We start from the raw sequence: 111204 nt of genomic DNA, 5'->3' as shown, positions 1-111204 counted from the left end.
ATACTCCAGGTGGGGTCTCACCAGGGCCCTGTACAGCTGCAGAAGGACCTCTTTACTCCTATACTCAATTCGTCTTGTTATAAAGGCCAGCATGCCATTAGCTTTCTTCACTGCCTGCTGTACCTGCATGCTTGCTTTCATTGACTGATGTACAAGAACACCTAGATCTTGTTGTACTTCCCCTTTTCCTAACTTGACTCCATTTAGATAGTAATCTGCCTTCCTGTTCTTGCCACCAAAGTGGATAACCTCACATTTATCCACATTAAACTGCATCTGCCATACATTTGCCCGTTCACCCCACCTGTCCAAGTCACCCTGCATTCTCATAACATCCTCCTGACATTTCACACTGCCACCCAGCTTTGTGTCATCAGCAAATTTGCTAATGTTACTTTTAATCCCTTCATCTAAATCATTAATGTATATCGTAAACAGCTGCGGTCCCAACACCGAACCTTGCGGTACCCCTCTGGTCACAGCCTGCCATTCCGAAAGGGACCCGTTAATCGCTGCGATTAACTATTGCTGCGACACCACTCAATTAGCTGGTATATCTTGCCCGCTCATCACCATTTGAGATTCTGCCAGCAAAAGATTGTATCATCAGCAAATTTATAGATGGCATTTGAACAATAGCTAGCCACAAAGTCATGGGTATAATCTATCACAGAAAACTGTGCAGGCTAATTCTCTATCACAAACAGCTATGGAGACTAAGTCATTAAATATATTTAAGAAACAGATTTCTAGACACAAAAGACATAAACGTTTTGGGACAGAGCAGAAATATGGCATAAAGATAGATCAGCAATGATGTAGACTGGCAGAGCAGATTTTATGTGGCCCACCAAAGTGGTTTACTCTTGCTTCTAATTTTCAAAGTTTCTATCAATAATATTGTGGGATGACTATCACCAATATGACTGCGACAATTAAAAATGATTTACCAACAGCACCTTAAGGGCAACTGGACATGCATAATAAGTGCTGATCTTTTAATTGCACCCACAAATGAAAAAAGAAACAAACCAAGATGGCACCCCCATGTCCCTCCTCCTTCCCTTTCTTCTATGGCCCACTCTCCTCTCCATCAGATTCCTTCTTCTCCAGCCTTTTACCTTCCAGCCATCCTCCCTCCCCTTCCCCACCTTTTTACTCTGGCGTCTCCTCCCTTCCTTTCTAGTCCTGAAGAAAGATCTCAGCCTGAAATGTCGACTAGTTTATTCATTTCCATTGATGCTGCCTGACACGAGTTCCTCCAGTTTTTTGTGTGTGTTGCTTTGAAAATGCAATTTTAAAAGAAGATACAAGAGCTAACATCCTCCATTTCTCTGCAAAAGTACGTTGGGATGTCTTCCAAAATTAAAACACGACAGATGTTGGTAAAAAAAAACACTGAAAAGTCTCGGTTTGTCAAAGAACTTTGTGTTTGAAAGCGACTATTCAAAAAGGTCACAAGAGATTCTGCAGATGCTTCAAGAAAGCGAGAGCCACACAGAGAACGCTGGGGAAATCAGTCGTTCAGGCAACTTCGACGGAGAGAACAGTTGACGTTTTGGGCCAAAAGCCTTCATCAGAACATGGTGTGTGTCTGTTTGCTTTCGACAAATTAAATAGAATTAACGTTGTCTGAACAAAGATTTTGTTGGGGGAAAAAACGCTTTGAAGCATTACGAAATGTTCCAAAACGTTATAAACGGCAACATTTCTTGAAGTTTTGACCACCAGAGAGCATAACCACGTGGCCATTCATCAAACACTAATGTAATCATTAAAAAGCTTTAACGATTCCAGTATTTGCTTGGGGGGGGGAGGTGTTAAAAACAGGTCATGCCACAACTATTGTTGTACTCTTGCATTTGTTAGTTGTAGGCCTTTGGGGAAAAAGAACATGCTGTAAGCATACACAGCGAAATTTCAAATTTGTATACAGTACTTATTTCCTTGCGGCAATTGATTGCACATCTATTCCATCTCACAAATTGAGGCAGTTAACTTATCCATATTAGAAACTCGTGCATTCGCACACAAATACAAACTCTCCAAATTCCCAGTTTACGGTCATACAGACCGTGGCTTAAACAGACGTTTCAGAACCACACGGGCAGGCGGGCCTTCTGTTCTGTCACACCCATCGCAGACCCTATTGGTCCATCGCATTCCAACGGCGCGTGTTCATTGGCTGCACTGTACTGTCTGTCTATCATAACGCGGTAGTGTGCGCCGGAGGTTTCTCACTCAAAGTGAAAGTCGCAGAGGCTGCGGGATGGGGATTTTACTCGTCAACGAAAACATCAATTCCACCGCCTCAGGTAAACGCTGCATCTCCATTTGTTGTTGGGGTGGGAGTCCGCAATGTTATCAGCCCGCCTTGTCGGCTTTCGCCTGCTTGCATGTGAAAGTTTATCTTTTCGCCACTGTGTTTTAAACCCGTTTCTCGGTGCCTTCACCACCCCTCCAGTAACAACTGCAGGCTTCTTAACCGTGAAGATTGTGAGCATCCGGTCTGCTGCCTGGAAGTTTACCTTCTCCTGGCCAAAACAAATTCTAGCTGCAAACTGACCTCGCTTCCCTTCAGAGCAACACAAGGTGCTGGAGGAACTCAAATTGATTCTGGTGGTTCCTCCAGCTTTTTGTGTGCGTTGCTTCAGATTTCTAGCATCTGCAGTCTCATGTCTTGTGTTTCTCCCCGCTCTGAACTCCTGCTACATTCCCACCAAGCGGCTGTCTTATTTGCTGATAATTTACTACTTGATTGTTTAGATGCTGTCCTTCCCTTCCCACCTACTATTGACAAATTTGTACCCATTTCGTAGATCTCTTTGTGGGATCCTTCCAGTCACGTCTCGCTCTGGTATAGTATCGAATCAGTTCTGGACAGAATTATGTTACCTCCCCCTTTTGTGACTGTGACAAAACCGCTCATCCCCAGAGTCAGGCTTAACATCACAGACACCGACAGAATCAACAAACCATTCGTAAGGCCAGTGATGTTGTAGGGGTGGAACTGGACTCTCTGACGGTGGTGTCTGAAAAGAGGATGCTGTCCAAGTTGCATGCCATCTTGGACAATGTCTCCCATCCACTCCATAATGTACTGGTTAGGCACAGGAGTACATTCAGCCAGAGACTCATTCCACCGAGATGTAACACTGAGCGTCATAGGAAGTTATTCCTACCTGTGGCCATCAAACTTTACAACTCCTCCCTTGGAGTGTCAGATACCCTGGGACAGTAGGCTGGTCCTAGACTAATTTCCACTTGGCATTATTTACGTATTATTATTTAATTATTTATGGTTTTATATTGCTATATTTCTTCACTATTCTTGGTTGGTGCAACTGTAACGAAACCCAATTTCCCTCGGGATCAATAAAGTATGTCTGTCTGTCATATGTTGTGATATTTGTTGTTTTGTGGAAGCAATATGGTGCAATACATAAAATACTATAAATTACAATAATATATGTAATTAAATAGTGCAAAAGAGAGCAATATATTGAGGCAGTGTCCATAGAGAAATCTGATAGCGGGGAAGGGGTGGGGGGGGAAGAAGCTGTTCCTAAAACATTGAGTGTGTGTCTTCAGGCTCCTATACGTCCTTCCTGTCTCATGGTAGTGATAAAAACACAGCATGTCCTGGGTGATGGGGTCTGTAATAATGAATACCATAATTTTGAGGCGTCTTCTTTTGAAGCTGTCCTCGATGTTGGGGAGGTTAGTGCCCATCTATACCGTTACCTTTGGGCCCACCTGAAGCAGTATCCCTGATCACTCCCTGGTTTGCAGAGGAAAGTAGTCCCTCAGCAGCAACATTGGAAAAGTGGGCTCTAGTTTCCACACACCATTATAAAACCTCAGTGGAGTGAGATTTTGACCATCTGTTTTGAAGTGGTTACATGTGACAAAGCCTCTGTGAAGTCATTTCAGTCTTGTGATATTTGTTGTTTTGCGGAAGCAATATGGTGCAATACATAAAATACTATAAATTACAATAATATATGTAATTAAATAGTGCAAAAGAGAACAATATATTGAGGCAGTGTCCATAGAGAAATCTGATAGCGGGGACGGGGTGGGGTGGGGAGAGGGGGGAAGAAGCTGTTCCTAAAACATAAATGCAAGGTCTTGGTGTCCAGAATTCTGTAGCCAAAGCACCCAGGGCAATTGCTTCATCTTTTGCTGGTTTTGTATTTTATGTATTTATTGCAGTACAACATGGAGAGGCCCTTTGAACCACACCACCCTGCAATTCCCCAATTTCATCTAAGCTAAATTACGGGACAGTTTACGATGACCAATTAACCTACCAACCAGTACGTCTTTGGAGGAAACCAGAGCATCTGGAGGAAACCTATGTGGGAACAGCGGGAACTGATCCTGGGTTGCTTGTACAGTAAAGCGTTGTGCTAACCACTACATTACCATATCATGTAAAACGATGTGCTAACCAGTACACTACCAAGCCACCCCATGCTATATTCTGTACTATATTTTAGTATACATTTGCTTGTGTTTACTTCCTGGACATGCACGATATCGAGCAATCAGATCCTCTGAGGACACACACTTGCCATCTTTATTCTTGTTTAGGTGGCATATGTTCAATTTTTGTCCCGGTCACATTCCAGGGAGGTGGTTTTCAAATAATAAATCCACCTTGAAGAATTTTTTAAAAAGGAGTGACAAATTCTATGAATCTAAAATTTAGAAAATGGAGATTGTTAGAAGGAACATAACACAATCGATCTGACAAAATCAGTAAAACAAAAGGCAAGTTTATAATCCTCTTTCTGTACAGGTTCTAATGAAAAATATTATTTATCCTCGGATGCTGGCAGACCTGTTGTGAACATGTATTTTGTTTTCATTTATATCATTACTTTTCATTATTATTTACAAATATGATTGTATGGTACTATAAGGACTATAACTTTGTGGTTTGAATCTCAAATGCAAGCACAGACAGAAATCAACACTCAGACAGACAAGTATGGGCCACAACTTGCTGGGGAGAACTATCAGCATTTCTCTACATATGTGTACCAAGTTTAAGGATTCCAAAGATTGCTGGCTTTTGCTCAGTCATTTTTTTTCCCCTTGTCTCCCTACTCAACCTCTGTTAACTTAATCCCGCAGGAGGAACAATGAGTCTATTGATTTGAAAAGGAAGGCAATGAATGTGCACTGGCTCTTTTTGTTTGTGGGGCTTCCTGATCTCTTTAATTCTTTCAAGTGTTTTCAGTATAATAATTATTTCTAATTTTTTTAAAATTTTGAGATTTTTAATTGCTGACATGTGCTTTGACAGCGCCTTTACCAGGGAGTTGTCTTAGCCAGTGCTTTCTTTACAGTGCTCAGGTCACCCGATATAATGACACTTATCAAATTATACCCTTCCCAAGGCAATGATAAAAAGTGTTGATACCCAGCGATAGTTGACAGTGTACGTGTGCGCACACACACACACACCCACCCACCCCTGGAGGAACTCAACAGGCTAGTCAGCATCTATGGAAAAGAGTAGACAGTCAACATTTACCTGGCCATCTGAGTTCCTCCAGCATTTTGTTGCTCGGATTTCAGGCATCTGCAGACTTTTGTTTGTAATAGTTGGCAGTAGATCTTCAAAAGGGAAATGTGCATTTACAAGTCAGTGAGATGATTCATTCAGCACAGAAGCTGAGCTTCAGGCAGAACTTGCCTGTGCTGACCAAACTGAACCATTCCCATTTGTCTATATTTGGCCTGTATCCCACTAAATCTTTCTGAACCATGTAATTGTCCAAGTGCCTTTTCGATGTCTGATTGCTCTTCTGCTGGCACCATACTTACCAGAGTTCCTTGAGGATATAATGAGTGCAGTGGATACAGGGGAACAGATGGACATTATTTACTTGAATTTCCAGAAGACATTCGATGAGGTGCTGCATAAAAGGCTTATTCATAAGATAAAGATGCATAGAGTTGGGGGTAATGTATTAGCTTGAATAGAGGATTGGTTAACTAACAGAAAGCAGAGAGTTGGGATACATGGGTCTTACTCTGGTTGGCAATCAGTAGTGAGTTGTGTGCTGCAGGGGTTGGTGCTGGGCCTGCAGCTATTCACGATATGCTTTAATGATCTGGAAAAGGGGACTGAGTGTAGTGTATCTAAGTTTGCTGATGATACTAAATTGAGTGGAAAAGCAAATTGTGCAGAAGTACAGAGAGTCTGCAGAGAGATATAGATAGGTTAAGTGAGTGGGCAAGGCTCTGGCAGATGGAGTACAATGTTGGTAAATGCAAGGTCATCCACATTGGAAGGGAAGATCGAAGATCAGATTATTTAAATGGTAAAAAAAATTGCAGCATGCTGCTATGCAGAGGGATTTGGGAGTGCTTGTGCATGAATCACAAAAGGTTGGTTTGCTGGTGCAGCAGGCTATCAAGAAGCCAAATGGGATGTGGCCTTCATTGCTAGAAGGATTCAATTTAAGAGCAGGAAGATTATGCTGCAACTGTACTGGTGAGGCTGCGTTTGGAGTACTGCATGCAGTTTTCGTCTCCTTACTTGAGGAAGGATATACTGGACGTGGAGGTGGTGCAGAGGAGGTTCACCAGGTTGATTCCAGAGATGAGGGGGTTTGACTATGAGGAGAGATCAAGTCTCTGGGACTGTACTCACTGGAATTCAGAAGAATGAAAGGAGATCTTATAGAAGCACATAACATGAATGGTATAGATAAGATAGAGGCAGGAAAGTTGTTTACACTGATAGGTGAGAAAAGAACTAGGGGACATGGCCTCAAGATTCGGGGGAGTAGATTTAGGACAGAGATGAGGAAGAACTGCTTTTTCCAGAGAGAGATAAATCTGTGGAATTCTTTGCCCAATGAAGCTGTGGAGATTACCTCAGTAAATATATTTAAGACATGGTCGGATAGATTTTTGCATAGTAGGGGAATTAAGGGTTGGGGGGAAAAGGCAGGTAGGTGGCGAAGAGTCCATGGCCAGATCAGCTGTGATCTTATTGAATGGCAGAACAGGCTTGATAGCCAGATGGCCGACTCCTGCTCCTGTTTCTTATGTATATATGCACTAGTATTGTTTGATTAAGCATTTATTGTTTAGAGAATTCATTATGGGTTCTATGTAAAAGTATGAATGGCATACATCATTAAGCCACCACATCATTAGTGTGTGCCTCACTAAAGTAAAAATGAAATTAGGGTGCACATGTTATTCCTGGCTCCGTGTTTTTCTTTTGATTCAATTTTGGAATTACAAAAATATAAAGTTATAAATGAACTGATATATAAACTTATAAAGTTGCCTGAAATAGCCTAAGCATGGGCAGTATTTCAAAGTGAAATGAGGTTTGGGGGGGATAAAAAAGAAAGTAAATGTGAATGAAACACAGTCGTTCGTAAAGGCTTCTGAAGGTATGCGAAAAGGAAGCAACTAGTGAGGCAAATGTGCTGGAGTCAGAGGCTCCTACCTGCTTCAAAAGGGCAGTAATCTTACTGATGCCCAAGAGGAGCAGGGGGAATGGTCTCAACGACTATCACCCAGTTGCACTCACTTCTACTGTGATGAAATGCTTTGAGTGGTTGATTGTGGCTATAATTAATTCCTGCCTGAGCAAGGACCTGGACCTACCACCACAACAGGTCTACAGCAGATATAACTTCACTGCTTGTCCGCTAAGTTCAAAGCACCGAGAGCTGGATGACCTTTGGAGTGAGGAGATAAGTGATCACTTACAGGGAAGTAGTCACCCCTAGGTCGCAGGAAGAGGATGGCTGTCAGGAGGAGGAATGGGACAGTGAATAGGCAGTTAGTGCAGAGCACCCCTGTGGCCATTGTCCCTAATAATAACTATACTGTGGTGGGGGTGACCTCCCAGGGGAATGCCACAGAGACCCAATTACTGGCACTGAGCATGTGTCTGTGCTGTAAAAGGGAAAGAGGGAGAAGAGGGGAGCAGTAGTAATAGGGGACTCGGTAGTAAGGGGAAGAGACAGGGGATCCTGTGGATGTGAATGGGACACCCGGATGGTATGTTGCCTGCCAGGTGCCAGGGTCAGGGACACCTTGGGTCACATCGACAGCATTTTTTGGGGGGGGAGAGTAGCCAGATGTCTTGGTACATATTAAGTGTGAATGACATAGGAAGCAAAGAGGTCATGAAGAGAGAATTTAGAGAACTAGGCAGAAAGCTGAGAAGCAGGACCTCCAGGGTGGTAATTTCTGGATTGCTACCTGTACCACGCACCAGTGAGGGTAGAAACAGGATGAATTGGCAGACAAATGCGTTGCTGAGAAGCTGGTGCGGGGAACAGGACTTCAGGTTCTTTGATCATTGGGATCTCTTCTGGGGGAGATGTGACCTGTACAAATCGGAGATGATTAGGAAACTTAAGGTGAAGGAACCCTTGGGAGACAGTGATCACAACATGACTGAGTTCAACTTGAAATTTGATAAGGGGAAAGTGGAGTAAAGGAAATTACAATGGTATGAGGGAGGAGTTGGCCAAAGGAAATTGGTAGGAGATGCTGGCAAGGATGACAGCAGAGCAGCAAAAGCGTGAGTTTATTGGAAAAATGAGGAAGATGTACGATAGATGTATTCCAAAAACAAAGGAATACTCAAATGGCAAAATACAACAACTGTGGCTGACGAGGGAAGCAAGGCTAATGTAAAAGCAAAAGAGAGGACAAAGCAAAAACTAGTGGGAAGACAGAGAATTGGGAAGCTTTTAAAAACCTGCAGAAAGCAACTAAAAGAATCATTAGGATGGAAAAGATGAAATATAAGAAGCTAGCAAACAATATCAAGGAGGATAGAAAAAGCATTTTCAAATATGTAAACAATAAAAGAGAGATGAGAGTGGATATAGGACTGCTAGAAAATGAGGCTGGAGAGCAAGTTGGTCAGTGAAGTTAACAGAGAACTCCAAATGAGGGAATTAATGGGTCTTTAACAATGATGCTTGTTCTATCATCCTCTCTGGAGGAAAATACTTTCGACTTGCACACAAATACTTGCCTGACAGAGCAGTGTGGTGCCATTATTACCTCGCAGCCACCAGACTCTCGAACCAGTGGGGATAACTTCACTTTCCCCAAGACTGAGCTCTTCCCACAACCTATGAACTCACTTTTATGGACTCCTCATCTCATGTCCTCTATATTTATTGTTTGTTTACTTTTTCTATTTCCACAGTTTGTTGTCTTTTGCGTATCGATTGTCTTGTGTGTGGTTTTTCATTATTTCTTTTAAAAAAAAATTTTTAAATTAGTTTTTCTATACATTTTACAAATTAAAAACCCCAAATCCCAATGAGGAACATTAATACAGTGCAAAATTAAGCATACAATGACAATATGCTACAAAGGAAGAGAATTTGACAAAAAAGCACCTAAATTGAAGACAAGTAAACTTAGTATCCTCCCCAAGCCCCACAACACAAAAAAAAACAACACTCCAGACCAACCACAACACAATATAGAGAGTATAAATCAGGACAATCAAACTCCCAGACTGTGAATACACTTAGTAACAGAGGATAATAATGCCTACTACCAGAAAAAAAAGGGAGCTGAAAGCAAGAGACCGAAAAGAAAAAAAAACCCTAGTCAAGAGGAAGGTTATGAAAGTACTCGATAAAAGGTCCCCAGACCTTATGGAACTTTAGATCCGAATTAAGAACTGAATAATGAATTTTTTCGAGGTCCAAGCAGGCCATAATGTCGTTAAGCCATTGAGCATGAGTGGGCGGGGCAACATCTCTCCATCTAAGGAGGATCAAGCGTCTAGTCAGGAGAGAGGCAAAGGATAATATTCGGCATTTGGTCGGACTCAGACGTAAATCTGTCTTGCCCCAGAAACCGAACAAAGCAATTAAGGGGTTTGGTTCTAGGTGCTGATTCAGAATACACGATAACGTAGTGAAGACATCTTTCCAAAATTTCTCCAAGCTAGGACAGAACCAGTACATATGGATGAGAGAGGCCACACCCCTCTTGCATTTATCACAGAGCGGACTAATGTTAGGGTAGAATCGAGATAGTTTAGATTTAGACATATGGGCTCTATGAACAATCTTAAACTGTAAAAGGCAATGGCGAGCACAAAGAGAGGTTGAGTTAACCGATTTGAGAATCGAGTCCCAGCTCTCATCGGATAAGGAGGTATTTAAATCCTGCTCCCAGGCCATTTTAATTTTATCCACAGGGGCCCGTCGTAAGGCTGCTAATTTATCTCGAATAATTGATATTAAACCTTTACCTAGTGGATTAATGGAAAGAAATAAGTCCATAGCATTTTTTGCAGGCATTTCAGGAAAGTTAGGAATTAAAGGAGCAATAATGTGTCTAATTTGGAGATATCTAAAAAAATGAGCATTGGGCAGATTGAACTTAACAGAGAGCTGCTGAAAAGAAGCGAAACGATTATCAATGAAAAGATCTTCAAAATGTCTAATGCCCTTCCTATGCCAAACATGGAATGCTGAATCGTACGTAGTAGGTAAAAAAAGGTGATTATGTGCGACAGGGCTGGAAACGGAAAAACCATGGAAACCATAGCATTTCCTAAACTGAGCCCATATACGCAAAGTGTGTCTAACAAGAGGATTAGCTATTAATCTGGACAGACTACTAGGGAGTGCAGAGCCAAGAAGTGCAGAGATAGATAATTCTTTAGTGGAGCTCAACTCCATTGCCACCCAATTAGGGCACTCGGGTTGGCCGTGGAATTTTCATTATTTCTGTTGTCGTTCTTTGTATTTACTATGAATGCCCACAAGCAAATGAATCTCAGCGTTGTATATATGTACTTTGATAATCAAATCAGTTTGAACCAGTGATGCTGCACTGTGGCAGTTCAGTATTGCTGCAAATATAACTTTCAGATCAGGTACTCAAGTGAGACACTCGTCTCTCTTCCCAAGGAATTTTTCAAACTGGTGAAGAAATGTTGATTACGACATGGTTCAGAAATAAACATTCTCTAAACATTAAAAAAAAATCATCTGTTATTTTATAACATTTGTGCAAATTAACTGCTTGGTTTTCTGCAAATTATTAGCTGAGCTCAAAGTAATTCATTAACTGTAAAGGCCCAAGAGGCATGCTGATGTGTGAGAAGTATCACTGAAAGGAGATCGATTTTGCTCTTGCCTACAAATAGTGTTGTTTTAACTTTGGAGTTGCCTGCGGTAGTAAATGCACCCAGTAGAAACAGGCAGCGGCAAGTTTAATAAACTTAATCTGCATCATAATATGATGTAACTTGGATTTCAAAGGAATTCTATTTAGTGATGCACTTGTTGTTTAAAAATGTTTTGTTACAGATTTCCATTTCCAATAACAATCAATTTGTTCAAGAAATACTGTTATATTTTGGCCATTTGCACTCACATTAATCAATTTATATGAGCATCCCAGTAGAATTTTATCTTGCTGTTTTTCTCCCCCACAGCATTAATGGTGACTAATTTCCATTCCAGTTCTGAGAAGTGGAAAAGCCACTCCTCAGAATTGGAATGGAATGAGTCATCCTTAAATCCAAGGGAGAGAGAAGAAAGGAGCCGGGAAAAAAAAACTAATTCTCAGCAGGCTAGGCGGGATTATTCGTTTTAACTATAGTAAAGTCTTTATGTTGCAAATGTAAACTACTGATCAAGAATGGAGAAATATGCTAATACAGTTAATTGGGTCATCAGTAGTTGGAGCACTTGCTTGTTTGGGACCAAATCTCAAAGAACAAATACTAATCAGGGTGGGGGGGGGGGGGGTGGGAAATGGGTGGGATTCCTATTGTTTATTTGGGACACTATGCCTCTTAACTGAGCCAGGAGACTTGTCGAAGTTTCTAGCGAAGAGTTTTTACATAGTGTCAGTTGTGTGTGTTTGAGTTCAAAAGCAGTGATTTTAATCACTGATAGTTGGTGAGAAATTAGCAGTAAAACAATTCTGAACTGTTTTGTTCAATGTGGTTTCAAGCATTCAGGCTTGGAGATGCCAGGAGTGAAAATAAAACAATTTCACTACTTCAGCAAGTTAGCAGCTACAAAGATTTTGAAGATATCAACAATCATTTTGAATGTTGCAATGAAAATGAAGATTTGGAGGATGCAATTATTGAATGCATTGTATGAAGGCAGTCCATTATCTCAAGTCAAGTCACTTTTATTGTCATTTCGACCATAACTGCTGGTACAGTACATAGTAAAAATGAGACATTTTTCAGGACCATGGTGTTACATGACAGTACAAAAACTAGACTGAACTACGCAAAAAAAACAACAGAGAAAGCTACACTAGACTACAGACCTACACAGGACTGCGTAAAGTGCACAAAAACAGTGCAGGCATTACAATAAATAATAAACAGGACAATAGGGTAGTAAGGTGTCAGACCAGGCTCTGGGTATTGAGGAGTCTGATAGCTTGGGGGAAGAAACTGTTACATAGTCTGGTTATGAGAGCCCGAATGCTTCAGAGCCTTTTCCCAGACGACAGGAGGGAGAAGAGATTGTATGAGGGGTGCATGGGGTCCTTCCTAATGCTGTTTCCTTTGCGGATGCAGTGTGTAGTGTAAATGTCCGTGATGGCGGGAAGAGAGACCCCGATGATCTTTTCAGCTGATCTCACTATCTGCTGCAAGGTCTTGCGATCCGAGATGGTGCAATTTCCGAACCAGGTAGTGATGCAGCTGCTCAGGATGCTCTCAATACAACCCCTGTAGAATGTGATGAGGATGGGGGGGGCGGTGGGAGATAGACTTTCCTCAACCTTCGCAGAAAGTAGAGACGCTGCTGGGCTTTCTTTGCTATGGAGCTGGTGTTGAGGGGCCAGGTGAGATTCTCCATCAGGTGAACACCAAGAAATTTGGTGCTCTTTACAATCTCTACTGAGGAGCTGTCGATGTTCAGCAGGGAGTGGTCGCTCCGTGCCCTCCTGAAGTCAACAACCATCTCTTTTGTTTGTTCACATTAAGAGACAGGTTGTTGGCTCTGCACCAGTACGTTAGCTGCTGCACCTCCTCTCTGTAAGCTGACTCATTGTTTTTGCTGATGAGACCCACCACGGTCGTGTCATCAGCGAAATTGATGATATGGTTCGAGATGTGTGTTGCAGTACAGTCGTGGGTCAGCAGAGTGAACAACAGTGGATTGAGCACACAGCCCTGGGGGGCACTAGGTGTCTGCGCTGATATGTTCATAGTCGATCAAAAGAACACAGCGTACACAGTGGATGAATTCCACTGTCGATAACTATTAGGAAAAAATACAGTTTTATAGTGCTGTAGTGGTATTGTTAGTGTTCTAATTTGTTCTGTATTTCATTTAAGTACATAGTTTGTCACTCTGCTAAATGGTAGTTAGTCATACTTTTTTGTTATTTCCTTGAAACTTTAGCTAATTGTGGCAGCAGCTTAATTGGCCGAAAAGTTACTGGTCCCAATGTATCCCAATGAATCCCAATGAACTGGAATCTACTATATTTAGTATATTATCCCAATCTGGATTTAGTGGTGATTTTGAACTAAAACCTGTCCTTAGACAGATTGGAAAAAGATTGTCAAATTGGCCACCACAAGGGTCAGCTACTATATGTTTCTCTCTGACTGCCTTTGAATGGTGTCTATATGATGTCACGTGCTTGTGATACTGCTGCAAGTAAGTTTTTCGGTGCACCTGTGCACATGTATGCTTGTGCATATGACTAGTGTTACGTACCCCGTAACTGGGTCACTTACCAGCAAAGATAGAGAGGTCCGTTGAAGTCTGATGGTACTATTTTTAACAGTATTTATTGATAGAAATACACAAAAATAATATCAATGCAAACACACAGATAATATACGTCGTCAATACTAAATCTAAAAGCGCGGGTATAATAATAATCAATAAGAAATAAGCTGTATCGTTGTCTAGGGGATAATGAATTGTCTGATGGAAATATATAGTTCGTTCAGTTCATACAGGCTGCAGCCGTTGGGGACCCTGTGTGGCAATTGTTGGAGAGAGAGAGAGATGGGTTAAAACTTGCCCATTCTGTTTATGATGTCAATCCTTTGAGAGTTGAGTTCCCCGTTGTTAGCTAAAAACCGTTTTTCCGTGGCAAAGGTGACCAATTCCGGGCAAATGGAAGCGGACGCACATGGCCTTCCACCGGCTTTCGCTATTACGGGATCGCTAGCGTTTCTTCTGGTGCGTCTGAGGGGCTGTTCCCACAGACCCTTTTTTTATCCTGACTCACAGGGTCTCAGGTGTCAATCAGGTTGGGGGATGATGCAATCCCTCCACCAACCTCCTCCTTGGTTCATTGCCTGGGGCTTTGATTGCATTGTACAGGATGCAATACACAAGTCCGTCTCCAAGAGACAATAGCCGGTATCAATGGGTCCGTCTTTCGGAGGCCAGGACACATTCTAACCCTTTTGTGGATTCTGCATGTCTTTCTCTCATTTCCTGTGTCCCCTGAACTGACTTAATAGTGATCTTGCGATTCTCACAAAGGAGGGGGCTACCCCCGCACCCTTCGGCCCCTCAGAGCTGTGGTACATTCATAACATTGATAGGTTTTATGTAAATCAATATGGGGAAAAAGAAGACCTATAGATCTTGAGAGAGATGCCTAAATTACAATTTAAATTTGGGATTGTAAACGGGACCTTTCAGACTGGTTATTTAAAAAAAATGTTTAAGGTTGTGTACTGTGTCTTCGATATGTTGCTCTCTGTGAGACTGAAGGAGGGAGATGAATGAATGGGGGGGGTATTGCTGGGATGGGGATTGTAACGGGTGTTGGTGTCAAGATTAAGTATGATGATGTGAATGATAAGTGATACTGACTGAGTAGAATTCATTCATTGTGGACCAAGACATAACTCTTAATAAATGACTGAGTAGAATTCACTCATTGTGGACCAAGACATAACTCTTAATAAATGACTGAGTAGAATTCACTCATTGTGGACCAAGACATAACTCTTAATAAAAGTCCAAACAACAGTTAGTGTACTTACATATCAATCATACATTAAAAAAATTGATGCAGTGGCCTTTTCCACTCCTGAGAATTGGGATGGAAATTAGTCATCCTTAACCCCGAGCAGGAGTAAAGGAGGAACACAAAAAAGAGAATCTAATGGGATTGCTTAAACAAATTGATTAATGTGACGGGAAATGGGAAGTAAAGGGTCTGTTGCATCATTGGGGATCTGTGGAGTATTACAGTTATTTGGGGATCACCTGAATTTGCATTACTGAGCTTGAAGTTGCACTCTTTTTGACTTCACTCCTCCCACAGGAGGGGAATATCAAAAAGCTACGATCAGGTTTAAGGGAGAAATCAGGAGGGCAAAAAAGGGGTATCATATGAATTTGGAAGGCAGGGTTTAAGAGGTTCTTCAGTATATTAACAGTAAAAGAGGACTAGGGAGAGCCTGTGCCTTAAAGACTATCAGGGCTGCCTATGTGTGGAGTTGCAGGAGGTGGCTGAGATTTTAAATGTCCATTTCTCCTCAGTATTTACTAAAGGGAATATCGTGGATGCCAAAGAATTGGGGGTAATAAGTTGTGAGGTCTTAGAACATCTGCATATTATGAGGGGGAGGTAATTGCAGCTTAAGGGGAATTAAGATGGGCAGATCCTCTGGACCTGATCAAGTGTACTCCTGGACTTTGTTGGAGGCCAGAGAACAAATTGTGGAGGCCCTTGCAGAGATGTACAGTATGCTTTCTTTTGTTAGGCACCGATTAACTTCCAGGAGACTGGAGGTTGGGTAATGTTCTATTGTTCAAGAAAGGACAACAAGGGAGCTACTAGCCAGTGAACCTGACTTTAGTTACTGGAGGAAACTCCAAAGGCCAAGAATTACTATCACTTAGCTAATCAAGGGCTGATCAGCAATAGTCAGCTGGGTTTTGTGTGTGTGAAATCATATCTAATGAATCCTTTGGAGTTTTTTCTGAAGAGATAACTAAGGTTGGGTAAAGGTAGGACAGTGCATATTGTCTATATGGATTGTCAAAAGGCCTTTGACAAGGTCCTGCATGACATGCTGATCTAGATTAGGCCTCATGGGATTCAGTGGGAACTAATGAGGTGGATTCAGAATTGGCTCAATAGGAAGCAGAGGGTGATGATTGAAGGTTGACTCTCTGGAGGTCTGTAACCAATGGAGTGCCCCAGCAGTCATTGTTAGGATCTCTGTTATTCATTATTTTTGTAAATAATGTGGAGCATTTAGCGTGTTTGCTGATGACACTAAATTCAAAGGTCTTGTTGATAGTGAAGCAGGTTACAATGAATTACAGAGAGATCTTGATCAGTTAGGGAGATGGGCTGAGGAATGGCAGGACACTGATAAGTTGTAGATTATAAGGACCTGGGCATCCAAGTACACTGTTTGTTGAATGTGGCCACACAAGCGAAGAAGACATTTTTCTTGTTGGTGTTCATCAGTCAAGGCACTGAATTTAGGATTAGGGGCATCATTTTGCAGTTACACAAGTTGGTGAAATGGTACTCTGAATATTGGTCACCTGTTATAGGAAAGATATTGTCAAGCTGGAAAGCGTACTGAGGAGATTTGCAAGGATGCTGACAGAACCAGAGGGTCTGAGTTATAGGGAGAGGTTGGCCATGTTGGATATTTATTCCTTGGCGTGCAGGAGTATGAGAGCCGCCGACGTCATAGAAACTTATAAAGTCATGAAGGGGTATGGATACAGTGGATGATCATAGTCTTTTCCCCAGGGTTATGGAGTCTAAAGCTAGAGGGCACAGATACGAGATAAGAGGGGAGAGATGTACAAAAGACTTCATACACAGAGGGTATTTTTGCATTTCCCCCCTCCCCCCACTACTTTCAAATCTCTTACTATCTTTCCTTTCAGTTAGTCCTGGCGAGGAGTCTCGGCCCGCCTGCCCTGTTGAGTTCCACCAGCATTTTGTGTGTGTTGTTTGAATTTCCAGCATCTGCAGATTTCCTCATGTTTGCTCTTTAAATACACAGAGGGTAGCAGGCACTGGAGTAAGTGGGAGAGGTGGGTACAACTGCAACTTCTAAGAGCCATTTGAATAGGTACAAGGTGGGGAGGGATTAGGAGGGTTATGGGCTGAATGCAGACAACTGGGACAAGCGGAGTGATGCTGTGGTCGGCATGGACAAATAGGACTGAAGGGCCTGTTTCTGTGCTGTGTGACTCCCATGCCTTTGCTCGCTCAGATCAAGCATACAATGCCTCATGGTCATTTTTGTTCTGTTGTTGATTGATTGCAGTGTGAACAAATTTCAGTTCCCAGCTCTTAATCCATAACCTCACAACCCAGCTACTTTTAAAAAGCCACACTGGCTTCTGCTGTACAATCTTCCTGTTCAGCTGATTAAATCTACCTTCTGCATTTTTGTACAGTACTAAATTTCAGTCATCCATCTTCCTTCTTACAATTAGATTTCTCCCACCCTGACTTCACCCTGACAACGGCAGCCCCTCTCATGCATTCACATTCTACTAATGTTCTTCTTTCAGGATTCTACACTGTATTCTAGCTGCAGGCTAACTTGTATTTCATAAAGCTTTAGTGTTAATATAAAGCCTACTTTTGCATATTTTTGCATTGATCAATGATGTTTCCTGCATTCTTCTTTCTCTGCATTCAGAGATTTGAGACATTCCTTCATAATGCTTTGTTACTTTATGCTCAGTCGATTGCCATTTCTCATGCATTTCTTACCATGCTTGCCTACCCCATCTGTATCAGTTTACATTGCTCAGGATGAGTTCCACTTTCCACTTCTCTAAACATTTGATCAGTCCATTGATACCTTCCTGTTCACAGCAACTGAAAACTCCCATCTGGAACTGTGTTTCCTTAAACTTGGTTTGGTTTAGATCCAACTTCCTGCTTTTTGTTTGATTTCACCAAGGGCAGAGGAGCTGGTGGAATCGAATACAATCATTGACTGTAAGGGACATTCAAACAGGCAAAGTATCGAAGGATCTGAACCTTGAGCAGGCAAATTGGATTAGAATAGATGGGGTGGGGAGAAACCCAAAGGTTCATGCAGCTTTGGTGGGAGGAAAGAAATTGTTGGTGTTTTTGACCGAAACCCTGCGTGAGGGCTGAGAGTTGAGGGCGAGATGGCCAGCATCAAGAGGAGAATAGAGATAGAGTTAGCAGCATGGGGATTTTGGCAGGCTGCAATCAATGCAAGAGTTCGTTTGTTGGCGAGGCAGCGCGAGGTATAAAAAGAGCTCGGGGCCCTTCGAGACTTTTTGGTGGGCTGCAATCATAACGATTGACTAGGCTCTTAGCAGGGGCCAGTTAAAAGAAGTGCGGTGTAGGTGGAGCGACCACTGTGTGGAGTGTACAGTGTTAAGGTGGTCAGGCTTTGCCTCAACAGGCTTGGGCAAGCGCAGGCATAAGTCTAAATAAATTTCTAGTACGTTTTTTCCCCCTGTTAGTACATAGCTAGTGCAACGAAAATGGGTCCAGAGATAGTGGCATGTTCCTTGTGTGGGATGTAGGAACTTTGGGAGACCTCCAGTCTCTCTGATAACTACATGTGCATGAAGTGCACTGTGCTGCAGCTTCAACTTGATGACCTTCAGCTCATATGGGAAAATGAAGTGATGGATAGGAGCTAGAGTGAAGTAGTCACTCCCAAGTTGCAGGAGGCAGGTACCTGGGTGACTGTCAAGAGAGGGAAAGAGAATAGGCAGTCAGGACAGGGTACCCCTGTAACCACTCCCCCGACCTACTGGGAAAGCCACTGTGACCTCGTCTCTGTCCATATCTCTGTGGCTCAGAAGGGATAAGAGCAGTGAAGTAGTGAGAGGAGTAGACAGCAGATTCTGTGGATGTGAAAGAGACACCCGGATGGTATGATGCTTCCCAGGTACTAGGGTCAGGGATGTCTGCCACATTGAAGACTGATGCAAAATTATTTTTTATTTAGTCTGCCATTTCTCTGTTCCCCATTACTGCGAGAGTGTCAGGGGACAGAAGTGTTGTTCCTATTACTAAGGAAAAGGTGCTTGGGACGCTGAAGGGTGTGAAGGTAGACAAGTTACCTGGATGAGATAAACTTCACCCCAGGGTTCTGAAAGAGAGGGCTGAAGAAACTGTGGAGGCAGGAGTAATGATCTTTCAAACATCACCAGATTCTGAAATGGTTCTGGAAGCCTGAAAAATTGCAAACATCACTCCATTGTTTAAGAAGGGAGGGTGGCAGAAGAAAGGAAATGATAGGCCAGTTAGCCTGACTACAGCAGTGGAAAAATGGCAGAGTCTAATATTAAGGCTGAGGTTTTGGGGTTCTTGGAGGCAGATGACAAAATAAGCCAAAGTGAGCATGGTTTCCTGAAGGGGAAATCTTGCCTGATAAATCTTTTGGAATTCTTTGGGGAAATAACAAGCAGGACAGACAAAGGAGAGTTGGTGGATGTTGTGTAGATGAATTTTAAGGCCTTTAACAAGGTGCCACACATGAGGCTGTTTAACATGATAAGAGCCCATGGTATTACAGGAAAGGTACTAACATGGATGAAAGATTGGCTGACAGGCAGGATGCAAAGGGTGAGAATAAAGGGGGTCTTTTCTGGCTGGTTGATGGTGACCCATGGTGTGCCACAGGCGTCGGTGTTGGGATCACTTCTTTTCACATTGTATATCAGTGATTTGTAGGACGGTATTAGACTTTGTTGCCAAATTTGTAGATGGTACGAAGATGGGTGGAGAGGTGGGTGGTGTTGAATAAGCAGGGTGTCTACAGAAGCACTTAGACCGATTGGGACAACGGTCAAACAAGTAGGGTCATGCACTTCAGTGGAAAGAATAAAGGTGAGGACTATTTTCTAAACAGGTAGAAAATTCAAAAATGAAAGTTGCAAAGGGACTTGGGAGTGCTCATGCAGGATTCCCTCAAGGTTGACTTGTAAGTTGAGTCAGTGGTAAGGAAGGCAAATGCAATGTTTGCATTCATTTTGAGAGGACTAGAATACAAAAGCAAGGATGTCGTGCTGGGGCTTTATAAGGCATTAGTCAGACTGCACATGGAGTATTGTGAACAGTTTTGGGCCCTTATCTAAGAAAAGATGTGTTGGCATTGGAGAGGGTCCAGAGGAGGCTCACAAGAATGATTCCAGGAACGAAAAGGTTAACATATGCGGAGCATCTGATGAATCTGGGCCTGCCCTCACTGAGGCTTGGAAGAATGAGAGAGGATTTCACTGAAACCTATTGAATATTGAAAGGCCTAGATAGAGTGGATATGGAGAAGATGTTTCCTATAGTGGGGGAGTCCAGAATCAGAAAACACAGCCTCACAATAGAAGAACATCCATCTAGAACAGAGATGAGGAAACATTTCTTTAACTAGAGGGTGGTAAATCTGTGGAATTCATTGCCATAGACGGCTGTGCAGGCCAAGTCATTGGGTATATTTGGAGGTTGATAGGTTGTTGATTAATCAGGGTGTCCAAGGTTAAGGGTGGAAGGCAGGAGAATGGGGTTAACTTCATGCATGTATCAGCTTTTAAAATTACACAGGTCTCAACTTTACTGCTGTAGTTGAATTTCTTAATTATCCCATCCAGAATTGAATATGAAGTTCAAAGTTGTTGACTTTAAACCTGAACAGCACACCAACGAGCATGAGTTATGTTGTTACTAGAATGGATTTATTAAGTGTTGCTGATCTTGATTTCTGGAAACAGGAAATTAACACTTTCTGTCGAAATACACAACTGAGTTGGATATCAGTGGTAATAACAAAAAATACTCAAAATATTAAGCAAGTCGTTTCAGGAGAAACAGAATTAATAGATGGGATATTGTGGAATAGGAGCATCATATATCACTCAAATATGAGATAGCCAATTGCCCACCCTTTACTTGGTTCAGGTCCATAAAGTTGCATTTTCTGGCTGTGGTGTTCAACCCAACCAGCAAGACCATGTGTAAAGCCAGGGCCATCTTGTAACATGAGTTGGCCAGTACAAGTCTTTTTTAATGAAAATATTGTGAACCTCTTTGAAGGACCCAACACCAGCTTTACCAGCTGTCAAAGTACTCAAAGTTTCAGTATTTCTCAGTATATTTGATATTCAGAAGGATTTAAAAACTATTAAAATTGTTAAGACTTTATAAATCAACTTGAAAACATCTTAAACCACTTAAGGATTTTTAATGGCAAAAATACCATTAAAATATGTTTCTTTCCTGCAGCAGTAAGAGTTTGATGCACTTGAATGGACCTGTGCCTGGCTTAATGTGTTGCAGGTTATATGAGCAAATTCCCCAGCTGAAATGTAATTGAAGGCCAATCTGCCAATGCAGCCAATTTGTATCAGCACGTTCATGTGTTATGATAAACACACTAAATACCGCAAATCTGTAGCTTTCAGGGTAAATTTCAGCATCTCCTGGCATGAATTAGCACAATGGTTCATGTTACTTTATTTTAAAATTTCATTCAGTTAATTTTTTTTTAGATTTTATTTTATTCCCAAAATGAAAGGTATACTTGCCAATCGTAACATCAGAGCAGCGAGTTGTTGGTCTCTGCTCTCGTTGCTGCAGGAACAACCTCTCTTTCCCTCTCCGAAGAAAGAGTCTGAGATACCGAAGTGCTGGGTTGTAGACGGACTCGGGATCCATGACTCTTTGGGGCTTCTGCTGCTGCTTGCATGATAGGAGAGTTGGGGATGGGGTCAGTGCTTCTGCTAGCGTGGGGGGGGGGGGGGAGCGATGCTTTTTGCTGTTGCTTGTGCGGAAGGAGAGGATAGTTGGACTTTTGCGTTTCTATGTTCTATGGGGTTTCTTTGTTTTGTGGGTGTCTGTGAAGAGGACAAATTTCATTCTGTGTACTGGATCAATGGCAGAGACCAGATCAAATTTGTGCTTTTGCAGGGTGACCCTCAGTCTATTTTCATCCAAACAGACACACAATCATAAAAAATGCTACTCCCACTTTATTATTCCATTTGAAAGATGTCTCATTTCTTCCAAAAATGCGTTTGCAACATACTTACAGATATGCACCTAATGACAATGTGCTGATATAATCCCGTTCATTATTCTGAAAGCTTTTTTAGTTTTCTTTTGCAAACTGCATAAGGAAGAGGCCTCTTCTTCTCATTTTGTGCAGCTGGTCTACATTTGTGTTTCATAGTTAAAATCAAAAAGGCAGTGAGCTATCTCAGTGCAAAGGTGTTTACTTAAGAATTTTAATCTTGGGAACTGAGAAGTATCTTCTAACTGACTCTTCAAAGTACTTAAACAGAGAACTGAAACTGAGTTTTAATAGAATCTGTAGAGTGGTTCCTTTTAAACTGTTCTGATTAACAAGACTACTGAGAAGGGAAGTAAATACTGTAAATCTTCATTTAAAGAGGAGCATAGAAAATTCTTAAAATGTGAAATAAATTCTACCTTAAATGATTGAGAATGCTTCTCTAAATGAGATTTAAACAAATGATTATACAATTTTCACCATCGTGGCAATAAGGTCACACAGTATTTAAGGAAAAGATTGAGAACTTCCATTGTGTACTTCCCTGTGTAAGTATTACACCCACATAAATAAATCTCACTTCTGCTGGCTTAGTATGCCTGTTATATGGAAGTTATTTTACGAGAAGGACTGTAACATTTCAAGATTATGGCTTGCCATCACTTTGTTGAGTAGATTTAAGTGTCTGTAATAAATATCGGCCTTTCTAGTAACACTAGTATTATACAGAATGTATAGAAAACGTATATAAGTTGCTTTAATAAGCAAGCCACTATAGGTATTGCTAGCTGAGATTAATCTTCAGCTAAGGTGCTAGGCTGTTAATCAAAGCTTTGGATTCCATCAGTCAGGGTCAGGTTTAATATCGCTAGCATATGTTGTGAAATTTGTTGTCTTTGTAGCAGCAAAGAGTCTCTTAAAAGACCCTATTGTATCCACCACCACCACCTTTGCTGGCAGTGCATTCCACACACCCACCACTGTCTGTGTGAAAAACTTATCCCTGACACCCCCTTGTACCTACTTCCAAGCACCTTAAAACTATGACCCCTCGTGTTAGCCATTTCAACCCTGGGAAAAAGCTTCTGGTTATCAACATGATCAATGCCTCTCATCATCTGATACCCTCAATCAGGTTACCTCACATCCTCCATTAATCCAAGGAGAAAAGGCCAAGTTCACTCAGCTTATTCTCATAAGGCATGCTCTCCAATCCAGGCAACATCCTTGTAAATCTCCTCTGCATTCTCTTTGTAGTATCCACAACCTTCTTGTAGTGAGGTGACCAGAACTGAACACAGTACTCTTAAGTGGGGTCTGACCAAGGTTTTGTACAATTGTAACATTATTCATGGCTCTAATTTGGAGAGCAATTCAAAGCTACATAAATAAAAAGCAATATGAAAATGATTGTTCACTATGAAGCCATAAATGTTGACTTTTTGAGCAATTACATTTTCTCTAAACTTGAAGCTTTTGTACTTTTGCTGTTTTTAACTAAAACACTCCTCAAATTGGTGATCTTGATTTCCCCAATAGAGGCAAAGGTATACTCATTAAGTCGTGCATTCTCCTGGATTGTCGGGTGGACCTGGAAAAAACTGCCAAATCCGTTCATTGTTGGAATAGCAGCGATTTTGTTAAGTTCGTTGTTTGTCAGAACCCCTTACAACTGGGTAGGATATCTCCTAAAATGGTAAGTTTTACTGATTTTTAAATGATGTCACATCATGTATCATGCTGTTGATCCGGGTAGATCTTTCCATGTTCTTTTTTGTAATCTGCATTCCTTTTTTTTTCTCTCTTCCTTCATTCCATGTTAGGTTAGCAAGTTGTTATCTCAGTACCCCACTTTTCAACTATATCCTCCTCCTGCCATCTCCCGAAAGCCATTAATATGAAGCTCTGAATATACCTGTTCTCAAAATGAATTCTGCCTAAATTCATGTTGATCCATAGCTATAATTCCAGGCAGTATCAATAAGAAAGAAAGCGGAGTAATTTTTAAAAAAATACCAGCAGATGCTTGCAGGAGTTTGTCCTGCTAAACTTCACCCTTGAGAATAATGCTTTGTGATATTGAACAGCAGCACCCATAAGTATACGATATGTATAAAAGTTAAAGAACATACTGGGGCATGAGTTGGCTGTGGTAGGCACCTAACTCCTAGATCTCCAAACTCCTAACCCTGGGACTCAATATCTCCCTTTGCAGCTGGATCATGACTTCTGGACAGATGAGCAGCACTCAGTAAGGATAGGCAGCAACACTACCAGTACGATTATTCTCCACACTGGAGCCCCTCGAAGCTGCATCCTCGGCTTCCTTTTCCACTGCCTATACCCCCACGGCTGCGTGGCCAGATTCTGCTCTAACTCCATCTGCAAGTTTGCAAATACAGTAGTAGTCCATATCTCAAATATTGATCAAGTTCAATTTCATTGTCATCTGACTGTACATGTATATACAACCAAATTGAACGATGTTCCTCCGGATCACAGTGCACTCACACAACACAATCACACACAGCTCATAAACCAAAGCATTATACTGTAAATATGTGATTAAAATATACCTCTAATTCAAAATGCATGCAGCACAGTTAAGCAGTTAACAGTAGAGTCGCTGTCCTGGTGATGAGACCTGAGACCTTATTGGTATCAGAGTACAATGATATGGTGTCATCACAACATCCTTTCCCTCAGCGTTAGTAAGACAAACGAGCAAGCCATTGACCTGAGGAGGGAGCAGTGCACACACTCATGTTTTCATCAATGTTACCGCTGTTGAGAGTTTCAAGTTCCTAGGAGTGGACGTTACCAATGCTCTCTCCTGATCCAACTCACCAGCACCTTTATATCTTCAGGAGGCTAAAGAAACTTTAGCCCCTTTGACACTTATTAGTTTTTGTCAAAGCACCATATAAACCATCCAATCCTATGCGTCACAGCTTGGAGTAGCCCATGACTTCAAGCAACTGTGAGTTGTGGACACACCTCAGCACATCACAGGAACTTGCCTCTCCTCCATGGACTCTGTCTGCACTTCTCGCTACCTCAATAAAGCAGCCAGTGTAATGAAAGTTTCCGCTGACCCTGGACATTTTCTCTTCTCCCGTCTCCCATCAGGATGAGTGCATACCACCAGGCTCAAGGACAGCTTCTAACCCACTCTTATAGAACCATTGAATGGTTCCCTAGTATAAGATGGACTCTTAATAACATAATCTACCTTATTGTGGCCTTGTGTCGTACTGTCTACCTGCACTGCACCTCTCTGCACTGTAATCACTCTAGTCCACGTTTTATTATTGTTTTACCTTGTACTACCTGAATATATTGTTGTAATGTATTGAATTTGTATGGACAGTGTGCAAGATAAGTTTTTCACTGTACCTCGGTACATGTGACAATAATAAACAAATTTACCTATTTAATTTTACAGGGAAATTGTAGTAACAGGTATAACAAGGTTAAATTTGTTTTGAAGAATTTATACAGTTCACAGTAACATTCACCTTCTTTAAGGACCAAAAAGCCATGGCTAATAAAGCCATTTAAAATATAGTATTAGCTCAAAGGAAAAGTGAGAAGAAAAGTATCAACTAATGTGGGTCCCTTACAAACTGAAATAGTGGAAATATTTAATGAAAACCTTCTTGAAATTGTGGATAAAACAAGAGGTTGAATGGTAGCATTATGTTTTGGTAAAAAAGGACTAGGAAAATAAATGGGGCTGAAAGTCTATTAATACCAGATTTTGACAACCTGTATTTTAAGATTTTGATGGATGGAGATATCAATGCCCTGGGTGTTGTCTTCCAAAATCCCACAGATAGATTCCAGAATCCAGGATTAAATGAGTGGTAATAGAGCACTTTATACTTAACAATTGGATTGGATGGAGTCAATTTGATTTTTGAAAGGGACAAAGTTATTTTGAAGGTGTGGCTAGCAGAATAAAGAAACTGTTAGCCTGTGGGTGTGGTGTATATTCATAGAAGGCCTGCAATTAGAGGCTAGTGAACAACATCTCTACGCAGAGAGGTTAGAGAGACTGGGCTTCTACATGCTGGAATTAAGGAGCTCGAGAGGGGATCTGATTGCAACATATAAGATTATTAAGGGATTGGACAAGATAGAGGCAGGAAATATGTTCCAGATGCTGGGGGAGTCCAGTACCAGAGGGCATGGTTTGAGAATAAGGGGTAGGTCATTTAGGACAGAGTTAAGGAAAAACTTCTCCCAGAGAGTTGTGGGGGTCTGGAATGCACTGTCTTGGAAGGCAGTGGAGGCCAATTCTCTGGATACTTTCAAGAAGGAGCTAGATAGGTATCTTATGGATAGGGGAATCAAGGGATATGGGGACAAGGCAGGAACCGGGTATTGATAGTAGATGATCAGCCATGATCTCAAAATGGCGGTGGAGGCTCGAAGGGCCGAATGGTCTACTTCTGCACCTGTTGTCTATTGTCTAACATCTCTATATTAAGGGTAATATATTGGCAAGGATTGAGCTTCGGTTAATGATTGGAAAAAAAACAGTGGGGGCAAATAGTTAATATTGGATTTGAAAGTTCTGACCTGTGAGATTGATGCTGAGGCCTCAGTACTTCAGCAGTGGTCCAGATGCAGCTCTGAGCCCCACATCCCAGGCTGCCCCACCAGTCCCAGTCCGTTCAACAGTAATCTGCACAAGCAGCCACTTAGTGCTAAAGTCGAGGCTGGGGCAGTGCCAATAATGGCAAGCAGCACACAGAATGATTGGATGTCTTTTTTGATTTTCAAGAAGTTGCGTACCTATGAGTGCTCAGATTGAAGCAGCAAGAGCTCTTTAACAAGTCAGTACTCGAGGTAGTATTAAGTGGGTCACCATTATACCTTTGTTTTTGAAAAGTATTCAGTTGCCTAAAATATTTTGAGAAGAAAATGGCATCAAAATGCTGCTACTATGTCAGTATCTTATTGACTGGCATTACATCATGCCTCAAAAATTCTTTTGTAGGGTATAAAGGTGTACAAAATTGAATTACATAGAAAATTCAATTTAAAAACAACTATTCTAGCAGTCACACTGATTGCTAAGTCAACTGTCACCAGTCCCAGTCCATTCAACAATAGCCCTCATAAGCAACCATTTTGCTCTAAAGTCATGAGGCAATTGATTGCTGGGGTAGTACCCACAGGAAAATGATTCTCAAGGTTCTATATGGTGACATATATGCACTTTGATAATAAAATTTACTTTTGACTTTGTTATTTTTCTGCAGAATTATATGCCTTTGCTGTTGCATTTAAAGAGGTGTAATGGGTACTCTGATTCCCAGTCCATGATTTTCATTTGTAATGTTATATGTCTTATCAGTGCCTTTTTATTAAAAAAAATCAACTTTTTTGAATTTAATATTTCTTTCTCCCATTTTACTATTACAGGCCGTTAAGGATAAGAAACAGAAGTAAGAGATAATTTATTCTTAAATGTTCACTTCAATATTTTCTTGTGATTTCACTCCAAAGATTAAATAGTGGATTAATTTCTTTTGCCCCTTGTTTTGACTCAGAAAACAGTTCTGTTGGTCCATCAACAGATCTCTTAGAATATGCAAGCATCGAATGGAAAGGAGGTACCAAGCAAGCTGAGAAGATGAAAAAGGTAACAATGGTACATTTAACTCCACTGAGACATCCAATCCAAAAGCACTGTCTTTTGAAAAACAATGGGCTGAATTATGTGGGGTAACGTGTTGGTGCTTCTCGGTTCAGATTCAGACTCGTGCTTGTGGAAATCTAGAGCTTGCCTGTAGTTCACCAATGATTTCTCAGCTGTGCTCTGATAGAGGAGTTTAGGACTGTGAGGCTACATCAATTCCCAGCACTTGTACTTGGTAACACAAACAGACAGGGTGATAAAGAAAGCATATGGCATTTTTTGCCTTTATTGGTCGAGAATTGGGAATAAGACCATAAGACGTAGGAGCAGAATTGGACCATTTGGCCCATCAAGTCTGCTCCGCCATTCAATCATGGCTGATCCTTTTTTTTTTCTCCTCAACTCCATTTTCCGGCTTTCTCCCTGTGACCTTTGATGCCATGTCCAATCAAGAACCTATGAATCTCTGCCTTAAATACACCCAAATACCTGGCTTCCACAGCTGCATGTAGCAACAAATTCCACAAATTCATTACCCCCTGGCTAAAGAAATTTCTCCATGTCTCTGTTTTGAAAGGGCGCCCCTCTATCCTGAGGCTGTGCCCTCTTGTTCTAGCCTCTCCCACCATGGGAAGCATCCTTTCCACATCTACTCTGACTAGGCCTTCCAACATTGAAGATATTTCAATGAGATCCCTCCTCATCCTTCTAAATTCCAGAGAGTATAGACCCAGAACCATCAAACACTCCTTGTATGATAACCCTTTCATTTCTGGAATCATCCTTGTGAGCCGCCTCTGGACCCTCTCCAATGCCAGCACATCTCTTCTACGATGAGGAGCCCAAAACTGTTCACAGTACTCAAGGTGAGGCCTCATCAGTGCCTTATAAAGCCTCAGCATCACAACCCTGCTCTTGTTTTCTAGACCTCTTGAAATGAATGCTAACATTGCATTTGCCTTTTGCACCACTGACTCTACCTGGAAGTTAACCTTTAGGGTGTTCTGCACAAGGACTGCCAAGGCCCTCTGCATCACAGATTTTTGGTTATTCTCCCCATCTTAGAAAATAGTCTGCACATTTGTTTCTACAACCAAAGTGCATGACCTGGAATTTTCCAAATTGTATTTAATTTGCCGCTTTCTTGCCCATTCTCCTAATCTGTCCAAGTCCTTCTGCATCCTACCTGTTTCCTCAACACTACCTGCCCCTCCACCAATCTTTGTGTCATCTGCAAACTTGGCAACGAAGCCATCTATTTCATCATCTGTATCATTTATATACAGCATAAAAAGAAGTGGTCCCAACACCGACCCTTGCGGAACACCAGTAGTCACTGGCAGTCAACCAGAAAAGGATACTCACTGTTTTCTTCCAATCAGCCAATGCTCTAACCATTTTAGTAACTTTTCTGTAATACCACGGGCTCTTAACTAGGTAAGCAGCCTCATGTGTTACGTTATCAAAGGCCTTCTGAAAGTCCAAATATGCAAAATCCACTGCATCCCCTTTATCTATCTTACTTGTAATCTCCTCAAAGAATTCCGGCAGTTTTGTCAGGCAGGATTTTCCCTTAAGGAACCATGCTGACTTTGTCCTATCTTGTGTCACCAAGTAGTCCATCACCTCTTTCTTAACAATTGACTCTAACATCTTCCCAACCACTGAGTTCAGGCTAACTAGTCTATAATTTTCGTTCTGCTGCCTTCCTCCTTTCTTAAAGAGCGAAGTGACATTTGCAATTTTCCAGTCCTCTGGCACCATGCCAGAGTCCAATGATTTTTGAAAGATCATTTCTAATGCCACCATAATCTCTAACGCTACCTCTTTTGGAACCCTAGGGTGCAATTCATCTGGTCCGGGTGACTTATGTACCTTTAGGTCTTTCAGCTTTTTGAGCACCTTCTCCCTTGTAATAGTAACTGCACTCACTTATCTTCCTTTACACACTACAACATCTGGCACACTTCTAGTGCCTTCCACAGTGACGACTGATGCAAACTACTCATTTAGTTCATCTGCCTTCTTGTCCCCCGTTTTTATTTCTCCTGCCTCATTTTCTAGCGGTCCTATATCCACTCTCATTTCTCTTTTATTATTTACATACTTGAGAAAGCTTTTACTATCCAGTTTGATATTATTTGCCAGCTTGCTTTCATATTTAATCTTTTCCCTTCTAATGATTCTTTCAGTTGCTCTCTAGGTTTTTAAAAACTTTCCAATTCTCTGTCTTCCCACTAATCTTTGCTTTGTCGTATGCCCTTTCTTTTGCTTTTGCAATAGCTTTGACCTACCTTGTCAGCCACGGTTGTACTATTTTTCCATTTGAGTATTTCTTCATTTTTGGAATACGCATGTCCTGTACCTTCCTCATTTTTCCCAGAAACGCACATCATTGCTGCTCTGCTGACATCCCTGCCAGCAGCTCCTTCCAATTTACTTTGGCCAACTGCTCTCTCACACCACTGTAATTTCCCTTACTCCACTGAAATACTGCTACATCAGACTTTACTTTCTCCTTATCAAATTTCAAGTTGAACTCAATCATGTTGTGATCACTGGTTCCTAAGGGTTATTTTACCTTAAGCTCCCTAATCGCCTCCGGATCATTATGTAACACCCAATCCAGTACAGCTGATCCCCTAGTAGCCTCAATGACAAACTGCTCTAAAAAGCCATCTCTTAGACATTCAACAAACTCGCTCTCTTGAGATCCATTACCAACCTGATTTTCCCAATCGACCTGCCTGTTAAAATCTCTCTTGATTATCATACTATTGCCCTTTTGACACATCTTTTCTTTTGCCTGGTGTAATCAGTGGTCCACATCCCAGCTGCTATTGGGAGGCCTGTGTTTAATTGCCATCAGTGTCCTTTAATTTATCTCAATCCACAAGGATTCAACATCTTCCGACACTATGTCACATCTTTCTACTGATTTCATACCATTCTTTACCGGTAGAGCCACGCCTCCCCCTCTGCCTACCTTCCTATCATGTTGGTGAGGCTGTATCTGGAGTACTGTGTGCAGTTCTTGCCACCCCAGTACAGATTGTGGGACCTCTAGAGAGGTTCAACAGGATGCTGTCTGGATTAGAGTGCACTCGCTATCAGGAGAGATCGGACAAACATGGATTGTTCTTGCTGCAATTTTATAAAATTATGAGAAACGCAGATAGTTGGAGTCCTTTTCTGAGTTTAGAATGGTCAATTTCTCGAGGACGTAGCTTTTAAGGTGAGGGTGGGTGAATATTTAAGGAGATGTGCAGGGGATTTTTTTTCTCAGATTAGTAGGTGGCTGGAATGCTCTGCTGAGAGTGATGGTGGAAGCAATCAAGGTAGCACCGTTTAAAAGGATCTAGTGCTTTTCTGGCGTTTATGACAAATAACCTCTTCCCGGGCTTCCAGCTGGGTTCAAGTATGGATTATAACTGACATTTCGATGATCAGCTCTGCCACATTCATCAGGGATGATGCCTGATTTCTGATGAAGATGGCAGAGTTGGTCATCAAAACATTGGTTATAATCAATACTTGTAGCCGGCTAGAAACCGGAGAACAGTTTATTCATTTAACAGGCATGTTAACATACAGGGACTGGAGTTAAATACACTTGTTACATGTACCAAAGGGCAGGGAAGTGGAAAATCTTAGTTTTGTATGCCAAAAAGGTAATTTTTTTTTTACTGTATAACAGTGATTGAGGTAGTACAATGGAAAATAGTAACAGAATAGTATACAGTTACAGATTAAAGTGTTACAGAGAACGTGCCGTGCAAGGCCAGAAAGAGGTAGATTATGTGGTCAAGAGTCCATTTTATTACACTAGGGGCGTTGTACAATAGCTTTAGAACAGAGGGGTGTAAAATGTCCTTGAACATGCTGGTAAACGCTTTCAGGCTTTTGTATCTCCCCCCCACCCCCCCACCCCCCAATAGGAGGGAGTATAAGAAAGACTGTCCGAAGTGGGTTAGGGTCTTTGATTTAGTTAGCTGCTTTAATGAGGCATAAAGAAATGGTGTACAATACATTACATGAGGAAGGAGAATTGGGGATATTGATCATGTGCATGCAGAAGGGGTGAGTTTAATTTGGCATCATGTACAGCACAGAAATTGCTGTCCAAAAGGCTTATTTCTCTGTTGTGTGATTCTATATTGTGACTTAATATTTGATCTGTTGCATTGAGCTCTCCTCCATTAATTTCACTGGAGGGGAATAACTGCTAGGATTTAAGGTTAGTATTGGTATTATTCAGATTGTTTTTAGTTATTCCAGTTGAATTTAAGTGTTTTTAGTTTTTCATTTACATTTTCATTAGTTGAAAGTGAATAATAATTTCTTAAATGATTTTGGAATAACTTTTGAATGTTTTGATAAGCCACAAGTATTTAGGGATTTTAATGTCCTTCTACAATGGTGATTGTAGCTTTCAAAGCCTTTTTTCACCACTTCTGTGGGTGGGGCTTGTTCTGCCCCATTTGCCCCCCAAGTCCACAATCTCAACCCTAATAACAGAAGGCCTAGAATTTGCCACTATGTCAGGAGTTAGTACTTTTGTTAATCTACTGAAACTTGCAACAGGTAGTTCGATATTTATTTTTGCTGCCGACTGTAAATTCTGAGTCAATTGGTGTGTAACCCTTTCCCAATGAATTTGTGAGAATGTGGTCACCTACAATGACAAGAATAGCAATTTTTAGTTTTAAAGTTCTGCTTTGTTAATTTTGTTCATTCAGAATCCACTTAGTTTACCTGGAATTGGACAATCAACTTGCTGAGGGACTACTGCACTTCACGTTATTCTGTATGTAGTACTCATACAATAAATTTATTTTGCTTTCCTGGTTGGCTAAACCTTCAGTCAATCGGGGAAAACTTAAACACAAGAAATTTTGCAGATGCTGAAAATCCAAAGCAACACCCATAAAGTCCTGGAGGAACTCAGCAGGGGAGGCAGCATCAATGGAAATGAATAAACAATTGACATTTCAGACCAAGAGACCCTTCTTCAGAACTGGAAAGGAAGGGGGAAGATGCTTGAATAAAAAAGGTAGGAGGAAGGGGAAGGAGGATAGCTAGAAGGTGATAGGTGAAGCCAGATGGGTAGGAAAGGTAAAGGGCTGGAGAGGAAGGAATCTAATAGGAGGGGAGAAAGGGAACGAGGAGGGAACCTGGGGGGAGGTGATAGGCAGGTGAGAGATGTAAGAGGCCAGATTGGGGAATAGAAGAAAAGGGGAGGGGGAGGGTAATTTTTTTAACGTAAGGAGAAATCGATATTCACGCCATCAAGTTGTAAGCTACCCAGACAGAATATCAAGTGTTACTCCTCTGCCCTGAGGGTGGCCTACTGGCACAAGAGGAGGCCATGGTCTGCAATGTTGGAATGGGAATTGGAATTGAAATATTTGGCCACCGGGAAGTTGTACTTTTGACAGATGAAGTAGAGCTGCTCAATGAAGTGGTCCCCCAATTTATGACCTTTATGTCTCACCATGCCACATCAGGAGTACCGGACACTTAAAAACAACCCCAGCAGATTCACAGGTGAAGTATTGCCTCTCCTGGAAGGATTGTTTGGGGCCCTGTGTGGAGCTGAGGGAGGAAGTGAATGGGCAGGTGTAGCACTTGGGCCGTTTGCAAGGATAAGTGTTGGGAGGGATGAATGGACAAGGGAACCACAGAGAGAGTTATCCCTGTGGAAAGTAGGTGGGGGTTGCCTGGGGTGAGGTAAAGGTATGTTTGGTGGTAGGATCCCTTACTCTCCCACATCTATAACTTGATGAGAAAATATTGAGGAATTAATTATTTTTCCCTGAAGATAAGATACTCCAAATGGTGTTCAGTTGAGATGTGAAATGTTATTACAGTCAAAGCTCCAATGACTGTTGAATAAAGCTGTTTATTTTCCCTGAAAGTGAGACATTTTGTTTTGTATCTATCAGGTACATGGAAATCATTAGCAAGTTTCTGGAAAGTATTTTTAAAACAATTTTAATTTAAAATTGTGCAGGAGATATATTCCTAGATCTCTTATAATAATATTTTCTCTCTATTTCATAGCAATGCTGATGATTAAGTCGCTACTTGTTAAATCTTAAAGACCACAAACAAGCAAAGTTTGATATTGTATTTAGCTACTGAATTTACCTGCGTTTTCAAAATTTGTCAATCTTTTGAGATCAGAATTGCAATCTAATTTTAAGACATCAGGAAGTATGGTGGGAATGGAATTACTGTAATTTTTTTTTGTAAGTTGTGATTTAGTGTTGAGTCTTGGGAGTTGAAAATTGTATGGTACATTTTCCAATATCTTCTTTTAACAAGTTTCTATTGTGAATCAGAATCAGGTTTAATATCACCGGTATATGTCGTGAAATTTGTTGTCTGTGGCAACAGTACATTGCAATGCATAATAATAGAGAAAAAAACTGAATTACAGTAAGTACATATAGATATATTAAATAGTTAAGTTAAATTTGAATTAAATTTATTTGTTACATCCTTCACATACACGAGGAGTAAAAATCTTTACGTTATGTCTCCGTCTAAATGTGCAACGTGCAATTTATAGTAATTTGTACATAGAAATACAATTTTATCAGTGTGAATTATCAGTCTGATGGCCTAGTGGTAGAAGCTGTCCCGGAGCTGTTGGTTCTGGCCTTTATGCCACGGTACCATTTCCCAGATGGTAGCAGCTGGAACAGCTTGTGGTTGGGGTGGCTCGGGTCCCCAATGATCCTTTAGGCCCTTTTTATGCACCTGTCTCTGTAAATGTCCTGAATAGTGGGAAGTTCACATCTACAGGTGCACTGGGCTGTCCACACCACTCTCTGCAGAGTCCTGCGATTGAGGGAAGTACAGTTCCCATATCAGGCAGTGATGCAGCCAGTCAGGATGCTCTCAATTGTGCCCCTGTAGAAAGAATCTTGGGATTTGGGGACTCGCGCTGAACTTCTTCAACTGCCTGAGGTGCGAGAGGCACTGTTGTGCTTTTTTCACCACACAGCCGGCATGTACAGATCATGTGAGATTTTCGGAGATGTGTATGCCAAGGAACTTAAAGCTGTTCACCCTCTCAACCCCAAATCCATTGATGTCAATAGGAGTTAGCCCGTCTCCATTCCTCCAGTAATCCACAACCAGCTCCTTTGTTTTTGTGACATTGGGAGAGGTTGTTTTCTTGACATCACTGTGTCAGCGTGATGACTTCTTCTCTGTAATCTGCCTCATTGATAAAGGCCAGTCGATGTAGTGTCGTCAGAAAATTTAATTAGCAGATTGGAGCTGTGTGTGGTGACACAGTCATGGGAGTACAGAGTAAAAGAGGGGGCTTAGGACACAGCTCTGAGGGACACCTGTGTTGAGGGGCAGAGGGGAGGGAGCCCACTCTTACTACCTGCCCAGTGATCTGACAGGAAGTCCAAGATCCAGCCTCACAAGGCAGGGTGAAGGCTGAGTGCAAAAATAAAATTTTTAAAAATAAAGTAGAAAGTGTTCAGGAGTTCAATATCCATTCAGAAATCTGAAGGCAGAGGGGAAGAAGCTGCTCCTGAATCGCTGAATGTGTGTCTTCAGGGTCCTGTGCCTCCTTCCTGATGAAGGAGAACAGGGCATGACCTGGGTGATGGGTCCTTAATGATGGATGCCACCTTTCTGAGGCATTGCTCATTGAAGATGTCCTGGATACTGTGGAGGCCAGTGCCCATGATGGAGCTGACAAGTTTACAACTCTCTGCAGCTTATTTTGAACCTGTGCTGCAGCCCCACCTCCACCCCCATTCCAGACGGTGATGCAGCCAGTTAGAATGATCTCCACGGTACATCTGTAGAAATGTGTGAGTGGATTAGCCTTTGTACTATATCTAGTTGAAACCTGCTGGATTTTCAATATCTGACGATGAAAAATATGCTAATTAAATTTTTATGATTAACCATTTTGCCTTTATTTTAATTACATTAGTTTGTTTTGATACCCTTGAAATGCCAGTCATTTCCTACTCCCTTATTAACTATCCCTTGGCAGCAGAAAACTCTACCAATTCCATGAGCTACTCAACAAGATTGATAAACTACAGCTTGTTAAAATAATTTTTTTTAACTTAGTGGGGTAGTGGAGGTATAATTTATCCATCTGTGCTGATCACCCTATCATTGACTAAGCTGTTCCACCATGAACACGATCTGATATGAGTGAACATGATGCTTTCAGATCAGGTCATACATAGCACATATCTCTGCCACACTGCTCAAGTGTGTTTCTGGAGTACAGGGGCTAGTGACCCTGTTCTATGTACTTGCTACGAGTTATCTTAATTGTACATATGATTTTTTTTGTGTTCGATCGCTGAGCAGCAGTGAACCATCTGATTGGCCTATCAGAGTTCTCTTTGGGAACTAGTTGACTTGATCAGCATTTTTGATCCGGCTATTATTCACGATTGCACTTAATAATAAAAAAAAGTATGGTATAGAACACATTAGTCAATCTTTAACAGACCTGTGATCCAGTTCTGCATTTTATTTACACTAAACCATAGTGTCAGAATGAAATGAGTTTGCTTTACACTGACACCTAGTGACCCTCAGTCTTGTGACAGGGCCCAATTCAACAGTCAAACAAAAATAAGTTTCCGAAGGAATGGGTCTTCTACCAAAGTGAAACACAATGGGATATATCTATGCTTCAGGGATCTCCCAAGTTTAGTGTTTGTACAAAGTAGTCCTACTTTCATGCCAGTCCTAAACTTTGCAGCCTAAATGTACTGTTAATAAATATAATAGTTCAATTAAGAATAACTGTCAGTGATTCTTTCAGTGAAATAACACATTGAGGTGAAGATGATCAAGTATGGTTATATTTGCATTGTAGTGTGATACTTCCACATATTAATATTGCATGTGAACTGTTGAACAATATTTCATATTAATGATAAATTAGCACTGAAATGTATACATTACGAGACTAGAATGCAGGGAAATTAAGAACTATTATTGATGAATCTACATGTTCGTAGTTCAGTGTTTTGATATGTCAATACCGTTCATTAATTTGGCGTTGGCGCATGAAATTTAAATCCTACTCTAGTGTCCCCCACTGCAGAGTATGATAACCGATTAAGTATAGTAACTGATTGAAAAATGGGGATTTTGCTGTTTGATTACTATTGATATTAAGGATATTAAACCCACATAAAGCTGCTGGATCTGACAGCTTGCATCCCACAATTCCACTACAGGGATAGTGATGATTTTAGGAATGTGGTAACAAAGACCTTTGATAATTATAATGTGATTCAGAGGTATCAACGCAAGGTAAAATACATAAATCTTTGCATTCCTCTGCTCAGATGCTCAATAATTGTACATGTAGGACTGAGATTGATCGGTCTGGGACAGAATGGGAAATTGAGTGGCAGTCGGGATGTGCCACTGCATCGGGAATGATCTTTGGAATGGCAAAACAGACTTCAGGAGTTGTATGCACTGGTCCTTTTTATAGTTCTTGTTTCTGAAATTTGATAATGATATGGTCCAATTTCTCTGTTCCAGGCTTATGAAGATATTTATTTGGTGCACCACATTAAACACCTCCGAAGAATCAGAGGAGATAACTACTGCGCACTGAGGGCGGTGTTGTTTCAGGTTTTCAGCCACGGTATACCTCCTCCAATATGGATGAGGGAACAGGACATCACCAAGGTAAATTGAAGCTTGCAAAGGGCACCAGTCAATTCCAAGCTGTTGTATGGCTCAATGCATTGATATCCCTGAAAAACTGACTCAACTCCCATAACACCATTTATTCAGTACTTTTATGTGAAAATATGGTAGTGTTCACTACCATGATTGGGTAAAGGTACAGGAGACTTGGATCCCACACCACCAGTAGCTCAGTAACAGTTATTACCCTGTAACCAGCAGGGAAAAGGGGATGAGGAATGGTGAAGGGGAGAGGGCATTACCAGAAGCTTGAGGAATTGATGTTCATGCCATCAGGTTGGAGGCTACCCAGACAGAATGTAAGTTGTTGCTCCTCCACTCTGAGGGTGGCCTCATCATGACACAGGAGGAGGCCGTGGACTGACATGTCGGAACAAGAATCTTTCCCCTCCCTTTCCAGTCCTGAAGAAGGGTCTTGGCCTGAAACGTCAACTGTTAATCCATTTCCATAGATGCTGCCTGACCCGCTGAGTTACTGTAGCGTTTTATGTATGCTTCTTTGGATTTCCAGCATCTACAGAATTTCTTGTATTTATGGCTTCAGACCTGCCTATCCTGCTTTGAGCAACAACCACCTTGGGTGGCAGACTGATCTACAACTAAGGACATTTTCTGATTTCCAGTTACTACATTGTGAATATTTCATCATACAAAGGACATGCATTTCATACCCCCCAGAGGGTGTAATATTTTGTGAAGCAGTGATACCTTCACAAGCTTTGAACAGTTAGTTTGGATCTATAATAACAGCAGTCTGACCTTGTGTAGCAGATCTCTGATCTCCACTTCAGCACAAATCATTGGATGGCTTCAGTTTGTTCTACAATAAAATATGAGACTATGGTTAGGAGCACTACCTGACCCTTGGATCGATAGGTGGGGAGAATGAGCTGGCTACTCATTCCAGACATTAGGCAAAGGTGCATGCAAAGCTGGAATTGGACTTCATAATGATCACCATTTCGTCATGGCTTTCAAACAGTCTTGAAAATGCTTCAAGCATCTTGATTTTCATCCTCCTTCAGTTGATGGCCCCATTAAAACTTTCACCTGGGGGCTCTTTGGAGCAGAACTCGTGTGCAATCTCTTCCACGAGGGAACTGCCACATATCTTTAATGCTTACAGCTCGCCACATGCAGATTTTAAATTTGCAGCAAATGAATGGATTGCAAGTGCTTGTGCCTGTAGTTAAGATTCAAATTGTGTGACAGATCATCGGTGCCTGGCCCTCATCACCCTGTAGGATTTCACATCTTGCCCACATGAAAGAAAAAAGAGAAAAGGTTAGCAAAATGATCACGGGAGAGAGCATTAGAGTCATGAGTTTTATGCTAACATCTTGTAAAGCAAAAGGATTTTTCCGACGATTGGGTGTGAAGAAACTGTCATCCTTAGGGAGGCGGGGTTTGAGGGTCGGCACAACATTGTGGGCCAAAAGGCCTGTAATGTGCTGTACTATTCTATGTTCTTATCTCTGTGCAACCATTGACCATGGATTCCAAATCCTAACAAATATCAGTGTTTCCCATCAGAAAGACAGTGAGCCGTTGGACTCAGTCTTGTCCCATACTGGCAAGGGTTATATATCGTCTTCTCCTGCAAGATAGAGGAAAGTGTGTTAGAGGTTTTCGCTATATTTAATTAACAAGATGCGATAGTTAACGGACCTAGATATCAAAGTACATTTGTTATCAAAGTATGTATATAGTATATAACCCTGAGATTCGTCTTCCCTAAAGACAACCAAAAAACAAGGAAACACGGTGAAACATGTTCAAATGGAACATTAAGCAAAAAAAAAACGAATTGCACAAACAACAAAAAAACGAGCAAATAACACAGAGAATATTAAACATCAAACCACAGAGTCCTTTAACAGTCTAGAAATTATGATGAGGTTAGGAGTGTAGATAAAAGTGTGTTATTACAATGAAACATACAAATGTTATTGATTTTTGGTAGGGAGAATGATGTATTTGCAAGGATCATTGTGAGGTACTGGTATGGTTGATGGAAGATAGGATTTCATGATGCATCATCAAATCCTATCACATTCATGGGAGCTTGAACATTTTGTGCCTATGTCTTCACATCCCTGGGTCTTCAACCCTGGCAGATCCTTCTTCAATGTGTACGTGGGAATCCGCCTGGTCCCCAATATGAAGATAATCGCCCTCCTCTTCATTCCCCAAAGATAAGAAAATGTCCTCAGCACTTGCATTGAACTAGTTCAATATGTTTCGTGAAAGTGCGTCTCATCACACTGACTGTACAAAAAGTGTGTCTTGGCTAATATCAGTTCTGTGGATGTCAGGTTGGTTACATGTGAGTGTTTATTTGTGATCAATAACATTGCAGTTCTGTAACAATGATTTTAAAAATACTACAAATAACATTTATGTATTAACAGTATTGATACTTGTGACAGTGCAATGACACTAAAATCAAGTCCCCACAAACAGCATTTATTCAGAAATTTGCTTCTGTGCAATACCTAATGGGTCCCATGGACAATTGTGATATTTGATCCATTAAGTCCTGCTTATGCAACAAATATAGTGAAGTGTCTGTGAAGGTTCTTGATCATCCAGGTCATTGTATATCAAGCAGTAGTAATTCGAGGCAACTGGACTTGCTGTGTTGTCGAGAAGACGTCTCGCCTCTCATCTGAGAGGATTCTTCGGTTCTAATCAGTTCTAGTTCAGTTCTAACAGTTCACACCTTCATTCATGCAAAGACTAATGACTTTCTCATTACATCTACTTGATAAAAAAAAGTGAAAGATTTTCTGTGCAACTTCCTATTGATCATTTTCTTTTCATCATTATTCCTGCACTCAATGAACATATTTGACTTGCAGCTTAAATGTAAGATGAGCAATTTGTAATTGATAATCTTTTAACTTAAGTTCCCAGAAAAGATATTTACACATGGCTGTAACTGGATACAACAATACAGCTTTGGTCCTGAGAGATACACCGGGAACAATGTTTTCAGAAAACTCCGCAAGTACCTGGAAATTTTGGAAAGCCAGGTAAGTGTGAGAAGTACACTTGGTCAATTAAATAAAGAAAGGACTTGTATTTCTACAGAGCCTTCTCTCTCACTATAACCAGTTAACTATTGTCAGTTAATTATTCATTATCTGTAGTTTAATTTGTTTTGTCATCACATTTAACAGCCAAGAAATTTAAGCTAACAGCAATCCAATGACAGTCACTTAAATGGATAATGAATGTGTTTAGAGGGAACTTTGTGGCTGTCGCCCATCAGTGCAAAACATAACCACCTATGAATGTAGAAAGAGTCATGATCCATTATGCTCATTAATAGTTACAACTGTTTGACACTTTATTTCCTCATAAATAATACAAGCCAATAACAAGTTGAAACAAAGCTGGTAATTTGAAATGTCTGAATTTAGATTTTTAAACTCTCAGATAAACTACAGTGATAATCGGATTTGGATATAAATATTCCCAGCAATTGTTTTTGATTTATTAACAATTACTTTATGAATTTTATTTCTAAATGAGTAATTTGATACCTTTTGGATTTAAATGTTTTCTCATTTCCAATTATTATCTCTTAATTCTATCATCAAGCGTCCTTTGCTGTGCCTTGCTGAACTCACATTGAAAATTCACATGCAGTGTATTTTCCTTGGTCAATAGATCACTATGGTCCTTAAACTTGTTAACTATAGGTTGACTTTTATTAATTTATATTGTCTGGCTTCATTAGCTGATACTACACTAGGAGAATTTTAATCGTATCCTCTTTTACAATGTCTACCCATTGTCAATATTCACTTGATCTTCTGTGTCTTCATAAATATTCACAAATACAAAAGCAATTTGTAATTATTTTGTACTTTTTCCACGGGGAAAAATGTAGCCTAAGGGACTATACAGAGGCATATCCAAAAATAATGAAGCAGAACTGACACAACTGAAAATAGTCCTTTGTGTTATGTAATCAATTTATGCCCCAGGCTTTTCTGAGCAGATAATTTTACTTTGTTTCCTGATCTAGAATTATCATGAGTTCGATCAGAGTCCATATTCTTCTATTCCAAAAAAAAAGTAGCAGCATTGTAGCAAATTAATTGCTGTGTAAAAGTAAACTTCTTTTGAGTTGTCTCTCACTCAGTAGTAGATCATGGTACACCATCATCCTCTGGGACTGTTCGTCCCACTCCCATCAGGGAAGAGACTGTGCAGCAACCACATCAGGACCCCTTGAGTCCAAAACAGTTAGTTTTGCAAGCTATCAGGCTGGTCAACACCCCCCTCATTAACCCACCCTACTACCCCCAACCACCACAACATACACATCACCTAGCATCACATTTTGTACACAAATCATTAATGTACATAACAGTTATTTGTACATTGGGTTTTTTAGTTTTGCTTTTATATTTTTATTTATTGTGTTTTTTTGTTTTTAAATTGCATTCTTTATGCGTATCGTGTTTTTTTTATGCTGCATCTGATCTGAAGTAACAATTGTTTAATTCTCCTTTGCACTTGTGTGCTGAAGAATGACAATAAAAAATCTTTAATCTTCTAATTAGGAAAGGAAACAGCAATCATGCTTGCTAAGCTCATCGGGGTAGCTGATGGGGAAAATGTCACTTTGAGCTGTAGGATGGGCTGTTCTGAGGTAGGGTTTGCTAAATTCTGCATCCTGATGAGCGACATTTCTGAAAATGAGACCTCTTCCCCAGCAATGATCTGCTTGAGTACAAAATCTAACCTGCCCACTGCTAATACTGACCTAAGACAAGTATGTATTATTTTTGTTCCATTTCTGACTATCCCCATAATCAATATCATGCCAGTGATCTGTTTGAGCTGGCATATGGTGCCCAAACTAAACTAGATCTGAATATTTTATCAGGATGTACATACAGCCTAATGCATGTAGCCATGTCCTGTCAGAATTTTGTAAACAATTTCTATTCTGATGTCATCTAGGTCCTCCCCATAGAATGTGTGTGTCTTCTCCACGTGCTGCGGTTTCCTCCCACAGTCCAAAGATATAACTTTTAGTAGGTTAATTGGTCAATGTATATTGTCCCATGATTAGGCTAGGTTTAAATCGGGGTTGCTGGGCGGTACAGTTGCTGGAAGGGTCTACTCTGTGCCATATCTCAATAAATAAACATTTTCTTGTTCTTCGGCTAACCATGAGGCTTTTGTATTTGTATCGGTCTTCCGGATGTCATAGTTTATTATGCTTCATAGATAAATATTTAAAGCGATTTGTTCTGTTTTAATGAATAAAATCTATTTTTTTTATTCTAGTGGAATAAATTTCATGGAATTAAAGACCAGGAGAAAAGAACCAAATTGTGTCTGGAGTTATTTACTGAGCAAGAAACTGAGTACAAGATGTATGAAGCTGTAAAATTCCTTATGTTGTATACAGTATTTGAGCTTCATGAAGACCTAAGAGGTGGAGAAGTTGTTCCTAGCTTTTGTGCCCTTTTCTTTGCCCGAGATTCCTCACCTGATCCTCTGAGTTTTATGATGAACCATCTGAACCACGTTGGTGACACTGGTGGACTGGAGCAGGTAAGTCCAGTAGCTGGGATTCTGTGGCTGTCCTCCCATTTTTGTTATTGATGTAAATGGGACATTTTCATGGGCCTGCACCTGCATTTCAATAGCACTATCATTGGGCCAACATAATATGTTCAATAAATGGAATGCTGAGTCTTGGGGACAGTAATTGGCTGTTTTATAATGTAGTGTCATAACACCAATATTATCATTATGGATAGTATTTTTACATCATATCAACAGACTAGCATCCAGAATAATTATAAGTCTCATGAGACGTATCGCTGCAACTCGAACAAACCAATGCTGTTGCTGTCGACCACATGGGTACTTATCCTTGTATGACGTGCCCTCCCATCAATCCAATAATAATGTTGCAAAAACACAAAGAAATGCATTTGATCCTTTATTGGCAACTAGCAAAACATATCATTTTGAAGCAGTGAGACTAAAACTAGTGATATTAAACGTACTGTACTTAAGCGGTCAACAAAAGATGTGACATCTAACAGTCCCCAGCTGTAAACCGCCGAGAAGAAAGCACTAATCTGTTAAGGAACCCTTCACTTTTACCATGCCCCTACCTACATAACAAACACAACGCTGAATACAACGCAGACAAAAAAAAGATGCATGGATCCTACAAGACCTTTTGAATAACAGCATTCCAATTATCTACTTTTGCTTCGGTATCAAAGCACAAGCAGTTCAGTAGTAGATGTTGAAGCCGGCTGGATACACTTTGTAAGGGATCATCTAAATACGTTCACAACAAATTTCATGTCATACGTCAGTAATAATGATTCTGATTAGATTTTTGTCTGTTTCAGTAGATGAAATGGTACAAATGGATAACATTTCATTTTCCATTTCAGTACCTTACACCTTAGCAACTAATTCCTGCTGCTTAAATATGGAATTCATTAGATTTATACAGTACTGTACAAAAGTCTTAGACACATGTTTACCTAGGGTACTAGACTTTGCACAGGCCTGTTTATTATGCCTTTCCAGTCACCAAACAACACTTGTACTACGGCGCTAAGTACTCTTATTTCTATTTCCCACCTACCTTCCTATTTTAACCAATATAAAGTTATTCGTAAATGTCTTGGGACCCTAGATATATATACCCAAGAGTTCTGGACAGTACAGTAATAAGTACTTTTGTTTTGAAATTAATATCACATAAAAAGCAGTATGCCGAACACGGCTGTATGGTTCTTTTGCATAGCTAGACCCCTTTCTCTTTCACTCTAGAAAATCAGAGATATTCTCATAATAATAAAAAATGACCGACTACCTCCATGAAGCCTTTTCACCTACTCTCAACTTGAACAATGAATTTTTATCCCCAAGTCTGAGACTCTTTGTTTAACTGTGCTCTCAATTTGTCCTTGACAATTGGTACCTTCTCACAATACTTCCCACTGTACTGACTAGTGCTGTAGTTTGTAACCTTTTTCAACCCCTTTTTTGTCCTCAGTGAATTCTTTGACTTTCTTTTTCTTAAATTGCTGAATTATTTAACAATCGCTAAACTTGGCACCAGATCCAGTTGTTATTGATATTGATTCCCTTTGTTTACACAGAATTGTGCATCCTTTCAAAAACTGTTTTTAACTTCTACTTCATCAACATTCCTTCTGTCAACCTTTGTACTAGTCATACTGCTAGATCACAAAAACAGGTTCTTTGACTCATATCGTCTCTGCCAACCTACACTTACCAATTTACATTAGAGTGTATTCGTCTATGCCTTGCCTATTCATGTCTGTCTAAATTTTTCTCAAATGTCTAAAGTTTTCTCTAAATGTCTAACTTTTTCTCTATTTAATCTCTGGAAGCACAGTCCAAATTACACAAGTTCTCAGCACATACTGGTATACACGTTACGTGGGGAGAAAGATTTTTACTATCTACTCTTTCTATGTTGTATTACGTATCTTGTATTTCTATCTGGGCATCCCTCAGCCTCCTTTGATCTGGAGAAAACAAGCAAGCCTATCCAGTCCCTCCTTATACTGAAGTCCTCCAGCCAGGCAGTACCTTTGAGAATTTCGTCTGCACTCTTCCCCAGAGCAAACACACACTTCTGATTGTGTTGTGACCAGACTGAGCACAATACTCTCTGCAAGTGCAACCCAAATAGTATTTTTTTAAAATTGCAACATGATGTCCCAAATCTTATATTCTATGCTCTCAGCTATGAAAGTAAGCATACCATACACCACCTTTGCTACCCTACCCACCAGTGTTGCCGCTTTGTTGAACTATGGACCATACCGGTTATACGTATACGAACCACAGGAGTCTAATCTACCTCTAAGTTCACACATTTATTCTCATTTGGGGAAAGATAGAGTGGCATATAGTTAAATTACTGGATTAGCAGCCACAGTTCTGGAAGTTTAATTCAGAAATGCCATGGCAGCTCAGGAAAATGCAGTTCAGTTGGCTAAAGAAATCTGAATATGCTTAGTTTAAAAAAAACACAAAAATCTAATTTTAGTAATGGTAGCAATGAAACTACCAGCTCGTGGTTAAAAAGATACCTGGTTCGCTAATGTCATACAAGGAAGAAAATCGGCTCGAAATGACCCTCGTCTGTTTCCTCTGTTCAGTTGGTGCGGGACAATGAATGCCAGCTACACCAGCGATGTTTGTGAATGAATAATTTATTACCGTGCTTGCACACCATCTTTTTCTAACAGTACCTCACAGCTGTGGATGATTGTTTCCGAAGAACATTTTACCTGTGGTCTCAATGACGGCTATTGAGACTATTCTAAGATTACAGACTCTGCTGCAATTTGTACTTGTATTTCTGAGTCGGATGAGTGGGCTAGATTATTGTACTCATCAGCACACTCTCTCTTCCACTCTTGTTTTTCCTCTCCGGTTGGGATCATATGGTTTCAGACTACTGAAATTGTATCAGCCTATCGGTTCATATGTACTAACTGACTCCACATGTGGTGGGTACGGCAAGGGATAAATGAAGGTTGGAGGTGTTATGGCAATTGGTGAAGACACAGAGACAGTTCTGAGCAAGAAAAAAAAAATACCGGTAATGTTTTTAAAGAGCAAACACGAGGAAATCTGCAGATACTGGAAATTCAAACAACACACACAAAATGCTGGTGGAACACAGCAGGCCAGGCAGCATCTATAAGGAGAAGCCCTGTCGACGTTTCATCAGTCCTGACGAAGGGTCTCGGCCCGAAACGTCGACAGTGCTTCTCCTTATAGATGCTGCCTGGCGTGCTGTGTTCCACCAGCATTTTGTGTGTGTTGACCGGTAATGCTTTGCTTTCTTGCCTGCCGCTCTCTATAAGTAGTTTGTATATTCTCCCCATGATCACTGTTTCCTCTTACAGTCCAAAGACATGTGGCCTCAGGTTAGGGTCAAGTTTGGTGGAGGGGCAGGTAGTGTTGAGGAAACAGGAAAGCTGCAGAAGGACTTGGACAGATTAGGAGATTGGGCAAGAGAGTAGCAAATGAAACACAATGTTGCAAAATACATGGCCATGCACTTTGGTAGTAGAAATAAATGTGCAGACTATTTTCTAAATGGGGCGAAAATCCAAAGATCTAAGATGCAAGGGGACTTGGGAGCCCTTGTGGAGAACAACCTAAAGATTAACTTACAGATTGAGTTGGTGGTGAGGAAGGCAAATGCAATGTTGGCATTCATTTCAAGAGGTCTAGAATACAAGAGCAGGAATGTAATGCTGAGGCTCTATAAGGCACTGGTGAGGCCACACCTTGAGTATTGTGAACCGTTTTCGGCTCCTCATCTAAGAAATGATGTGCTGGCATTGGAGAGTGTTAAGGGGAGTTCACAAGGATGACTCCAGGAATGAAAGGGTTATCATATGAAGAACATTTGATGGCTCTGGGTCTGTACTCGCTGGTGTTTAGAAGGATGGGGGGGGAATCTCATTGAAACCTTTTGAATTTTGAAAGGCCTAGACAGAGTAGATGTGGAAAGAATGTTTCCCATGGCGAGGGATTCTAGGGCAAGAGGGTACAGCCTCACAATAGAGTTTAAAACAGAGATGCAGAGAAATTTCTTTAGCCAAAGTGTGGTGAATTTGTTTCCACAGACAGATGTGGAGGCCAGGTTGTTGGGTGTATTTAAGGCTGAGATTGATAGGTTCTTGACTGGACATGGCATCATAGGAGAAGATCAGGGAATGGGACTGAGAAAGCATTCAGCCAGAATTGAATGCTGGAGTAGACTCAATAGGCCAAATGGCCTAACTCTGCTCCCGTGTCATCTAGTCTTATATATTTGACAGTTTTTAATCTTATTTCTGTGTTTATTTATTCATAGGTTGAAATGTTTCTCCTTGGATTTACATTTAAATTGAGGATCAGAAGCTTCAGACTCTATAAACATGGTACTGAGGAATTTGTATCGAGTTATCCTGAAGACTGCCACAGGGAATGGCATGACATTTTTGTTCTGACTGAAGATGACAGACACTACAATGTTCCCGTTGTATGCAGCTGATTGACATTATCACCATTAGAAACATAGAAAATAGGTGCAGGAGTAGGCCATTCGGCCCTTCGAGCCTGCACCGCCATTCAGTATGATCATGGCTGATCATCCAACTCAGAACCCTATACCTGCTTTCTCTCCATACCCCCTGATTCCTTTTAGCCACAAGGGCCATATCTAACTTCCTCTTAAATATAACCAATGAACCGGCCTCAGCTGTTTCCTGTGGCAGAGAATTCCACAGATTCACCACTCTCTGTGTGAAGAAGTTTTTCCTCATTCACGTAAATGTGAATTTACGTAATATGCTCACTGTTGTCCTGATGACTGGACAGTCAGTCAGCAAGGAATGTTATTTTCAGTGGAGTGAGTTTTGTCAAGGACACACAAGACAAAGAAGGACAAATTATGGAATACACATTGTCCCTATTCTGTTGTTTCTGCTCACCCAAAAACTCATTGCGTTTCACCACTTTTTGATGTACATGCGATGAATAAATGAATCTGAAGCAGAGCTGAGCACAAATGATGGTGCGTAGAGGCTCAACTTCCACATTCTTATCCCTGTTTAAATTTAATATTTTGCTCATCTTTTTATATAAAAAAAATACCATTGCCCTAAAAATACAGTAAATCTATTCAGTGTATAAAGGGCAACTGAAGGGCTGGCTAAGACTTTGATAAAACCATTGTGAAGAAGGTGTTTCGACAGGAGATGGTGAATCATTTCTATTCCAGTAGAATTTGGGATGCTAGTACAGTAAAATGCAATCAAAGTTGGAAAGAAAGAATAATTATTTTGCTCTCTCCCCCCACCTTCCCAAAATAATGATCTGTACATCATGGCAGTGTGTGAGTAAGTATGACGTTAAGGGGCAGCTGAGATCCATGGGAATAGGGAACTCAGGTTACTAGAAACCTCATTAGAACAAAGGGACATAATTTGAGTTGTTGGAGGTTATTTATCCCAATTTCCTGAAATCACTATAATAGGGTAGTGACCTCCACTCAACTATTCTAAGTTACTTCCCTTTGTTGCAAGTTCATAAATTTAATATTACTGCTCTTTCCCTCATTTAAAAAAACGCACCAATGATAATATGTCATTAAGCTTCATTTATGTTTTATCAGAGAGTGAAGCATTCTTTGTGCATAAGCCATGTGACCTGGGTAAATCCAGGCTCGGATTCCTCACTGGCATATAACATTGGTGCCACACAACTGCTGGGCATTAAACATCTTCAGAAGGGAGCATTTACACTTCCCCTTTCACACCCAATAACATTATCATTGACCCATCATACTAACATTGTAAATACAGGGAAGTAGTGTAGATCTTTTCATGCCTGTAAAATACGCTGTGCTTGTAGATAGCACTTATTATTTTAATATCAAACCAGCAAGAGCTCTTTAGCCACCTTGATTTTAATGTTCTTGTATCTTCAAACCTCAAAATTAAAATTATTCTGTTGACATTGGAAAGTTGCAACAAGTGATTTACAAATGCAAATTCTTTTTGATGCTAACAGATGGTGCATTTGTTAATGTTTCTGATCCTTTTCATCCTGCCCTCCTCCTCCTCCTCCTCCTCCCCTGTAGCCTATAAAGACTTCAGCAGAAGTATGCTTAACATTTAATTTTGGCCTGTATTTTTGTAATTCTGTAATTAACTGATATTGATACAGCACATTACATGGCTTGTCTGTAGCACAGAGTGTTTTCAGTTTTATGTTTGGTTCTATAGGTGCACGTTATGTTCGCAGCCGTTAATTTATACAATAAATGAGAATTAAAAGTAGTGAAGTTGAACACTTGCAGTAAGTTACAAGATTATGAACAAATGAGCAGCAAAGTCACTTCAAAACAATTAGATGCATCATTACACTTATTTTCTATTAAGCCTCCTATATCGGTTCCATAAAAAATGTATTTTTCATTTGGTGACAATTGCCAAACAAACAGTAGTTTTATTTTGCTTTATTTTTGATAAATTGAGAAAGGTTATACATTTCATTCTAATTATCAATCTTAATTATTTTCTTAGTGTAAAATAAAATAGCACCTATATGACATGTGGAATTCTTTATTCCAAATATTTGAAATGGGGACTTTAAAAGACTTTGTTTAAAAATTTGTTAAACTGCATTGAAGTGTGCGTGTGTATATGTGTGTACACTCTCACACTCTCTCTCTCTCTCACTCTTACCAAGCTGTTTTTGACAATAGACGACTACTGTTATAGCCATTTGCAGTGACTGATGTCATCAAGCTTTGGGCACTAAACAGATCCAAATTCTGTGATTGTTTTATGAATGTGTATTTTAAGTTGTATTCAGTTTTATAAAAGACTCGAGCTGAAACAATCATTTGTGAAATTAATGCTAAAATTGGTTATGTACGTGATTTTATGGTGATTTTTATAAAGTTCTTGCCCGATTACTGATGCAGCAATGACTATCCTTGAAGAGTGCAACAACATACCCTACAGATGAACAACTTCTGCATTTACATGAGCAGTTGCACATTCCAAAAACTGCTGAAAATTTACACAGTATGAAAGCAAAGAGAATTATCAATACAGCAGATTTTATATCCACAAATTCAGACCTGTCACCACATCTTTAACAATTTGTATCTTTTGAAAATTAATCACAATTCACTAAAGCAACAAAGCATTTAGAGAAGCACAAGAGTTCCTGCAGATGCTGTAAATCCAACACAACACACAAATTGTTGGTGGAACACAGCAGCCCAGGCAGCATCTATGGATAGGAATAAACAGTCGATGCTTTGGGCCGAGAACCTTCATCACAGTTGAAAAGGAAGGGGACTGAAGCCTGCTGAAGGGCCTCTGACTGAAACGTTGACAGCTTATTCTTGGTGAGTTCCTCCGGCATTTTATGTGTTGCAAATTACATTGAGAAATTTAAATCACAAATGTGAAATGAATGCTCTGATCTGTTAACCCAAACAAATTTAAAAAAAAAAAAAATTTTTGAAAAGGAACCAGATCAATACTGCTCATGTCAAAGAAGTACTAAGTATTAGATGCCTAAATTTGGATCACTTCGATCATCTTAGTTAAGCTCTCTGAACTGTATCAACATTTATCCACCTAGTCACCCTTGAGAGAATGTGCCACTATTATATGCCACCCACTGCTTACCCAGTCATCGATGAGGAAGTCAAACAAAAAGAAAAATTGGCTTATTAACATCTACAATTGATGCTAAGAGCACCCAGGATAGTGAATTGTAAATTAGCATGGCTTGAGAATCGGGAGATATGGCTAATTTTCAGATGACAGTATCTGGTAGTTGTCATGGGAATCAATGTTGCAGTCTCAAATGTTTTTTTCAGTTATATTGATTACTTGGATGAAGGAACCAAACGCATTGAGGAAAAATTTGTAGGTGATACAGAAATAGGTGTGTTAGCAAATATTTACAAAGGGACACAATAGGTTAAGTGTATTGGCAAGAGGTTAGTCGGTGGAGAATGACACGGGAAGACATGAAGTTTTCCACTTGGAAAAGAAAATGTAAAGGAAACTTATTATTTAAACAAGTGGATCTGTCAAATAAATTATTCTCAGGCTTCCAACTGGGCATGGGTATTGATTTTAACACGTTATAATTGATACCTGTACCTGGCTGGAAGCCTGAGAAGAGTTTATTCATTATATTTGCTGGGAAAGCACAAGATACTTTTTCAAATGGATTTGTGGTCCTAGTTTATGAAGCACAAAAATATTCAGGATGAACGTACAGTGAGTAATTAGGAAGGTTGATGGAATATTGGCCTTTTATTGCAAGGGGTATAAAGTTTAAAAAAAAAGTAGGGTCATTTAGTTGTAACCTTATATGCTGCTGGACAGACTGCATCTGGCATAAAACATGCTGTTTAAGTCTCCAGATTTTGGGGATCAAGTGTTCATTGGCTTGGATTAATACAAGAATGAAACATGAGATTCTAAGGAGGATTGGCAGCATGGATTCTGGCAAGATGTAGTTATTGAGAAAAAGAAGAACATAACTTTGACCATTTCAGATAGGGATGAGAAAGACTTTTATTTTCTCTCAGCAGATCATATACCTCTGGAATTCCGTAATCAAGAAATCTGTGGAGGTGGAGTTATTGATATATTTTAAAGAGATTGACAGACAAGGAAGTCGAGGGGTCTCGAGAGAGTAGGGAAGTAGAGTCGGGGCCAAGATTGAATCCAGAGGAGACTCCGAGGGCTGACTGCCTTTCTTAGGTCTTGCATCCTAAATGTAAGCATTCCCATAATAAATATAAAAAATTATGAAAGAGTTGAAGTCAATATTATTGACTAATAAGATTAATATGTGACAACAATGCAAACCTTTATGCAACACAGCATCAGCTGGCCATTATGTGGGTTTCCTCCCACATTCCAAAGACATATCAGTTTGTAGGCTAATTGGTCACATGGATGTAACTGGGTGGTGCAGGCTCTTTGGAACAGAAGGGCCTGTTAATGCTGTATCTTTCTAAATAAGATAGGCATTTGTAACCTGTAGAGGAGAAATTAATGGGATTGAAAAGGGAGAAATGTGACTTGTCAATTTATGCAAATTTTGTAAAATTTACTGCCTGTTCTGAAATGTATTTTGCTAGGAAAGCCAGGGAGATTTACAGGCTTTTGTTCAGCTTCATCCCACAAAGATACTGTGCTGTATGGTTGTTTCCTGACATAAACATTAACAGTTGCTGAGAAATTATCAGTTCAGTGAAAGGTACCCTCTTGTCTGTCTCAAACTCCCGAGGGCTCCAGAGCAAAGTGTTGACCACGGCTGAATAACACAAACTGGCGCGGTCTAAAATCCATGCCTACGTGCTCGGGTATACTGGAACTGAGTGCAGTAACGGTAAGGTTCCATGAGGAGGTCATAGTTTTAGAGCCATCTAGTCACTACACACAAATCTGTGTTAGAACCCCAGAAACAATTTACAGTAAGATTGTTCAAGTTCAGGTTTATTGTTATGTTTGCGAAGAAAAAGCATTTCAGGATGTATATTGTATACATTTCTCTGACATTAAATTTGACCTTTGAACCATAACCATGTATACAGCTAAACATTGTTCCTCTGGGGCCAAGGTGCAAAACACAGTACATATTTATCACATAAGGCACATATAATTACAACAAAGCACAATACAGTCACAAAATAATAGCACAAGTTGCAAGTGAATGGATCATAACAAATGACATTCTAATGTTGTTACAGGAAAAACATGACTTCAATGTTCTGTACTTCATGAAGTATATTTTGAAATTAAAAAATACACTTCAGAGGTCATTTAATTCTGAGTTACAAGGTAAGCTAGTTTTAATTTTTATGAGCAGTAGTTTTGTGATTTAATTTCCGTATCATTTAGCCCATTGAAATGTTTGTAAATGGCTCCAGCAGGGGGAGTTAGAAAACCATTTCTTGTTAATTGATTTCTTCTGGGATGTTGGTGGATGTAATTTGTCTAAGCTTTTAAGAAGGGGCAAAATAAATCATCAGAAGTTTCTATTCCTGAAATTCCTCCGCTTTTGGAAAAACAGCATGAGGGTTATTTACTAAACTCTTACCCACCTTTCCATTAGAATTAATATTGATGCTATTTGCAATTGACAATCATTCAAATTCTTCAGCAATCAAAATAGCATAGTGAAGACAGATGGGGCATACTAATGGATTACGACATTTTGAGATTAAGCAGGATGTAGTGCTGGGTCTACTGAAGAGCATTAAGCTGTCAGATAGCATATATCCTGGAATATTGAAAGAGAAAATTGAGATAAAGATCCTTCTGTCCTCACTAGCAACAGGCAAGGATTCAGAGTAGAGAATAATAAATGGTGTGCCTTTGTTAAGGGAAGGAAATAAGGATAATCTAGGTAATTATAGGCCATTAAGCCTCCCATCAGTAGAAGGGAAACTATAAGAGAGGATTCTGTGGGATAGGATTTACATCATTTGGAAAGGCGTAGCTTGTTTAGGGACAATCAATATGGCTTTGTGCAGGGCAGATTATGCCTTACGGATTTGATCAAGTTTCTTGAGGAGGCGCAAAAGTCCCCGATGAGCGAAATGAAGTGGATGTTATCTACATGGACTTCAGTAAGACACTTAATAATGTCCCTCCTGGTAGGTTATTCAGAAGATAAAGATGCATGGGATCCAGGGTAAATTGCAAGATTGTATTCAGATCTGGCTTTCCCAAAACAGATAGATAAAGGGAGGAAGACTGTTATTCTTGCTGGAAGTCTGAAACCAGGGTTGTTGTTCCACAAGGATCGGTGCTGGGCTCTCTGAGAGATACATCAATGATTTAGATGTAAGTGTAGATGGGTGGATTAGCAAGTTTGTGTATGACACAAGATTGGTAGAATTGTATATGGTTTAAAACGCAATCAAACAATACAGTTGGATATAAATCAGTTACAAATATGTGCAGATAAGTGGCACTCTGGGAGGTCAAATGAAAGGAAGAGTTTAAAGTTAATGGTAGACCCCTGAACAGCATTGGGGTACAGAGGGATCTTGGGGTCCAGGTCCATAGTTCATTGAAAGTGGCTACACAAATGGATAAAGAAGAGAGATGATATACTTGCTTTCATTGGTTGGGATGTTGAATATAAAAGTCAGTAAGTCATAACTACAGCTCTATAAAACTTCAGTCATACCAAATAGTATATTGTGTGCAGTTCAGGTTGCCTATTCTCCCTTGAGGGTCAGGGTCTGAGGGAAGACCCAATAGAGATTTTTAAAACTATGAAAGGTATAGATAGGGCAGACAATCAGAATCCTTTCCCAGGGTAGAATTATTCATACACCAGATGACACAATTTCAAGTTAGAACTTCAAAGGTGATTTGAGGAACAAGGTTTTTTAAAAAAAACCAGAGTGGTAGATATCTAGAATAGATTACCGGGGTAGTACTGGAAGCAGACAATGTAGTGGAGTTTAAGAGACTTTTAGATAGACACATGAATATGAAAGGAATGGGGAGATATGGATGATAAACAGGAATCAGAATCAGGTTTAATATCACTGGCATATGTCGTGAAATTTGTTAACATAACAGCAGCAGCTCAATACAAAATATAGAAGAAAAAATTAAAAAAATAAGTAAATCAATTACAGTTCATGTATATTGAATAGATTAAAAATCATACAAAAACAGAAATATATATTTAAAAAGTGAGTTAGTGTTCATGGCTTCAATGTCCATTTAGGAATCAGATGGCGAAGCAGAAGAAGCTGTTCCTGAATCGTTGAGGATATTTAGTATAAATTGGCATCATGATTACCACTACATCATGGCTGAATGGCCTGTCTGGTGCTCTACTGTTCTATGTTCTCTTTTTAGTGTAGTTTATTCAACAAACTTTTAAATCAGTATACACCACTCCATCTAAGAGGAGAGAAATCATATGCCTCCTATCACAAAGTGGAAAATTGCCATTTCCACCTGAAAGATAATCTATATTATGGACCTGATTTTTTTTTTTGAAATGACACATGGGTAACAACCATTATTACAGCATGTAATAAGTTCCTACAGCAGAACAACAGTGCTGAGGCATTTCAATCAGGCATATCTGAGCATACCTAAGAGCAACTACCTTTGGGTTATCCTGGAATAATCTCGTCTTCACAGCAGTGTCTTCCAGTGTAATTGATAACCTACCCCAATCACAGCAATACCTGATAGTTGCACAATCTCCTAAACTCTTCCCCAGTCTGCCACTTCTCAGGGGTTCCCGACCTGGGGTCCATGGCAGGGTTACCAGATTGGCTTTCTGTAAGCCAAATTCCAGAAATTTTCCTTTTTCCCAATTTGGTTGGCTTCGGAAAAGTCATTTGGCTTTTTGGCTTTTCTCCTGGCTTTTTCACATGCTAAAATTATCTGCACGGTAATTATATACCATCCTTTTTCTAAAACATTTTCCTTTAAGTAAAACGTTTTCTGATCAGTTACATTTGACAATATTTCTGCTGCCAGCTGAGTCGGGGGGAAGAAGGTGCCAAACCGGCAAGTCTGGTCAGTATCGGCAATACGGTCGGTCACGTATGGCTGCCGGCAGGGTGGGGTCCACAGTTTGTCTTGGACCTCCGAAGCGTTTGGATGTGATTTATAATCATACAAATCGACGTGAAGTGTACTTTCTATACGTAATAACGTTCTGTGGTGAACCTGTGATGCCTTCGGCTGTTTTTATAAATCACTTATTATCAACACCCATGGCCGTGTCGTCAAAATGGAAAGCTTCTTATGATGGCAATCGTAAGTACAATAGCAAATGGGAAGAAACATTTGTATGGGTCCAAAAGGCTGCTGATGGATCGGGGGCAGCTTATTGTAAATTGTGCCACTGCAACATTTTACCAAGAATTAGTAACCTTTCAAATCATGAAAAATCGGAGAAACACAAGTGGAGAACTCCATCAAAAGGCCAGACACAACTTAATGTAACAAAGACTCTTAGGCAAGATAATGATAAAGTTAAGGCAGTAGATCTGCAAATTGCTGTAAGCATGACCTGCCATAGTGCGATACGTACAGTTGACCACCTTAGTGAAATCGGCGTGATAGTACATTGGAGCACATAAAGTTACATAAAACTAAATGTGCATGCTTAATCAAAAACATCATTTCACCTGCACTGAAAACTGATCTCATTGATGACTTTAAAAACAAGAAATATGCCATCATTATAGATGAATCTACTGACATTTCAACACAAAAACACTTGTGTATTTTAGTTTGATTTTTAAGTGATAGGACAAAGGAAATTGTAATTGGATTTCTAGGTTTAATTCCGGTGCAAGAGGCTACAGGAGAAAGCATATTCAATTTGATTGACGAGGAACTCAAAAGATGTGGCCAGAGTCTTGCAAATTGCATTGGTTTTGCATCCGATGGTGCATCAGACATGGTTGGTTGCAACAACTGTGTCTGGTCTAGACTAAAAGACGTGTCTCCTTTCTGTGTGCAACTCAGATGTATCTGTCATTCGCTGGCACTGCGCATTCAATATGCAGTATCCGAGCGACCATCAAATATTGGATTTTTGCTGTCAGAAATACCCAATTGGTTTTGCCATAGTGACTTAAGACAAGAAGCATACAAAGAATTGTTTAGAGTGATGAACACAGCTACAGAATTTGAGCTTACCCGAACTGCCCCCCTCCCCTTTGAAAACCCCTCATCTACTCAGTGGCTTGTGCCTGGAAAGGGTATGTTTAATATTTTGATGAACTGGGAAGAGCTAAAGCCTTATTTCACTTCTGCTGAACTAGCCCAATCAAAGTTTGATACTAAATTCAAAGCAAGACTCCTAAAGGAAATGTTGTCAGACTACAAAAACTACTTGTCTGAATTTACAACACCTGTTGTGCAGGAATTTGAAAGACTCAACAGCCTTTTTCAGCAAACCAAAGCTGATCCTCATGAATTGTACCAACAAATATTTTTACACCAGAAGAGTCTTCAGAACAGACCATATGATGCCAAAAGACAGAAAAAAAAATTCATGAAGTTGATTTTGGTATCAAATTCTTAACAGCATGTAATAAATTCCTACAGCAGAACAACAGTGCTGAGGCCCATCTAGAAATAAAAAAATGTCGAAAAGAAAGATGTATGTCTATGCTAGAAGAAGCTCTCAGTCAAGTTACACATAGACTTCCGTCAGCGAGAGATACATTTGAAAGTCTATCAAAATTGAGCCCTGCGATGATTATAAATCAAGACTCAAGGCCCATGTGTTCCGAGTTACCCTTTATACACCTTGCAGGAAACAACGTCAGCATTATTGAAGAACAATACAGAAAAATGCTTTTTGTCCACTGGAAAGAAGCCCCATTTAAGAAAGATGGGCTCTCTACAGACGCTGAACAGTTTTGGATTGGTGTACTTCACCATGAGGCATTTAAAGAGGTCGCCACATTTGCCCTTACTTGCCTAATAATCCCTGTCAACAATGCTGTAGTTGACAGGATATTTTCTCTTGTATCCTCCATTAAAACAAAGGCAAGAAACAGAATGCAGCTGAATCTTCTTGATGCTAATGTAAGAATCAGGGCAGAATTATTGCTTTCAGGCAAATGTTGAAAAGACTTCACTCCACCTCCAGAAATGCTTAAAAAAAACTTCACATCGGACAAGGTTCATGCTGTGTTCCACTCATTCCTGTGAAGAGGATAGTCATGACGTGGATCTGGAGCTTTTCATGTGATGTGATTATGAAAAATCTATTGAAATTTGTTTGGCTTTTTTCTAGTATTGTTTGGCTTTAAATTAATTTTTTAATCTGGCAACCCTGGTCCATGGCATAAAAAAAAGTTGGGAACTCCTGCAACCATCTTGGGAGTTCGAATATCTTGCTTCCTTTCCTCTTTTAACAGAGCTTTGCTCTGATCATCTTTTCCTCAGCTGGCCAAGTATCAGGGTAACCTGGGCGCACCTACCAACAGCTTCCAAACTGTGAGTTAAGCGGTAGACGTCTGAAACTGTCCGGTCAGATACGCGCACCCATGCCCAATGAAGCCCGTTGCGACCAACGAAGCAGATTTCGGTTTACTAAAGCGTCCTCTCGCAGCCAGGGGGTGTTGCAACGCCCGGCACTAATCTCTCAGGTACCGACCGATGCTTTGCGTAGAGGAACTCCCCCTGCGCTTTACCCTCAACACCACAGCAGGAGCGGTTTCCCCCCCAGCCCCTACAGTGACATTTGCTGGCTGAGAAGCGTAACCCATGGGAAACCGGGGGATCATTCGGACCGCCAGAAATTAACTGAGGGAAATTCTGAACAACAACGGAGTGCTGGGGACAACCCGTTACATTGTCAGAAGATCATGAGATCCAAGCCTCGCCAGTTGTGTGCGTCCAATCACTGCGATGACAGGGTGGGGTGTGGTTTTTGGGAAGATTTCCCTCCCAGAGAGAAAAAAAATTGTTGAACTTTCCCAATGAACAAAATCGAGACATGATTTGAATAAGTAATAGCTGGTCCTCTACGACGTGTAAGATAGGCTTACTGCGCATGTAGAACAAAGTGCAACGACAGTCCGCTGCATTGAAAGCGAAACTAAAAGCTCGCTTCCTCCCTGTTTGTGTGGGCCAGTACGAGCGGCCCAGCAGGTGAGGAGGAACTCTCGGCCGAGCTGCGAGCGCTCTCCTGCGGCACTCCTCTCCGCTCGGTGTCCGGCTTCGGCGGGGAGCGTCCGCAGCCGGAGGTGGGGTCCTGGGTGGATCAGCCGCGTTGGAGTTGCCGACCTCAAGCAGATGCCGGCACTGGGAGACTGACGAGCCGGAGGATGCCGACTGGATTCTGAGAGGACCGAAATATCCTGCGGGGCTAACCGTTTGTCGATGGGTTAAACGCCGCCGTCTGCTGTGGAATCGCCTGGACGTTCATCTGCAGTAAATGTTATCTTCATTGGAACTGTCTGGTGATTGTGATGGTGGTTTGGCCCAACAGAAATGCGTCAGTGTATGTGTGCAGAGGCCTTTAATGCTTTGCAGCTTTTCCACCTTAATTCTGCGGGTCTAGCAGAAGGAGTTTAAGGGTTCGTCGACGTTCGCGGTCGAAATCCTAGATAGCCCGTTTACCCACAGAGTTCCTCCAGTAGTTTGTTTAGTTTTGCTCCGGTTTCCAGCATCGTCAGTTAGCATCAGCGCGGCCATTCCATTTCTGTTGCAGAGAGTTAACGATGGCTGCTCTCTGCTGAAATCTTGGAATAGAAATGTGTTGAAAATGTCGGTGCAGTTAGGAACAGGTGAACATTTAAAATCCATGTTTATGATACTGAGTATTCAAGGCAACGTTAACTTCCAGGATTAAAATTGAAAATCGTGGTTAGCTAGTTGGCAGCAGCACTGTTGGGAAGATTTGATGATGTTTGTGTTAAATGATTTCTGCACGCGTTTATTGTCATAACTCCTACAGCTATTGATCACTTTGTAAATAAGTGACACAGAATGGCGAGTCGATACCAGTGAAGAAACGAAAGTTGGCCTGAACATGGGTAGATAGCTGGGGCTGCCCCTTGACTAGGAGGAAGGGAGATGAGCTGTTTGAAGTGGCTTGGTGAAAGTTGTGGCAAAATATTGGTAAGAAAGTGAAAAGTTAAAATGCAAGAATGAACCAGTAAGGAACCAAAATATTTTTTAAAATTATATCAGACATATCAAATGGAAAAGATGTAAGGTGGATCACCTATAGAAACAGAATTTGGAAGTGACAGAGAAGTTAAACATAAATTTACAGAACCAGGTTTATTATCAAAAAAAAATGCCATTAAATTTTATAAACAAGAAATTGCGCTGATGCTGGTAATCAAAAGCAATGCACAGAAATGCTGGAGGAACTCACAAGGTTAGGCAGCATCAATGGAAATGAATAAACAGTCGGACTTTAGCGCTGGACTTCAGGACTGCTATGAGGACTTAAATGAAGGGGGAAGAGGACGGAATAAAAAGGTGGGGGAGGGGAAGGAGGATAGCTAGAAGGTGAAAGGTGAAGCCAGGTGGGTAGGAAAGGTAAAGGGTTGGAGGTGAAGGGATCCGAGAGGAGAGTGGAATATAGGGGAAAGGGAAGGAGGAATTTGTTGCTTTATGGCAGCAGTACGGTGCAAGACATTTAAAAAAAACCAAATTACCATAAGAATATAAAGAGAACAAAATAGGCAGAATAGTGAGAGAGTGTTCATGGACAATTTAGAGATCTGATAGTGGAGAAAAGAAACTTTTCCTAAAACATAGAGTGTGTGTCTTCAGGCTCAGGAACCTCTCTTTTAAGTCAGCTTTTGTGAAAGGAAACTGGAGAATCCAGCTGGAAAAGTGAAGAGAGAGTGAATGGACAATAACACTCAGTTTTAATTGGAAAACCAAATTGGAGGTTTATTAATCTCAATTATTCCAGACTTGAATGAGGTGACGATGAAGGAAGTTGGCTCACTCTTCAACCTCCAGAGCCATTCCAAAATGGTTCCTGCAGATTAGAATGATCATCTATAGCCCCACTATTTGAGAAAGGATTGAGGAAGACTCGATTACGGTCCATTTAATGTGACATCAGTCGTAGTGAAAAAGCTAGAATTTGTTATTAAGGGAAGTGGTGACAGGGCAAATAAAGATGAATAATTTGATACAACAGAACAAACAGGAAAAGTGAGTTCATGTTTGATAAATTGGTTAGAACCAATAACTGCCAGAGTAGTTGAGGTGAAGTCAGTGAATGTGGTGCATATGGACTTGATTACATTAATGTGTAACATGAGATTATTTAACAAAATTAGGTCCCATGAATGTGAGGGGAGGATGCAGCTTTATATTAAGTGCTTAAATGTCAGGAAACGGCAAGCTGGTCAGTTTTATGTTGGATGTCTGTGTCTGGTGGGGTGTTGGAGGATTTGGTGTCTGGTCTTAAGTTGTTGAACAAAAAAACTTTTGAAGTTTAACTTTATTTGTCACATGTACATCAAAACATACAGTGAAATGTGTTGGTTGCCTCAGTCTCTAACGGTGTGAGAGGATGGGCTGGGGCAACATGCTTCCAGCATCAACACAGCCCATAACTTACTGACCTCTACATGTTTGGAATGTGGGAGGAAACCAGAGCACCTGGAAGAAATTCATATGGTTACAGGAAAACAAGGATGAGGAGGAATTTCTTTAGCCAGAGGGTAGAGAATCTGTGGAATTCATTGGGTATATTTAAAGTGCAGGTTGATGGGTTCTTGATCAGTCAGGGCATCAAAAGTTTACGGGGAGAAAGTAGGAGAGTGGGCTTGAGAGGGGTAATAAATCAACCATGATGGAATGGCAGAGCAGACTCAATGTGCCAAGTGACTTAATTCTGCTTGTGTGCCTTGTGGTCTTAACGTGCAAACTCGGTGGAGACAGCAAAGGGAATTGAACACTGCTCGAGTAAAGTGTAGCATAGCAGTTAGCATGTTTATTACTAATACAAAGCTGGGGGCAGCTCAGCTTTTGAGTTCCTTGGTTATAACTGAGGAATTAGCAGCCTGGTGATGGTCAATCAATGTCAATTTATCTTCCACCCTTTCTGTACATTTTAACACTGTCATGCTTTTAAATGTCAAATGAAGCAGTGCTCTTATCTGGCAGCACTCTCAGTCTTAGTAGAGAACTATTTCAAGTAGTTTAAAATTTTTTTTTGCATGGTTGCACCTCTTAAATTTTCTGCTACTTCTTTTGAAGATTCCTAACATAATAATGTGAAGCAGGAGTTTATGTTAGGGGCTGATTTTAGATGACAGACTTTGGGAATCCACCCAGTTTTGTGCTAGATGCTCCCTTGGTTCCCATGGTTGAATGAAGAATGGATTCTTGACTCTCTCAGTCTTGCTTCCTCTATCAGTTGTCATCCTAACTGAACTCCTCTTGGTTCATTCTTCCTTATAAACCACATGTTATTGTGCCTCCAGCTAACCCACACTGTTAAAACACTCGGGAGCTAATGAATACAAGATTGGTTTAACCTTTTCTTGTTACCATCCGCAATAATCCCTTGCAGCTCAATTTGCATGACAACTTTCACCTCGACAAAAAGGTGATCAACTTTAGATGTTGGAAGTTCTCTGCAGGTTAGGGAGCAACCTTGGAGAGAGGAATAGAGTTAAAAGTGTCAAGCTGATAACACTCTATTAGAATTGGGTAAACCTAAAGATACATGGCTTTTAAGATGTTAGAAAAGGAGAAAAAAGAGGTAACTGATGGTCAGAAGAGATTAAACAGCAAAAAAAATCACCAACTGGCATCTTGTTTCCTGCAAGAGCTCCAAACTTTCTACTAATTTGCTTGATCAGCTTTTGTATTATACAGCATTGGACCAGGGTGAAGTTTATGTATGTTGAATGAAATTGAAAACATCAATATAAATTGGACAGTTGCATCATATTAAACCATCGTTAAGGTGGTTGCCAGATAATACCAGCTACATAATAATAAAAAAAATTAAAGTTGATGTTAGCTCTCTGAATTTTGGTTACGTTTTAAAAATGCTGAAAATTTTGTATTTGCAACGTTAGTTATGAATGAATGAATGCACAGAACAGAAGAATCTCAACAATCTATTAAATTGATAAGTCCTCTTCAAATAAAAAAAACATAGAATGCAAATGCCATTTTTATTTTTTAACAATACTTTTCTATTGCAGCTCTGTCCCAAAAAAAGCCCACACTGCTATGTTTGGTGAGCATCAAAACTTTTTAAGCAGAGGAGTGAATACTTATTTCAAGAATCTGATTCTCCTTCACTCCGCTGGAGGTGGCAAGAACGTTGCACTGAACGAACATTACAAGGCAGCTGTTTCTACAGAGGATTGCTGAATAGCAATGGATTACTTCCTTAGTATTGAGTAAAATGGGCAATAAGTGTTGCCAAGCAAGTTTCCAAAAAGAGCAGAACCCAATAGCTGAAACTGAACAAGAGTCTTTACTGTGTTCCTCCAAAACCAGTTCATGCAGGACAAGTGATGACAAGGAGCATATGATTCCTCCACCAAAGTCAGTGGGCAATAAGGATTTGACAGATCCAAAAAACAGAGCTGTCTGTGCTAAGATTTGTAAAACTGATGCTGCCCCAGCAAAAAGGCAAGTTTACTTTCTTTTCAGTTCTGCTGATTTCCCTGTTTTCATCACTTTCAGGATTGTTTGCATGCTAAATTAATCTAACGTGCTCCTTCCTAGCTTTGTAATACAAACCATCACAGAAGTAATGTCCTCACTACAGTGACCCCGGTTCAGTCCTAACTTCAAACTGTCTGTGTGGAGTTTGAATGTTCTTACTTTGGCTGACTGAGCTTCTTTTAGATGCTCCAGTTTCCTTTCGCGTCACGAAGACGTGAGCCAATTGAGTACTTCAGCTGGAAACAGGCCGTTCACCCCATTTAGTTCATGCCCACCGAGAAGTTTGCAGCTGGATCGATTAACTTGCCACTGTAAACTGCTAGAGTGTGGTAGAATGGGTGGGGGGGGAATTGATGGGGAAAATAAAATGGGTTTGAGTACGATTAGTAAAAGTCGAAGACGTGAGACTGTATGTGCTGCAATCTGGAGCAAAAGCCAAACAATGAAGATGCAGCAATTTAGACAGCATCTGTGGAGGCAAAAGGATGGTCTGTGTTTGAGTTCGAGACACTGCATCAGTTCTTCTGCCTCGCAAGTTGCAGCCTGACCGTCTGAGTTCCTCTAGCAGTTTTTAAAAATATAAAGCTGGGTAGTTTGGTGGGTGAAAGTCCTGTTTCCATGCTGCATTTCTTTATGATCATGAAAGGTTGGGTTTTGAATGTTGAGAGGGAGCTGACAGGAGTTGGTGGCAGGGTAGCCACCTCACGTCCAGTTTTAATGGAGGTAAGATGCTCGGGTGACCAGTTGTAGGAAGCTGGCACTTGAGATGCATTTGGAAGTTTGAGAGTTGCCCAGTAGTGAACTCTCATGTGAGAGTCTTTGACCGACACACAGTAGTTGCCTCTGAAATTGCCAGCATTTCTTGAGGAAAATCATCAGTCAACAGTTGTCATGGTGATGGGGAAGCATTTGAAGAAAGCAGGTGGTGAATTTTGATAAGGATTATGAAGTGGGTGTGATGCTGAAATTCATACAAGTTGTACTTTTAGGTCAGGGGAGAAAGTGATTGGGTCAAAGGAAACCCTGAAAGATTTCTGTGTTTTGCAAATTTTAAAAAAATAGAAAATGATGCACCAATTGCATCACTGCATTAGAAGAGAATAGCACCCCAATCCACTGAGGGGCTAAAATTACTGTAAGCAAAGTAACATCAGTAAATAAAAGAACCCCAGCACCAGAAGCTCCCATCCCAGGTAAAAGTTGGCATTTGCAAAGTTTTTGCCTAACTGTTGGAGAAAGTTTAAACTAATAAGGACAACTTAATGATATATCTAGGACATTTGAGTGACGGGAAATAGAGAATAGGGATAATGGCCAGCTACTCAAATTGTGAATAGTGGCATCTGATTAATAATCTATGTTGCAGATTTGTCAAATATTTAAGGATGACTTGATGAAATAAAAATCTGTATCCCAGTTGACTATTGACTTTAATTTTTTTTAAAAAAGATACTGAAGTTGAATCCTTGTCAAAATCATTCAAAAAAATCCAGGAAGTATTTTTAAAATTCACAAATCCAAGCACTAACACATGGGCAGAGGGATGTTCACACTTAAAATTGAATTATTAAATACAAGCTGTTAACATTACTCCTGTTAGTTGTTTTGCCCAATCGGTTTCAGTGGTGCCATTGTGCTTTGGCATGGACTTGCAAACACATTTTTTGCCCAAAGAGCTGGTAGGTCTGAATTGCCTTCATGCACTATATGAGAGTTGACTTGGGAAGCATAAGCTACAGAGGAAGATGCTGCCGTCAGCTCAAGTTATTTTCCTTAATGGACATCAAGGCTTCCTTAAAGAAGCTGAATGAAGTGCTGGCATCCAGAGAGAGGGGATCAGCTTTATTAAATAAGAAAATTGACAAAACAGGGAAATTGAATTAACACATACAAAAGCTGGATGAACTCAGCAGGTCGGGCAGCATCCGTTGAAAATGAGCAAGGGTCACGGATGCTGCCCGACCTGCTGAGTTCATCCAGCTTGTTTGTACTTGTTGATTTGACCACAGCACCTGCAGTGTACTTTGTGTTTAGGGAAATTGATTTAATGGAAGACAAATTTGAGATCATCAACTTTGGTTTAGGAAATGAATAGTACTAGCACTTTCTGAATGGTGATTAACTGGAAGTGCATAAAATTGGAAGCGACTTTGAGGAGAAAGCTGATGTATATAAACTTTTAAAATATAATTGGCAGTTATGGGGGCGGAGAAACAACCAAATTGGTTAACAAATACAAGCACACACAAAAGGTTGGGGGATCTCTGCAGGTCAGGCAAGGACTGGAAAAAGATTAAGAAGGTTGGGGTCAGGGAAGGAGTACAAGCTTGAAGGTGATAGGGGCAGCCAGGTGATAGACATACTGGTTGTTTGTCATTAGGTGTAGTTTTTCATTGATTCCATTGTGTTTCTTTCAGTTTACTTCGAATGTCTGTAAGAAAATGTATCTCGGTAGTATACCATGACATATACATACTTTGAAGCTTCATATTCAGATAAAATGTCAATGATAGTTGCTTTAATTTTTAAAATTAAGCCTGATAAATATGTTTAAAAACTAGATATAAAAAGGGAGTTGGAGGAAAGATTGGCATTTTAGTCACAGATAGTGTGGGGGCTTGTTTAATGGTGGAATGTATTTTTTTTCCTATGCATATTTGCTTTTGGTATTACTAGATTGTCAGACATTGAAATATTGAATTTAGACCAAGACATTTTATTTGGGTTGAATTATTGGGAGCAAAGTAGCAATCAAATCCATTTCGTTATTGGGAGGGACAGAGTTGTGAAGTAATAGCCAAAGGAATGTAGTGTACACAACTTAAAGCAAAAATTACTTTGGCTGTATTTTGAGTGCTTTATTATTAATGGCTTTTTTTCAGTGTGCAGCAGGCTGGAGTTGAAAGTCACTTTAAGGAAATTGCCAGCAAAGTCCAGGATACTAATCTCAAGTCAGAGCTTAAACCAGTACCTATTTTGAATGATGTTATGAGTATGGAAGATCTGAAAACTGGTTTAAATGCAGAGAAAAGTACAAGGTAAAATAAATGCTATTCACCTTTTTCCAGGCCTACATGTTCTTGGAAAACAAAGTTTTTAGATGATTGAATGCAACCTGAATTACTTACCATATGATTGTGTGAATTTGTTACTGATTTGGGCTTATTTAAGTAAGTTTTAATCACTTCCTTGCTAATAAATTTTACTGTTTATTTTCATTTTTGGCTTCAGATGCCAAACTCTAATTTGAATGTGAATTGAATTAATCATTTTTATTCCTCTAATGCTTACAAGTAAGTCCCATTTATTAACTTTCTTGGAGTCTGAGTTAACAGTTAAACTACAACCAGTGTGCAGAATGCCCAGAAGTGTAAAATAATGAAATTATATGAAAATATATGTTTCATATATAACTGTGCACAACTTCAGGATTGAAGGATATCCATTTGGAACAGAGATGCAGAGAAATTAATTTAGTTGGAGGGTGGCAATTCTGTGGAATTTGTTGCCACGAGCGGCTGTGGAGGCCCAAGTGATTGGGTATATTTAAGGCAGAGATAGGTCCTTGATTAGCCAGGGTATCAAAGGGTATGGGGAGAAGGCAGGGGAACGGGGATGACTGGAAGAATTAGATCAGCTCATGACTGAATGGCAGGCCAATTTCTGCTCCTATATCTTATTGTCTTAAAATGTCAGTCAATTGTGCCTATAAACAGCAAGATAGAGAGAAAATAAACTCTTTGAAATGTGACTGATTTTTCTCAGGGACAGAGATGTATAATAGTTATTTCCAGTAGATGTAAATTGCTATATTAAGAAGGAATTTACATCCATCAGAAATAACAATTGTTATATATTAAGCATTTAGCTACGGCATTAATTTATCTATTAAACATTTACATTATTGTAAAAAATCATTCTTTATTATGAACCAGAAAACTTGTATTAGCTGAACTATGGAATTTCCTTTCAGTAGGAGACACTGGTAGTGGCCAAAAATGCCCAATATTCACAATAACTTTGAGTGGAAAGGTGTCATTCAACACATTGATCAACTCGGGGTTTAATTTTTTTGATGTAAAACGTGAGTTGATGATGAGGAAAGGATAGCAGAGTGATTTAAAATAATGGAAGTTCTTAATCTGATTCATTAATGAAACTGGTATTGGAAATGGTTGATTAGTGTTACATGTACCCAGATACAGTGGAAGAACCTACTGTATACTGTTCATACAGATCCAAGCATTAAACAGTGCATTGAGGTTGAACAAGACGAAACAATAACAATGCAAAATGAAATGTCACAACTACAGAGAAAGTGCGGTGCGGGTAAACAATTAAGTGCAAGATCATAATAAGGTTGATTGTGAGGTCGACAGTCCCATCTTTTTGTACTAGGGAACCATTAAATGGTCTCCTTGCAGCAGCATAGAAGCTGTTCTTAAAACAGGTACGTGCTTTTGGGCTTTTCTTTAAATTCTTCTGCCTGTTGGGAGAAGAGAAAATATTTGAGATGGGTGGGGTCTTTCATGATGCTGACTGCTTCACTGAGGCAGTGAGAAGTACAGAGAGAGATGTATTGATAAAGTCCATAGAGGGGAGGCTGGTTTCTGAGATGTGCTGAGCTGTGTCCACAGTTCTCTTCAGTTCCTTGCAGTCACATACAGAAAAGTTGCCAAACTGCAGCACACACTGCAAATATGTATTACAGTCAGCCCTCCTTATCCGCAAATTCCGCATGCGCGAATTCAACCAATCGCGAAAACCCGGAAGTGCTCTTCCAGCACTTGTTGTTCGAGCATGTACAGACTTTTTTCCTTGTAATTATTCCCTAAACAATGCAGTATAACAACTATTTACATAGCATTTACATTGTATTAGGTATTATAAGTAATCTAGAGATGATTTAAAGTATATGGGAGGATGTGCGTGGGTTATCATGGATTGGGATCGAAAAAAATTGGAAGTTCTCTCACTAAGTAAGTCGGAACAGGTACAGTAGGTATTATTTAGCGTCAGTTTGTCAAACATTTGTCTTAGTATGCAGTATATATTTTACCCTTCTATGCATATAAAACACTTTAAGGAAGTATTTTTCAGTGCCAGGCTCGGGAATGGAAGTTCTCGGGACGCGGGACAGACTGCTCCCGAGTGCGTACTCCACCATGCCAGGTTGATGTGGTGGATCAAAACCCCAAAGCCCAATAATTAAACCACTGTGTTGCTTAGTAATAATTGTAGCTTTCGTCGGGGCAGAGCCGTTCTCACTTTATCCTTTACAATTGTTCCGATCGTTGACCGACGTAGCCTAACGCTTTTCCAATGACCGATGGCGTTTCACCTCTTTCCGATGGCTTTATTATTTCCACTTTATTTTCAGTTGTGTTCTTGATTATTTTCGCGAAGAGTAACACTGCAGATTCAGAGTTCTGCCGCCGGCCGGGTCCTAATGTCCACCGCACTGAGACAGGTTAAATAAGGTCTGGGGTTCCACTGGGTCCTAAGGTCCACTGCATTGAGACAGGTTGAATAAGGGACTTGAGCATCCGCGAATTTTGGTATCCGCGAGAGGTCCCGGAAATGATCCCCCGTGGATAAGGAGGGTCGACTGTAATTGGGTATTTGTATTGCTCATACGTAATCCTAACTGTTTTTTTTCCAAAACCCAGGTGTGATGTATCTGAAAAAACTGAACAAGAGATCAAGGTTAAGCAGAAAACAGTGCAAACTTATGAAAGCAACCAACTGTTGGATTCTGGGTCACAAGAATGCAAGAGGGACCAATTAGCAGAATTTTCAGAGAGAAATAACTTGTGTAATTTGGAAGGTCCTGAAGGGCATACAAAAAGAGCCAGACTATCCCAACGTGAAAGGTGGGTTCTCTTGTTCAAGTTCTGTGACTGCAGAATTAATTTCCCTTTCTGTTTGAAGATTTGGTATGCTTTCCAAAACCACTTTGAAGTGATCCCAGGCTGAGTTTGCTTTTATTCTCCGATCAGAATATAAAATACAAAGAGGCAGATGTGCTAACTGGAAGTCCTTCATTCCATCCAATGTGTGTTCTGCTCAACGGGTTCAGAGAGTGGAAACGTGGCACTTCAAAGTAACAAGCAAGGGATCAAGTCAGCATTGCATTCTGATTGCTGTCATGGTCTCCTTACACTACCCACTGGCGGAAGCTGGGTGTGCATTTGCTAATTCCTTCTCCAGTGAGTGTTCACAACATACTGTGTTGGAAGAGTACCTGTGCATTAGAGACACTATTTTTGAACCTCGGACGGACTTAAGGCATATAAAGTCCATTAGAATCTCATTCTCTGATATTTAGTCTGCTGAGTAAGATTTAATATTACTACCTCTGTATTTTTTTTCCTCTAGATTATTCAGGTTGTCCTTTTTGCTTGGTTGTAGAAACTTGGGTTTATTGGCTCATGCTACTTTTGCTTTGCGTCGGGTCTGTTGATTTGAAAACCATCATTTTAAATGAAATGGTCATACTTTAGTGGGGAAAATCCTGCGCTATTTAATGAATTATACACTTGGGGACCACACTATTAGTTACAGCCCTGGAACCCGGTTTGGTCTTCTGCTGCTGTAGCCCATCCATCTTGAGGTTTGACGCGTTGTGCATCGGTGATGCTCTTCTGCACGCCACTGTTGTAACGCATGGTTATTTGAGTTACTGTTACCTTCCCATCGGCTTGAACCAGCTTGGTCATTCTCCTTTTAGCTCTTTACTAACAAAACGTTTTCCCCCACAGATCTGCTGCCCATTGGATGTTTTTTTTCTCTCTCTCGCACCATTCTCTAAACTCTAGAGACTGTTGTGCATGAAAATCCCAGGAGATCCACAGTTTCTAAGATTCTTTAACCGCCCCCACCCCCCTGATCTGGCACCAACAATCATTCATGGTCAAAGCCATTTGCGTCACATTGCTTCCCCATTCCAAACAGCAACTGAAGCTCTTGACCGTGTCCGCATGCTTTTATGCATTGAGTTTCTGTTATGTGATTAGCTGATTAAGACCTAGTGGTATGAGTATATAATTTGTGTATTGAGTTTGAATCAAGAACCTGAATCACAACTGCAAGCCAGACAGAAATAAAGAGTGTTGTTGTTGCATGGTTTTGATATATTGTAATGTTTTGCTGGCCTTTGTGTTAACAGTGATCATCAAGACGACCTCGATCAGACCCAGGCAACACTGCCTGGGGATGAAGGCAGAGCCAGAACTTTGGAAAGTAAAGAGTTGGACTGTTCAACCGAAGGGAAAAGAAACTACCTAAAAAGTGAAGGACTTGTCAGTATAAGTCAGGAAGCTCTTCTTAAAGAACCTGGCTCATCAGAACAGCGAGATAACGTCTTCAACAATGGATCGCATATGAGCTGCAGTCAGGAAGGAAATGATGAGTATGTTGCAACTTGCATTTTACTTCAGCATTTGCCAGGGTGCAAATCAGAAAACTGAGTTAAACTTTTTGAATAGCACAGTGTGGAATTCATTGAATATCCTCTTGTATGGTAGAACATATAGTTACATCTTGAACACTATCTTGAGGATAATTTTTTAAAAGTTTAATTTCCATATGAAAATAAATCGGCAACGAGGCTGTTTGTGCAGCTAGGAGAGGAAGAGGAAATTGTCACTTTATTCTTTCATCATGTTCACAGTTGATCTTAAACCTCACCTATTTTTTTTCTTCGATTTGCTGTGCAGTGGAATGGTTCCTGACATCCACTTACTTTCCCACATGGATGATGTATTTAATTCCTTGAAATACTTTTTAGTTACAGTGAAACCCTGTTACAGTGTTCACTTGAGTAAAAGTAAGTGATCTGTCCTTACTTGCTACCCAACCAACTCCAGCTTGCATTCTTGTGGTGTTTGTTCAAAGTAAATTTATTATCAGAGTACATATGTCACCATATACAACCCTGAGATTCATTTTCTTATGGGCATTCACAGTAAATAAGGCCTTTGACAAGGTGCCACCCATGAGGCTGCTTACCAAGTTAAGAGCCCAGGACAGTTACTAACATGCTTTTAGAGCACTGGCTAATTGGTAGGAAGCAGTGAATGGGAATAAAAGGATCCTTGAGTAGTGGTGTTCCACAGGGGTTGGTGTTGCAACCGTTTCTTTTTATGCTGTATATCCATGATTTAGATGATGAAATAGATGGCTTTGTTGTCAAGTTTGCAGATGATATGAAGATTGGTGGAGGGCAAGTAGTGTTGAGGAAACAGGAAGGCTGCAGAAGGACTTAGACAGATTAGGAGAATGGGCAAGAAAGTTGCAAGTGAATTGCAATGATGGAAAATGCGTGGTCATGCACTTTGATAGCAGAAATAAATGTGCAGACTATTTTCTAAATGGCTTGAAAATCCAAAAATCAGAAATGCAAAGGGACTTGGGCTGTTCACACAAGGACTCCCAAAGGTTAACTTGCAGGTTGAATCAGTGATGAGGAAGGCAAGTGCAAAGATAGCATTCATTTCAAGAGGTTCAGAATTCAAGAGCAGGGATGCAATACTGAGGCTTTCTGGTAAGGCCTCGCCTTGAGTATTGTGAACAGCTTTGAACTCCTCATCTAAGGAAAGGTGTGCTGGCATTGGAGAGCGTTCAGAGAAGGTGCACAAGGATGATTTTGGGAATGAGTGAGTTATTGTGTAAGGAACTTTGATGGCTCTGGGACTGTACTCACTGGAATTTAGATGGATGGTGGGGGGGGGGGGTGAATCTCATTGAAACCTTTTCAATATTGAAAGGCCCAGACAGAGTAGATGTGGAAAGGATGTTTCCCATGGTGAGGGAGTCTAGGACAAGAGGGCTCAGCCTCAGGTTTGATAATCTGTCCATTTAAAACAGAGCTGTGGAGAAATTTCTTTAGCCGGGGGTGGTGAATCGGTGGAATTTGTTGCCATGTGCAGCTGTGGAGGCCAGGTCATTGGGTATATTTAAGGCAGAGGTTGATAGGTTCTTGATTGGACATGGCATCAAAGGTTATGGGGAGAAGGCCAGGAACTGGGGTTGAGGAGGAGATAGAAAAAAGAATCAGCTATGTTTGAATGGCGGAGCAGACTTGATGGGCCAAGTAGTCTAATTCTGCCAAGTAGTCTAAATCAGTGGATTTGGGGAGGAGGGATCAAGAAAATGATATAGCTGATTAATGTATCTTTCAGCTGTATACTTAAAATGGCACTGAATATGGAAGAATTTTTTTTTGATCTTGTAGAGATGAAGACCTTTACCGTGATGAAGATGAAATAGAGAAAGATAAATCTCAGAAGCTACTTGATGAAAACCAGTTTGCAGGTAATCTGTTTTCTTGCTGCCAACTGCCTTCCCCCACATTTTTTAAATATTTGATGCAGACTTTTTTGTTCCAATTAATTGAGCAAGAATTAAAAGTCATCACTCAGAATTTTTGTAGGTAAGCTCAGTATAAAGTACAAAGGTTGCTAAGGAAGAAAAGTATGATAACTTCACTGGACACAGAAGCACCCACACAAATAGTTGAATTTTAGTGTTTCTATTGATGTGGAAACTCTTCCATGGTATGAAAAGTGCAGTAAGGTAGCAATGTGCCTGCCAATAATTCATGCCAGTTTGGGGTGCAGCTTACTCTGTTGGATGTTCATGAGCGAGGCTGGAGTTTGCAATCACGTCATCAGCTTGTCCTGGGGTTGATAGTGAAGATCGAAGCTGGAAGTCAAAACCCAGGGTCTGTGAGTCTGAAGTTCAATGGAGAAGTTGGAGGCTCATTGTCTGTGAGTTCACTGCATGTCCAGAGGACTGTGTGGGTGGAAGGGAGGAAAGGGGCTTGTTTAGCTGTTTTGTTGTTTGTTGCATTCTGCTTTGTCCTGTTCTGTGTTCTTCTGCCGAGCATAGTGGGTATACTGTGTTGGCGCCAGAATGTCTGGTGCACTTCTAGGCTGATTCTAGCACAGTCTTAGGGTTGTGCTGCTCATTAATACAGATGATACATTTCCCTGTATGTTTTCATTGTACATGTGATAAATAAATGAACCTGAATCTGAAAGTTAATTTCTTTCATTTTGGATCATACAAATATGTATGCTGAAAGTACCTTCACAGTGCTGCTGGATTGGGTTTACGATGATTTAGACTGGAAAGAAAGAACAGTGATTTCCAGTTCAGGACTGTGGTTTAATGTGGTTGGAAGTAAAGAAGCTGCTATTGGAAAAAGCCGGTCAAGCTTCTTCAATGCATTTTGTAGATAATTCGCACGGCAGTCAACGGAGAAGTATGTCAGTGTATACTGTGATGGAATATTCTCCAATCCGCTGAATGAGTTGAACTCCCAACACAAGCAATCCCTTGATTTCCATCACAGCCTTGATTTCTGTAGATGGTTGAAAACTTTTTGGAATTCTTAATGTTTTTGATAGGTCACTCGGTCTCTTGCTGTGATAACCACTGCAGATGTCTAGTTAAGTTCCTGGTCAGTAATGATTGATAATGGTGAATCTAAAATTCCAAGGATTAGTAGTTGGCAATAATGATTGACTGACATGTGCCATTTATGTTACTGGCCACTTGTCAAACTATTTTCAAGTCCAATCTGTGTCATTTAGGTTTGGACTTGTGTGGTATTTTAAGGAATTGCAAACCAAACTGAGCGTTGTAATCAGTATGCCCAGTTCTGTCAGCAGTGCTGAAGAAGCTAATTGGTTCAGCTGAAGGGTACTGTGGAGATTTCATGGTAGTAAGTTGGATCGTTATGCTGTGGGTGGATGGTTTCCACCAGTTTGTGCTGAGGCATTCTGGTCACCAAGTAGGAGACTAGCTTGAGGAGCTTCTACAGTGCTCTCCCCGAGGAGCAAGGATTGTCCATCATTGTCTCTGCTACGTACAGCTCTGCTTAACGGGAGCTAACTGCTTATTTCACCTTGTCTGTAATTTTACCACGGTGCCTTCATGCCATGACAGTCTAATGTTGCCCTGATGGCAAGGGCAGACATTTATGCCACTACATCCCTGGACTTGGGCTCTTTTGTGTATGTTTGCACTAAACTGTAACAAGCATCTGAATTAACTGTTTCTTGTGGAGTCCAGCGGAATATGTTAGGCAAACCATTGGTGACTAAGTGAAGCTTGCACTCAGTGGCTACTTCATTAGGTACAGGAGGTACGTTTGTGGTCTAATTGACTTTGACCGCGGAATGATTGTTGGTACCAGATTGTTCACGCTGCTGTAGCCTATCCGCTTCAAGATTTGACATGTGTGTTCAGAGATGCTCTTCTGCACAACACTGTTGTAACACGTGGTTATTTGAGTTACTGTCAGCGGGAATCAATCTGCATTTCTCCTCTGACCTCTTCCATTAACAAGGCATCTTCACCCACAGAACTGCTGCTCACTGGATGTCTTGTGTATCGTGCCATTCTTTGTAAACACCAGAGACTGTTGTATGCGAAAATCCTAGGAGGTCAGCAGTTTCTGAGATACTGAAGATACAATTATTCCGCGGTCAAAGTCACTTGGATCACATTCTTCCCCATTCTGATGTTTGGTCTGAACAACAACAGAGTCTCTAGACCATGTCTGCATACTTTTATACATTGACAATAGACAATAGGTGCAGAAGTAGACCATTCGGCCCTTCAAGCCTGCACCGCCATTTTGAGATCATGGCTGATCATCTACTATCAATACCCGGTTCCTGCCTTGTCCCCATATCCTTTGATTCCCCTATCCATAAGATACCTATCTAGCTCCTTCTTGAAAGCATCCAGAGAATTGGCCTCCATTACCTTCCGAGGCAGTGCATTCCAGACCCCCACAACTCTCTGGGAGAAGAAGTTTTTCCTTAACTCTGTCCTAAATGACCTACCCCTTATTCTCAAACCATGCCCTCTGGTACTGGACTCTCCCAGCATCTGGAACATATTTCCTGCCTCTATCTTGTCCAATCCCTTAATAATCTTACATGTTTCAATCAGATCCCCTCTCAATCTCCTTAATTCCAGCGTGTACAAGCCCAGTCTCTCTAACCTCTCTGCGTAAGACAGTCCTGACATCCCAGGAATTAACCTTGTGAATCTACGCTGTACTTCCTCTACAGCCAGGATGTCCTTCCTTAACCCTGGAGACCAAAACTGTACACAATACTCCAGGTGTGGTCTCACCAGGGCTCTGTACAAATGCAAGAGGATTTCCTTGCTCTTGTACTCAATTCCCTTTGTAATAAAGGCCAACATTCCATTAGCCTTCTTCACTGCCTGCTGCACTTGCTCATTCACCTTCAGTGACTGATGAACAAGGACTCCGAGATCTCTTTGTATTTCTCCATTACGTAACTTTACACGGTTCAGATAATAATCTGCCTTCCTGAGACGCATTTATGAGCAGGTGTACCTAATAAAGTGCCACTAAGTGTACGTCCTTTCTTTGTGTGGGCAGGGCTTGTCTGGGCTAACTTATGAATATACCTGTTTTGTAACTGTCCTGGAATTTGGCTAGAAGTTTATCTCGTTCAAGAGCTCAGTGTTGGGTTGTTGCTTGGTTTCTTCTGTATCCAAAGCTGCTACTTTGTATCATGTTGGATGAATCAAATCAGTTTCTCTGACAGGGGAAGGGAGACTTGAAAAGGCATCATTATTTCTGTGCACTGGGAGAGATTTTGATGTTGGTAATTGTGTTTGGTGTGTCTTCGTGGACAGGATAATGCGTTATTTTTCAGTTTTGTGGTAGTATCTTTGGAATAAAAAGAATCACTTTGGTTGAAGGAAGCAGCCAAGAATGAGGACGTTTGTTAGAGCCTGAAGGCTTTACTGTGTCCAGTGCAGTCCCTGGATGTACTTTGGTTTAGATTGAAATTTATGACAATGGGACGCTGAGCATTTGATTTAGCTAATGTTTTCGTTCTGCCTGGATATTCTGCCTAATATGTTAGATTTTTCTATGAGAACATACCTCCTAAAATAACCCTTTCAATTACAGAAGATGGGTATTTTAATGAAATTATTGCACAGTAACTTTTTAATGTTTTCCAAAAAAAGAAAATTTGTTGATATTTAGTCCTCTTGTGTATTTGGGATTTCACAAAGTGTTTAACATATAAACACGTACAAACAGAAGTTGTATTTGCATTGTAATAATGTCCTCAAAATCTTGTTTAAGGGGTGAACGGTGGAGAGCTTACTGAAAAGGATTCTGTGTTTTTTACTCACCTCTTGTTGAATGTTTGAGATTCAATTCAAGGTAACAGCAAAAAGATGCCAGGCGAGTCTCTGCCTGCTTGATTCTGAGGATTCGTCATGGATATGTGTTATAACTGAGCCGGCTGGTGGTGCAGTGACATCAGCGCCGGACTCCGGAGTGAAGGTTCCCGAGTTCGAATCCAGTTTGGGCTGCTCTGGGTTGAGTGTCGAGCTCGCATCTTGGCCTCATTTTTAAAAAAACTCTGCGCTGTGGGTGGAGAGGGGTGGGGGACCACTCACAAAATCTTTCCTCCAAGACGACCACTTGAAAAGTGGTCGCCAAGGCTCTGGCAGAGTATGGCACATTATAACAGTGGTTCACTTTTTTTTGGGTTACTGTCCCCTTGGCTTCAGATGACCCCCAGCACCCGCTCTCCCTTTCCAGCCATTACATAAAAGCTATAAAGAATTTCGATTTACAATACATGCCGAAAGAAAATGGGAACTGTGAATTCCAAGCAGTGACAAATTATTGCAAAAGTTCCTCAAATCTTTAAAGCTATAAATAAAATTATTTTTGTATTTAATTACGGTAAAGCCAATTTTCATTAACAATTTTAGAGCATACATTAATTACAACTAATACAACCATTCATTACTTCATAGCCTTTTCACCTTTCAATGGCATGGATGGGCTTGATGCGGTGTTACCAGCTTCTCAACATCAGGATGAATGTCACTCAGGAGGAGTCTCAGATCCCTATGTTCAGTAATTTACATTTGAGCAACTGCACTGAAACTGTGCTCCACTAAGTATGACATTGGAAAGACAATATAAGAACATCTTAGACCATAAGATATTGGAGCAGAAGTAGGCCATTCAGCCCATAGAGTCTGCTGTGCCATTCAATCATGGACTGATCCAATTCTTCCAGTCATCCCCACTCCCCTGCCTTCTCCCCTACCCTATGATACCCTGGCTAATCAAGAACCTATCTATCTCTGCCTTAAATACACCCAATGACTTGTCCTCCACAGCTGCTCGAGGCAACAAATTCCACAGATTACCACCTTCTGACTAAAGTAATTTTTCTGTGTCTCTGTTCTAAATGGACATCCTTCAATCTTGAAGTTGTGCCCTCTTGTCCTAGACTCCCCTACCATGGGAAATAACTTTGCCATATCTAATCTGTACTGGCCTTTTAAGATTCGGAATGTTTCTAAGAGATCCCCCACCATTCTGCTGTACTCCAGGGAATACAGCCCAAAAGATGCTAGATGTTTCTCATACGGTAACCCTTTCATTCCTGGAATCATTCTCGTGAATCTTCTCTGAACCCTCTCCAATGTCAGTATATCCTTTCTAAAATAAGGAGCCCAGAACTGCACACAATACTGCAAGTGTGGTCTCACGAGTGCCTTGTAGAGCCTCAACATCACATACAGTAATTTGATTCAGTGCAGGATAGTGTACAGAGATTTCTTTCTGTAAACAAAAATCTTGATAATGATTTTTTTTTAAACTTCAGCTAAAGTTGTTTTGTAGTAAGATCAGTTCTTCCTCCATTCTTCCTGTAAATTCCTAATTAGAAGTGTTCAGGAACAGATTTATTACCCAATCTGGAATTTGGATCGAGAGAAGATCCTGAAATCTCTCTGACATGCCTTAATGCAGCTCACCCAGGTGCGCCCAGTATACTTGGATCTGGTATTCTTTCTTTCTCTTCCAACTCCGAGGCTCATTAATTGGAAAAGGTCGTGATGACCAGCGATGCACTCAAATAAAGTTAACTTGGATGGAAATTTGGAGACGGCTGATTTGCCATTGATAAGATTCGGATCGTTGCTGTTGCAATTAAAGATTGATTTCATTAAACTTTGCAAATTATCTGACAAATGAGCAATGCTAAGTTTAATATTCTTCAGCTGATTAGCTGAATTAGCATTTGAGTCTTCAGATAATTTTATAACTGTTTCAAAAGGTGCACAAAAGTGTCTCAGGCGGTTTCCTTTTGAGGGCCACTGGAATTCTGTATAACAGCAAGCACATTCTCAACACAAAGTGAGTGGGGGAGAGAATCATGATGTATGCCAGTGATATTAAACCTGATTTTGATTCTGAAGTACAGTGGATTCTGGTTATTTGGACTATCAATTGGTTAATCAGGGCAGCCACCTTTTTGGGACAACTCTTAAGGGACAAAAACTAATCAAGTAAATAGCCAGAATTCCATTTGTTTATTTGGAACACTCTACTACTTAACTGGGACAGGAGGCTGTTGGCGAACAGTTTCTAACTAGTGACAGTTGCGTGCATTCGTGGTGGTTAGATACTACGCCATGCTTAGAGCAAATGGTTTTAAGATGATGCCAGTTGACTGTGTTCAAAAAGCAGTGATTTTTTTTTTGTCAGTGATAATTGGTGAGAAATAAGCATTAAGAAAATTTTAGAACTCTCTTTCTCACTGGTTTCAAGCATTCAGGCTTGGAGATGCCAGAAAAGTCCAAAAGTGAAAATAGAATGATTTTTCTACTTCAAAAATTTAGGAATTATGATGAATTTGGAGGTATCGACAATGATCTTGAATAAATTTGAAGGATACAAGCATCGAAAGTTTTGTATGAAGCTAGTCTGTTATCTGCACATTGGTGGTCGTTGGTTGCTTGGTGCTGGTATTTCAGATGCTCCAGACTGTACTGTCCACACTTTTTAAAATTATTTGGTCTGCTTCTGCCATTTTCATTATGGGTTAACAACCACAGTAAATTACCTGTGGCTTAAATCCAATCTCAGCAAAGTGATCAATAAAGGGGAAAGTTATGACATAGTCATAGCTCAGTCCAAACCAGACTCTGCCTGAAGGTACATGAAGTGGGGTTAAGATATCTCCGTTGGGCCAAGGGCTAGAGAAATGTGGATTAGACCATTTGAAAAGGAAGATTCTGAACTTTAACCTATTGAACACCATATCCTAATTCACAGGAATTGTGTGATTAGTGTATGGGAATTGCACTAGCTAACACCGTACTAAATCACATGATTTCTTCAGTCCAAATTTCTCATTATGCCAAATACAGAAGTGTCCTATTGCTTTTCAACAACTGTGACACTAGTAAAGAGACATGGCATCCAAGAGACCTTGTTTTGTGGATCCAGAATTAGCTTGCCTGCAGAAGGCAAAGGGTGGTTGTAGATGGTTCATATTCTGCATGGAGGACAGTGACTGGTGGTGCTCTGCAGGGATCTGTTCTGGGACCCCTCCTCTTTGTGATTTTTTTTTTACATATGTAAATGATCTGGATGAGGAAGTAGAAGGGTGGGTTAGTAAGTTTGCTGATGACACCTTCTGAGGTTACAGTGAGACATCTATAGGATGCAGAACTGGGCTGAGAAGTGGCAGATGGAGTTCAACCCAGTTAAGTGTGATGTGGTTTATTTTGGTAGGTCAAGTTTAAAGACAGAATATAGTATTACTGGTAAGACTCTTGGTAGTGTGGAGGATCAGAGAGATCTTGGGGTTCGTGTTCTTAGGACACTCCAAGCTGCTGCACAGGTTGATGGTGTTACAAAGGCTGATGGTGCTGGCAATGATCGATTGTGGGATTGAGTTTGAGACGTGAGGTAGTGTATACAAGACCTTGGTCAGACCCTACTTGGAGTACTGTGTTCAGTTCTGGTCACCTCACTACAGGAAGGATGTGGATACTTTAGAAAGGGTGCAGAGGAGATTTAAAAGGTTGTTACTTGGATTGGAGAGCATGCCTTATGACAATAGTTGAGTGAACTTGGCCTTTTCTCCTTGGAGAAATGGAGGATGACAAGTGACCTGATGGAGGTGTATAAGATGATGCAAGGCATTGATCATGTGGATAGCCAGAGACTTTTTTCCAGGGCTGAAATGGCTAACATTAGGGGGCATAGTTTTAAGGTGCTTGGAAGTAGGTACAGAGGGGATGTCAGGGGTAAGTTTTTCCACACAGAGAGCGTGGCGGGTGCAGTGGAAGGCACTGTGGTGACGGTGGTGGAAGTGGATACAATAGGATCTTTTTAGAGACTCTTAGATGGGTGCACGGAGCTTAAAAAAATAGGCTATGAGGTAGGGTAATTCTAGGCAGCTTCTATTGGAGTATAAAAGTTGCATTGTTTGCTGTGTAACCAAAACTGTGTAGTCAGCTTTGAACTTCCTATTTGCTATGCATGCATCCAATTTAGTAGGAGAATGAAATCTTAAGAATGTAGAAGACAATGGTGTGTTAATGAGAGGTAGCTAAGAGATGTAGATTAGAACATGATTAAGTCAATGGGTAGAAACAATAGTGGCGGATGTACTTGTGATACGCAACTGTAGACCGATTGGATATGCTAATGCAACTAAACCAGGAGATTGCTATAAAAAATGCTATGTACAAGGATCGGTGGGCAGTCAGCGACTAGCTCAATGACTGTCTCAGCTTTGATTTGCGAATTAAAGTTTAACCCTTCTTGAAGAATCTTCTGCGTCTCCTGGTCGTTTGTGGGGCACGAGAAACCACGACAAAATTAGCGACCGCGGCAGGACCGGAAAGAGACCCGCGGAAAGGAAACGGCAGATTGGGGACGCTTCCCAGTCCTCTAGGGACCCCCACAAGGCTAACAGAATTAAGGGTGCACCCAAACAAAAGGTAAGCACATTTTGCGACAATTTGGACTAAGAATTCTGTTGGTTTTGGGGAGGTCTTGGAGTCTCAGAAGTGTGGAACCACTGCCAAAGGGTCTCTCCGGTCCAAAGAATCTGGTAGAATTGGGGGTTAACAGGAGGCTCAGAGGATTGATCAAGAACACTGCAGTGAGGGTAAGTACAAATAAGCTAATAAGAAGTTAAGTGAAGAAAAATTCCACGTGGTGTTGGTAAGTCCCTGTGGATACCGCTTCGTATGAAACGAAGGTCTGAACGGGCAGGGAAAGGAAAATAGAGAAAATCCTCGTAGATACCGCCTTAAGAAATAAGGGTCTGAATAGACGAGGTGCAAAGAGAAAGTTCTGTGGTTACCGCTCTGAATAGAGGCCTGTACGGGCAGGACAGAATAGGAAACAAGGACAGTCCAATATATAGTTTAAAGCGCTGGTAGATAGACGATAGACTAGGCATAGAATTAGAGTAAATAATATTATCCTGTAAACAAACTGTGAATCTCTGAAATACCTTAAAAAGAGAGAACAACATGACAGGTAAAGGAACGGCAGTAGAGATTCTGAGCAAAAAAATCCCGGTAAATAAATATATCACAAAAACTTCAGAAAAATGGGAAAAAAGAACCAAAAACCTGGTCACAAAATGGCCAAGAGAAGGAACATTTGATGTAAGCTTGTGCAAAGAAATGGAGGCACTAATTAAAAATTACAAACCAAAAGATAAATCTAAGAAAAGAGGGCAAAAAAGAGAATGAGAAATGGAAGTGCTAAAACTCTTCAGAACGGAGGGAGAAAGGCTGAGGAGGACAGGTAGAATATTGATTACAAGTGAGGAAGACACTAAGGTGCTGGAGAAACAGCCTGTTAGAGAGAGGGAGGTACAGTGAGAAGCTGGCTTCAGCTCCGTACCCGGATGTGAAAGAAACAGTAAAGCCCCCTCCCTATAATGAGGAAGGAACCCCTAAGCAGTGCCCCCTGCTGACGGGAACAGTAAACATGCAGGGAGAAGTACAAGTTTGGGATAATGAGGAGGAAAAAAGACAATACGAGAAGGAAAAAGTGGCGATATGGAAAGAGATACAAGCAGAAAGGATAAAGGTGGAACAGGCAAAGAGAAATGAAAGAAGAGATTGAACGGATGAAATACTTGAGAGAGGAAAAGGAGTATGAGGAGTATCGGTTATACCATAGAAATAAACAGACTAGAAAAGAAAGTGGCTCATCAGGGCAGGAAGGGATGAGGCATTCAAGAGGAAGTGGAAAAAAGATAGGAGATGAGAGTCTTGGAGAAACACAAGAGAGAAGGGAATCAAGCACGAGTAAGGATCATGAGGAGTCCCTGCCACAGGTGTACAGACACGGACAGGAAGAAAGAGAAGGTGACTCATAGGAGGAACAAGAGTTAAGTGGAGAGAGAGAGGATGCGAGAATTTGTGGGGAAGAGGTAGGAGGCAGAAGCTTAGAAGAGCAGAAGGAGGCGGTAGGGAAGCGACTTGCGGAAGTAGAGAGAGAGCTAGATAAGTTACTGAGAGGGGATTGCCAGAGGAGATGCGAAAAATACTCCAGGGGCCAACCAAGTATTGAATCAGGACAGAAAGGAAGGACTCCACAGGGAGACCGAGGGAAGAAGAGGACCCCGGAGAGATCTGTGTGGGAGTCAGAAAAGACATACCCTGAGACAGATGGGGAGTCAGGCGAGGAGGAGAGCCAGGGCAGGTGGGAAGAAGGAGGAAGAATGATGCCGTTGTTAGTTAAAGGATCAGGACAAGTGCAGTATATCCCTTGGGGATCCCAGGACCTAGAAGGGCTGAAAAACACTCTGCCCAATTACATGAAGGAGCAGGGAAATGGATTAGAGCCTTTGAAGAAGAAACGGCGGGACGATTATTGGCTATGGGAGATTTGAAGGCACTATTGATAAGGTTGATGGGAACCTCCAGATTTAACGAACTAATGGAAATGGCTGGCATAGTAAACTCGAACGACCCGAGAACTGATGGAGATGGGTTTGACAGAGTGAGGCAGAGGGTATGGCAGGCCCTCAGGAAGCTTTATCCACCCAAAGTGGACCCCAAAGCCTTAAAGGGGGATCCACTGGGAGACACTGAAAACCCAGCAGTCTACGTAGAAAACCAGTTGAAAAGGTGGAGACTGGAGACTGAGCAAGAGATGGAAAATAGCTTATTTATCACTACACTGTTCCGACATAGCATTTTGGATGCAATGCCTCCGCAAGTAAAATCCAAACTGGAGGAAGTGGTTGGGCTGACGTCAATGACCCCACAAGAATTTAGAGACCATGTAGTCCATGCGGTTGAGAAATACCAGAAAGACAAATGAAGGTTGGCTGAGCAGCAGGAAGAGGTGCGAAGAAAGTTAATACAAATGCAGCTCGAAGAACTCAAAAAGTAGGAAAAAGAGAAAAGCAAAAAGATGCTGCCAGCAACCACCGGTCCGAGTACAGCCATCGAACTGGATGAAGCACTGCTATATGGAGGAACCGATCATACTGTAAGACAAGGGCCGGAAAACCCCATGCCAATAATCAACGTCTTTGGAGGAGCATTCCCACAAATGCCCTATCAGGAACAGACTAAATTCAAACAGCCCAGACAGGACTGGAAGTCCCAAGGAGGGGGACAGAGGAGCTATGGGCAGAGGGGACCAGTGAGGAAATGGGGAAAGAGAGGTAGAGAGATTGTGCTGGAGATGTAATCAGCCAGGTCACATGAGAAGAGATTGTCCGTTTACACCATGGCCTGTCACACACCAGCAGGAACCGATAAGAAGGGAACTAAAGCTTAGCCAAGGACCAGCCCCCACAGGCCCAAGCGGACCTGTGAACCCCTATGCGAGGTATTAGGGGTGCCCCGAGAACTCGAGTGGGAAGGGACGTTACCCAATGATAACAAGGGAGGCAGACGAGGAACCCATTGTTCAGGTAATGTTAGAAGGGCAACTGACACCAATGATGATAGATACTGGAGCCACGTACACTTGTGTACAGCCACAGTATGCCCTTCACCTTCCCATGTCAGGAAAGTTTATTAAGACGGTAGGGTTCTCGGGGAAAACACAGTTGACACAGTGCACGGCTCCAGTGCAGTTGAGAATGGGAAATAAAGTAATTGTTTTGCCAGTGCTAGTATTTAAAGGAACTCCGATTAATTTGTTAGGCAGAGATGCCTTATTGAAACTGGAATTAAAATTAGAATGCACCAGAAATGGGCTGAGTGTGGAAAGAGCAGGGGCTCAATTGATAGTGCGAGAAGACAAGAAGGCTAATGTCTTTTGGATAGGAGACATCGCAGATCAGATTCAGGAAACCTGGGAAAAATGGAAAAAGGGCGTGCAGGCTATATTACCCAGGGCTGTAATACCCAAATCTGAGCTACATTGTACAATGATTTTTGACGAGACTCAGAACAGGGAGTTAGAGGAGAGATGGCACCTGGAGGCATGTACCCAACAGCACCTGGAAGGGGAGGCTGTGATAATTGGAAAGCAAGGGGCAGCTTTACAAGTTAAGTGGAACACCTTTTTAGAAAAATGGTACAGGATACCGGAGGCTGCGCCCCACATAACGTTGTTGGTAAACAAGGGATATCAGTCTAAAGACTTAGGACCCTTAGTTAAGAGTGTTGAAACCGTAACATTGTGGAGGAAAATCACTCCAGAGGTGTGGATATCAGAAGACGGCAATTGCATTAAAATAATGGTAAGTGTAGATATGGTAGGGGACAGTGAGAGAGATCGAAATAACTCCCCAACCACACATGCCATTGCTGGGAAAGGAAAGAGGCCAGCAGAAAGATAGAAGGTTAGATGAGTTGCCATCTATTCTCTGGTCACAGCATGACACGGATGTAGGGAAAATAAAAACAGCTAGTCCGGTGGAAATAAGGCTGAAAAGGGGAGCAATTCCACCCAGGAGACCACAATACCCTCTACGACCAGAAGCAGAAGAGGGAATAGCATCGACAGTGCAGGGGTTGCTTGAAATAGGAGTGCTTAAAAGAACAAACAGTTCATGCAATACCCCATTGCTGCCGGTCTCAAAAGCAGATATACCTAAGTGGAGATTGGTGCATGATTTGCGAGCGGTAAATGATGTGGTAGAGGACTGGCCAGCGGTAGTCCCCAACCCACACACGCTTTTGACTAATGTTCCACCAGAAGCAAGTTACTTTTCAGTGATTGATTTGTGTTCGGCTTTCTTCAGCATTCCTCTGGCTGACCAGTGTCAGTATCTGTTTGCATTTACTTACAGAGGTGCTCAGTATACCTATACCAGAATGCCGCAAGGGTTTAAACATTCACCACATGTTTTTAATCAGGTGTTGAAGGCAGATCTGGAGGGCATACCATTGGAAAGTACATTGTTACAGTATGTGGATGACCTGTTGATTTGCTCCCACAGTAAGGAACAGTGTGAGCAGGACACTATAACTCTGTTAGAGAAGCTGGTGCACAGAGGACATAAAGTATCCAAAAAGAAACTGCAATTTTGCACGCAGCAAGTGGAATACTTAGGCAGGGTAATATCCAAGGGAGTGAAGGCGATAGCACCAGATCAGATTGAGGCAATAACTAAGGCTCCAAAACCCCAGACTGTAGGGCAGATGATGACGTTTTTGGGAATGGCAGGGTACAGCTCAGATTGGATAGGTGAATATGCTGAGATTGTGACACCTTTGAGAAAGATAATGAAAGAAGCAGGACATACAAATTTGAAGAACGGCTTACAGTGGAATGGAGAGGCGGAGATAGCTTTCAATACTATTAAGCAGGAATTGCAGTCAGCACCAGTATTAGCTTTGCCTGACTTATGAGAAGGTTTTTCATTTGTTTGTATCCAACCGACAGGAGGGTTATGTCACAGCGGTTCTAACACAAGAGACAGGCACAGGAAAAGCAAAGCAGCCGATAGCATACTACAGTACGAGACTAGATGAGGTGGCTCGGGTATCCACCCTGTTATCAGGGATTGGCGGCGCTGTACTATGCATATGAAAAGGCATCATCTGTAACCCTGGGCTATCCTGTGACTCTGTACACACACCACAAAGTAGCAGAATTGCTGGAAAGAGGGAAATTTGTGCTGACGCCAGCCAGGATAGCAGCGTATCAGATGCTATTGACATTTCCTGACATAACTATACAGAGATGCACTACCAGTAATATAGCTGATTTTGTCCCTTTGGGCTATGAAGGAGAACCCCATAATTGTGTAGGGAAGACAATGGCATTTGCCAAATTGAGAGCAGATTTACGGTCAGAACCACTAGAGGATGCAGATAAAAAGGTTCTGTACATAAATGGCTCTTGTTATAGGGATTATGATGGAAATCATGCAGGGTTCTCAGTAGTGCAGCAGGATCAGTCGAGCTATAAGATTATTAGGATGGAGTCCTGTCCCCAACCGTGTTCCGCCCAACTAGCGGAAATCAAAGCCCTGACAGCTGCGTGTGAAATGATGGAAGGTGAGAAAGTAGACATCTATACTGATTCGGCATATGCTCATGGAGTATGCCATTTGTTCGGGGCAGTGTGGAAGCAGAGAGGTTTTTTTAAAAAAAAAAGTAGTGGAGATCCCATACACCATTGTCAGCGAATTCTAGACTTAATAAAAGCCATGGTGAAACCTAAAGCATTGGCTATAGTAAAATGCCAGGCACATAAAAAGGGAAATGATGTAATAACAAATGGAAATCAAGCTGCGGACGAGGCAGCCAGAAAAGCGTCTGGATGTACATCAGCTGTCATTGCCCCCCAGGTTAAGCCTAACTCCAGAACCTGTGGTAGAGGACCTAATTGAAATACAAGGTAAGGCTTGTGGAGCATGGAAGACGGTTTGTTGGTAGCGCCCACCCCTCTACTGACGATTCTGATTTCAGAAGTGCATGGTATTGACCATTGTGCAAGGGGGGAAGTGATAAAGAAAATAAAGGATGGTTTTTGGTCACCTTATTTACAGGTGTGGTGAACTACATATACCTGTCTGGACACGCCCCCTGATGACTGCTCCTGTGGCTCCTCCCACAGACCCCTGTATAAAGGTGATGGAGGTCTGAGCCCGGCCTCTCAGTCTCCAGGATGTAGTATGGTGGTCACTCACTGCTCGTTCCTTCTTCCAGTCAATAAAAGCCGATACCTCGCTTTTACGTCTCAGAGTGAGTTATTGATGGTGCATCAATTTTATTGACTGGAAGTTTTAAAACATGGAAAGCGTTTTACGTCCGGAAAGATTGGATTTGGACTCCCAAGACCCTGAAGCAGCTCTTGCCTTTGAACTCTGGCTTGCATGCTTCCACTCATACTTGGAGGAGGTTCGTGCAACTGAACCCGCTGTTATGCATCGAATTCTCCTCTCGAGGGTCACCCCAAAAGTTTATTCACTTATCAGGGACCTGTCGACCTACGAAGGGGCACTGGACGCCCTCAAAAGACAGTACCTGCGGCCGGTGAACACCGTCTACGCAAGACATCGCTTAGCTACGCAACGACAGCGGCCTGGAGAATCGAGCGCCCAGTTTCTCCGAGCCCTACAGACACTCGTCCGAACTTGTGATTGCAAAACACTCACGGCGGAACAGCATGCGGAGCTGCTAGTACGAGACGCCTTTGTGACAGGAATGAGGTCAGTGTACGTACGGCAACGGCTGCTGGAAAATGCCGATCTTACCTTACGCTCAGCGATCGAGACGGCCGACACGCTGGAGGCTGCTCTGCACAACGCTGACGCTGTCCAGCCGTGCGATTCCCCACCGGTTCCGTGGACACCTCAGACCTTGCCGCTGCCGGTTCCCGCGAGCGAATTCGCCAACGCCGCTGCCAGTCACGATTCCACGAACTCCCCGAACCCGACCACGGCGGCGGCCAGGCGAAAGCCTGAGCTGTGTTATTTCTGCGGGCTCGAAAGGCACCCCCGAAAACGCTGCCTGGCCCGAGAAGCGACCTTCTCCAGCTGCGGGAAGAAGGGCCATTTCGCCAAGGTCTGTAAGTCTAAACTACGAGCGGGGTCGGGCAGCGCGGCGTGTGAGACATGGGGGCCACCATCTTGCATGCCCGGATGTGGGCGGCCATCTTTGTCGGCGTCAATATGCCCCGCCCCCCACCCGTGTGAGACATGGGGGCCACCATCTTGCATGCCCAGATATGGGCGGCCATCTTTGTCGGCGTCAGCATGCCCCACCCCCGACCTGCCGTTGTTTACCGGGCACCAAGCCGGCTCAACTCTGGCCTCCGTAACCCTCGACCAAAGCGCCCCACACCAGCTTGCAAGGTCAATGATGGACATCCTGGTGGAGGGGTACAGGACTAGCTGCCTGTTTGACACGGGCAGCACTGAGAGTTTTATTGAGCCGGACACAGTACAATGCTGTGGACTCGTGACATGACCGGTAAGCCAGAGGGTCACCATGGCTTCTGGGTCGCATTCCACAGATATCCGGGTGGGTTGTGTAGCGACATTGGTGGTGCAGGGCACAGAATATCGGAACTTTGCGCTACTGGTCATGCCTCAACTGTGCGCACCTGTGCTATTGGGGCTGGACTTCCAGAGCCATCTCGAAAGTGTGACTATGGCATATGACGGGCCCCTCCCACCACTCACTGTCAGGAATCCTCAGTTTGGTGGGACTTCACCATATACCCCGTTACCGCACACACATACACACCGAACCGCACCATGCTGACAGCTGCGCTACTGACACTATTTGCAACCTCTCCACCCTCAAGATCCCTCCCCCATCGCTGTTCACCAACCTGACCCCCGACTGTAAACCTGTGGCAACTAAAAGCAGGAGGTACAGCGCGGGGGACAGGGCCTTCATTCAGTCAGAAGTGCAGTGGCTGCTCGGGGAGGGGATCATCGAGCCAAGCACAAGCCCAAGCCCTTGGCAGTCCCAGGTGGTTGTTGTTCGGACTGGGCAGAAAAATAGGATGGTCGTGGACTATAGCCAGACCATCAATAGGTTCACGCAGCTTGACGCGTACCCCCTACCCCGCATCGCGGATATGGTCAACCAGATAGCTCAGTACAAGGTGTACTCGACAATAGACCTGAAATCTGCTTATCACCAGCTCCCCATCCGCCCAGAGGACCGCCCCTACACCGCCTTTGAGGCGGGCGGCAGGCTCTATCTCTTCCTGTGCGTCCCATTTGGTGTCACAAATGGTGTCTCGGTCTTCCAGAGGGAAATGGACCGGATGGTGGACCAGTACCAACTGAAGGCCACATTTCCCTATCTGGATAACATCACCATCTGTGGTCGCGACTGGTCGGATCACGACGCCAACTTCCAACGATTTTTCCAAGTGGCCGAAGCTCTGAACCTTACTTATAACAGGGACAAGTGTGTGTTTGGAACCACCTGACTCGCTATCCTTGGGTATGCTGTGGAAAACGGGGTCATTGGCCCTGATCCCAACCGTATGCGCCCCCTGTTAGAACTCTCTCTTCCCACCACTCTCAAAGCCCTCAGATGGTGCCTGGGTTTTTTTTCCTATTACGCCCAATGGGTCCCCCATTACGCAGACAAGGCCCACCCCCTGGTTAAGTCTACCACTTTTCCCCTCTCTGCTGAGGCCTGCGCGGCCTTCAGCTGCATTACAGGGGACATTGCCAAAGCAACGATGCATGCGGTGGACGAGACCATTCCCTTCCAAGTAGAGAGTGACGCCTCCGATTTCGTGCTTGCTGCTACCCTCAATCAGGAAGGCAGGCCAGTAGCATTCTTTTCTCGTACCCTTCAAGGCTCTGAAATTCGGCACTCCGCGGTGGAGAAAGAAGCCCAGGCCATAGTGGAAGCTATTAGGCACTGGAGGCACTATCTCGCCGGCAAAAGGTTCACCTTGTTGACCGACCAGCGCTCGGTTGCGTTCATGTTCAGCAACCAACAGCGCGGCAAAATCAAAAATGATAAAATTTTGCGGTGGAGAATAGAACTCTCCACCTACAACTATGATATCCTGTACCGGCCTGGCAGACTCAATGAGCCCCCTGATGCCCTATCCCGGGGAACGTGTGCTAGTGCACAGCTCGATCAGCTATTCGCCCTTCATGCACATCTTTGCCATCCGGGGGTCACCCGATTTTACCATTTCGTGAAAGCCCGGAACCTGCCGTACTCCCTGGAGGACATCAGGACGATGACCAGGGACTGCCAAATCTGCGCTGAGTGCAAACTGCACTTCTACCGTCCTGAAACGGCACAACTTGTCAAGGCCACCCGCCCTTTTGAGCAACTGAGTGTTGACTTTAAGGGCCCCCTTCCCTCCACTGACTGCAATGTCTATTTTCTCAATATAATCGACGAGTACTCGCGGTTCCCCTTTGCCATTCCCTGCCCCGACACCACTACCATGTCCGTCATAAAAGCCCTGCGCCAGCTCTTCACTCTGTTTGGATATCCCTGCTATATCCACAGTGATAGAGGGTCCTCCTTTATGAGTGACGAGCTGCGCCGGTACCTGCTGGCTAGGGGCATTGCTACTAGTCGGACCATGAGTTATAATCCCAGGGGAAATGGACAGGTGGAGAGGGAGAATGCCACAGTGTGGAAGGCCACACTTTTAGCCCTTAAAAAAGGGTTGCCGGTCTCTCGATGGCAGGAGGTCCTTCCTGAGACACTCCACTCTATCCGCTCCCTGTTATGTACGTCCACCAATGCCACCCCTCACGAACGCCTATTCTCTTTTCCCAGGAAGTCTGTCACTGGGACCACCCTACCAGTTTGGCTGACGTTCCCAGGGCCAGTGCTGCTCCGGAAACATGTGAGGAGCAATAAATACTCCCCGCTGGTCGAGAGGGTTCACCTTCTACATGCGAACCCCCAGTATGCTTACGTGGTCTTACCTGATGGGCGGGAGGACACGGTCTCCGTCCGCGACCTGGCGCCCGCAGGAGCTGCAGACCACTACCCCGAACACTCCACGGTAACTAAGAACCCTGTACCCACCGAGGTGACACTGCGCACACCGAGCCCTACACTGACTCCTCATGACACTCCTATACCGGGTGTCTCGTACGCGTATATTCCAGGCGCCTCGCACACGCATGAGGGATCACTGACGCCTAGTGGGCTGACACCTCCAGTTAGGCCGGAACCAGCACAACCTCCGTCTCCGGTGCAATCACCACCACCAACACCTGTGCAATCACCACCACCGGCATCTGTGCAATCACCACCACCGGCACCTGTGCAATCACCACCATCGGCACCTGTGCAATCACCACCACCGGCACCTGTGCAATCACAGCCGGTGTTCCGTAGATCGCAGCGACAGATTCAACCACCTGATAGACTTAACCTGTAAATATACTTGTAAGGAACTTCGCCCCATGGGGACTCTTTTTAAAACAAAGGGGGGGGGGGTGAATGTGGTGAACTACATATACCTGTCTGGACACGCCCCTGATGACTGCTCCTGTGGCTCCTCCCACAGACCCCTGTATAAAGGTGATGGAGGTCTGAGCCCGGCCTCTCAGTCTCCAGGATGTAGTATGGTGGTCGCTCACTGCTCGTTCCTTCTTCCAGTCAATAAAAGCGGATACCTCGCTTTTACATCTCAGAGTGAGTTATTGATGGTGCATCAACAGGCTTCAGTGGACTTTGACTTGTCACAGTGTGAGGTATGCGCACAGAATGCAGGGTTCGGACATCAGTTATTTGACTGGTTAGAAAGTAGACTCGGAGGATGGGGAGGATGGCTGACTAAAATGGTAATAACTGTCAGTATTGTATTGTTGAGCTGTGCTGTTTTCTTCCTTGTCCTAAGTCTTTTGTAGTGCGTGCTGCAACCAAACAATTTCCGATGCTCGTGGCAATTACTGAAGCAAGCTTAGTGGAGAAAGATACACCAAAAATGTATCGTTACAGCCTACAACACCTGCAGGATGAACAAGAGCAAAACGACAGTGTGGGAGTAGATTGTAAGGGCTTCTGAGTTTTTTCCCCCTGTCTCAGGTACAAAGGGACAAGTTTTTGGCTCAGCAGCCCAGGGTAACAGGGAGAGAATACTTTGAGGTCTTGGCGCAGAAAATTATAGTTTAACCCGAGATTTGGGAATAAGTGCTTGAGTTTATTGGGGCTTTTGTGCGCAGACTCTTAGTCTTCTCTCAGGGGGGATATATTGGCGTATAAAAGTTGCATTGTTTGCTGTGTAACCAAAACTATCTAGTCAGCTTTGAACTTGCTATTTGCTATGCATGTATCCAATTTAGTAGGAGAATGAAATCTTAAGAATGTAGAAGACAATGGTGTGTTAATGAGAGGTAGCTAAGAGATGTAGATTAGAACATGATTAAGTCAATGTGTAGAAACAATAGTGGTGGATGTACTTGTGATACGCAACTGTAGACCTTGTAGACCGATTGGATATGCTAATGCAACTAAACCAGGAGATTGCTATAAAAAATGCTATGTACAAGGATCAGTGGGCAATCAGCGACTAGCTCAATGACTGTCTCAGCTTTGATTTGCAAATTAAAGTTTAACCCTTCTTGAAGAATCTTCTGCGTCTCCTGGTCGTTTTGTGGGGCACGAGAAACCACGACACTTCTCGAGTAGGCTACATGGTCGGCACAACATTGTGGGCTGAAGGGCCTGTAATGTGCTGTAGATTTCTACGTTCTAAGTTCTGTGACATGTTTTTACAACTATAACGAGCTTTGAGCAAAATCTAAGAGAGTGGTGGGTTAGCGAGAGATGAGATGATGACGTGATCATTGCAATCAATTATAAGGCACTGAGGATCGAATGTTTGTAATAAGTAATCTATTTCTTAAGTGAAGTGTGTGATCCCACAGCTGTCCTCCTTGCTACTGAGCATTGCACCCTTTATCACCCCCCCCCCGAAGCTGTCACTGCCCCCATGGGTGTGATATCTCCCACATTCTAAACCACATTTGTAATATTACAAGCTACGTGTTAGGTAAACCTGATACTGTGTTCTTTACTTTGTAAGATTATCACCTTTATGATTGGTATTCCAGTTGTTCATGTATTTTGCTGAAGGAGAAAAATAACTTCCTGTCAAATGTTTCTTTTTATGCAGTGGTTGCTGCAGAGAGATCCACTATCGAGCCCAATATGGACATTTTGGAATATTGCGCCAGAGAGTGGAAAGGGAACACAGCAAAAGCGGAGCTGATGAGGAAGGTGAGTAACTAATAATTTATAGAAATTGTCTTTGTTTGCAGGAAGCTTTTCCACAAAATATCTCCGTTGCAATATCTGTTCCCAGTTTCTGACACGGTGTTGAAGACGATGAGACATAGGATCAAATTAGGCCATTCAGCCCATCGAGTCTGAACTGCCATTCCATCGTGGCTGATTTATTATCCCTCTCAACCCACTTTTCCAGCCTTCACCCCATAACCTTTAATGTTCTGACTAATCAAGAACCTATTAACCTCTGCTTTAAATATACCCAATCACTTGGCCTCCACTGCCTTCTAATGGCAATGAATTCGACAGATTCACTACCCTCTGGCTAAATAAATTCCTCACCTCTGTTCTAAATGGACATTCCTCTATTCTGAGGGCTGTGCCTCTGGTCCTTGACCCATCCACTATAGCAAGCATCCTCTCCATATCCATTCCATCTAGGCCTTTCAATGTTCGATAGGTTTGAATAAGGTTCACCCTTCTTTCTTCTAAACCCCGGCAAATACAGGCCCAGAGCCATCAAACATGAATCCTTCTATTCCTGGAATCATTCTTGTGAAACTCCTCTGGACCACCTCCAATGCCAACACACCTTTTTGTAAATGAGAGGCCCAAAAGTGCTCACAGTAATCCAACTGCAGTCTGATCAATGCCTTAAAGAGTCCAGCATTACATCCTTGTTCTTGTATTCTAGTCCTCTTGAGATGAAAGTTAACATTGCATTTGCCTTCCTTACCACTGATTCAACCTGCAAGTTAACTTTTAGGGAATCCTGCACATGGACTCCCAAGTCCCTTTGCATATCCCATTGATTTTTAAATTTTCTCCCAGTTGAAAGAACTATGCCTTTACTCCTTTTACTAAAGTGAATGACCATACACTTCTCTGCACTTCCTTGCCCATTCTCCCAACCTCCCGGTATTTCTCTTAAGTTGAACCACATGACTACAAACAAGTTCCTATTTTTCAAATATGTGTGCATTCCACCTGTGGCTTAGCTTATTTTCTGCTAAATCTTTCACCAATCTCTCTATAACTTTCCTTCCAATACTGTTCTTTCTACTACACTCCAGTAGAAATGATCTGCTGCTGCAGCTTGTACACTGTGCCATCCCGTTCACCCGTGTCATCTCTGACATGCAAGCTCCTGGTACAAGGACAGTTCAAATACTACTTTCATATTGTTTGCTAGCTCCTCCATAGTCTTGCCCTCCCTATAGCTGGAATCTTCTTGTGAGCATTGTCACTTTTTCGTGGTGGATAGACTTGTAAGTTCCTGACAACTCAAGAGCAATGCCGTCTGGAGTTTAGCCATCTGACGCTCAGCTCCTGGTAGGATCACCCACGGCGGTAAGGTCAAGGGGGAAGTTCTTGTGAAAGAGCAGTCAAACCGAGACTTCAGTGGTGGAGCTGGAGGAAGATGACGCATCACAAAGGCAGTGAAGGTGGAAGAAGGTTGCCCACATGAAGAGTCCAGTAACTTGCGCTTCATGCCACTGGACCCCGACCCTGATCTGTCTAGGAGTGTGTGGTGGTTGTCCGTGCATCAACCTCCCACTTTAAAGTCCTGCATAGGCATTCTCCATTAAAAGAATATATGACATCCACCTGAAGACCCACCAATAGACAACCCCATAAGAGAACATCATACTCAACTCAAGCGATTGCACTAATAGTACGATAAATGGAATAATACTCAGGCCACAACCAGACCAAAATCTTGATCCTGCTGCACTTTCTGAACTCTAGTTTATTCCAAATTTTATTTGCTTTTCCATTAGTAACTGTGGCTTCAACTGACCGGTCTTTCAGCTCCTTTTTAAAGTTACCTCCTTGCTCAAACTTCTGTGTCTCTGAAGTTTCATTGAGATCTAATGCCAAGTTATGCTTGTGCTGCACTGGTGAAATAGCATTGGGTGTTTTGTAATGTTATCAGAACCATATTAAGTACAAGTTAGACATTACTGCTTGTGATTTTGCTAATGAACCATTTGAGTATCCTCTCGTAATTCAATCTTGCCATTTCAAAACTAGGAATGTACCTGAAGTTAAAGACTGAAATTTTTTTCAACAGGCTTATGAAGCTGTTCGTGGAAATTTCAAATCTATACGTCGAGTTCGTGGTGATAATTACTGTGCCCTGAGAGCCACACTATTTCAAGCATTGAATAATGTTGACCATCTTCCCTGCCTGCAACAGGATGACCTAGAGCAGGTACTTCTATATATGTAGTCATAATTCTAATTATCTCTCTAACCACTTTTTCCTATCTCCTGACTGGGAAATGTTTGGAAATGAAGTTACTGTTGTGTAATTAGAGTTTTGTATTTCATCAAATGAAGCTAGATTTGAAAGCACTCACATTGAGGAATAAAAGATTTGAAATACTTCTAGATTTATAGAACGTACTCAATATTAGGATGGTGGGGTGGAGATAAGTCTCTACCAAATAAGGTGTGGGACGTTTCTTCCTGCTTAGCCCTTCCCCCCCCCCCCCCTCCCCGATAAGGGTCACGTGAAACCATGGAAGCCAGCCAGTGCTGGGTGGTTTGATTATGTGATACTGACACGAGGCAGACAATCAAAAGAGTATTGATAATGGCTGGGGTCACCCATCTTGTAAAGACACTGCCCAGAAGAAGACAATGGTAAACCACTTCTGTAGAAAACTTTGTCAAGAACATTTGTGGTCAAGACCATGATTGCCCACATCATACAACACGGCACATACCAAAGGGAGCCATGTGCATCGACATTTTCACTGAGTAATCCAATCCCATTGCTTTCCTTGTTTCTTATCCATGCAATAGAGTTATCCAAATATTTGAAAGTTCAGATTACATTTGTGTCCAGTATCCAAATCATCAGTAATAATCAAGTGTTTTTCCTTAATGAGAACTTCCTTCATTTATTGGTCTCCTGCTACTGGAAATGGCTTCTCCAAATTGGCTATTATGATTTTTAAGTTTATTCATTCATTTGATCTGGATGTCATTGGCAATATTACCATTTATTGTGCGTCACTAATTGCTTCAGAGTTGTGACAATTGAAAGTCAACTGTGTTGGCAGGGTTGGCGTCAAACATAGCTTAAACCAAGCCAGATTTAGCAGTTACCATTCCTGGGCTACATTAGTAAATTAATATTAAATTTGATTTCAGTTCTATAACATGTTATTTTAATTGCTAAGGAGAGGACAAATGGGACTGATGCAATTGCCCTTCTGGAAGTTGGGTTGCATCTGATTGAATCATTGGCCTCCTGTTGCATAATAAATAAGAAAGGAAGTCAGGTGCATTGACGTGCTCTTTCTGATAACCTCTGCAAATTATTTTCCTCAGTGACTATCCAATTCTTCTTTAAATGGCTTGATCAACTGTTTCCATCAGCAATGAGTTCCAGTTCATAATTACATTTTACTGGAAAGGAAAGTTCTTCACAGCTACATGTATCCCTTGCCAGTCAGTTAAAATTGTCTCTTCTGGTCCTTAAACCACCTACAAGTAGGAAAAGTTTCCCTATACCTGTCCCTTCTAAAGCTATTGGGATGTTTTGTACCCTTATCAAACCTCTTCCCGATCTGTTTATTCGAAGAGCACATTATCAGCTTTCTTGGGTTAACCTTGCAGTTGAAGTAGCTCAATCTGAAACCATTTCGGTAAATCTTTTCTGTTTTCAATCCTTCCTAAAGTGTGGTGATTAGAATATGTCAAACGTGACATGACCAGTGGCTTTAATAGAAGTGCAGGGCAATCTGCCTGGTTCTTCATTAAGCTGTGGTTTTAATGAAGTCCAGGTTTCTGTATGTTTTACTCTCTGTTCTCCTGCCACGTCCTTCCACTTTGGAAGCTTATTGCACAGATACACATGGGTTCCCTTGGTTTCCATTAGAACTGGGAGCCGTTCTGTTCTTACTTTCTTACCTTACTCTTTGTGCCAAAATGCATCACTTTACACTGCTCTGTAATGCATTACATCTGTCACTTCACTGCCCATTCTTTTGGTCCAAGTCCTCTGATAGTCTGTTAAGTTACGGCAACTGAAATGTTTGCTGTTGCGCGCACACACATCTGAATGGCTGATATCTATCGTGAAGAGTTGTGGTCTGAGCACTGAGATCCTTCAAGGGCCACCACCCATCATCCTCCAATTTCAGACACAACCGTTCACCCCAATCCTTTGCTAGTCTTTGAACTGATTTATTTGTCCTGCTGAACCCATGAAGGAAGGTAAAGTATGATAAGGATGCAGAGACTTCAAGGGAATAAAGACAAGCAAAGTGAGTGGGCGATATCATGCAATTAATATTCTTAATTAAATTAATTTAATTGGAGATACAACACGGAAACTTCCTTTCGGCCCAACTTAAACCAGATGGCTTCGGTATGTGGGAGGAAATGGGGAACATCTGGGAGGAATCCTCACGGTCATGGGGAGAATGTTAAAACTCTTTACAGACAGCGATGGGTTAAACCTGGGTGCTGGTGGTATAATAGCGTTACTCCAATAGTTCTGCTACTGTGCTGCCCACATGGGAAAATCTGGTATTCTCCATGTCTAGGAAAATGGAAAATGTTTATTTTTTGTAGTGGAAGTCTAGGAAATGCTAACGTTCAAGGGAACAAGGATGTCTTTTTGCACATTATCGTAAGCTAACGTGAATGTACAGCAGATAGGAATGCAAAAGTTTGGCTCTTATTGCAAGAGGAATTGGGTTTAAGAATAATGTTGTTACTATTCTTGATGAGACCATCTCTGTGCCTAAAAATAAATTTCTGCTTGCTCCAGAGAGCCTATAGAAATGATTCAGCAGATGGGTCCTGGGATGACTGTTTCGTCATGTGGGAAGAGTTTGAGTAGGCGAGATTTCTTCTTCAAAAACAGAAAAAGAAGTAGCTCTTTTCTCTGGAGTTTAAAAGAATGAAGGGTGATCTCACTAAAAGATGTAAAATTGCTCTCCCTTTTTTTGGGACTTGTGAACCATTTGCAACCAGAAGGCATTGATTGCATTCAAAACTGAGCTCGATAGATTTCCAAGTACTAAATCATGTGGGGACAGGGCAAGAAAGTTGTGGATATTTTTGTATCCTTTTTCTAGTATTTACTGATCAGCCTTTAGTATGGGACTTTAACGCATGCTGAAATTTGTATATATAACCACTGCGTTCTCTTCATTAACTTCTAATTTAGATGGTGGAGAGACCTTTTTGTGAACTTTGCTGCAAGAATAAACAAATGTTGATTTTATTCAACTTGATGACTGCTCCAGTAAAGATGTGTAAAACTGTGTATGGCCTGAAAAATAATAGTGACAAGGACCTATTTCTCTTAAACATAAAATTCTGAAGATTTACAAGATAGATGCAAGAATGATACTTTGCATGGCTGGGGTATCTACAGAAAATAGTAGGAGAGCCACTTGTGACTGAGAAAGAGAGAAAATTCTTCAGGTAGTCGGTCTTTGGAACTCTGAGGATCAAGGAGGCCTGGTCAACAGGTATACTTGTGGCAGATCTGGATTTCAACCACAGTGAATTCTGGTTAATTGGGACAGCCATTTATTTGGGACACTTCTTTAAGAAGAAAAACATTGAGAAAGTGGCTAGGATTCCCTTCATTTATTTGGGACACTGTGCCATTTAATTGGGACAGCAGACTGTTGCCGAACAATTTCTAACTAGCATCAGTCACATCCACGTGTGGTCGTTGGACACTACACTGTGCTTAGAGCAAACAGTTTTAAATTAGTGTCATTTGAGTGTGTTTGTGTTCAAAAAGCAGTAATTTATTTTTTTTTTTAATCATGGACAGTTGCGAGATCTAAGCAGTAAGTCAGTTCAGAATTGCTTTGCTCACAATGGTTTCAAGCATTCAGGCTTGGAGATGCCAGAACTAGCCAGGAGTGAAAGTGAAACAATTTTACTATTTCAGCAAGTTGGGAACTATGAAGAATTTGAAGAAATCGACAAGCATTGTGAATGTTAAAATGAAGATTTGGAGGATGCCAGCATCGAAGGCATTGTATGAAGGCAGTCCATTATCTGCATCAGGTGTCTGGGCTGATTTTGTTAATTTACAGTCAAATCAACATGGCGGCATACAATGGATGAATTCCTTCATTGATAACTATTAGGAACTAATACAGTTTTATCATACTGTAGTAGTACAGTTAGTGTTTTAGTTTTCTTGTTTCATTTAAATACTTACTTTGTTACTCAGTTAAATGGCAGCTTGTCTTTTTTTTATATCTTTTAACTGTTTCCATGAAACTGTGGTTAATTAGGGCAGCTGCTTAATTGGGCCAAAACGTACTGGTCCCGATATGTCCAATTAACCTGAATCCACTGTATTAGGGAAATAGAGGGATATGGAGTTAGTGGAGGCGAAGGTGATATTAATGAATTCTGGATCAGGTGTTGAATAGCCTACACCTACTTTGTATATTCCTGAGAGTAGCAGGGACTTGGAGCTGACTGCCTGAAGGGTGGTGCAGGTAGTAAACTACATCACATTCCAGAAAAATATCTTACTGAATACTTGAAGTGTAATAAGCAATATGTCTTCGGACTGAGGCCCGGAAAGTGGAAGCAGTTAGCTTGTGCACAGTGGCCTGATGTTTAATTGTCACATTCCTTGATTCTATGATGTTGTCCATGAAACTTGCTAGAACATCTAAGCCGTTCTAAACTGGCATTGATATTGAAATGACTAACTTGTTATTGTTTAATTGCAAGATTCAATAGTAATTCAATAACACTCTTTTCTAGATTCCAGATAAGCTTGTTGAGGCAAGCTATGTCTGGATTAAACAGTGGCATTTTGTCATTGAAGACTCCGGGAATGAAAATCCTGTAAATGTCTTGAAAGGATATTTGACAACACTGAAGGAAAAGGTAATTTTGGTGTCAACTTGTGCAGTATAATACAAGCTCAACGGTATCTAAAAGTTTTAAATGTTTGTCTCCGCCTCCATTCCTTGCTCACAAATGCCTGTATTTAAAAAGCACACACAGAAATTAATGGGCAGTTTCGGAATCAAATCAGAATATGTTGTGAAATTTATTGACTTTTGTAGCAGCAGTACAATGCAATACATAATAATAGAGAAGATATATTGAATTTTCTCCCTCTGTCTCTCTCTCTCAAAATAAATATGAAGATTAAATATATATATATTTAACTTGTATATAATTTTATACACATATAAGTTAAATGAAATAAGTAATGCAAAAATAAAAAAGGTGACGTAGTGTTCATGGGTTTAATGTCCATTAAGAAATTGGATGGCAGATGGGATAAAGCTGTTCCTGAATTGTCCAGTGTGTGCCCTTCCCTCTTCTGTACCTCCTTCCTGATGGGTAGCAATGGGAACAAGGCATGACCTACCGTAGATTCCGGACTACAGAGCGCACCTGATTAAAAGCCGCTGGCTCTAATTTTAGAAATAAAATCAATTTTTTAATTGTAAAGGCCGCACCGCTACTTTTAAATATACATACGTATCGGTAACACAAATTACGTTGCATATACTTTTTTACTGAACAGCACGAACAACATTCCAATATCTCCTAGCGACTGGTAAAAATATATATACTGCAGCCTACCAGGAAAAGTTATTGATCGCCTTTAACTTAAAAGCAGCGTTTTCGCTCGGGTCTGATGAGCTCGCGTAACGCGATCGGGTCTAATCGGGTCTGATGTGCTCGGGTCTGACGCGCTCGGGTCTGACGAGCTCGGGTCTAATCGGGTCTGATGTGCTCGGGTCTGACGCGCTCGGGTCTGATGAGCTCGCGTAACGCAATCGGGTCTGATGTGCTCGGGTCTGACGCGCTCGGGTCTGATGAGCTCGCGTAACGCGATCGGGTCTGACGCGCTCGGGTCTGATGAGCTCGCGTAACGCGATCGGGTCTAATCGGGTCTGACGCGCTCGCGTAATGCCCCCACCTTCCCGTATATATCCCACAAGACGCGGCGAAACCGGGTGTGACGTCATAGCATCCCGGGATGTAGTACAGAAAACAAATATAGTTAAAACACTTCTAACTTTAACTAACAAATGAATTACTAAGCGAAAATATTATAAACTAAGTAACTGCCATAAAGGCAGCACAATGCTTTTCTTCGAGTGTTTTCCATGTTGATGAGGGTGAGTACAAATGACTGATTTACAATAATTTAATTGTGAAAGTGCGCTTGATTTATCGTACAATTTCATTGGACCTCTGTGAACTACTCATCAATTTTATTGGTCTACTGTTACGAGGCAAAATGTTTACGAGGCGGCATGAAAAAAAAACATGTATTAGCCGCTCTGGATTAAAGGCCGCAGAGTTCAAAGCTGTTCAAAATGTGGGAAAAAAGTAGCGGCTTATAATCCGGAATCTACGGTATATGATACCACCTTTTCAAGCATCGCTGCTTGAAGATGAACTGACTACTACAGAGACTAGTGCTCAAGATGGAGCTAAGTTTACAAGTTTCCGCAACTTACTGCTATCCTGTGCAGTAGCCCCCTTTTCTCCCCCCCCCCCCCAAACTATACCAGATGTAATGAGGCCAGTTAAAATTTTGTACAGATGTACTGTGGAGAGCATACTAAGTGTTTTTGGTGACATAAAGTTCAACTGTTCACAATTGAAACTAAATAAATGGCACACTAGTACAGCAGACTGTGCAACTGCCCAACAGAAACATGGGTTTGATTCTGACCGCCAGTGCTAACTATGGAGTTTACTTTCTGTCCCTGCGACCATAGAGGATTCTCCTGCATCCTCTGGTTTTCTGCCACATTCCAACAATTCACCTGGTGGGCTATTGGTCACTGCAAATTACCTCAAATCTAGGCAAAAGAAGTGGGGAGAATTTGATGGTTGTGGGAAAGCGAATGGGTTATGGGGAAATACATGGGAGAGTTCTGAAAGATACCATGGAATTAGTGTGCCAAATGACTGCCTCCTGGTTGATAAGAAATAAAATTGAAATTGACTCATAATGTTCATCAGATCTAAACCATCATTGCCAGGAATGGGGTTTCATAATTACCTGCAAGAAAATTTTAGTAGAAGAATATTTAAAAATGATTACTTTATGTGCCTGTACAAGAATCTGTTAAATGTTCCTAATGTATCTGTCTCAGATACTTTGTGCTATTAACATTTTTTTTTGTCATTTAATCTCTGCTGCAAACCCTATTGCAGGCTTTTCCTGATTCTCTTTGTCACCCCCATTGCTTAAATGTTCCCAGTTCTAATATAAGGATATCAACCTGCTAAGTTTCCTGTGTTTCGCTGCCTGTCTGCAGTGCTGAGTATTGCATGGTTTTCTTGTTTCAGCTGAACTATTAAGTTGTGGTTATTCATCATAATTTCCATTAATGTATTTCTATGCATTGGTGCAGCTACCAGTAGGATACCTATGAGACAAAGGGAGAGGACGTGGTAGCTGAGGCCTTTTAAGTGAAATGAAGTTTGGTGAGAACCAGGTCAGGTTTGAAGTGACACTAGGCATCACCAGTGTTATGACGTGCTTCACAGATGAATTCTTGAGTAAATGTTGTTTTCTACTGTGTGGCGATTTAATGGACTTTGTTGAATTGATGCTGCAGTTTACTGACAGGTGAATGCTTATTTTGCACTGCTTTTTTTCCCAGAAGTTCATGCATGTTTGTAAGCAAAGCTTTAGTGATATCTAATGTAAAATGCTGGAAGAATTCAATAGGTCTTGCAGCGTCTATGGAGGGAAATAAACAGGTGACATGTTGGGGCTGATGAAGGGTCCCATCCTGAAACATTATCTTTAGATCAACCTTCATAGATGCTGCCTGACCTTCTGAGTTTCTCCAGTATTTTGCATGTGTTGCCTCAGATTTCCTGTATCTACAGAATCTTGTGTGTTTCAGTGGCACCTAAGATGCTTCTGAAATGGTTGATTATATATGTTAGTATTTCAGCAAAGTTCTCTGATCTGTTACCTAATGAAAAATGAATAATTATCAATTTGTAACTTGTATGAAATGCAGAACTGATTAGTCTTTTTATATATTCAACCAAACATACAGGTCAAATCTCATTAGGCATTGCTTGAGCAATCCTTATTATCAGACCATCAGCAGTAGCTTGGCTTTGTCAGAGGACCACGTTACATGTCTGAATAATGATTATCTAAGGGATCTGAAGGGATTTGTGAAATGTTAGCATGTGTGAATTTTTAACACTTACATCATTGCATGTGCTTCTGGAAAAAAATCCATTCAGATCTGCACAAATGTTATCAAATTCTGTTGATGATTGAGTGGTAGATGAGGACCTAATTTTGATGAGGAGAACACCAGGTGAGTGTAAAGTGTCTATATAGTATATGGGCAAAACATGGAATATAATATATATTGTGTGGAAATTTTTCCATTTTAGCAGGAAAAATAAAAATGCAAAATATTATTTTGGGGGAGGTGTGATTTAAAAAAAAAAATTATTATTTTGCCTGGTGGTATTTGGAGTGATCTGGCTATCTAACAAGAAACAGGAAGGCATATGGATTATTATTTATTGCAAGAGGATGGTCTATAAAAATGAATGATTTTGCTGCAGCTGTGTAGATTGACGGGGTAAGCTTACTGGTTACAGTTTTGTTTCCTTTGTTGAACAAAGGGCATATTTTCCTTGAAGGCAGTGTCAAGGAAGTTCATGAGATTTAATTTTGAGAAGAAGGGTTGCTTCATGCAGTGATTTGTTTTTCTTTGTTCCACTGTGAATTCCTGCAAGAAAATGTGTACTTTGATAAGTTTACTTTGAGCTTGGAATGATTTAATAAGTTGGTCCTCTCTCTAATTTAGAAGAGTGAGAGGTGAGTTCAAATGAAAAATGAGACTCTTGAGGCCATTTAGCAGGATGGATGCACTCTTGTTGGGGTACTCCTTAATGGGGAACATAATCTTCCATTTAAAATAAGGCTGGAAATCTCTGAAATGCTGTATTCCAGAGAGTTGTCGATGAATGGTCATTAAATATACTCAAGTTTCCGGTAGATTTTTGGACTATATAAAAATTGAAGTTGGAGGGTCAACTATTGAATAGTCATATCCTTATGGAATGGTGGAGCAAATCTGAGCATTTGGCCTACTGTTCTGTCATATGTTATTAGTAAGCATGTGTATAATCTGCAATTAATGTGTATAATTTGCTATTAATTTAACGTCGTAACTTTCAACTTTCCTCTGCCTGCCCCATCGTCACTATTAGTATATGCATTTATGTGAAATGAATTCCTGGGAAGAAAGAGAGGCTGCCTGTGAAGAGCTGTTCAGAAGTGAAACAGAAGAATATAGGATGTATGAAGCTGTGAAAATCATGATGTTGGCCAAGGCTATTGAACTTGACTGCAATAAAGTCCAAGAAAAAGAAGTCCCTTTGTTCTGCTGGCTGATGTTTGCACGTGATACTTCTACTGCCCCTTATCAGTTCATGAGAAATCATTTGAATCATGTTGGCCACACTGGCGGACTGGATCAGGTAAGATAATACACTAACAAAAATCTTGAAATGCTGTCAAATACCAGAAGTCCTACCTCATCAGGTGTCCAAAATTGCCATGTCATCCTCAGTTGTCATGAATGCTTGTTCGCTCTGTACTTCAGAACAGCGTGACATCAGCCCCTTCATTTTGTTTAAATGCCGCCTTATTTTCTAATTGGCTGAGTGTAAAATAAACTGAATGTAGAGAAGTTTGGATAGGTACATGGATGGGGAGCGGGGTGCTGGGGCGCTATGGTCCCAGTGCAGGTCAGTGGGAATAGGCAGTTCAGATGGCTTGGCACAGACTAGATGGGCCAAAGGGCCTGTTTCTGTGTTGTACTTTTCTATAACTCTCTGACTCTAGGCATTTAACTGTGATGTATCTCAATCAATCTCCAAACAGATGAAAGTAGATGTGGTCATCAAATAAAATTTTGTGGAAATAAAAGGCCACATAAATGGTAGGCTCATGGAATTTGGGTTTCTGCCAAAAAAAGTGTTTCCATTGATTAGTTATTTTATCCCTAATATGTACAGTTGGCTTGGCACCAGCAGGCATTAACTCCCTAACTATTTAGCCTAACCATTAACTGATTGCCAGGTCAGTGAACAATAAGTCACGTTAGTGAGGGACTGGAATTGTATCTAAATGTGATGAAATTTTGAGAGTGCAGAGTTTGCCTGTTGCAGATGGAATTTAATGCAGACAAGTGTGAGGTGTTGCATTTTGGAAGGACAAATCAAGGTAGGACATACACAGTAAGTGGTAGGACACTGAGGAGTGCGGAGGAACAAAGGGATCTGGGAGTTCAGATATGTAATTCCTGAAAGTGGCGTCACAGGTAGGCAGGGTTGTGAAGAAGGCTTTTGGCATCCTGGCATTCATAAATCAAAGTATTGAGTATAGGAGTTGGGATGTTATGGTGAAGTTGTATAAGACATTGGTGAGGCCAAATTTGGAGTATTGTGTGCAGTTCTGGTCACCTAACTATAGGAAGGATATCAGTAAGATTGAAAGAGTGCAGAGAAGATTTACTAGGATGTTGCCGGGTCTTCAGAAGTTGAGTTACAGGGAAAGATTGAACAGTTTAGGACTTTATTCTTTGGAGCATAGAAGAATGGGGGGGGGGGGGTTTGATAAGAGGTTTACAAAATTGAGGGGGTATAGACAGAGTAAATGCGAATAGGCTCTCTGCTTAGATTAGGAGAGATAAATACAAGAGGACATGGCTTTAGGGTGAAAGGGGAAAGGTTTAGGGGGATCTTCACTGAGAGTGGTGTAAGTGTGGAATGAGCTGCCATCTGACGTGGTAAATGCGGGCTCACTCTTAAGTTTTAAGAATAAATTGGATAGATGGATGGGAAAGGTCTGCATGGTTATGGACTGGGTGCAGGTCAATGGGACTAGTGGTACAGACTAGAAGGGCTGAATGGCCTGTTTTCTGTGCTGTAGTGTTCTATGGATGACTAAGTGACATGTTTATTGTCTGCATGAGAGAACCAGTTAATTCCTTGCACCAATCCTGGTCCAATTTTGTTATCAGTATGTTCCAAGATGTGAACTCTTGTTTGTTTTAATTATCTTGTAATGCAGCCAGTACTCTGTTGAACCTACTGTTGACATTTTGAAAGTTAAACAAAATTTAATTTTAACTAGCAATCCAAAGGAATTCTGAATATATGCATTATAATTTTAACTTCAGTGCTAATTTAAAACATTGCCTTTTTTTTCTATTTTGTTGCAAATAATTATCAAAGGTTTTCTTTTGTCCTAATCTTGAATATGGAGTTAGTGGAGCCTTTCTCAGCTAGCTTAACTGAAACCAAAACATTGTAAGGAATAAAGAGCATGTTATTCAAGGTTCTAGATTGCTGGCATTTCTTGGGGAAAGAGAACCATTATGCACATTCTTGAACAGAAATTGATACTAATTTCCCCCTTCCTGTTTCTTTGGAAATAAGTCTTTCGTTTTTGCAATTCAGTCTCCATTGGTTGGCCAGTTTGAATTAGAGATATTACTGTGTGTGATCACGATGACAAATTGTAGTTTCAAAGTTTTAATGTGTACACTTTTTCCAAGAAGTTGATCTTTGGTAGTCAGATAATCTTAGCCCACTATTTTGTACCAGAAGTGATTTTTGAGAAAAGTTTTGAGGGGCAGGAATGTGACACAAAGAAACACAGGCTCTGCACCACATTTGTGCCAATTTAATAGTAATTGTGAGATTACTTGATAATCATCAATTAATCTGGGAGGATTGGAAATACTAAACAAGCACAATGATTGTGACTTCTGTCAAAGAGAGATTGGATTTATGGTTGCGTGCATGGGTTTCTGTGTACTTCACAGCACTAAAGTGAAGTTTAGCACGAGGAACAAACAAAAGTGGATGGATGCAGGTGGAGAGTACGGTTTAGGCTTCATATTTGGGATCTGGTGATTATCAGTCAATGTTCTTGTTTTGGAATATGGATTTAACAAAACTGTCTTCTGTTTTTGGCTAAAGAGATGTTGTTTGTAATGCTATAGACTGCATGTTGTGTTTTTGGGGAAATGTGTACTATTGAATGCATGGATTGTGCTCACAGCATAGTAATTGGTCGTTAGCTGCCGCCATAACTGTTTGCAGGGATTCTCACAAGGTCATTTACTCCAGAGCATGAGAAATAGAATTGGGAATTGGCCTTCAGGCTTCTCAAATTTGTTTAGCCATTCAGTTACATCATGACTGCTTTGATCTGAAGAAATCTAGAACATAGAAAATATTACAGTATATCCCAGAACAGGCCGTTTGGCCCACAATATTGTGCTGACCCTTTAACCTACTTCAAGATCACTCTAACCCTTCCTTCCCACGTAGCCCTCCATTTTTCTTTCACCCTTGAACTTATCTAAGAGTTTCTTAAATGTCCCTGATGTACTGACATCTCTGACAGCACATCCCGTGCACCTACAACTCTGCGTTTAAAAATCCAGTTCAAAATTCTGAATGGCTGTGTTGTGTGTGGGGAAGGAGACATATGGGTGTTGCTGCTTCCTTTTTGCTCTCAGATGGTTCACCATTTATTCCTGGAGACCTCTGGAAAATTCAACAAGCTGTTAACTCTAATCATATCTTTTCTGAATTCTGGAGGCAAATCTGTTTGAGGAGGTCTGACTATGCCTTAAGATCTAATACTCAGTTTGTGTTTATTTATTGGTCTGGCAGGTGGTAATGTTTCGTGAGCCTTCGCTACCCTCCTTCACAGCACCAGTCTTTATTCTCTAAAATGCTTCACCAGTTACTTGTCAGTTCACTTCCCCTGGTTTGCATCGGTCGCTAGCTGTTGGTGTTTAAGTCAGAAGGTACTAGGTGCATCCCTCTCCGGATAGTAACAACCAAATTCTAAACTTGAAACTCCAGTGCCAAGCTGAGCAAGTGCCCAAACTATTGGGAGTGCTTTATTTTAGGTAAGTATTTAAATTGAAGTGCTGTCTGCACTTTCTAGTGGACATAGAAGATTCTGTGTCACTTCTTGGAAATGGGAGAGGGTGGCGTGTTTCCTTCAATGTAATGGAAAGTTCCCCTTCTGAAAGAACAAGATAAGAGTTTTAATTTTTCAGAACCACTTTTAATCTATCTGGAAACCTCTGGAAAATGCGGAAAACTGTTAACTCTCTAAACATATCTTTTCTGAATTCTGGGTGCAAATCTTTGTGGAGGTCTGACTAGGCCTTAAGATCTAAAACTCAGCAAAAAAAGGCTATTGATTTTATACACTGCCTGATTATTAAAAACACTGTTCCAAAAAAATTACATCATCGAGCAGGTCAGTATAGTACAGACCCTTTGGCATATGATGTGTCGACAGTATAACCTGCTCCAAGATCATTCTAACCCATCCTCCCACTTGGCCCTCCATTTTTTCTTCATCCATGTGCCTATCTTGTTGAAGTAATCATGATGACATACTGATGTTTATCCTAGTAATTAATTAAACATGTGGGAATATGTTTTGTACAAGTTGATTGCCACATTTCCTTCAGAAATATTTCACAATATGTCCCAATGAGAAGAGGAAGTGACAGGCGCTAAAGAAATGTAAGTACTGTGTGTCTTTTTAGAGTCGTATCTCATTGCAGTTCCTTCTGATTTTCTGAAGAATTAGTTCCAACATCTTTCATTGGACTTGTTTAGCTTGTTTAGCCAACTCAACCTGGAGCAGAAACATGCTTTTTATCAGGGGCCGAAAGAAAAACGTTTTGTTTTATTTTTCAGCTTTTGGGGGTTTGGGCATTGCTGGCAACACCTGCATTTATTGCCCTTCAGAAGCTGGTAGTAGGGTGTATCCTTGAACCATTGCAGTCCTTCTGCCAAATGTACGCTTTATTGTAGGGAGTTGTAGGGTACTTTCATAGTGTTTAAATGCTAGTTTTAAAGCTGCAGTCGGCATTTGTAGAGAGCACCAAGAATCTGATGTCTGATGTCACACGTTTGCACCCCAAGAATCTGAAATTCACCAGATTTCTAGATTGGTGAATTCTCCATCCCCAAATATGATCATCTTGCTTTCCCGATGTGGGATAAGTAAAACAGGGTAGTTGGGGCTGGCTTACGTTTACTGAGCCTCTCACCACTGGAAGTGCAGTGCAGAAAATTCTGGTGAGTTTGCAGGTAAGACAGTGTAACATAGGTCCACACATGCACGTCTTGCCAGCAATTCCTGGAAAATTTAATTCTTTGAGGAAGACACTTGCATTGGCATTCCTAAGTATTTCATTCCTGTCCACCCATTTCATTATGGTAACAGTGTTTCCTTGCCCGGTTGTAAGGAATTTTAAGTTATGAACATTTTTAAGTTTTGTGAATAGTGGAGAATAATTGGCAGGGACAAGGGAAAATAACCATCTACCCATTCTGTCAACTGCCTGGGTTTTTTGACGGCTGTAGAAACCTGGTTAATGTTGAAGGATTTCTATCAGATTTTCCTACTCCAAAAGAGCAGTGCAGTCTGGAGGCGTGAAGAGGCAAAAGTAATCTTCTTCCTTGAACCAGTTGTGAAAGAGCTTGGTGTGGAGTAACTGGCCACTTACACAAGATGGCAGTATTGCAATTTGCAGCAAGTTCTTAAGTGTCCTTGGAACCTCTGAAATGAATTTGCTTCATTACTTCTGCAGAGAACACAAATATTCATTCCTTCTCGGAACTTAAGTTGCCAGAGAACATCCACAGATGTGTAAAATTCACCAGTGCTATGATGATTCTATTCTAAATTGCTGTAAGTTATTTAAGTCCTCGCAGAAGTAGGAATTTGTACCAGTTCAGGGCCTTCATGTATTTTGTCATCTTGTAATGGGGCTCATGAGTGAGTTATAGATATGAATAGCATGGAAATACAAAAACAGCTATGATTGTATAAATAATGGGCATCTTATAAATCAGTTTTGACTTTGGATTTGAGCTATTAGTCAATGTATTGAATTATAGTATTCAACATAAGTAACCATATCAAGTTAACATTCTTTTTTTTAAACAGGTGGAAATGTTTCTTCTGGGATACTCCTTGCAATTGACTATAAGAGTTTTCAGACTTTACAAGTTTGGAACTGATGAGTTTATCACCTACTATCCTGATGATCACAAGGATGAGTGGCCTTTGGTTACTCTAATAACAGAGGATGACAGACATTATAATGTCCCGGTGAAAGACACTGAAATGACCATTATGTAGGGTGAATTTTATAGGACTTAATTGCCAACATATATCCAGAATGTGACTGTAATTTACTGAGATTTTTTCTAACTTGGGCTTTTACGGGAAAGAATTGCTGCCAAAGACACGTGACTTGAAGCTTAAGAATCCATCAGACATTAATGTACAAGTCTGAGTATGATTTGTAGGCACGAAGAGAATGCAGAATAAATTTGAGTGGCCACAGTTATGTTATTTTCTGTTAATATTTTGTAAGATTATTGATATGTACATGGAAAATTGCCTTCATAAATAATAGTATAAATAAACATTAATTATGTGTCATTAATGAGATGTCTAATGATTTAATTGATCAACCTTTGTGTACTTGAATGGCTGAGGTACTTCTAACTTGAAATGATATTGCGACTACTTTGGTGTGCTAAAACAGCATTGCTCTGTGCCACAGAGAAAAAGATTATGAAATTTGTTAATAGCGGGAGTCCACTGGGATTAGTGTTCATTTTTTTTAATCCATAAAGAATCTTTAAAAGGTAAGGGGGCTATTCTCAAAGGGACCTGTTCTCAACACCCCTGCTGACACTGCTGTGCATTGGTCAGACTTCACTTGGAGCACTGTGAGCAGTTTTGGGTCCCTTTTTAAAGGAAGGATGTGCTGGCATTGGAAAGGGTCCAGAGGGAGGTGGATGAGAATGACCCTGGAAATGAAAGGGTTAATGTATGAGGAGTGCTTGATAGCTCTGGGCCTGTATTTACTGGGGTTTAGAAGAATGAGTGGGGATCTCATTGAAATCTATCAAATATTGAAAGGCTTAGACAGAGTGAAACA

General features: G+C 41.3%; 2 protein-coding genes across 5 annotated transcripts; both read left to right on the top strand.

The window, feature by feature from the left end:
* The first annotated feature begins 2219 nt into the window (after nt 1-2219).
* LOC140713798 (inactive ubiquitin thioesterase OTULINL-like) lies at nt 2220-49917 on the top strand. The gene is made up of 8 exons (XM_073024334.1): nt 2220-2315; nt 23564-23720; nt 27458-27480; nt 27586-27677; nt 37230-37379; nt 40310-40435; nt 42711-42980; nt 47308-49917. The coding sequence occupies exons 1-8, from the start codon at nt 2270-2272 to the stop codon at nt 47485-47487; spliced, it is 1044 nt and encodes a 347-aa protein (XP_072880435.1). The 5' UTR covers nt 2220-2269; the 3' UTR covers nt 47488-49917.
* A 2888-nt stretch (nt 49918-52805) lies between these two features.
* On the top strand, nt 52806-110703 carry LOC140713797 (ubiquitin thioesterase otulin-like). Of its 4 annotated transcripts, none has more exons than XM_073024332.1 (11): nt 52806-52822; nt 62686-63121; nt 66040-66195; nt 68827-69030; nt 70326-70568; nt 72393-72472; nt 93057-93160; nt 95244-95384; nt 99938-100063; nt 104408-104677; nt 110199-110703. In XM_073024332.1, the coding sequence occupies exons 2-11, from the start codon at nt 62892-62894 to the stop codon at nt 110391-110393; spliced, it is 1749 nt and encodes a 582-aa protein (XP_072880433.1). In that variant the 5' UTR covers nt 52806-52822; nt 62686-62891; the 3' UTR covers nt 110394-110703. The 4 variants fall into 4 exon arrangements, with proteins under 4 accessions (XP_072880433.1, XP_072880434.1, XP_072880431.1 ...); XM_073024330.1 differs by lacking the exon at nt 52806-52822 and adding an exon at nt 58212-58924; XM_073024331.1 differs by lacking the exon at nt 52806-52822 and adding an exon at nt 58212-58994.
* Nucleotides 110704-111204: the final 501 nt, after the last annotated feature.

Source organism: Hemitrygon akajei, chromosome 20 (genome assembly GCF_048418815.1).
Source record: "Hemitrygon akajei chromosome 20, sHemAka1.3, whole genome shotgun sequence".
Taxonomy (NCBI): domain Eukaryota; kingdom Metazoa; phylum Chordata; class Chondrichthyes; order Myliobatiformes; family Dasyatidae; genus Hemitrygon; species Hemitrygon akajei.
This window is presented reverse-complemented; position numbering and strand designations above follow the sequence as displayed.

Bases quoted from the DNA above. Each gene is read 5' to 3' on its own strand.
- LOC140713797 (XM_073024332.1), top strand. From the start codon at position 62,892: ATGGGCAATAAGTGTTGCCAAGCAAGTTTCCAAAAAGAGCAGAACCCA. The intron at 70,569-72,392 runs GTATGTTGCAAC...TTGATCTTGTAG, and splicing joins AGTCAGGAAGGAAATGATGA to AGATGAAGACCTTTACCGTG. The intron at 100,064-104,407 runs GTAATTTTGGTG...CGTCACTATTAG, and splicing joins TGACAACACTGAAGGAAAAG to TATATGCATTTATGTGAAAT.
- LOC140713798 (XM_073024334.1), top strand. From the start codon at position 2,270: ATGGGGATTTTACTCGTCAACGAAAACATCAATTCCACCGCCTCAG. The intron at 27,678-37,229 runs GTAACAATGGTA...TCTCTGTTCCAG, and splicing joins AAGCTGAGAAGATGAAAAAG to GCTTATGAAGATATTTATTT. The intron at 40,436-42,710 runs GTAAGTGTGAGA...TTTTTATTCTAG, and splicing joins TGGAAATTTTGGAAAGCCAG to TGGAATAAATTTCATGGAAT.